This window comes from Coregonus lavaretus (assembly GCF_964263955.1).
Source record: "Coregonus lavaretus genome assembly, chromosome: 3".
In the NCBI taxonomy this organism is placed as follows: Eukaryota; Metazoa; Chordata; class Actinopteri; order Salmoniformes; family Salmonidae; genus Coregonus; species Coregonus lavaretus.
This window is the reverse complement of record NC_139990.1, coordinates 66,779,022-66,922,880: the sequence shown is the minus strand read 5'-3', so window position 1 is coordinate 66,922,880 and position 143,859 is coordinate 66,779,022. Positions and strand designations below refer to the sequence as shown.

The 143,859-nt window shown below is 43.4% G+C and overlaps 7 protein-coding genes, 1 long non-coding RNA gene and 1 pseudogene across 20 annotated transcripts; 4 read left to right on the top strand and 5 right to left on the bottom strand.

Annotated features, from left to right (window-relative positions):
• Positions 1 to 41,987: 41,987 nt before the first annotated feature.
• Positions 41,988 to 49,519, bottom strand: LOC311113633. Of its 2 annotated transcripts, none has more exons than XR_014611022.1 (3): positions 49,221 to 49,518; positions 49,055 to 49,135; positions 41,988 to 42,290 (listed from the first exon to the last, which is right to left on the bottom strand). It is a non-coding gene; the product is annotated as an uncharacterized lncRNA (long non-coding RNA). The 2 variants fall into 2 exon arrangements; XR_014611021.1 differs by lacking the exon at positions 41,988 to 42,290 and adding an exon at positions 48,396 to 48,808 and having other exon boundaries at positions 49,221 to 49,519.
• A 5,882-nt stretch (positions 49,520 to 55,401) lies between these two features.
• LOC311113614 (hepcidin) lies at positions 55,402 to 56,500 on the bottom strand. Its single transcript, XM_084156873.1, has 3 exons — positions 56,236 to 56,500; positions 56,063 to 56,143; positions 55,402 to 55,814 (listed from the first exon to the last, which is right to left on the bottom strand). Exons 1-3 carry the CDS (start codon positions 56,320 to 56,322, stop codon positions 55,716 to 55,718), a joined length of 267 nt encoding a protein of 88 aa, XP_084012999.1. The 5' UTR covers positions 56,323 to 56,500; the 3' UTR covers positions 55,402 to 55,715.
• A 9,101-nt stretch (positions 56,501 to 65,601) lies between these two features.
• On the bottom strand, positions 65,602 to 87,623 carry LOC311113547 (upstream stimulatory factor 2-like). 8 transcript variants are annotated; one of them, XR_014611015.1, is made up of 12 exons: positions 86,710 to 87,599; positions 78,164 to 78,201; positions 77,774 to 77,880; positions 76,518 to 76,637; positions 76,097 to 76,244; positions 75,695 to 75,782; positions 74,017 to 74,055; positions 72,888 to 72,946; positions 70,194 to 70,288; positions 69,637 to 69,765; positions 68,155 to 68,973; positions 65,602 to 67,255 (listed from the first exon to the last, which is right to left on the bottom strand). XR_014611015.1 is itself a non-coding variant. In XM_084156793.1 (11 exons), exons 1-11 carry the CDS (start codon positions 86,748 to 86,750, stop codon positions 68,884 to 68,886), a joined length of 963 nt encoding a protein of 320 aa, XP_084012919.1. In that variant the 5' UTR covers positions 86,751 to 87,623; the 3' UTR covers positions 65,602 to 68,883. The 8 variants fall into 8 exon arrangements, 7 of the variants coding, with proteins under 7 accessions (XP_084012919.1, XP_084012918.1, XP_084012920.1 ...); XM_084156793.1 differs by having other exon boundaries at positions 65,602 to 68,973; positions 70,182 to 70,288; positions 77,774 to 77,877; positions 86,710 to 87,623; XM_084156792.1 differs by having other exon boundaries at positions 65,602 to 68,973; positions 70,182 to 70,288; positions 86,710 to 87,608.
• Positions 87,624 to 90,693: 3,070 nt separating this feature from the next.
• Positions 90,694 to 95,846, top strand: LOC311113605 (electron transfer flavoprotein subunit beta-like). The gene is made up of 7 exons (XM_084156862.1): positions 90,694 to 90,833; positions 92,572 to 92,730; positions 93,407 to 93,565; positions 93,677 to 93,739; positions 94,300 to 94,458; positions 94,573 to 94,789; positions 95,101 to 95,846. Exons 1-6 carry the CDS (start codon positions 90,783 to 90,785, stop codon positions 94,741 to 94,743), a joined length of 762 nt encoding a protein of 253 aa, XP_084012988.1. The 5' UTR covers positions 90,694 to 90,782; the 3' UTR covers positions 94,744 to 94,789; positions 95,101 to 95,846.
• Positions 95,847 to 97,742: 1,896 nt separating this feature from the next.
• LOC311113488 (V-set and immunoglobulin domain-containing protein 10-like) lies at positions 97,743 to 103,616 on the top strand. Of its 4 annotated transcripts, none has more exons than XM_084156714.1 (12): positions 97,743 to 98,091; positions 98,402 to 98,731; positions 99,030 to 99,302; positions 99,675 to 99,941; positions 100,193 to 100,438; positions 100,561 to 100,680; positions 101,279 to 101,371; positions 101,946 to 102,170; positions 102,506 to 102,622; positions 102,723 to 102,760; positions 102,875 to 102,970; positions 103,256 to 103,616. In XM_084156714.1, the coding sequence occupies exons 1-12, from the start codon at positions 98,019 to 98,021 to the stop codon at positions 103,328 to 103,330; spliced, it is 1,953 nt and encodes a 650-aa protein (XP_084012840.1). In that variant the 5' UTR covers positions 97,743 to 98,018; the 3' UTR covers positions 103,331 to 103,616. The 4 variants fall into 4 exon arrangements, with proteins under 4 accessions (XP_084012840.1, XP_084012839.1, XP_084012842.1 ...); XM_084156713.1 differs by having other exon boundaries at positions 97,808 to 98,091; positions 100,561 to 100,839; XM_084156716.1 differs by lacking the exons at positions 101,946 to 102,170; positions 102,506 to 102,622 and having other exon boundaries at positions 97,808 to 98,091.
• A 1,559-nt stretch (positions 103,617 to 105,175) lies between these two features.
• Positions 105,176 to 110,344, top strand: LOC311113527 (myelin-associated glycoprotein-like; the record flags this gene model as incomplete). The annotated part of the gene is made up of 9 exons (XM_084156769.1): positions 105,176 to 105,254; positions 105,611 to 105,994; positions 106,218 to 106,511; positions 106,769 to 107,038; positions 107,320 to 107,604; positions 107,833 to 108,096; positions 108,215 to 108,481; positions 108,805 to 108,916; positions 110,182 to 110,344. 9 exons carry the CDS (start codon positions 105,176 to 105,178, stop codon positions 110,342 to 110,344), a joined length of 2,118 nt encoding a protein of 705 aa, XP_084012895.1.
• Positions 110,345 to 113,496: 3,152 nt separating this feature from the next.
• On the top strand, positions 113,497 to 115,588 carry LOC311113624 (lens fiber membrane intrinsic protein-like; the record flags this gene model as incomplete). Its single annotated transcript, XM_084156885.1, has 4 exons — positions 113,497 to 113,677; positions 114,148 to 114,297; positions 114,736 to 114,870; positions 115,527 to 115,588. The coding sequence occupies exons 1-4, from the start codon at positions 113,503 to 113,505 to the stop codon at positions 115,586 to 115,588; spliced, it is 522 nt and encodes a 173-aa protein (XP_084013011.1). The 5' UTR covers positions 113,497 to 113,502.
• Positions 115,589 to 116,909: 1,321 nt separating this feature from the next.
• LOC311108548 lies at positions 116,910 to 124,877 on the bottom strand (annotated as a pseudogene). Its single transcript has 2 exons — positions 123,921 to 124,877; positions 116,910 to 117,863 (listed from the first exon to the last, which is right to left on the bottom strand). The product of its transcript is annotated as an uncharacterized misc_RNA (transcript).
• A 4,027-nt stretch (positions 124,878 to 128,904) lies between these two features.
• On the bottom strand, positions 128,905 to 134,426 carry LOC311106742 (sialic acid-binding Ig-like lectin 14). Its single transcript, XM_084149141.1, has 9 exons — positions 134,073 to 134,426; positions 133,517 to 133,810; positions 133,117 to 133,380; positions 132,573 to 132,860; positions 132,328 to 132,418; positions 132,189 to 132,233; positions 132,057 to 132,101; positions 131,717 to 131,885; positions 128,905 to 129,863 (listed from the first exon to the last, which is right to left on the bottom strand). The coding sequence occupies exons 1-9, from the start codon at positions 134,398 to 134,400 to the stop codon at positions 129,822 to 129,824; spliced, it is 1,566 nt and encodes a 521-aa protein (XP_084005267.1). The 5' UTR covers positions 134,401 to 134,426; the 3' UTR covers positions 128,905 to 129,821.
• Between the last annotated feature and the right edge of the window lie 9,433 nt (positions 134,427 to 143,859).

Genomic DNA, 143,859 nt, shown 5'->3' with positions numbered 1-143,859 from the left:
CTATGTAAACTCGATTTATCCTGCATTAGATGTCGTTCAATTGGTAAAATTCATTTTTTTCTTCTTCTAATGTGCTTAAGGGGAAAGTAAATGTAATTGAAAGTAATCAGATTACACTACTGAGTTTGGGTAATCCAAAAGGGATGTTACTTATTACAATTTCAGACAGGTATCTAGTAACTGTTATGGCTTGCATTTAGAAAGTAACCTACCCAACCCTGGAACTCTGTTACCTACTCTAATAATGACCCATGGGTCCATAGCCTGCTCCAAAATATCTTACACAATACTTTTAAGGGAGTTAGGCTATACATTAGTTCACAATTTGTTCTCACTTTTGCATGGTGTTATTACCATATGCATATTTGCCAGCATTTGAATATAACACACTGTAAGGCTACATTCACATCCTATATTTGTCTGTTTATGTAAAACATTGTAGACTGACAATATGGTATTTTCTAAAAAGTACGCCCACATAGCTACACTTCTAGATATTTGCATTGAAATGCCGCAGGATACAAAGCTGGTTCTTCATTAGCATAGAAAGACATTGCCTTTATATGGAACCAAACATATTTGATAGTGAGATATGCAGTGTCAATACCCCATTAATGGAATTCATGATAGTAATCAGTAATTCAACCAGGCGGCTGTAAACAGGCTCTACATTTATTTATAAACCTGTCAAAAGTGGCTGTTTGTTTGTATTCCATTGTTTTAGTTTTTATAAAAGACACACCTGAGAAGATTTGACAAAGCCAATTACCCTCATTCTTCCAAAGCTCCCTGGAGTTGTCATTCCGTGTTTTTGGGATGGCAATGGAGCTGAAGAATGTTTGATTATATATCACCAAAAGTTTGTAATATGTTGGGAATCCCACTCCCCAGTTAGCACATCACTTCTGCATTCTGCCTTTTGCCAGAAGTGTGTGTGTGTATGTGTGAGTGAGCAAAAGTTAATGACATTGAACAACTGAAAGCCTAAGTGACAATAATTTCACTGCCAATTAACCAAATATAAAGGCATATGCAGTAATGTCATTTATCCACGCATTTTGGCACATTGAATCAAACCCAGGTAGATCAGAATTCAGTGCTATGCTTATCTGAGTCCCAAATGGCACCCTATTGCCTATAGAGAGCCCTATTAACCATGATCAAAAGTAGTTCACTATAGTGCACTGTATAGGCAATAGGGTGCCATTTGGGATGCAGACCTTATCCAAATACCCCATCTGATGAGGTTAGAATGAGACTCACTAGGGAAGTCTTCCCTCAAGTGTCTGCTGTGCATGGCGCTAACTGTCTGTCTCTCTCTCTCTGTGTGTGTGTGTGTCTATGCCAGGGCCTGGGTATAAGACGCCCCGCCGCAAGCCTGTTTAGTATGGTAATGTATTGAAATGCGGTCTCTCTCTCTCTCTCTCTCTCTCTCTCTCTCTCTCTCTCTCTCTCTCTCTCTCTCTCTCTCTCTCTCTCTCTCTCTCTCTCTCTCTCTACCTCTCTCTCTACCTCTCTCTCTCTACCTCTACCTCTCTCTCCCTGCTCCCTCGGTCCTTAAGCCTCCCTCATTAATTGGCATGGCATAGGTGGCCGACACATGCTTGTAATGCACTGTCCCTCAGAGAGGGAGGGAGCGAGGGATAGAAAGAGGGATGGAGGGAGAGAAAGAGGGAGGGAGAGAGGGAGAGAACGCCTGGGGTCCCGTTGAGATTGCCCTCTGAAACCAGATATCCCTAGAGGGCTAGAGTGAAACAGAGAATAGAGAGGGAGGAACAGAGAGAGAGATAGGGATAAAGCGAGAGAGAGGATGGATGAGACAGACACAGAGAGAGGGAGGGAAGAAAAGAGAGAGGAGGATGGGGGAAGAAAGAGAGAGATCATTGGCATTGCTCTGTGAAGAAAAAAGGAGGGTCAGAGAGGAAAAAGAGGAAAGAGAGAGAAAGGGAGATAATCATGTAAGAGATTATCTCGCCTGTTGAGTGTGAAGAGGAGGGGGAAAGAAAGACTGGGACAGAGAGAGAGAGAGAGAGAGAGAGAGAGAGAGAGAGAGAGAGACAGAGAGAGAGATGTGGTTGAAAGTGAAAACTTTGACTATTTAGAAATCTCCCACAGATTCCCACCTGTTGTGGCCCTAATAGGGTTGTGTGTCACCAAGGTTCCCCATACATCCCACAGCCAGAGGAGAGGCCTACTCAACATGTAGAGGAAACATTTATTCACCGTATTAATCTTGTTCATTTTCACCTTTGATACCACCCCAGCTGTTACAGCGGCCTAATTTGATGTCGTTACAACCACTTTAAGCGTACAATTGTTTTCTCTGCTGATTGCCCCGGCAACACGTTACGCCTGTAAAGTACCTTGAAATTGAAAATCCAAATCAGAGAAAAAAGGATCCACCGAAGGAGGCGTAGAGGAGCGAGGAAGGAAGACATAAAGGGAATAGAAAGAGAGGGTATAAGGAAGGAGAAGGAGATCAAGAAAGAAAGATGGGAAGTCCAAGAAAATGAAAAGGAGGAGTTTTCTTTCCCTTTGGTGTCCAAAATGGCCACCCTAATACACATTTGTACTTAATTTTGTGATATGTCTGAAGACTCCTGTCTGATTATTTCTACCCAGAAATGTGTGTGTGTTTAATCCTATGATTCCCCTGGGGCTACTGTAAATTATGTATGGTAAATCTATGATGAAACATGGTGGTGAGAGACTAGTCACCTTTTAATGCGAGTGGAGCAGAGCCGGAGTAAGCCGAGGTGTGCAGCCTTGAAGACGGATCAAAGCACCAAGCTGTAATAGATGATAGGGTTTAATCATGTCTAGCTACCGCCCCCCCCCCCCCCCCCCTCTCTCTCTCTCTCTCTCTCTCTCTCTCTAGTAAAACCTACACGTGTGATACCATGGTCGATAATAAATATTATGGTTACACTCATTGTCTTACAAGAATCACAGGCCACTAACATTGCAAGCAGAGATTCAGCAGCCTTGAATTGCGCAGCAACAGTTGGAATTCAGAAGTTCAGCACCACATGAACTCTGTTTGCTAACTTGTTTCAGCCATATTTAATTTTCAATTTTCCAAACCAAACTTTACAATGGTAGGAATTGGACAAGCATTGCAAAAAAGTAAAATACATTGCTCCAATGTTTCGTAGATCTGCACCTATACAAGTTCTTAACATCCAAGTCAAGCATATTTAACTCCCCGACCATTATGTATTTCATTGTCCCCCACCCACACATTACCATAAACTATACTGGACGCTCCGAGGTGAAGTATCTCCTAGGTGCAGATCTAGGATCACCTTCCCATCCACCAATCCTAATGCTAAACTGACCCAAGATCAGTGTCTAGGGGCAACTTCATCCTACACCATACTGGTCAAGTGCATAAAACATGACCACAGAGCTCAAAATTAGCAGATATCTCTTTATCTCATGCTCCTACTTCATCCTTGTTTGACTGCATTGTTATTTTGGATCCCTTTCTCCCCCTCTCTTTTCATTGGGTGAGTCTCATGGTTGGGTTGGGTGAGTCTCATGGTTGGGTTGGGTGAGTCTCATGGTTGGGTAGGGTGAGTCTCATGAGTAACCCCTTAATCCTCTCAGTCCCCTCTGGCCCGAAAGCCTCACTGAGCCTCACTCTATCCATCTACTCCTGTCCTTGGCGTTGCCCCAGAAAACATGTTCCTCTTGTAAAACCCTATGATGAACAATACCTAGAAAAGGCCTTGTATAAAATAAGAAAAGGCATTGTTCCATTTATAAACCCCTGTCCATTCCATATATCAAGAATAAAACAGAATAGAATAACTATTTTTCCCAAAGTAATACATTACAACCCTCAATAAATGGATGGAAAGCATACGGAGAACGGCATTGCCTGTGGAAAAACTCATAGCACTTTATGCTCAAATGAAAGAACATTCGCCTAAAGTAGGATCCACTATTTAGTTTCCATAGACATTGCACTTTAAACCGATCTCGCTCATTAATCAATGGTGTGCTTGTAGAGCTTATTGAACTCTGACTCAGCCATAAGAAAGCTGTAGAGCGAGAGCTCTGTTGAATCAGTTAGGATTTAGTCAATGTTCTTGAAAGTGGAATCTTTACACTTCTCCTCTGCACTGAATTGCCACTCCCCAGGCCTGTAGAAATATGGCAGTGATGAATAACATGAGTTGGGCAGTAGATATCTATCAAAGCACACCATTCCAAGTGCTATAGTTTTAAGGACTGAGCACCCTGGCTTATAACTTGCTCACACATCTCTCATCTCTCTCAGCTCCTCCCTTGTTCCCTAATGGATTCTCTGTCCCTGTCCTCTCTTTCTCCTTCCTTCTGTCTGCCTACTCTCTTTCTCTCTCATTCCTCTTCTCTCCCGTCTCTCTTTCCTTAATATCTCCTCTGCTTCCCACTGGGCACACTACGTCATTTCGACGTGGATAATTGGGTAATATTTGGTTGAGACATTGATCAATGATCTTTCAACCTATATTCACCCATTCAAAAAGACAGCCAAAAGTTAGTTGAATTTCCAATCAAATCACTATGCTTTCAATCATCTAAAAGCACAACCAAATTCCAATGGAAAAACCTCTCAGATGTTTTGTTTAGTTGTCACCCAAATGTCTATCACTGCATTTTCAACCATTTAAAAACACAGTAAAGTTCAAATGGGAATACAATGTCAGATATTTTGTGTATTTATACAACAACTTAATGTGTTATCACTGTGCTTCATCTAATAGCACAACCAAATGACCTGGATTGCAGTTGAGATTACAATAAAGTACACGGTGCAAGTGATCAATGCCGCTCGAGATTCTTCACAGATTATTACAGCAATTGTGAAGATCTCCACAGATCTGTGATGACCTATGCATGCTATTTTTAACATGCATGCTTCAAATGATTACAGAAGAAGATGTTTATAACCTCAAAACGTGGCCATGGTTGTGTTATTCATTTTAAGGTTTAATGGTACATTAGTTTGTTAGATAGCCTTAACTTTAGGCTATTTAGTGTATTACAAAAGTAATATTGAATTGTGTTACGTGTACAATGCAACCATATATCAACATTTTCTGCTTGGATAGCTCCATCTGAGCCACTGGCTTAATCCCATTCATTCACTTTTCTTTTTGGTTGAGTTGGAGACATGAATTCAACACATTATTTGTTAACTTGGCGACAAGTTAATAGGTTATTTATTGTATTTCAAATATGATATTGGAATGTGTTTAGTTGTCAACGCAACCAAAAATGAAAATTTGAAGGAGATGTATCTTCTGCTTGGATTTAGTCTGTTTTTAATTCCAGTTTTTCTATAAATTAATAAATTATATGTTGGATCCATTTTATCCAAAAATGAAAGTTAAAGAATTGTACTAAATCAAATCAAACTTTATTTAAAGTTTGATTTGATTTGATTTAGTGCTATTCTTTAACTTCGAATTTTGGAGATACATCTCCTTCAAATGTTGATATTTGTTTGCATTGACAACCAAACACAATTCAATATCACTAAATATCCTTATTTTTTTTATATCAACCTGAGTTTGAAACCCTATGCCTATTGTATTGTCAATTTTTTTGTTTAATTCTGGGTTGAATTTTAACAATCACTATTGATGACTTTGTAAATGCTATAGGCCTAAATAGCATCATTGATGATATATGAGTGATAAAGTATGGTCACATTTTATTTGCTCTGTTAAACCTACCCTTTGGAATAATTTCGATAGCAACAGTGAATCTATTTAGTTTTTAAGTGGAGATCTCTCAACCATCATTCTCAAAATAGCACATTGGTAATAGTTAAAGACAAATATAATAGCTAAGCAGGAAAGGGCTTGGTTAAAACATTAGATGGGAGACCAAAAGGTAGCGGTAGATAGATCAATTCTCCAGTAGGAAGCGCTGCTCAGCCTACTGTTTTTTTTTCTGATAGGTGGCTAAAACATAGAAAATCTGATGTTGTTTTAAAGGTACAAAATCAACATATTTTATACAAGGTTTCTCTCTCTCTCAATTCAATTTCAATTTAAGGGCTTTATTGACATGGGAAACGTATGTTAACATTGCCAAAGCAAGGGAAGTAGATAGTAAACAAAAGTGAAATAAACTATAAATATTAACAGTAAACATTACACTCAGAAGTTCCAAAAGAATAAAGACATTTCAAACGTCATATTATGTACTGTATATATACAGTGTTGTAACAATGTGCAAATAGTTGTGGTTTTTCACCCAGTAGATAAGGGAGTTTATCAAAATTGGGTTTGTTTTCAAATTCTTTGTGGATCTCTGTAATCTGAGGAAAATATGTGTTTCTAATATGGTCATACATTTGGCAGGAGGTTAGGAAGTGCAGCTCCGTTTCCACCTCATTTTGTGGGCAGTGTGTACATAGGCTGTCTTCTCTTGAGAGCCAGGTCTGCCTACGACGGCCTTTCTCAATAGCAAGGCTATGCCCACTGAGTCTGTACATAGTCAAAGCTTTCCTTAAGTTTGGGTCAGTCACAGTGGTCAGGTATTCTGCCACTGTGTACTCTCTGTTTAGAGCCAAATAGCATTCTAGTTTGCTCTGTTTTTTTGTTAATTCTTACCAATGTGTCAAGTAATTCTCTTTTTGTTTTATCGTGATTTGGTTGGGTCTAATTGTGTTCTCTCTCTCTCTCTCTCTCTCTCTCTCTCTCTCTCTCTCTCTCTCTCTCTCTCTCTCTCTCTCTCTCTCTCTCTCTCTCTCTCTCTCTCTCTCTCTCCTGATTCCGCGGTAATGAGTGCAGCAGCTGAAGGTGGGGCTGGCTGGAGGTGAGCTGGAGTAAGCCAGCAAGTTAATGAGGATAGCGACCTTGGTTTGTGCCTGGGGTAGAAAACGTGGGAAGAAGAGAGACGCAGAGAGAAACATACAGAGAGATGGATGTTCCCATTTATTACTGTAATTCCCAGTTCCATCAATTCACAAATGCATTTGTTTCTAATTGTGGCACTTGTAAATGCCACAGAGGTTATGTGGGTCGTGTGCGTAATCAAAGGGATAATCTTAGAGTGAATGAGGAAGGAAGACAGAGCAGAAGTCTGGGTGGGTGTCTGGGGGAAAGATGTCTTCATGCAGAAGAGATGTCCTCATTTAAATTTAGCCTGATGGTTTATCGTTGCACTGCATAGAATTTGATGGGTGTTGTCATCCTCATTTTAGCGGGTCTCTCTCTCTCTATTCCTCTCTCTCTCTATTCCTCTCTCTCTCTCCTTTTTTCCTACTCAGTCCACCAATTACTCCCTCTAATGCAGACACCCTGGTGTTCTTGTTTATCCTCTTTTCCTCTCTCTCTCTTTCTGTCTCTCCCTCCGTCCCTCTCTCTCCCTCACTTGATCCCTGTTTCCTTTGTTGCGCTCCCAAATCAATCGTTCTCATTTTGTCCGGAATTAATTCCGCCATCTCTTATCGTTGACGCCACCGTCCCCCGTCCCCCGTCCCTCTCCACATCCAATACTATCTCCACTCCATCTCTCTCTCTCTCTCATTCGCTCCCTTGCTCCCTCTTTCAGTTCCACAGCAACACATTTAGAATGGTCTTCTTTTTCTCTCCTCTCTTCCAGGGTTCACTCCCCAGAGTTGGGAACAATGAGTTGATTAGATGTGCATGGCATACCAGGGCACAGACTAGTCCATCCTGGAGAATTGCATTGCACAAGGTGGCGTCATGATTAAGATATAGTGTTCCCAGTCTGGTACTATGAAATATGCTACACTGCTATACTGCTACGTGTTGTGAGATGATATACTACTGTGGGGTCGAGATTAATCACTATCTATCCCGGCTCAGTCTATACACTGCAAATGTATGGCAGTTTGTTATCTCCAAACTATTCATAAGTCACTCCTATCCCATGTAGAGACTATGCTATTCTTTGACATTCACAGTGCAATAACAAATGGATCGGAATCGCACATTATTGTTGACAGGATAGCTAGCTAGGATATTTATCGGCTTTCACTGCAGAACAGAGTGATTACAGTGAGAAGGTTTACATAGACTGGCTACCTTCCTCCTGGAACCATGATGTCTAACTTCAAAGGCCTTTACATGCTTCATTATTAACCTCAGAAGAGCTTCTTTGTGGAATAAACAAACATTATTGTAAGAAAAATACGAGTATCAATTCAATTGATTTTCTAGTAAAATACCATCAAACCCAACTGAGCTTTGTCTTCTCTTCCTTTGTTTCTCTTGTTCACTCTTTGATGGTCCTCCCTTTGTGAGGCTTAGCAACAGCTGCACGGAAACATCTTTCCCCCGAAGAAGAAGAAGAAGTTATGAAGTGTTAGTCTTCTGATTGATGGAGAAATGAAAGAGAAATGCTAAACAGTTTTTGGAGTCGAGGGAGAAGGGGCCAGCTAGACGGAGAAACGGCCCAAGACTTTGTATACTCAGAGGATTCACAGAGACTGAAGGAGACAGACTTGTGTTCAAATACTATTTGAAATCATTTCAAATACTCTATCTGTACTCGACCACCCTCTGCGGGGTCGGGCACAACGGGATGCATCCGGTTTTCAGGGGAAATGGAAAGAGTGTCTGTGACGCGACTTCCGCTTTTGGACGTTAACAAGGCGACATTCCATGTTAACTCTTCCTCCACATTTACTGAATTGGTTCAACAGTGTAGAAGAGAACCTCCCCCGTAAGGGCCAGAAAGAAAGAACGCATAAGCGTTCTTTCGATTGAATAGTCCTAAAACTACTAACCCTGCCTATCTGGCAATCCAGACAGACTAGAGCAAACGCTCAAAGCTTTTCAAAGATTTGAAAGAGTAAAATGTATTTGATCCCAGGTATGGAAGGAAATCATAAAATACAAAAACACATTGAAATCATCAGGGTTTGGCTGAGGTTTTCCTTGAAGTTGGAGGTGTTTATATGCAAATCATTACAAAAATGCCATGCCAAGAAACAATAGTCAGCTATTTGTACCGCATAATCAGACGGGGTGTAGACAGTGCAGAGGCATCCATCTTTGACGAAGCCACAACACAGCGCAACAATGTGACGCTCTCCAATGTACGAGCGCCGCGGTATCATCAATCTTGGTCGATACATAATTTGTATTGTTGTGCTGTGTTTGGTTGGTCTTGAGAGAAGGAGGGAGGGAGGGAGGGGGGATTGAGAAGTAGAAAGAGAGAGAGTGTGAGTCGTGGAAATGTAATCATTCTGTACACAGTTGAGGTATTCAGGGTTCGAAATTGTTGAGATAACTCTAAAATTAATGCTTGCATTTATCTATGAGCCGATTCAGCACCACTAGAGAGTTTACTGGATGGCTTTTAAAATAGATTTTTCTGCGGCATCTGCACTGTTAAAGGAAAACCACCCAAAACTTGTCAGCAATCAAGTTTTATGCTGCGTTTGATGCTGCGTTTGATGCTGCGTTTTGCAGCTTCAGCTGCTGCATCATTACATATGATGCAAAATGCATCATACAGGGATGATTTCTGTATTTTTAAAGTTACATATCTTGAAATCATGATTGCTGACAAGCAAAACATTTTGCGACTTTGTCAACAATGGACGAATGAAACAAATACCAAAATATTGTTTTGAGTGGAATTTTCCTTTAAGTGGAATGCAATGTATGATTAAACATCCGATTGTTTAGGCCCTTGTGTTGTCATTCATTTCCCACACTGGCTCTTAGCCCATTTAGCATGGTTCATCAATACATTTTAGAGAGTCATAGTGCAGATTCGTTCCACTTTTTAATAGCATGACACGAGCACGTTGCTCACCGCGTTCTGCCTTCACGCTCTGATTGGCCGCTCAGTGAAATCATTAAGCGAGTCAGTATTGTCATTAGCATCTGTGTGAACATCGCCATTATAACGCCAGTTCAATTTATGTATTGATCGGCACTTCCCTCTCTTTTTCCCAACCGGATGGATGGATGGAGCAGAGTTTTGTTCTGGGCCCCTGTGGCCCCGCCCCTGGGCCCTGCTCTTGGTTATTCTCCTAACAGAGAAGTAGTTGGCCATTAATTAAACACGTCCCATTGTCCCCTCCCCTGAGCACCCCGGATCCATTTGTCGATGCACTCTGAATCGAACGCTTCAGTGCTGACGTGGGCCACCATCCCAGCTCTGCCGGAGTGCCAACCAATGAAGTGTCATTCTCTGCATGCATCACCCGCTTTCTCTACCTCTTTCTCTCACTTTCTCCCTCTAGCTCTCTCTCCATAGCTCTCGTTCTGTCTTTCTCGATACCTTTCTCTATCTCTCCCTCTCTCCCTCTCCCACCCACCCACCCACCCACCCACCCTCTTGCTCTCTCTCTCACACTCTCCATCCCTCTCTCTCTCCCCCTCTCTCTCTCTCTCTCACACTCTCCATCCATCCATCCATCCCTCTCTCTCTCTCTCTCTCTCTCTCTCTCTCTCTCTCTCACTCACTCACTCACTCCCTCTCCCTCTCCTCTCTCTCTCTCTATCGCTCCCTCTCTCACTCACTCTCCCTATCCTCTCCCTCTCTCACGCTTTCTTTAATGGCTCTCTTGACCTTTCTCTGTCTCTCCTTTGACTTCTCTCTCATAACTCTCTGTGTCCGACATACTGTTTTCCATGTTCTTAGTAAAGTCTGTTTAAAGTATGTGTACATGGTTATGCATTCCAATATAGATCATTGCTCTGAGAACAGACCTGGGTTCAAACACTATTTAAAGTAATTGTGCATACTTTATCTGGGCTTGATTGAGCTTGCCTAGTACAATGGAACAAACAGAAAAGTCTCATAAGTGCAAACCCCACCCAGATTCCGATTCTGATCTGGCACTCCAGACAGGCTAAAGCAAACACTCAAAGTACTTGAAATATTTCAAATAGTATTTAAACCCAGGTCTGATAGCCCATTGCTTTGAGAAACGACAGTCCTTATCAGTTGAGTTGTCATGAGGAGACAAGGGTTGCTGCCCAGCAGTTCCTGTTATAAAGTGTTCCGGCATTTAATTCTGAAGTGAACAGATTTACAAACCAGCGTGACACTCATTACCATGTTATTGTCTCTTTTAGAATAATTTATTATGCATCCTTATACAGCACATGAGTAAGAGGTATGACACCTAGTTATAGGGTGCATTCCAAATGGCACCCTATTCCCTTTATAGTGCACTACATTTGACCAGGGCTCTCAGAAAGTATTCTGACCCCTTGACTTTTTCCACATTTTGTTACGTTACAGCCTTATTCTAAAATGGATAAAACATGTTATTTTTTTCTCATCAATCTACACACAATACCCCATAATGAAAAAGCGAAAACAGGTTTTTAGATATATTTGCAAATGTATTTAAAATAAAAAACAGAAATACTTGATTTACATAAGTATTCAGACCATTTGCTATGAGACTCGAAATTGAGCTGAGGTGCATCGTGTTTCCATTGATCTTCCTTGAGCTGTTTCTACAACTTGATTGGAGTCCACCTGTGGTAAATTCAATTATATATAATGCAAAAACCAAGCCATGAGGTCGAAGGAATTGTCCGTAGAGCTCCGAGACAGGATTGTGTCGAGGCACAGATCTGGGGAAGGGTACCAAAAAATGTCTGCAGCATTGAAGGTCCCCAAGAACACAGTGGCCTCCATCATTCTTAAATGGAAGAAGTTTGGAACCACCAAGACACTTCCTAGAGCTGGCCGCCCGGCCAAACTGAGCAATCGGGGGAGAAGGGCCTTGGTCAGGGAGGTGACCAAGAACCCGATGGTCACTCTGACAGAGCTCCAGAGTTTCTCTGTGGAGATGGGAGAATCTTCCAGAATGACAACCATCTCTGCAGCACTCCATCAATCAGGCCATTATGGTAGAGTGGCCAGACGGAAGCCACTCCTCAGTAAAAGGCACATGACAGCCCACTTCTAGTTTGCCAAAATGCACCTAAAGGACTCAAACAAGATTCTCTGGTCTGATTAAACCAATATTGAACTCTTTGGCCTGAATGCCAAGCGTCACATCTGGAGGAAATCTGGCACCATCCCTACGGTGAAGCATGGTGGTGGCAGCATCATGCTGTGGGGATGGTTTTCAGCGGCAGGGACTGGGAGACTATTCAGGATCGAGGGAAAGCTGAACGGAGCAAAGTACATAGAGATCCTTGATGAAAACCTGCTCCAGAGCACTCAGGACCTCAGACTGGGGTGAAGGTTCACCTTCCAACAGGACAACGACCCTAAGCACACAGCCAAGACAACGCAGGAGTTGCTTCGGGACAAGTCTCTGAACATCCTTGAGTAGCCCAGCCAGAGCCCGGACTTGAACCCGATAGAACATCTCTGGAGAGACCTGAAAATAGCTGTGCAGCGACGCTCCCAATCCAACCTGACTTGAGAGGATCTGCAGAGAAGAATTGGAGAAACTCCCCAAATACAAGTGTGCCAAAGGCGTAGCGTCATACCCAAGAAGACTTGAGGCTGTAATCGCTGCCAAAGGTGCTTCAACAAAGTGCTGAGGAAAGGGTCTGAATACTTATAAAAATCTTTTTCAGTTTTTTATTTGTAATACATTTGCAAAAACTATAAAAACCTGTTTTTGCTTTGTCATTATGTGGTAAAAAAAAAACAATTTAAGCAATTTTAGAAAAAGGCTATAACTTAACAAAATGTGGAAAAAGTCAAGGGGTCTGAATACTTTCCGAATGCACTGTATAGGGAATAGGGTGCCATTTGGGACGCAGCCATGGGAAGTAGCCACCTTCTGGACATACCGCTCTCTCCTGACTTATTTAGCTGAATGGTTCATAGAAACATGATGTTTCATTTTTTCCCATTACATATGATGAATTGAGTGTTATTGAAATGGTAGAGCTAAGTACAGGGTTGTCAGTCAGCCACTGCAGTGTTCATTGGCGTCATGTATGTGTGTGTCATGTTGACGCAGCTTGAACTTTACAGCTCACAAATGTAATCTCAATCTCAATTAAACAATGTAATAAGACACATACAGTGGCTATACATAAATATACTGGAAATAGACGTGCACGCACGGTTGCACGCACACATAAGCATGCATGTATGCACGCACACACACACACCACATGTGTGTATGTGTTGTGTGTGTGTGTGTAAATAAAATACACAAACATATAAATAACATGATACATGGGGGACAAAGTCTCTCTCTCTATCTATCTATCTATCTCTCTCTCTCTCTCTCTCTCTCTCTCTCTCTCACACATACACACACACACACACACACACACACCAGGTGTAGCTCAGAGCTGCTCAGCAGTGTGTGTACAACATCATCACTGGCAGATCGGAGGGTGAGACCTGATTAAGGCATTAATTATACATATTTTCCCCATTAAACCATGGAACATTGGTCTATTAATTTAACAACAAGCAAAACAGCTTGGATACGGAGAACATCTGAAATACGTGTCAGATAGAATATTAATTCCTGTGTTCTTTATTAATGTATTCATTTCACCGGCATTTTCAAATGACCACTGGGATTCACCGGTTGATTGTTTCTGAAATGTACAATGCCTTTGATCTACTTCAAATGCACATAGATCATGGAGAAGACAAGACAAACGTGTATATCAGGTAAAATGATAACGAGAGAGAGAGAGAGAGAGAGAGAGAGAGAGAGAGAGAGAGAGAGAGAGAGAGAGAGAGAGAGAGAGAGAGAGAGAGAGAGAGAGAGAGAGAGAGAGAGAGAGAGAGAGAGAGAGAGAGAGAGAGAGAGAGAGAGAGAGAGAGAGAGAGAGAGAGAGAGAGAGAGAGAGAGAGAGAGAGAGAGAGAGAGAGAGAGAGAGAGAGAGAGAGAGAGAGAGAGAGAGAGAACTAGCTATGCGTGAGAAAGTTGTTCCTTTTTGGGGGGGGGGGGAGCACATTCAGATCTCCAGGTTATTTATAGTCAGGTTCTGTGTGAAACATTGCCTGCGTCCCAAATGGCACCATATTTAAAGGGCCATTAGGGCTCTGGTCATAAGCAGGTTGCCATTTGGGACACAGCCACTCAGTGGCTAAACAACTGTGGCGAGAGAGAGGCAGAGCTTATCAATGTAAATTGGTGTGTGAACGGCTACCCTGAACTTTAGAAGTCCTTGCAGCAAAAAGAGAGAGAAAGAAGTTGGCCATGGTACAGTGTGTGTGTGTGTGTGTGTGTGTGTGTGTGTGTGTGTGTGTGTGTGTGTGTGTGGCTTTCTATTCTTCCCATTGAAGACTAGCAGTGGATGTGACCTCTCCAATACAGTGCCTTGACTGAAACAAAACCGAGTAAGCATTTTGATGCTCTGTGCTATCTAGCCAAGAAGGCGCGGAGGAAAGCAACATGGCTGTGTTTGTGTGAGTGTGTGTGTGCGTGTGCGTGTACTGTATGTGTGTGGGTGATTGACTGAGGCTTGCCCTCTGTGTTTAGACTTGGGCACTTAGCTCCAGCTAGCTGTGAAAGCCTTGTCTCTGCTTTCTCCCTGTGAAAAGAGGCTATAAAACTGGCATGTTGTGAGAAAACCACGCTCATGGTTGTTGTAGTCAATATATTTCATCGAGAGTCTTCGACAGTTGTGGCGTGTGACAGGGCCAGGCTGATTCCCCATGACAACACCCTCAGTGATCGAAATGCTGATATTTCCTTCCCCATGGAAGACATTTTGAATTATAAAGTGTATGCACACCCCATTGAATATCTCGCTGAATGCCTATAAGATGGTTGTTCAATAGTGCAAATAAAATATTTCCACTCTCTCCCACTCTCTATTTCCCTCTACCTCGCTCCAACTATTTTCTTTCATCAACATGTTTCATTGCCTCTGAGAAGTATTACAGCATTCTCCTAGGTGCCTCCAGACACTCATGAAGTCAAGGCTCTGGACACTCTACTCTTGATTTACCATCTTGGATTTCGACCCACGTCCACTAAGGTCCAAGAGACGTATTTCCTTTCATATTTCATTCCTGCCTCTAGATGATCACCAAGGTCTTATTCACTAGGCATGAAACGGTAGTAAACAGACCAAGATGGGGAGCTACACTTTGCGTTTTCCATTTTGAAACGTTTTGCTACAGTGTGCCTTGATGAATACGACCCTGAACCTGTGGCCCTTTGACTTCAAATCCCAACATGCACCTGTGGCTGGAGACAACAGCTGGTGTCGGATGCTGGGTAGGCACCTTTAAAAGGAAGCCAGGTTTTAGGAGCCACACAGTAAAGGGAACAGTGTGTCATTCTCTCCTAAGGCTCCACTGCTGCAGACTGGCTGGCTCCATGGCTCCACTACAAGCTACACTGGGCCTGTCTGCCAGGCTAGCTAGAGGATGGTTTATTCCACTCGTCATGCTTCCCTGGTGGAGAGAAGCCTCCTCTCCTTAGGGATTAAGCTCTTGATGCGGTCAGTTTCAGCTTTGTAGGCTTATAGGGGTTTCTCACGACCTGACTGAAGAACTGAACAACTGGCTCTTTCTTAGACCAAAGAGTGTTTTTGGTAACTCTTTAGTTTACATGGGCATCACTTTATAGACAGTGCAAATGTGGGGAGTAACTCTATAACGGCATGTACTTAGGCTACTAGCTTATTAATTACTCTGGTATAAGACATATGTTTTGTTAGGTGAAATACAATAGGTTTTAAAGGTATTCATGTATTCATCAAGACTGCTATAGAAGCACAGATATGTATGTTTGTTTGCAAGTGGTTCACAGAAAGGGTTTATGTGTTTTCGAAATTCAGTGCATTTTTGTTCAACTGAAATGCGTTTTTCAAAATCTCAGGATCATTTATTCATTGCTGTATTTTTGTCTGTTTCGTCGTTCTAATTCATTAAAATGGCAGACAACTCTTAATCTAGTATTAATCTATTAATAAACCCTGACTTATTCATTATCTGCAAAGACCACACATATAAAAGAATAGCTCAATTTAATAAGAATAATTATTAGGAGTATATCAGCATCCATATGAGATGAGTTTAACGCCAGATGGAAAAGTCAAGGGGAGTTTATGGTAAAAAACGGGGTGAGTAATTGCGGAATATCTGATTGCGTCGTCTCCACCTCAGCCGCTTGAAACTAGACTGAAACGTCCCTCGTCTGAGACCCTGGAGGATTTGCGGTGTTTTGACGTTTGGCTTGACAGCAAGAGTTCAGGTGAAGTGACATACCTTGACACCTGCGTGGAATATCTGGCTGTGCGATCGGCTTGATAATGAAGCGCGAGTGAAGTGGCGGGCTGTTCTGTATTCTCGCAGATACGCCATGCCCTCCCTCATACCACGCCATAACACGTTCTACCCCATGGCAGAGAAAATAAATCCGCTAGCAGACATATGTGTGACAGACAGAGAGAAGTTTCCAGCAATGGAACAAAACGTCTTACACGCGTTGATCGGGGTGAAGGGAGGTCTCAGCCAGCTAAAGAACCGGAGTATAACCCACAGTGAGGAGAGAGAGAGAGAGAGAGAGAGAGAGAGAGAGAGAGAGAGAGAGAGAGAGAGAGAGAGAGAGAGAGAGAGAGAGAGAGAGAGAGAATTTAGATACATGCATCAATCAACAAGACCTTGTAACCCACACGGTTCCATAGTTTCTTGATGTGTTAGGCTGTAGGCTCCGCCCTGCTCACTCCCTAGACATGTACGGGCAGTTTCAGAACATCATGAAGATGGGACCATTCGCCAGATCATGGGTATGATCCCAGGCTTCGGAACAGACTTCATGAGCAAAGGCAACGAGCAGGAGTCCATAGCCAGGTAGAGTGGGTGTGTCAAGATCCAGGGGGGGGGGGGGGGTCATTTTGAATGCATGTTGGTGGGAGAAAATGTGGGGTGACTAGGAAACTTTTGTTAGTTTGAACTCCTAGTTTCTATCATGATATACTGGTGAGACTTGTCTCATAGTCTTGTATTGGAGAGTTTAGAAGAGTTTTCCTTTCGGTGGATTATCCCACTCCGTTGAAAGGACTACGTTTGGGATGGCTATTTCTAAGGCCTACAGTACATTTTGGGGTTTTTGGCTTTCATTTGGAGAAAAAAATCTGAACCGATCAACTGAACTGGTAAGATCTTTACTTATTTAATTTTTTTTCCCATTTGTATTTATAGGACTTCTTACCTGGATTAGGAACTGAACTGAGCAATTACTTTTCTTTTTTGAAGGCTACAGACTTTGTTGGCTGTTCAAAGCTGCATTTTTTTTCAGAGCCTTGTTTTTGGGGGGAGTTGGTTTGATTATGTAACCCATCTGTTTTATTTGTAAAATACACATTCCCGTTATAACCTTCACATGTCAAGATTGGCTTTTACTTGTTAAGCTGATGCATCTACCCTCGGCCCCAAACATATAGAGTGATGGATTTTCTCTCTCTTCATTCTCTTTATGTGCTAAATACATACAGAGGAAGCGTCAGGTTAAGTACCTCGCTTATGAGTAAACATCTGTCTCCTTACCTTGGAGCAGAATCCAATCAAATATACAACCCTCGGGTCATAGGTCTGCCACCCAATTAATCTCCACCGATGTGCAATACAATAATATGATGAGCTGGATAAATGTTTGTCTTATGTGAACTGTATGAACACTAGTCTCTGTTGGTTGTGCTCAAACAAAAGAGGAAGAGCAGGGTGAAGAATACTTGAATTGAGATTCTATTTGAATGACAATGGTTGTGAATGGTGAGGACATGCCACTCTGATAGTACATGTGATCTTGTGATGTTCTGCTCCGGTGGAGCCACTTTTCATTTATCAGCTGTAATAAAATGGGTTTATTTCCCTGTCTAAAAGTAGGCATTTGTGGCGGCGGAGTAATGCACTCTGAGAGTCTGTGGGAGAGTGAGACAATGTATTTTGTTACACCGGTTGGGAGCCTGTTGACTATTGAATGTCCTTTGGTGTTTAAGATTTGGCTACCATGGGAAAAATACCCATTTTTTTAGGATGATAACCTCAGTGAAGAAAAACAAATACAATATTTTTACACTATAAAATGTCTACACTATATTATTATGCATATAAATTGTATTCATTCAACTTTATCTCCATATTCAATAGAGCTGTATTTCAAAATGCCGCTCCCTTGGAACTTGACACACCCACTCTCCCTGGCCATGGACTCCTGCTCATTGTCTTTGCTCATGAAGTCTGTTCCTGAAGCTTGGAATCATACCCATGATCTGGCGAATGGTCCCATCTTCATGATGTTCTGAAACTGCTCGTACATACAGTATGGGAAAAAAAGTATTTAGTCAGCCACCAATTGTGCAAGTTCTCCCACTTAAAAAGATGAGAGAGGCCTGTAATTTTCATCATAGGTACACGTCAACTATGACAGACAAATTGATTTTTTTTTTCTCCAGAAAATCACATTGTAGGATTTTTAATGAATTTATTTGCAAATTATGGTGGAAAATAAGTATTTGGTCACCTACAAACAAGCAAGACCTGTAACTTCTTCTTTAAGAGGCTCCTCTGTCCTCCACTCGTTACCTGTATTAACGGCACCTGTTTGAACTTGTTATCAGTATAAAAGACACCTGTCCACAACCTCAAACAGTCACACTCCAAACCCCACTATGGCCAAGACCAAAGAGCTGTCAAAGGACACCAGAAACAAAATTGTAGACCTGCACCAGGCTGGGAAGACTGAATCTGCAATAGGTAAGCAGCTTGGTTTGAAGAAATCAACTGTGGGAGCAATTATTAGGAAATGGAAGACATACAAGACCACTGATAATCTCCCTCGATCTGGGGCTCCACGCAAGATCTCACCCCGTGGGGTCAGAATGATCACAAGAACGGTGAGCAAAAATCCCAGAACCACACTGGGGGACCTAGTGAATGACCTGCAGAGAGCTGGGACCAAAGTAACAAAGTCTACCATCAGTAACACACTACTTTCAGCATGACAATGATCCCAAACACACCGCCCGGGCAACGAAGGAGTGGCTTCGTAAGAAGCATTTCAAGGTCCTGGAGTGGCTTAGCCAGTCTCCAGATCTCAACCCCATAGAAAATCTTTGGAGGGAGTTGAAAGTCCGTGTTGCCCAGCGACAGCCCCAAAACATCACTGCTCTAGAGGAGATCTGCATGGAGGAATGGGCCAAAATACCAGCAACAGTGTGTGAAAAACTTGTGAAGACTTACAGAAAACGTTTGACCTGTGTCATTGCCAACAAAGGGTATATAACAAAGTATTGAGAAACTTTTGTTATTGACCAAATACTTATTTTCCACCATAATTTGCAAATAAATTCATAAAAAATCCTACAATGTGATTTTCTGGATTTTCTTTCCTCATTTTGTCTGTCATAGTTGACGTGTACCTATGATGAAAAGTACAGGCCTCTCTCATCTTTTTAAGTGGGAGAACCTGCACAATTGGTGGCTGACTAAATACTTTTTTTCCCATACTGTATGTACGAGCAGTTTCAGAACATCATGAAGATGGGACCATTCGCCAGATCATGGGTATGATTCCAAGCTTCAGGAACAGACTTCATGAGCAAAGACAATGAGCAGGAGTCCATAGCCAGGGAGAGTGGGTGTGTCAAGTTCCAAGGGAGCGGCATTTTGACTGCATGTTGGTGGGAGAAAATGTGGGGTGACTAGGAAACTTTTGTTAGTTTGAACGCCTAGTTTACATTACATTACAGTCATTTAGCAGACGCTCTTATCCAGAGCAACTTACAGTTAGCGCATACATTATTTTATATTTATCATACTGGCCCCCCGTGGGAATCGAACCCACAACCCTGGCGTTGCAAACGCCATGCTCTACCAACTGAGCTACATCCCTGCCGGCCATTCCCTCCCCCTACCCTGGACGAATTATGCGCCGCCCCATGGGTCTCCCGGTCGGCTACGACAGAACCTGGATTCGAACCAGGATCTCTAGTGGCACATTTAACACTGCGGTGCAGTGCCTTAGACCACTGCGCCACTCGGGAGACCTAGTTTCTATCATGGTATACTCGTGAGACTTGTCTCATAGTCTTGTATTGGAGAGTTTAGAAGAATGAGAGAGAGAGCATCTTCTGAGTTGAGTTCTCCTTCAACACAGAAGTGTCAAATCATAGTGCCAGTTGACAGACGCTTTGTGTTGAACCTGAGAGTGCTGCCTCTGTCTCTTCCACTCCCCTGTCCAGCCTTTTTTTCCCATCTTCAATTATCTCCTCCCTCTCCTCTCTTTTACCCCCTCCCTCTTTCTTTCCCTCCTTATCTTCTCCACCTCCCTATGGCGACAGATGACACTGAAGACAGGGGTCTGTCTCTCTCCCCCTGGCTTGGCATATGCCAGCCTCGCCAGCCTCCGCATCACTGCACCACTTATGTGGCCTTCCTCCTCTCCTCTCGTCCTTTCAGCACACTCAGTCAGAGCACTAACTACTTTGGCCCAAACTCTTTGACTTTCACTCTCCGTCGCTGTCCGTCTGCGGGATTCAGTCTGCAGCCGGCGTCTTGGTCTCCGTCGGGCCCTATTTAGGAGGAGCACAGCAGTCACTTCCGCTGATGCTGCTGCGGCTGCGGCTGCTGCGTCTCAGCAGTAGTAGCAAGGCCTGTCCGTCCGTCTGTCTGTCTGTCTGTCTGTCTGTCTGTCTGTCTGTCATGTGCCACTGAAAAATGCTGTGGTGTAGCATTAAGGCAGTGACATGCAAACAGTCCAGTGCACCACCATACAGTATATTATGACATGGACCACCATGCATTGTGTGTGAGTGTGCATGCATGCAGGCCCACACACTGGCACACAACACATTGACATACTGTGCTGCTGCACCCTTGAGATATGCTGTTTGACATACTGTATGTCGTATCATATGCCATTTACTGTTTGGTATTGCATTTTGGTTCGCAGTGCTGGTTAACATGTGCTTGTACTGCACACAGCTTTTACACAGACACACATATCCTTTGTCATTTCGAGTCCTCCAGACACTCCTGACTCCAGGCATCCTTATACCCTCTCACACCACCTCAAGCTGGGGATCCGGACCGATGCCCTCCCCTGGGCCCCCTGGTCAGGTGTCCTATTCCCGAGTTAATGGGCCTTATCCCTCTCCTCTCTCTGGCTCTGTGGACTCTGTCCGGCCCACCCTGCCACCCTCCCTCCAGCCTGAACCCTCCACCCCCCCGACACACTCCAATGGCCCCTGGCCCTCTCCATTTCATGCCCTTCAATCCGCTGGACACACATATCTCTCTCTGCCTCTCCTTTAGTTTTTTCTCTTATTCTCTCTCTCTTTCTCTCTTATTCTGCCTCTCGCCTTCTCATTCTGTCTATCGCTCTCTCTCTGGATTTCTCGTTCTCTCTCTCACTCTCTGTTTTGCTCTCATGCTATCTCGCACACGCTTTCCCATAATGCAGTACCTGTGTGTGTCTATTACTGGTAGGCTTCTATGCTTTCTTTCTTCTTCGCTTTTCCTAACAGGCTGTCTCCATATTGGTTTCCTCGTACTCCTTCATCTCTCTTTCTCTCTCGCCCTCTTTCTCCCTTTCCCTCATTTTCATTTTCTCCTCCCTAATGTGGCTCCCTCTCTCCCTCTCTCCCTCTCTCCCTCTCTCCCTCTCTCCCCCTCTCTCTCTCTCCCCCTCTCCCTCTCTCCCCCTCTCTCTCTCTCCCCCTCTCTCTCTCTCCCCCTCTCCCTCTCTCCCTCTCTCCCTCTCTCCCTCTCTCCCTCTCTCACACATTCCAAATCCCAAATGTGCTTTATTGGTACAGTGTAACAACGCCTTGCCAACACATTTCTCATGGTTGAGATGTGGCACGTACAGCATTTAAATATGATATAGACTCTGCCATGCAGAAACATTACAGGATATAAATATGTATTATTCTTTTCTCTCCACTGCCACTATCTCCATCTGTTCCTCCTCCCCAAGTCGCCCTCTCCCTCTTTTTTCCCCTCCCTTCATTTCCTCCATAATGTATTCGACTGCTCTCCTTCCAACCTGCTTTGGGCTCGGTCCAAACACACTCGCGGCGAAAGAGGAGAAAGAGAGTAAAAAAGTATTTATATGAAAGAAAAACACTTCTGAAAAATTGATCCGCAATATCAAAGACCTCACCTTTTAATGAAAAAAAAACAGGAATCCATTTACAGGGGGAGCCGGAGAAAAGTGCAGACAGGCTGATGTGTTGTTGGCTACATCACTGAGACTATGAATAATGGTACATTGAGGCAGATAAAGGAGAGATACGGAGCAAAAAGAGACATGATGAAAGACCAGCAGAATCGAGTCATCTCTTTACACTTCTTATTTCACTTATCAGTCCAATTATCTTCCCTATTTCATTCTCTCTGCCAAGACAGTGTGTACAGTATGAACAGTGTTACACAAACTGCGCTTATAAAACAAAATAAACTAGAATGTGCTTCCTTGATTACATTTTACCTCTTTAGTTCAATTTTCTCCCAGGAAGAAAAGCATTCCATCTCTCATTATCAACTGAAATTCAATAAGGAGTTAATTTGTTCTCATTAAGCCTGAAACCAAGAAACAAAGTGATTGGAACAATTACAGCAGATTCATTCCAAGCGTAGGGTCTCAAGAGAATTCCTATGTTATTTATTTTCTTCTTTATTATAGCCTATCATTCTTTGTTGATTTCACAACGCTGTTACCTATCCATCTTTGTTGGGCCTTGATCTAATTCTTTAAAGGGGCATCCTTCCTTCCTCTCTTTCATGAAGAAATCACTGATTAGAAATAAGTGGACAGGTAAAAGCTATGTGGTGGAGCCCTGATGTTCACCTGTAAAATCATGTCTAATCAGTTTACTTCAAGGGAGTAAGGAAGGATGCTCTTTGAATGAATTAAATTGGGGCCAATCCTACCTGTTCTTCGTTGACCTCCAGACGCCCTTTGACCTATTGCAGGCCATGCTGTGTTCGGGTTGCCACGTTGACAGGCCTTAGCAGGGGAACCTAGATGATTGGCTGCTGTGGGACTGTGCTGGGTCACGATTGGGCGGTGAGTGACAGGGAGGAGGTCCCTGGTGTGACTGGGCCCAGTCGAGTGGAGAACAGATTCCTTTCCCACGATGCCTAGGATCTCTGAATCAGCACTGGGCTCCGGTTGAGACGGGGCATCAATCACAACACGACACCGCCTGTGTCAGCTTTTTCCCCCACCACGCTCTATGGTGCTTTCTGCAGGATCAACGCAATGGAGATCATACAAATGAATGAATAGAGAGCATTATAGCAATAGAAGCTAGTTATGTTCTGACAATCAATGTTCACCTTTGGGATCTGAGGGCTTCTGTATACAATCAGTGATTCTTGGGCTGTGTTTTGTAAATCCTGTTTTTGTATGCACGTGTGTGTTCATGTATCTATGTGTGTTTGCGTGTGCATATCAATGACTCTATGGGAAATGTTCTAAATGTGTCTCCCCATTTAATTAAATAGACAAATCATGCATAATCAATATTTTCCATTCAATATGTAAATGATTTATTTTCTTTCTTCTATACCTAAATGCACATGTAACCTTGCATCTGTGTGTAAGAGAGTGTGGCTGGTGTGTGCAATGTTTTTCTGATGCCTCTGTGTGTGTGTGTGTGTGTGTGTGTGTATGTGTGTGTGTGTGTGTGTGTGTGTGTGTGTGTGTGTGTGTGTGTGTGTGTGTGTGTGTGTGTGTGTGTGTGTGTGTGTGTGTGTGTGTACCTCAGTGTCTTCTCTCCCCGCCTGTCCTTGTTACATGACTGGTGCCTGTAGCCGAAGCCACCTACAAGCCTGGTGTAATTAAAGTGTTTGATCTCCCTCCCTCCCTGTGGAGACACCACGACTCCATTGCTTTCCAGACCGGCACACACACACCGCTATTGCCACTGTGATCAATGACTGAGGGAGAGGCGCTAGCCACAAACTGACAGTGCAAAGATTGAACAAGGGGAGGGAGGATGGATGGGGAGAGGAAGGAGGAGGGGGAGAGGAAGGAGGAGGGGGAAGGGAAGGAGGGGAGGCAGTGGGAATGAGTGAGGGTTAGGAGAGAGAGAGTTGAGGGAGGTACTGTAATAAACCAGTGCAAGAGAAGGTCAACATGATAATTGAGTAAAAATAAAAATGGAGACATGAGTCAGACAGAACCAAGACATGAGTCAGACAGAACCAAGCACCTTGTACATACTCCTCCTTCGGACTGTCTTGCCTCCCAGCCACAAACACCTCCTGACCCCTTCCCCCTCTCTCTCCAGCCACCCCCCTTCTCCAGGCCTCTCTCCTGGCTGACCTTGGGGTCTGAGAGGCGGATGAGGGACAGACAGGCTGGAGTAGAGGCCCTATCTATGTTGTTGTCGTCATGTCAGCCTGTGTGTGTGTGCATGTGTGTGTGTGCGTGCGTGCGTGCGTGCGTGCGTGTGTGCGTGCATGTGCGTGCGTGCGTCAATATGTGTGTTTGTGCGTGTGTGAAGTAGAGAACATGGGATGACTCTCTTTCTACATCACCCTGTCAATTATTTTCTCCTGTCAGCTCGTGCCGTCCCTATCAGTATTATTGTATTTCTCTTTCTTGTCCGTTTCATCCTCCCCCATTTCCCTGTCCCTGTCTTCCCCCTCCGCATCCCTCGTTCCCTCCCGCTCCATGTTATACATCTCTTTCAGCAAAAAAGTGACACGTCGTCGGATCCGATCTGGGTGCTGTTTCTTTTTTTCTTCTTCATGGTAATCAGTTTGCAAATCAGTTCAGTGTCAGGGAGAGTGTTGCCAAGTTGTTTGTATCACTCCGCCTTAATCTGAGAGACGGTGTAAGCGTTGCGGACTGCAGAACACACCGTTTGGAGTGGATTTGTGTTCTAAGAGAGGCTCACAAGGCGGAGAAGAGAGAGATATTACTTTTTGAAAGTGAAACATTCTATAAAACCTGTAAGGGTTGGGGTGAGGTGTGACCCAGGTGCGGTGCAGGATATACAGTAGGCAGAGATGGTGAAACAAAGATCTTTACTGGTGGTCCCGAAGCCAAAATACAAAATAACTGACTTATCACAATAAAAGAAAGGCGGAGCAAATAAGTCTCCAAAAACCGTCTGACAGCCAAAATACGAAATACTACCTAAGACTAAGAAAACAAATAACGAAACAGGGAGAACACTTCTCAAGTACCTGTACATAAATCTCCGATCAGACATTGAGTAGTACTGCTGGACATAGAGAAACTAGCAGAGAAAACTGAGCAAGGGAACACAGGGAAGTGAGGGCATTAATACACAGGTGAACCGATAGACACAGGTGACACCAATAGGATGATGATTAGTCCCGACTGTGAGTGAGGAGGTGCCTAAGGTTGTCGGAGGATGACACCTATTGGGTCGCTCCGGAACTGCGGCCCCCTCCTGTAACAAAAACCCTCAAGTGTTGAAGATGAGTGCTATATCCCAAATGGCACCCTATTCCCTATATAGCACACTACTTTTGACCAGAGGCCTATGGGCCCTGGTCAAAAGTAGTGCATGACATAGGGAATAGGGTGCCATTTGGGATGCGGCTGAGAATGTAACAGAATAAAGAAGCTCTGCATAACAATGTTCTGTACTTTATGATTCATGGTTCATTGATTAATTATTATGTTATGAAAGGAGTCGGCCGCAAGGCTGGAAAAGCATTAATGTGGTCCCATGTGCTTTTAGTATGGACAACACAAGATTTGGTCCCAAAACTGGCACTGCAGACTGAGTTTTAAACACAAAATTAAAATTAAGTTGTTAGGGCCAGTTTCCCAGACACAGATTAAGCCTAGTCCTGGACTGAGAAGCATTTTTAATGGAGAATTGAACATGTTTTTTAGTCTAGGATCAGGTTTAATCTGTGTCTGGGAAACTGGCCCAGTTCAAACTGGAAACTGTTCATGGTTTAAATAAATAGTTAATTTACTGTTTCTCTTCTCACTGAGTATACCAAACATTAGGAACACCTTCCTAATATTGAGTTGGACCCCCCCTTTTGCCGTCAGAACAGCTTAAATTCATCGGGGCATGGACTCTACAAGGTGTTGAAAGCATTCCACAGGGAGGCTGTCCCATGTTGACTCCAATGCTTCCCACAGTTGTGCCGCTAATACACAATCCATGTCTCAATTGTCTCAAGGCTTACAAATCCTTCTTTAACCTGTCTCCTCCCCTTCATCTACACTGATTGAAGTGGATTTAACAAGTGACATCAATAAGGGATCATAGCTTTCACCTGGATTCACCTGGTGAGTCTATGTCATGGAAAGAGCAGGTGTTCTTAATGTTTTGTACACTCAGTGTATATTTCGAGCTTGATGTGTCATAGAATATGAACTGCAGTCAGAACAGCCGTCAGTACTTTGTTTGCATTAGTGTGGTAATGATATTCTACGAGCCTTATTAAAAGACAGCTTAAGGTCATGATGGCTTACAAGCGGAGCAGTCAATACTTTATCTGCCCCTGTAGAGCTGCCGCGTCTTTCGGAGAGCATTAAACAGGGAGCGAATCCCCTGTGGGATCGTGGTTTTCTAGCCCCACCGTGGCTTTTCTGATTTTCCACCCAGTTGTTTAAGAGAATTCCTTGTGGAGTTTGGTTTATCTTCCAGCCCGGGCTCAGGCTTGGATAGCTTTCAATAAAGCCCAGTGATTGTCTGGAAGACTGGTCATCCAGGTAGAGGAATGAATAGCCTGGTCCTAGATCTGTTTGTGCTATCTTGAATAAGAATGACCATAGGAGTTGGCAAGACCGCACACACAGATCTGGGACCAGAGGACAATACAGCACAAACAGGTCTGTGACCGGAGAACAATACAGCACAAACAGGTCTGGGACCAGGCTACAAGACAGTACAAACAGGTCTGGTACCAGCCTACAAGACAGCACAAAGAGGTCTGGGACCAGGCTACAAGACAGCACAAACAGATCTGGGACCAGGCTACAAGACAGCACAATCAGGTCTGGGATCACTAACTAGAGACTGAGCTGGCAACTTTCCTCTGGCCAGGAATAAAGGATAGTATATTGGATACTGGGAACAGCTGGGGACGTCACACACACATACACATGTACACATGCATGCAAGCACGCACTAATGCATGAACGCATGAATGCACACACACACTCCCCCCCAACCTCACCTCCCCCCACACACAAAAACACTCACCAAATTCTGTTCCTCTCCATTTGGCACGTCATGCAGTGGTGAGCACAGATGGAGAGCACTTTGGAGCTTTGGAGGGGGAAGTCACTCTGGAGAGGACCGAGGGGACCCCACAGCTGCGCCACCCATGTGGAGTGTGTATGGCTGTCCCTGGCCAGGCTGTGGAGTGTGTATGGCTGTCCCTGGCCAGGCTGTGGAGTGTGTATGGCTGTCCCTGGCCAGGCTATGGAGTGTGTGTGCCATGGAGAGGGGGCAGGGAGGTGGTGATAAATGGGTCTGACAGCTAGGCCCACACTGCACTAGCCGGATACCACTCGGTTACTCAACCCCACACCTTAGAGGCTGCTGCCCTATATACAGTGCATTCGGAAAGTATTCAGTCCCCTTGACTTCTTCCACATTTTGTTACGTTACAGCCTGATTCTAAAATGTATTAAATGTTTGTTTTTTTCATCAATCTACACACAATACCCCATAATGACAAAACAAAAACAGGTTTTTAGAAATGTTAACAAAACATTTTTTCTCAGTACTTTGTAGAAGCACCTTTGGCAGCGATTACAGCCTCAAGTCTTCTTGGGTATGACGCTACAAGCTTGACATACCTGTATTTGTAGAGTTTCTCTCAAGCTCTGTCAGCCACTCCTGCACTGTCTTGGCTGTGTGCTTAGGGTCGTTGTTCTGTTGGAAGGTGAACCTTCGCCCCAGTCTTAGGTCCTGAGTGCTCTGGAGCAGGTTTTCATTAAGGATCTCTCTGTACTTTGCACCATTCATCTTTGCCTCCATCCTGACTAGTCTCCCAGTCCCTGTTGCTGAAAAACATCCACACAGCATGATGCTGCCACCACCATGCTTCACCGTAGGGATGGTGCCAGGTTTCCTCCAGATGTGACACTTGGCATTCAGGCCAAAGAGTTCAATCTTGGTTTCATCAGACCAGATAATCTTGTTTCTCATTGTCTGAGAGTCTTTAGGTGTCTTTTGGCAAACTCCAAACTGGCTGTCATGTGTCTTTTACTGAGGTGTGGCTTCCGTCTGGCCACTCTACCATAAAGGCCTGATTGGTGGAGTGCTGCAGAGGTGGTTGTCCTTCTGGAAGGTTCTCCCATCTCCACAAAGGAACTCTAGAACTCTGTCTGTAAGGGTTGGTGTGAGGTGTGACCCAGGTGCGGTGCAGCATATACAGTAGGCAGTAGGCAGAGAAGGTGAAACAAGGATCTTTACTGGTGGTCCCGAACCCAGAATACAAAATAAAGGACTTGTCACAATAAAAGAAAGGCAGAGCAAATAAGTCTCCAAAAACCGGCTGACAGCAAAAATACGAAATACTACCTACGACTGAAACAAATAACGAAACAGGGAGAACACTTCTCAAGTACCTGTACATCGGACTGTTTTGCTAGCACAGACTGGAACATGTTCCGGGATTCTTCAGATAGCATTGAGGAGTACACCACATCAGTCACTGGCTTCATCAATAAGTGCATTGATGATGTCGTCCCCACAGTGACCGTACGTACATACCCCAACCAGAAGCCATGGATTACAGGAAACATCCGCACTGAGCTAAAGGGTAGAGCTGCTGCTTTCAAGGAGCGGGACTCTAACCCGGACGCTAATAAGAAATCCCGCTATGCCCTCCGATGAACCATCAAACAGGCAAAGAGTCAATACAGGACTAAGATTGAATTATACTACACCAGCTCTGACGCTCGTCGGATGTGGCAGGGCTTGAAAACTATTACAGACTACAAAGGGAAGCACAGCCGCGAGCTTCCCAGTGACACATGGCCTACCAGACGAGCTAAACCACTTCTATGCTCGCTTCGAGGCAAGCAACACTGAAGCATGCATGAGAGCACCAGCTGTTCCGGATGACTATGTGATCACGCTCTCCGTAGCCGATGTGAGTAAGACTTTTAAACAGGTCAACATTCACAAGGCCGCAGGGCCAGACGGATTACCAGGACGTGCACTCTGAGCATGTGTCTTCACTGACATTTTCAACATGTCCCTGACTGAGTCTGTAATATCAACATGTTTCAAGCAGACCACCATAGTCCCCGTGCCCAAGGACACTAAGATAACCTGCCTAAATGACTACCGACCCATGGCACTGACGTCTGTAGCCATGAAGTGCTTTGAAAGGCTGGTCATGGCTCACATCAACACCATTATCCCAGAAACCCTAGACCCACTCCAATTTGCATACCGCTCCAACTGATCCACAGATGATGCAATCTCTATTGCACTCCACACTGCCCTTTCCCACCTGGACAAGAGGAACACCTACGTGAGAATGCTATTCATTGACTACAGCTCAGCATTCAACACCATGGTGCCCTCAAAGCTCATCACTAAGCTAAGGATCCTGGGACTAAACACCTCCCTCTGCAACTGGATCCTGGACTTCCTGACGGGCCGCCCCCAGGTGGTAAGGGTAGGTAACAACACATCTGCCACACTGATCATCAACACGGGGGCCCCTCAGGGGTGCGTGCTCAGTCCCCTCCTGTACTCCCTGTTCACCCATGACTGCATGGCCAGGCACGACTCCAACACCATCATTAAGTTTGCCGACGACACAACAGTGGTAGGCCTGATCACCAACAACGATGCGATAGCCTATAGGGAGGAGGTCAGAGACCTGGCCGTGTGGTGCCAGGATAACAACCTCTCCCTCAACGTGACCAAGACAAAGGAGATGATTGTGGACTACAGGGAAAAAAAAGAGGACTGAGCACGCCCCCATTCTCATCGACGGGGCTGTAGTGGAACAGGTTGAGAGCTTCAAGTTCCTTGGTGTCCACATCACCAACGAACTATCCTGGTCCAAACACACCAAGACAGTCGTGAAGAGGGCACGACAAAGCCTATTCCCCCTCAGGAGACTGAAAAGATTCGTCATGGGTCCTCAGATCCTCAAACAATTCTACAGCTGCACCATCGAGAGTATCCTGACTGGTTGCATCACCACCTGGTATGGCAACTGCTTGGCTTCCGACCGCAAGGCACTACAGAGGGTAGTGCGTACGGCCCAGTACATCACTGGGGCCAAGCTTCCTGCCATCCAGGACCTCTATACCAGGCGGTGTCAGAGGAAGGCCCTCAAAATTGTCAAAGACTCCAGCCACCCTAGTCATAGACTGTTCTCTCTGCTACCGCACGGCAAGCTGTACCGGAGTGCCAAGTCTAGGTCCAAAAGACTTCTCAACAGCTTCTACCCCCAAGCCATAAGACTCCTGAACAGCTAATCATGGCTACCCGGACTATTTGCACTGCCCCCCCACCCCATCTTTTTACGCTGCTGCTACTCTGTTAATTATTTATGCATAGTCACATGTACAGTGGGGGAAAAAAGTATTTAGTCAGCCACCAATTGTGCAAGTTCTCCCACTTAAAAAGATGAGAGAGGCCTGTACTTTTCATCATAGGTACACGTCAACTATGACAGACAAAATGAGAAAAAAAATCCAGAAAATCACATTGTAGGATTTTTAATGAATTTATTGGCATATGATGGTGGAAAATAAGTATTTGTACAATAACAAAAGTTTCTCAATACTTTGTTATATACCCTTTGTTGGCAATGACACAGGTCAAACGTTTTCTGTAAGTCTTCACAAGGTTTTCACACACTGTTGCTGGTATTTTGGCCCATTCCTCCATGCAGATCTCCTCTAGAGCAGTGATGTTTTGGGGCTGTCGCTGGGCAACACGGACTTTCAACTCCCTCCAAAGATTTTCTATGGGGTTGAGATCTGGAGACTGGCTAGGCCATTCCAGGACCTTGAAATGCTTCTTACGAAGCCACTCCTTCGTTGCCCGGGCGGTGTGTTTGGGATCATTGTCATGCTGAAAGACCCAGCCACGTTTCATCTTCAATGCCCTTGCTGATGGAAGGATGGTTTCACTCAAAATCTCACGATACATGGCCCCATTCATTCTTTCCTTTACACGGATCAGTCGTCCTGGTCCCTTTGCAGAAAAACAGCCCCAAAGCATGATGTTTCCAACCCCATGCTTCACAGTAGGTATGGTGTTCTTTGGATGCACTCAGCATTCTTTGTCCTCCAAACATGACGAGTTGAGTTTTTACCAAAAAGTTATATTTTGGTTTCATCTGACCATATGACATTCTCCCAATCCTCTTCTGGATCATCCAAATGCACTTCAGACGGGCCTGGACATGTACTGGCTTAAGCAGGGGGACACGTCTCGCACTGCAGGATTTGAGTCCCTGGCGGCGTAGTGTGTTACTGATGGTTGGCTTTGTTACTTTGGTCCCAGCTCTCTGCAGGTCATTCACTAGGTCCCCCCGTGTGGTTCTGGGATTTTTGCTCACCGTTCTTGTGATCATTTTGACCCCACGGGGTGAGATCTTGCGTGGAGCCCCAGATCGAGGGAGATTATCAGTGGTCTTGTATGTCTTCCATTTCCTAATAATTGCTCCCACAGTTGATTTCTTCAAACCAAGCTGCTTACCTATTGCAGATTCAGTCTTCCCAGCCTGGTGCAGGTCTACAATTTTGTTTTTGGTGTCCTTTGACAGCTCTTTGGTCTTGGCCATTGTGAAGTTTAGAGTGTGACTGTTTGAGGTTGTGGACAGGTGTCATTTATACTGATAACAAGTTCAAACAGGTGCCATTAATACAGGTAACGAGTGGAGGACAGAGGAGCCTCTTAAAGAAGAAGTTACAGGTCTGTGAGAGCCAGAAATCTTGCTTGTTTGTAGGTGACCAAATACATATTTTCCACCATAATTTGCAAATTAATTCATTAAAAATCCTACAATGGGATTTTCTGGATTTTCTTTTCTCAATTTGTCTGTCATAGTTGACGTGTACCTATGATGAAAATTACAGGCCTCTCTCATCTTTTTAAGTGGGAGAACTTGCACAATTGGTGGCTGACTAAATACTTTTTTCCCCCACTGTACATAATACTTCAACTACCTCAACTAGCCGGTGCCCCCGCACATTGACTCTGCACCGGTACCCCCCTGTATATATAGCCTCCCTACTGTTATTTTATTTTACTTCTGCTCTTTTTTTCTCAACACTTTTTTGTTGATGTTTTATTTTACTTTTTTATTAAAAAGAAATGCACTGTTGGTTAAGGGCTGTAAGTAAGCATTTCACTGTAATGTCTGCACCTGTTGTATTCGGCGCATGTGGCCAATAAAATTTGATTTGATTTGATTTGAGACACTGAGTAGTACTGCTGGACATAGAGGAACTAACAGAGAAAACTGAGCAAGGGAACACAGGTAAGTGAGGGCATAAATACACAGGTGAACAGGTAGACACAGGTGACACCAATTGGATACTGATTAGTCTGTGTGTGAGGAGGTGCCTTAGGTTGTCAGAGGATGACACCTAGTGGGTCGTTCCGGAACAGCGACCCCCTCCTGTAACACTGTCAGAGTGACCATCGGGTTCTTGGTCACCTCCCTGACCAAGGCCCTTCTCCGCCGATTGCTCAGTTTGGCTGGGCGGCCAGCTCTAGGAAGAGTCTTGGTGGTTCCAAACTTCTTCCATTTAAGAATGATGGAGGCCACTGTGTTCTTGGGGACCTTCAATGCTGTAGACATTTTTTGGCACCCTTCCCCAGATCTGTGCCTCGACACAATCCTGTCTCTGTACTCTACGACAATTCCTTCAACCTCACGGCTTGGTTTTTGCTCTGACATGCACTGTGAACTGTGGGACCTTATATAGACAGGTGTGTGCCTTTCCAAATCATGTCCAATCAATTGAATTTACCACAGAAGTTGTAGAAACATCTCAAGGATGACAATGGAAACAGGATGCACCTGAGCTCAATTTCGAGTCTCATCACAAAGGGAATACTTGTAAGGAAGGTTTTTCTGTTTTTATTTTTAATACATTTGCAAACATTTCTAAAAACCTGTTTTAGCTTTGTCATTATGGGGTATTGTGTGTAGATTGCTGTGGATTTTATTTTATTTTTAATCCATTTTAGAATAAGGCTGTAACGTAACAAAATATGGAAAAAGTCAAGGGGTCTGAATACTTTCCAAAGGCACTGTACATAGACATGAAATCACTGGTCACTTTAATAATGTAACACTAGTCACTTTAATAATGTTTACATACTGCTTTACTCATTTCATTTGTACAGTTGAAGTCGGAAGTTTACATACACTTAGGTTGGAGTCATTAAAACTTGTTTTTCAACCACTCCACAAATTTCTTGTTAACAAACTACAGTTTTGGCAAGTCGGTTAGGACATCTACTTTGTGCATGACACAAGTAATTTTTATCTATTGTTTACAGACAGATTATTTCACTTATAATACACTGTATCACAATTCCAGTGGGTCAGAAGTAAACATACACTAAGTTGACTGTGCCTTTAAACAGCTTGGAAAATTCCAGAAAATGATGTCATGGCTTTAGAAGCTTCTGATAGGCTAATTGACATAATTTGAGTCAATTGGAGGTGTACCTGTGGATATATTTCAAGGCCTACCTTCAAACTCGGTGCCTCTTTGCTTGACATCATGGGAAAATCAAAAGAAATCAGCCAAGAAGCTTGTGGAAGGCTACCCGAAACATTTTACCCAAGTTTCATTTGACCCCAAAAATTTAAAGGCAATGCTATCAAATACTAACTGCCACTGGGAATGTGATGAAAGAAATAAAAGCTGAAATAAATAATTCTCTCTACTGTTATTCTGACATTTCACATTCTTAAAATAAAGTGGTGATCCTAACTGACCTAAGACAGGGAATTTGTACTAGGATTAAATGTCAGGAATTGTGAAAAACTGAGTTTAAATGTATTTGGCTAAGGTATATGTAAACTTCCGACTTTAACTGTATGTATTGTATTCTATTCTACTGTATTTTAGTCAATGCCACTCCGACATTGCTCGTCCTAATATTTATATATTTCCATTATTTTACTTTTAGATTTGTGTGTATTGTTGTGAATTGTTAGATACTACTGCACTGTTGGAGCTAGGAACACAAGCATTTCCCTACACCCGCAATAACATCTGCTAAATATGTGTATGTGACCAATAACATTTTATTTTATTTTATTTGAAACGCGATCAAGGTTTGGGAAAGGTGGCTGTTGAAGAGAGAGGTTTGGAGAAGGGGGCTGGGGTCAGGAGCGTTGATTTATGCTTCTGGATGTTACCAGAAAGCTAAGTCAGCCAAGTAGTTGAGTTGCTTAATTCCAGAACCTTCATCCTTATCAGTGTGTTGACTGTCTTTAATCCCCTTTAGTGAGAGGCATGGGGGGAACCTCTTGGGGGTCCATACCCCCTTGCCCCCTGTCCAGATCCATGTGTGATGGGCTTTTGAGGAGCGCTTCTTCGCTGACTCCGGAGCCCTAGGGGACGAGCAGAGACAACACAATGCAAATGTCTTTATTGATCGATTCAGATTGTCATTGTAACGCTGAGTCATCATCACACACACACACACATTCACATACATACACACACACACACACACACACACAAACACACACACACATACATACACACACACACACACATATAAGATTAAGCCGAATGGGTTGATAAGGGAAAGGCATGGATCACCTTGCCGTTGATGCCTCAGAGGGCTGTGCTGCTGCGGTAAAGCAAATGATGATGATTGTTCAATGTGCTGTGTGCTGTTGTCATTATTGTGTTTTTTTAAAGACAAACTCAGACAATATCCTCCCAGGCCTTTCAGGAATCAGCAGAGTATTACATAAGAGGATATGGGGAAGCTGTGTAGAGAGTGTATAGAGAACTACACAGTAATGCAAGAAATGGAGAAGCCTGCTAATTAGGATGTGTGTGTGTGTGTGTGTGTGTGTGTGTGTGTGTGTGTCCGTGTGTGTCCGTGTGCGTGTGCGTCTGCAGCACCAACCGTCTCAATGAAGCTTCTTCCCCCGATCATGGTTTAGTGTAGCAGGATTCTTTGAAAGACTTCACATACCCTCGTGTGTCGAGCTAGTGTCCATTAGCCGCCGCCACTCATTATTGGTGTTGTTTACTTGAATATATTTATCATGTATACCATTTTTGTTTACTGACCTATTTGGAGAAAAAAGTAGTTCTTGTTTAAGTTAGAGAGTGAGCGTCTTTTGTTTTCTCTGCCTAATTTCTGTGGAAACCTTCGTAGTTTATTCCCCAAAGCAAGAAGCGTTGTGTTCAGTTTCGTATTTGCCATGAGAAGATGAAAAACAAGGCAGTGTGTGTGACTGTGAAGTCAAACCAATCCCATTGAGTCCCAGGGAATTGGAATAGGTCCAATGGGAGAGGGAGATGGAGGGAAGAAAATGGAAAAGGGTGGGACTGGATGAATGGTGCAGCCCAGCTATACTAGCGACTCATTTTTGAAAATCCTGTGGAAGCTATTTGTGCAGAAGCCGTGGCAGTGGTGGATCGGTGAACGGCGGGTGAGTGGCAAACACATTTGCCTACAGAAGAGATGGCGTCAGCAGGAGCTGCACGGTCCCCTAGGAACCACAAAGGCTCACTAATATCAGTTCCCTTTACCGTACACCCACATATGACCTTCCAGATCACACCGTTACACCACTCAACCATGGGTCTGGGTGTAATATACACACATGCTGCTAATCAAACCCATCTATTACAGGACTGTAGACGTTGATTCAAGCCACTCGCCTTACCCTGTGATGAATGTTTCAGACAAGAAATGAATGGAAGGGGGGATGGAGAGAGAGGGGGTATGGAGAGAGAGAGAGGGGGGGGGGGAGTGATAGAGTGTATGTGTTTGAGAAAGAGAGAGAGAGAGAGAGAGAGAGAGAGAGAGAGAGAGAGAGAGAGAGCGAGAGAGAGAGAGAGAGAGAGAGAGAGAGAGAGGGGGGGTGATAGAGTGTATGTGTGTGAGAGAGGGTGAGGGAGGGAGGGAGGGAGGGAGGGAGGGAGGGATGGAGGGAGGGAGAGAGAGAGAGAGAGAGAGAGAGAGAGAGAGAGAGAGAGAGAGAGAGAGAGAGAGACAGAGAGAGAAAGAGAGAGAGAGAGCGAGAGAGCAAATGAAGTCATCAATTACATAATATTATTACATGACCATGTATTACTCACTCACTGGGGCATGAATATGTAATATGTCATATCCAGTGTATTACAATTCGTTATATATATCCTAGACTAATTTGACGACACTGAACACTGAACACTGTCACATTTCATATTACACAGGTTTCAATGCAAATCTATGGTAGTGATCTCATTCAATTCAAAGTCTTTAAGCATGACTATTAAAATGCACCTCACCACGCTGCTACACTACACCTCTTTGTGATTCTCAGAATAAAATACAATTTTCAATCTTTTTTCTATCTGATTCAATTATATATTTGCGGTTGCTTTCAAAATCACGTGAAAACATGTCCGATGATGAAATGTCACTTACTTATGTTATGAAATACATTTTACCAAGACAAATATGATTATTCATGTTCTAAATCATTCAGTGGGGTCTTTCTCTAACATACCATTAACATTATATAAGTCGGATTTCGTAACCTAATGGTCCTGCTACACTATAGCCATCAGCCATTGAGAAAATGCTTCCTTTGAAATAACTGAAAGCTGCCATACTGCCCGTGTTGTCCAATGGCAGTGTCCAAGCTCAAGATTCGTTGAGGTTCAATTCTCGATGGCTGACGCACGTTCATTCTATCTTGTGCATTGAAATAATGTGAAATAAAGTTGATTTTGGTTGCATATGGACTAGACTATACACCACTGGTTATTGTACTAAGATTTATGAAGTTAAGAAGCTACTAGCTAGCAGAAACTCTAGCTAGCTAGCGACATTGACTATGTTCACAATGTAAACAAAAGCAACTTTTGGAATTAGAGGATCATTTAGTACAACCACTCGCAATAATTTTATGAGTACTGGACCAAAGCTATTGTACTTATGCATAATCTATTAATATGGTACAGTACAGTAGGGGGAAATAAAATAAAGACTCTTCCCCCTTGCTCCTCTCCACTCTCAAAACAACACGCTCTGTGTAGCAGGTAGAACGTCACATTGACACGACGCTGATGGCAAAGCAACGCGAAGCTTATAGTGGAGCTGAAGTGTAATACATCCAATAATATGCACCAAGCTCTGTTGACATAGCAGGGCAGGTTTCTCGTAACAACTTTTGAGGGTTTTACATTTTGTGGTCATCATCTTCAAAGTTGTTTCAGCGGGTCATAACAGGAATTGCTAAATAGCTTCCCTGCAGTCAAATGACCATATCGCCCTCTAGTGGCCTCATGGGTTGAATGTTCTTAATATTTTTAATAATTTAATAATTACATTTACATTACATTTTAGTCATTTAGCAGACGCTCTTATCCAGAGCGACTTACAGGAGCAATTAGGGTTAAGTGCCTTGCTTAAGGGCACATCGACAGATTTTTCACCTAGTCGGCTCGGGGATTAGAACCAGCGACCTTTCGGTTACTGGCACAACGCTCTTACCCACTAAGCTAACGCTGAAAATCCTGGGTTTCTATGTCAAACGGTGTTGTCATATTTCAGTCTTCTGTGATGTACATAAAGTGTAATATTGGAATGCAAACTCAAAATTGAATACATTTCAACTCTATATCTGACATGGTACATGCGTCTTCTTCTTTTAAGCACATAATCATGTGTGTGAGGTGTATACTTTACTGTGTGACCCTGATTTAGCCCACTGCACTTAATATGAAAAGCGTATACTAAAAATTTAAAATACTACATGTCATGTCTCAAACTCGATATACATCTTACATCTATATTGGTTCATGTCTTGCGGATTCAACAATAAAATAGACAAGTTCAACGGGAAAGTGAGCCTGTCAGGTAGCCAGTAGCCTTAATTCTTGCACAGAATCCAGCCTAGCTGACGGATGCACTTTTCCTGATTTTGGACCACTTTTTTTCTCATTGGTCAAAAGTTGCGTTTTTGATTGGATACCTTACATAAACGAAGAATGTGTATGGGTGAATGACAAATCAACGGTTTGCGACTTTGTAGTGCCATTAGGACAACGGACTGTACCACTGGATCACTGGGGATTCTATCCAGCCTCCATGGTTAAGCGTGAACCAGTGAACCAATGACAAGGCCTATATACCCACCCCAGGGTGGCTCTGGGTAAGTTGGCTGCATTAACCTTATTATACCTTCATACACAGTTCAACTGGAGGGAGAGCGAGGAGAGTGAGGAGAGATGGAGATGCCCCTCTTTAAGCATTCAGGCCTTGCTGCATATTGTTTGATATAATCAGTGTGGGCCCGGGGGTAATGCTAGCTAGTGCTGCACTCAAATACACAGCTCTCCCAGGGGTAATATAAGTCTGAATAACACTGACATATTTTATGTGGATCCAACACATGCTATGGGAGATATTACGTGTGAGAGAACATGGCATATTTCCCCCAGCTCTTGGTTGAAGATGTGTTTTTGGGGGGGTGGAAGGGTGTGTGTGTGTGTGTGTGTGTGTGTGTGTGTGTGTGTGTGTGTGTGTGTGTGTGTGTGTGTGTGTGTGTGTGGTGGCTGTGGGCATCCAGATCAGTTATTGCATGGTTTGGTAAACAGAAAGAGGATTGTGCCGATGGGTGTATTTGGTGTGTGTCGGTGAGAATCACAAAGCTGGTCCCCATTGCTATGCTTCACCTGAAATGCATTTTTCTTCCCACCAGTGGCCCTGCTATCACAATGCAGACAGACACAGGGAGTATACAGTGCAACAGCTAAGCACACATACTCTATACATTTCCACAGTTTGCATAGGATTCAACTAGCCTTGGAGAAGGCAAGGTTCCACTTGCCTGGGTCTAGATAAGACTTTACATATGAATGGAACAAGTCAAGTGTCTCAAGTTTGAAAAACAATGGACTTATTCCTCGATAGCACCAGATCCCTCTCCAGACAATAATCAGTTTGGTTTTGAATGTTGGCTTAAGTTTTGAATAATGTTGACTGTTGTGGCCCACTAAACCATTCTAGTGTGTTTAGCTGTGGGTTGAGTGTTTGGTGGAGAGGGACAGACTGGAGGAGGTGATAGGTAATGTAACTCATGGCCTGTGCATCAGTATTGTGTATTGTTTAATATGTGTGTGTGTGTGTGTGTGTGTGTGTGTGTGTGTGTGTGTGCTCCTGTAAGCTCCTGTAAGTCGCTCTGGATAAGAGCGTCTGCTAAATGACCAATTTTTTTTTTTTTTTCTTTTTTTTTTTGTGTGTGTGTGTGTGTGTGTGTGTGTGTGTGTGTGTGTCTGGAGTAGAGAGAGAACCTATCAGACAGAACACTTCAAATACAGCGTTGAATAAAAAGGAAGAACATAGAGGAGAGAAGAGTCGGCAATGGGTAATACAATATCACAGGAGTGATTTCAGTCCTGACCTCAATGGAATTAGACCAGCATGAATTTGCTTCCACAGTACCCCGGCATATTGTTAGTTAAAACTAACAGTAGTTAATACTATTCAAATATTTCCAACATGTTTCCGGTCAGGTAGCTAGCATATACACTCTTAGAAAAATAGGTGCTATCTAGAATCTAAAAGGGTTCTTCAGCTGTCCCCATAGGAGAACCCTTTGAAGTTCCCTTTTTGGTTCCAGGTAGAACCCTTTTGGTTCCAGGTGGAACCCTTTTGAGTTCCATGTAGAACCCTTTACACAGAGGGTTCTACATGGAACCCAAAATAGTTTTACCTGGAATCAAAAAGGGTTCTATCTGGAACCAAAAATGGTTCTCCCATAGAGACAGCCTAAGAACCCTTTTGGAACCCTTTTTTTCTAAGAGTGTATAATCATGCATAAAGTTAACAACATATTAATTAATTTATTCAAATGAACTTATAAATATATTCACTGATTTATTAATTCACTTCATGCATGCACGCCTGCTGAGCCCGGGTAAGATTATGTAGTCGTTGGTGTAGAACGTGTCATTGGAAGCCTGAATGTAGGCTGGCCACCAGTATAGTATTCAGTATTCTTGAGCAATCAGTATTTCTGAGCATACAGTCAGAGAGGAGAGGTGGGAGGAGAGAGCCCCTATCACTCCCCTCTGCTAATTAAAACTAACGACTCCAGGTGCTGCAAGGAGTCGGACAGAAGATGGGCCGGGCGGCTGTGTTTGTGTTGGTGGTTTGCCTTCATTATGATCCCCATCCATTCTCTTTAGGAATCTCCTCACTATCGACTCCACCGCGCCCGACGTACAGTGTGCAATCCAGTATGCAATCCAAGAAAAGGGGTGATCTAAATGCAAATGTTATGACATGATGTATTATACTGGTGTGATGGAACTATAATATAGATAGGCGGCCGGGATGACGTTTTTTAATGACAGAATCTCAATATTAGCTGTCGGTCAATAGGCCTCGGTTATTACGCTCTAGCGGTAGGCCTACTGTAGGAGAGGATTTCTACACTCTCTCTCCTCTGTCATAGAGAGGGAGAGAGAGAGCGAGAGAGAGCGAGTGAGGGGCAGAGGGAGAGAGAGAGCAAGCTGAGTGTGCCCATGTTTATTTGAATGTGTGACATGTTGAATCACACTTGAATGAGCAGTCCTTATGGCGATTGCTTGAATGGGGGGCCTATTTAAATTCCACTATCCATGGTGTCTAGCGCTCCCTATATGCTGACACCTGTATTACACAGAATACTGAGCAACAATGTCAACCACCCTCCAACCTCAAAGAGTTACCAGGTGCAATGGACTGATCATAAAACATAGACAACATTGACAATTTAGACTCTCAGAACAGCCCAGGAATTAATATTGTGTGTGTGTGTGTGTGTGTGTTTGTGCGTGCGTGCGTGCGTGTGTGCGTGTGTGTGTGTTCATACCCCTTGACTTACTCCACATTTTGTTTTGTTACAACCTGAATTTACCCCACAAAAATGTAACCCATCTACACACAATACCCCCTAATGACTAAGTGAAAACATGTTTTTAGAAATGTTTGCATATTTATTGAAAATGAAATACAGAAATATCTCATTTACATAAATATTCATATTCCTGAATCAATACATGTTAGAATCACCTTTGGCAGCAATTACAGCTGTGAGTCTTTCTGGGTAAGTCTCTGAGAGCTTTGCACACCTGGATTGTACAATGTTTGCACATTATTCTTTAAAAAATTCTACAAGCTCTGTCAAGTTGGTTGTTAATCATTGCTAGACAGCCATTTTCAAGCCGAGTTAAGTAAAAAATGTAACTAGGCCACTCAGGAACATTCAATGTCGTCTTGGTAAGCAACTCCAGTGTATTTGGTCTTGTGTTTTGGGTTATTGTCCTATTGAAAGATGAATTCATCTCCCAGTGTTTGGTGGAAAGCAGACTGAATCAGGTTTTCCTCTAGGATTTTGCCTGTGCTCTATTCCATTTATTTTTTATCCTGAAAAACTCCCCTCTCCTTAACCCTTTGACATGTACGATCACATATTTGTGATCATTGTTGAGTGTTCCCTGCAATGTACCATCGCAAATATGTGATTGGAACAGTAGCAACAGAACGTATTTCGCAACAAACGCATTGTCGTGACGTGACTTTCATTAATGTGATGACTGTTATTTATCGAATAATTACCTACTATGTTTAATTGTTACTAGATTCAATTAATCATGTAACAATTAACTCATTAGGAATTTGGGGCACCACGGGAGAAGTTGTTTAATGAGTTACCATCTCCCGAATTAAACTCAATAATATATCGATATCGATAACAACCACTTATTAATAATTTACCTCATATCAGTCTCATTCTGAACGTCGCAGACTTCTTGAATCTGCACAAACGCAAGTCTTACTGATCATTCCGTACCACACAAATTGATTTGATTATTTATTTACTACCAAACTAAATGATGACACAGGATACACACACACACAGTATAGGTTATTGACTCCTAATACCTTGCCCCGAACTACCAGCCCTTTTGGGTAAGAAGTAATGCATGTATTTAAGTGTTGAAGGTCTTCGTCATGTATCTCTGTTGGACCCAGGCCTTTGTGGAAAGGGTTCGATTGGGTCTTCTCCTTCGGGTGGGCCTTCTCCTTCGTTCTCAGGTGTAAGGCTCTGATTGTCCACAAGAGGTCACAATGTCCTTCTTCTTACTTGTCTGTTTCCTTTCACTCGTTCTGGAAGTGGTCTTCTGAGGACGGCTAATCAGCCATGCCGATGATCCCCTGTGGGGTGATGAGAGCAGTGTAGTAGATGATGGTTTGAAGAGAGTAATAGGATGGTCCCACTTAAATTCACCTTCTTAGATACAGTACTTAGAACAGCTACTCAGCCGTAACATTGATTGTTAGAGAGGCGACTTTGTCGTCTTCACCTCGTGTTCATTTTCAGGGTCGTAACCAATGGAGACCTAAGCTGCAGCTTGAGTCCGTCTGGTCTGGTATGTTAATTCTTAACTCAATCTTTTATACCCTCGGGTAAAAAGGGGTGTTTCCGTCATACTGACACGCTCTTTGAGCTCCCTCAAGCGTGGCTAGTTATGAGGCAAAATATCATCATCACTATGATCTTGTTAGAAAGCTAAAATCACATTCATATCTTCACGAAAACATTGTCTTCCTCCACAAGGTAAAGGATGTATACCTGATATCCACAGTGTAAAAGCTCTTCAAGTCACAATGTTTTAGTTATAATGCCTTTATACCATTTTTAATGACATCACAAAATATACATTAATTTTCCATATTCCATTTCTCATCATTCCCAACATTCGGATGTTGAAATATATTGTCCCAGTGTTCATTGTTGGATGTTGAAGTTTTTGGGCGGCAAAACCTTCTGTAACAAAGGGATAGTTATTTCCCAATACTGAGGAGCAAAGGGAGAGATTCCCCTCATTTACGACCGATTGTTAAGATGTCAAAACCGGCCCACCGCCCCTTCCCCTCTTCTGTGGGTAAGAGGGTCTGGTAGTTGTCAGCTATTTACCAAGCTGATGTGAGGCCTTTGATCCTCACCCAGGAGAGTCATGACAGCATCTAAACAGCATTGTTGTCTGAAAAGCATCTAAACAATGTTTTTTACTGATGGGAAATAAAGGTCTTCACAACTTTATTCCTCAATTTCACCTTTCACTGTAAAAGATAAATGCGAACTTCATCATTCAAACATCACACGGAACATTCTATAAACCAGTCTAAATAACAGGTTGCGCTGACAAAAGATAAATAAATAAGTTAGCGACCTATGTACCACATCTCTAGTGAGCACAAGGGAGAAATGTAATATTGTTTAGAAAAGAGATGCGTGTCAGCTAAGCTAGCAGCAGTTAAATTCTTTATGATGGCAGCCATGTTTGTTTATGTTTGACAAGCGAAAACTCCCTAATCCCAGAATGCCATTCACTATAAGATGCAAATAAACGAAGTCAAAGTCAAAGATGCCCATTGCCTGAAAAATATGAACTTTCAGCATATTATAAATCTTCGATGTACTTGTTACAGTGTATACAAGAACCGGAGCACATGACAAGTCGTTTACCATTTTTGACAATCACAAAGCAAATAAAATGTTATCACCCCACAGATCAACACCCCAAATACAAGCCTACTGCCTAGCCTAACTGTAGCGTGAAAGCTAAACAGGGATGAGATATAGCCCCTGGTTCTCCTTAGACTTTACTGCCCTTGACCAGCACAAAAACATCCTGTGGCGTACTGCATTAGCATCAAATAGCCCCCGCGATATGCACATTTTCAGGGAAGTTAGGAACCAATATACACAAGCAGTCAGGAAAGCAAATGCTAACTTTTTCAAACAGAAATTTGCATCCTGTAGCACTAACTCCAAAAAGTTTTGGGACACTGTAAAGTCCATGGAGAATAAGAGCACTTCCTCCCAGCTGCCCACTGCACTGAGGCTAGGAAACACTATCACCACCGATAAATCTACAATAATCGAGAATTTCAACAAGCATTTTGTTACGGCTGGCCATGCTTTCCACCTGGCTACCACTACCCCGGCCACCAACTCTGCACCCTCCGCTGCAACTTGCCCATGCCCCCCCCCGCTTCTCCTTCACACAAATTCAGACAGCTGATGTTCTGAAAGAGCTGCAAAATCTGGACCCCTACAAATCAGCTGGGCTAGACAATCTGGACCCTTTCTTTCTAAAACTAGCCGCCGAAATTGTCGCAACCCCTATTACTAGTCTGTTCAACCTCTCTTTCGTAACGTCTGAGATCCCCAGAGATTGGAAAGCTGCCGCGGTCATCCCCCTCTTCAAAGGGGGTGACACTCTAGATCCAAACTGTTACAGACCTATATCCATCCTGCCCTGCCTTTCGAAAGTATTTGAAAGCCAAGTTAACAAACAGATCACCGACCATTTCGAATCCCACCGTACCTTCTCCGCTATGCAATCCGGTTTCCGAGCTGGTCATGGGTGCACTTCAGCCACGCTCAAGGTCCTAAACGATATTATAACCGCGATCGATAATAGACAGTACTGTGCAGCCGTCTTCATCGACCTGGCCAAGGCTTTCGACTCTGTCAACCACCGCATTCTTATTGGCAGACTAAATAGCCTTGGTTTCTCAAATGACTGCCTCGCCTGGTTCACCAACTACTTCTCAGATAGAGTTCAGTGTGTCAAATCGGAGGGCCTGTTGTCTGGACCTATGGCAGTCTCTATGGGGGTGCCACAGGGTTCAATTCTTGGGCCGACTCTTTTCTCCGTGTATATCAATGATGTCGCTCTTGCTGCTGGTGACTCTCAGATCCACCTCTACGCAGACGACACCATTTTGTATACATCTGGCCCTTCATTGGACACTGTGTTAACAAACCTCCAAACGAGCTTCAATGCCATACAACACTCCTTCAGTAGCCTCCAACTGCTCTTAAACACTAGTAAAACTAAATGCATGCTCTTCAATCGAACGCTGCTGGCACCCGCCCACCCGACTAGAATCACCACTCTCGACGGGTCTGACCTAGAGTATGTGGACAACTACAAATACCTAGGTGTCTGGTTAGACTGTAAACTCTCCTTCCAGACTCACATTAAGAATCTCCAATCCAAAGTTAAATCTAGAATCGGCTTCCTATTTCGCAACAAAACCTCCTTCACTCATGCTGCCAAACATGCCCTCGTAAAACTGACTATCCTACCGATCCTTGACTTCGGCGATGTCATTTACAAAATAGCCTCCAACACTCTACTCAGCAAATTGGATGTAGTCTATCACAGTGCCATCCGTTTTGTCTCCAAAGCCCCATACACTACCCACCACTGTGACCTGTACGCTCTTGTTGGCTGGTCCTCACTACATGTTCGTTGTCAAACCCACTGGCTCCAGGCCATCTATAAATCACTACTAGGCAAATCCCCGCCTTATCTTAGCTCATTGGTCACCATAGCAGCACCCACCCGTAGTCTGCGCTCCAGCAGTTATATCTCACTGGTCATTCCCAAAGCCAACACCTCCTTTGGCCGCCATTCCTTCCAGTTCTCTGCTGCCAATGACTGGAACGAATTGCAAAAATCTCTGAAGCTGGAGACTCTTATCTCCCTCACTAACTTTAAGCATCAGTTGTCAGAGCACCTTACCGATCACTGCACCTGTACACAGCCCATCTGAAATTAGCCCACCCAACTTCCTCATCCCTATATTGTTATTTATTTTGCTATTTTGCACCCCAGTATCTCTATTTGCACATAATCTCTTGCACATCTAGCATTCCAGTGTTAATACTAATTGTAATTATTTTGCACTATAGCCTATTTATTGCCTTACCTCCATAACTTGCTACATTTGCACACACTGTTTATATATTTTCTGTTGTATTTTTTTTGACTTTATGTTTTTTTACCCCATATGTAACTCTGTGTTGTTGTTTTTATCGCACTACTATGCTTTATCTTGGCCAGGTCGCAGTTGTAAATGAGAACTTGTTCTCAACTGGCTTACCTGGTTAAATAAAGGTGAAATAGAAATAAATAAAAATAAAAATGAAACCATTTTAGGGGGGTTTGTGGGGGGTTTCATTTCATTTGTGTGGGGTTTTCAAGTCCATGGGGGTAGAAATGCAGGAAGGTATCGTGGGGGGATATGATGGAAGAAATATTACTATTTATCAATAAATGGGGGCAAAAACAGGAGAAGTTTATACGCTTGCAACCCTGAGGTACCATAGCTACAATCTGATGCTGCATTCAAAACAACTGTGAACTGGGAGCTTGGAAATCTCAGACTTCCGACTTCAGTGCTTTCAAGACAACTGGGAACTCCCCCCCAAAAAAGCTCAGACTGGGAAAAATATTTTTGAAAAGTCCTCCAACTCGGAATTCCAACTCGGGAACTCGGGCCTCTTTCTAGAGCTCCGACTTTCTGACCTGAAGATCATTGACGTCATGAGTTGACCTCGTATTTTACAGTTCCCAGTTGTCTTGAAAGCACCATAAGTCAGTCGAGGGAACTATCCCTTCACCTCATTTTGTATAACATCTTTAGTCTGACAGACGCTTACGTGACAACCAGAATGCATTGTATAACGTCAACAAACATGGCGCCACACATAGCTGGCAAATAACTTAGCATTAGCTCATTATAATCAGTAAAACCTTCAAAAAAGTATTTTACACACATCATATGTGTCGATTACAATCTATGCAAGAATCGGAATGCATGATTTGTCACCAGTACTTCAAAACGTGAAAAAAACACTAAATACATTATGCTCCATACATACATACGGTATGCTACAGTAGAAATGGCAACACGATATACAGAAAATAAGGCACTTACTTTGATAGGAATGTACACGTCCAAAGTTATTATTTGTAAGGAAAACAACAATTTAGGCAATGTGGGTGGGCGCCAGCCGGAAAATGTGCCAGGGGTAAAAGGTTTGTGCAAGGCCTGTTCTGACTAGAGATTTGCAATGTCTTCATACTTGATCTGTGGAAACACTGTGGAAGTGCTTGGGCTCTCATCGAAGATGGAAGTTTGTCCGGCTCAGTAAAGCCTCAAACATAAATTGTCTGCAACAGTGAAATGGGTTACTTCTTATGCGAATTAACGAGGAGGCGGAACATACCTCAATTCAAACTTGTTAGAAAATAATTTGAAATTGACAAGTTGAAACATAGCCTATAGATAATTAGCATGCAGCATGCCTTAGTTTGAGGAGAGCACGGGTTAACTGTTCTGTTGCGTAAGAATCACATTTTGGAACATTGAGTGCATTCTGACATGACGCGCATAAAAAACTCACACTGGGGGCGACCGTTAGAGATATTTGGAACTCACTCGTGAAAAGGTTAACGATTACAAGCATACCCAAAACATGAAACAGTCACCACTATGCTTGAAAATATGGAGAGTGGTACTCAGTAATTTTTGCAGTATTAGTTTAGTGCCTTGTTGCAAACAGGATGCATGTTTTGGAATATGTTTTATTCTGTACAGGCTTCCTTCCTTTAACTCTGTCAATTAGGTTAGTATTGTAGAGTAACTACAATGTTGTTGATCCATCCTCAGTTTTCTCCTATCACAACCATTAAACTCAGTAACTGTTTTAAAGTCACCATTGGCCTCATGGTGAAATCCCTGTGTTGTTTCCTTCCTCTCTGGCAACTGAGTTAGGAAGGACGCATGTATCTTTGTAGTGACTGGGTGTACTGATACACCATCCAAAGTCTAATTAATAACTTCACCATGCTCAAAGGGATATTCAATATACCAATAGGTGCCCTTCTTTGCGAGGCATTGGAAAACCTCCCTGGTCTTTGTGGTTGAATCTGTGTTTGAAATTCACTGCTCAACTGAGGGACCTTACAGATAATTTTATGTGTGGGGTGCAGAGATGAGGTAGTCATTCAAAAATAATGTTAAACACTATAACTATGTCACTATGTGACTTGTTATGCACGTTTTTACTACTGAACTTATTTAGGCTTGCCATAAAAAAGGGGTTGAATACTTATTGACTCAAGACATTTCAGCTTTTCATTATTAATACATTTGTAAAAACATAATTCCATTTTTACATTATGGAGTATTGTGTGTAGGGCAGTGACACAAATTCAGGCTGTAACACAGCAAAATGTGGAAAAAGTCAAGGGGTATGAATACAGTCTGAGGGCACTGTAGATTCCATTCCCAGACCTCAGGTTAAACTACTAGCCACGTGGCTAATTTGAATAAGCCTCTGGCTGTCAGGCCTGAACATTTAGACACAGGGTACACATCTATAACATATTCATAATTCAGAAACAACCACGTTTGTTATTCAAAGAATGTGTTTATTTATATAAAATGTAAATATGATTTAACAAATCATTTAATCTTAGAATGAAAACATCGCAAACATGTAGAAATAGGAAATGTATAAAACAAATGTACAAAATGTACAACAACGGAAAAATCCCCACTTATTTCAATTAGCTATGTATTTTTCTTGTGTCAGTAGGCTATACATTTATGTCTACAAAATGATACAAAACACTTATGTACAAGATTGAGGTTCTGCAGTGAGAAAGAAGTCAATGAGATTGCATCTTCTCCACAGAGTCCAAAAGAAATGTAGAAGAATAGGGGGGAAATTAAAGGCAATAAGTTAATAAGCTGGCTTTAGGTCCTCAGAATTTGCAGCAGAAGCCACAGCTCTTGTTGTGACAGCAGTTGCAGCACCAACGGCACAGGGAGAGGTGGCTCTGACGCTTGAACCTGAAATGCTCCTGTTCCCGCCAAAAAAAGAAAATTAAAAAAGGAGGGAACAAGCACATGGTAAGTCTTTTTGTCCAAGTCTCCATTTCATAACCACATTGTGCACTGTTCGTCCTGAAGCACTTTCTAATGGCTCACAATCAAACGATAACAGGTAGCACTAGTGGGTTAATTCAATTCTGCAGGGCAAACGCAACCACTTAGATTTTAATTTGCTAAAGGTAATTAGCTTAATTAATTCACACAATTGAACATACCGGCGGACGCATGGACTCGCCGCTCGGCTGTTGATGTTCCCCAACTGGACTGCCAATGCTTCCAACCTCGTCTGTTTGCACCTGCAAAGACATTATGCACAAATTAGTCATGATCAACCTATGCAGACATGTTTGAAGTGGGTTGGTGTTATAAAAGTTGACATACCTCGGAGAAAGGAACAGCTGTGCTTTCAAGGATTTACATACATGCGAGGACGACCGCCACTGCAACTGCAACACTGAAGGCCTTCATTCTCAGTTTTGTTAGAAGGCTTATAGCCTATTGAAATCAGTCCTGTTGAAGTCAGTTGGAATTGAAGCGACAGCCTATGAAGATCAGAACTCTTAAATATTCCCATAAAGAGACATTCTCCAACGCACAACTTTCAATGCACTAGATGAGTCCTAAGTTAGTTGATGGTCCATTTGGTGTTAGCGGTTGAGGAACTTCTCTGTCTTGTGTTAAGACTGCGGTACACCAGTATTTATACACACTTTGGCCACTGTTGTGCAATCCTGCCACTTGACCAGATTTCCACTAGATAACACAGCCGCTCTGGCGGGAGAAATCAATGGACAAATCTCACAGCTAATCACAGCTGTAAGTCATACTGTGAAACACTATCATTCCACTATTACTGCAGACATATTATGGAAATTTTCTGACATTACAGTACAATGCAAAAATTATACCAAAAAATCCTATGTGTAGCACCTTTCATTCAGGTGTTTCAAGTGCTATTAGGAATAAAATAATATGATAGTTTTATGTGGCAGGCATTATCAGACCTAATGAAAAAGAAAATATTTTAAAAGGTTTAGGTAGGCTTTATAATAGTGATTCACACTTGAATTGTTAGGCAAAGGTATTTTTGTAGTTGAGAAAAAAACCTACATTTATTTGAATGTGTAGTCTACTAAAATGTCCTGTGTGGCTCAGTTGGTAGAGCATGTTGCTTGCAACGCCAGGGTTGTGGGTTTGATTCCCAAGGGGGACCAGTACAGAGAAAAAAAAGTGTGAGATGAATGCACTTACTGTAAGTTGCTTTGGATAAGAGTGTATCTTTAAAACAATGACACATGCTATGCTGCTATATCACATTTCAGAAACACAAAATGATACTGTGAAAATTGTAAGCCTCTGAATGCATAATTTCCATCCTCAAAATAGTCTGTGATAAGTGGTTAATAGCCTAATAATAATGAATTGTACGTGCTCTCAATGGCTCAACTTGTTTGATATTATACAGTTATATTTTAATCCATTCACTAAGTATTTTATTGGCTGTGCCCAACTTGTCTCTTTAAGTGAAATAACATGTTGTGGGGACCCCTGCGTCAGTCTGACTTGTATATAGAGAACCCTTTGTCATTGCTTGTTGACTTTGGGTGACCGGAACATCAGTGTCAACAAATATAACCACGAATGACTCCTCATTGGAATCCACCCAGCTAGCTTAATTTGTTGAGTAGTAATGAAAGTGGGGGTGAGGGAGGAACTTTCTGCTGTGTCACCAGTTGCCAGCACTATCTTTGTGAATCTTCTGGTCAAACAGAGCTCGGCTCCAATGGGGTGGACACAGAGACACAGTCACCTAGACAGGCGCCAGTCCACCACTCGCTCCTCCTGGGCCGGGGCATTGACATTATTTCCCCCTCTGTCATCCTAACTACCTCTGTCTCCCACCTCCTCCCTCTCACCACCTCACATGTACTTTATTTGTTCTGGCACTTGACCCAAAATGTCCCAAAAATTAAGTTAAGAAAAATATTTACTAATGAAATAGCCAACCAGCGAAAAACCGACCCCCACCTTCTCCAGACCAGCCAGAAAGCCTGTCGTCTTGCCCAGTTGCTGTGGCTAATTTGTTAATGTAGAACTGGATCACTGAGTATACAAAAAAATTAGGAACACCTTCCTAATATTGAGTTGCAAATTCGTCGGGGCATGGACTCTACAAAGTGTCGAAAGCTTTTCACAGGGATGCTGGCCCATGTTGACTTCAATGCTTCCACAGTGTCAAGTTGGCTGGATGTCCTTTGGGTGGTGGACCATTTTTAATACACATGGGAAACTGTTGAGCATGAAAAACCCAGCAGCGGTGCAGTTCTTGACACAAACCAGTGCGCCTGGCACCAACTACCATACCCCGTTCAAAGGCACTTAAATATTTTGTCCTTCCCATTCACCCTCTGAATGTCACACATTCACAATCCATGCCTCAATTGTCTCAAGGCTTTAAAAAAATTGTTTCACCTGTCTCCTCCCCTTCATCTACACTGATTTAAATGGATTTAACAAGTGACATCAATAAGGGATAATACCTTTCACCTGGACTCACCTGGTCAGTCTATGTCATGGAATGTGTGCCATTCACAGTGGTTAAATATCCCTATTTTGACATACAGTCTCTTCAGAAAGTTTTTCATACACCTTGACTTATTCCAAATTATGTTGTGTCACTGCCTGAATTCAAAATGGATTAAAATTGATTTTTTTTACACACAATACCCCATAATGACAAAGTGAAAACATGCTTTCAAATTTATTGAAAATTAAATACAGAAATATATAATTTGCATAAGTATTCACACCCCTGAGTCAATACTTTGTAGAAGCACCTTTAGCAGCCATTACAGCTTTGAGTCTTTCTGGGTAAGTCTCTAAGAGCTTTCCACACCTGGATTGTGCAACATCTGCCCATTAATATTTTCAAAATTCTTCAAGCTCTGTCAAATTGGTTGTTGATCAATGCTAGACAACCATTTTCAGGTCTTGCCTTAGATTTCCAAGTAGATTTCAACATAAGTCAAACTGTAACTCGGCCACTCAGGAACATTCACAGTCTTCTTGGTAAGCAACTCCTGTGTAGATTTGACCATATGTTTTAGGTTATTGTCCTGCTGAAATGTGAATTAATTTCCCAGTGTCTGGTGGAAAGCAGACTGAACCAGGTTTTCCTCTAGGATTTTAACTGTGCTTAGCTCCATTCTGTTTATTTTGTATCCTGAAAAACCCCCCAGTCCTTAATGATTACAAGCATACCCATAACATGATGCAGCCACCACTATGCTTGAAAATATGGAGAGTGGTACTGAGTAATGTGTTGTATTGGATTTGGATTTGAATTGCTTTGCCACATTTTTTGCAGTATTACTTTCATGCCTTGTTGCAAACAGGATGCATGTTTTGGAATATTTTCATTCTGTACAGCCTTCCTACTTTTCACTCCGTCAATTATGTTAGTATTGTGGAGCAACTACAATGTTGTTGATCCATCCTCAGTTTTCTACTATCTCAGCCATTAAACTCTATAACTGTTTTGAAGTCACCATTGGCCTCATGGTGAAATCGCTGAGCGGTTTCCTTCCTCTCTGGCAACTGAGCTAGGAAGGACGCCTGTATCTTTGTAGTGACTGGGTGTAATGATACACCATCGAAAGTCTAATTAATAACTTCAACATGCTCAAACGGATATTCAATGTCTGTATTATTATTTTTTTTACCCATCATCCAATAGGTACCATTCTTTGCGAGGCATTAGAAAACCTCCCTGGTCTGTATGGTTGAATCTGTGTTTGAAATTCACTGCTCGACTGAGGGACCTTACAGATAACTGTATGTGTGGGGTACAGAAATTAGGTAGTCATTGAAAAATCATGTTAATTAACCCATAACAGTCTAAGCCCTTTCTGAGCAATATGGAAATGATTTAAGAAGGTCATACCAAGGATCATTTAGCTATTTGATTTTGAATTTTAAGACCCCTTGAAGTATCCCAAAAATTTAATAAAAACATTTTGGGGGGCCTTATTGTTATTAGCCCATAGAAATGCATTGAATAACAGATTCACTACATGGAACAACAGATAGTCCCCAAAATAAATCTAAAAATAAGTTTGTTCTGAAGTGTCTGTCCTATATCTGAGAAATAAAAAAAAGATCAGGAAACATATATAGACACTACCTGTCAAATGTTTGGACACACCTACTCATTGAAGGGTTTTTCTTAATTGTTTATATTTTTTACATTGTAAAATAATAGTGGTCATCAAAACTATGAAATAACACATATGGAATAATGTAGCAACCAAAAAAGGGTTAACAAATCAAAATAGATATTTGAGATTCTTCAAATAGCCACATTTTGCCTTGATGACAGCTATAAACACTCTTGGCATTCTCTCAACCAGCTTCACCTGGAATGCTACTCCAACAGTCTTGAAGGAGTTCCCACATATGCTGAGCACTTGTTGGCTGCCCAACACTAAGCCCAAAACAGATGGGATGGCATATCGCTGCAGAATGCTGTGGTAGCCATGCTGGTTAAGTGTGCCTTGAATTCTGAATAAAATCACAGACAGGGTCACCAGCAAAGCACCCCCACACCATAACACCTCCTCCTCCATGCTTTAAGGTGGGAAATAGACATGCAGAGATCATCCGTTAAACCACAATGCGTCTCACAAAGACACGGCGGCTGGAACCAAACATTTCAAATTTGGACTCCAGACCAAAGGACACATTTCCACGGGTCTAATGTCCATTGCTCGTGTTTCTTGGCCCAAGCAGGTCTCTTTTTCTTATTGGTGTCCTTTAGTAGTGGTTTCTTTGCAGCAATTCAACCATGAAGGCCTGATTCACACAGTCCCCTCTGAACAGTTGATGTTGAGATGTGTCTGTTACTTGAACTCTGTGAAGCATTTATTTGGCCTGCAATTTCTGAGGCTGGTAACTCTAATGAACTTATCCTCTGCAGCAGAGGTAACTCTGGGTCTTCCATTCCTCTGGCGGTCCTCATGAGAGCCAGTTTCATCATAGCGCTTGATGGTTTTTGTGACTGCACTTGAAGAAACTTTCAAAGTGCTTGACATTTTCCGGATTGGCTGACCTTCATGTCTTAAAGTAATGATGGACTGTCATTTCTCTTTGCTTATTTGAGCTGTTCTTGCCATAATATGGACTTGGTCTTTTACCAAAAATGGGGCTACCTTCTGTATACCCCCCTACCTTGTCACAACACAACTGATTGGCTCAAACACATTAAGAAGGAAAGAAATTACACAAATTAACTTTTAAGAAGGTACACCTGTTAATTGAAATGCATTCCAGGTGACTACCTCATGAAGCTGGTTGAGAGAATGCCAAGAGTTTGCAAAGCTGTCATCAAGGCAAAGGGTGGCTATTTGAAGAATCTCAAATATGAAATATATTTTTGATTTGTTTAACACTTTTTTGGTTACTACATGATTCCATATGTGTTATTTCATAGTTTTGATGTCTTTACTATTATTCTACAATGTAGAAAATAGTAAAAATAAAGAAAAACCCTTGAATGAGTAGGTGTTCTAAAACATTTGACCGGTAGTGTATGTGTTCGTGAGAGTCTCACCTTTCCATAGAGGGGTCATATTAGCCCTAACTGTTCAGACGCTACAGACAGAAGTTGGTAGATTGGCTGTACGGACTTCAGACGAGTCCCAAGACGCTTGTGGGGGCTGTAGAGCAAAATGGAGAACACCATTGTGTTCGTGAGAGACTCATTTTTCCATAGATGGGTCATAATAGTTTGTAGGTCAAACCTTTCACTACAGACGATTTTGTAAGAAGACCAATTTTAAGGATGTCTCATGGTCTGACAAACACCGCTGTAGCTCTGTCACCTTTCAACTCAGATGCGGAAGTGCGACATCGGCAGATTTTGTGGATTGAGATGATTCCAAATAACAGATATCTCTAGCTTAAACGGACAGATTTTTATGGGGAGTTTTTCTCATTATGCTAATATGATTTCCGTGGGGGCTTGGATTTCCGTTGGGGCTCGGACATCAGCTCTAGGGGGCTTTAAACACTACTATTGCACACAGAGTGAGTCCATGCAACTTATTGTGTGACTTGTTAAGCACATTTTTACTACAGAATTTATTTAGTATTGCCATAATAAAGGGGTTGAATACTTATTACCTCAAGTCATTTCAGCTTTTCGTTTTTTTATTAATTTGTAAACATTTCTAAAAACATAATTCCACTTTGACCTTATGGGGTATTTTGTGTGTAGGCCAGTGACACAAAATCTCAACTTAATCCATTTTCAATTCAAGCTGTAACACAACAATATGTGGAAAAAGTCAAGGGGTATGAATACAGTCTGAGGGCACTGTAGATTCCATTCCCAGACCTCAGGTTAAACTACTAGCCACGTGGCTAATTTGAATAAGCCTCTGGCTGTCAGGCCTGAACATTTAGACACAGGGTACACATCTATAACACATTCATAATTCAGAAACAACCCTGTTTGTTATTCAAAGAATGTGTTTATTTATATAAAAAAAATCACTATAAGAAATGATTTAACAAATAATTTAATCTTAGAATGAAAACATCGCAAACATGTAGAAATAGGAAATGTATAAAACAAATGTACAAAATGTACAACAATGGAAAAATCCCCACTTATTTCAATTAGCTATGTATTTTTCTTGTGTCAGTAGGCTATACATTTATGTCTACAAAATGATACAAAACATTTATGTACAAGATTGAGGTTCTGCAGTGAGAAAGATGTCAATGAGATTGCTTCTTCTCCACAGAGTCCAAAAGAAATGTAGAAGAATAGGGGGGAAATTAAAGGCAATAAGTTAATAAGCTGGCTTTAGGTCCTCAGAATTTGCAGCAGAAGCCACAGCCCTTGTTGTGACAGCAGTTGCAGCACCAACGGCACAGGGAGAGGTGGCTCTGACGCTTGAACCTGAAATGCTCCTGTTCCCCGCCAAAAAATCAAAATGAAAAAAGGAGGGAACAAGCACATGGTAAATATTATTGTCCAAGTCTCCACTTCACAACCACATTGTGCACTGTTCGTCCTGAAGCACTTTCTAACGACTCACAATCAAATGGTTAACAGGTACCGCTAGTGGGCTAATTCTATTCCGAGGGTGAAATGCAACCACTTAGATGTTAATTTGCTAAAGGTAATTAGCTTAATTAATTCACTCGATTGAACGTACCGGTGGACGCATGGACTCGCTGCCCGGCTGTTGATGTTCCCCAACTGGACTGTCAATGCTTCCAACCTCCTCCGTTCGCACCTGCAAAGACATTATGTACAAATTAGTCATGACCAACCTCTAAAATCGATGCACAGGTTTGTAGTGGGTTGGTGTTGGAGAATTAGACATACCTCAGAGAAAGGAACAGCGGTGCTTTCAATGATGCACATACATGCGAGGACTACCACCACTGCAACTGCAACACTGAAGGCCTTCATTCTCGGTTTTGTTAGGAAGCTTATAGCCTATTTAAAAGTCCTGTTGAAATCAGTTGGAATTGAAGTGACAGTTTATAAAGAAAATCAGAACTCTCTCCAATGCACAATTTTCAATGCGCTAGATGAGTCCAAAGTTGGCTGATTGTCGTTTTGGTGTCAGCGGTTGAGGGACTTCAATGTCATGTGTTGAGACTGCGGTGCACTGGTATTTATACACACTTTGGCCACAATTGTGCAATCCACCCCACCCCCCACCCCACCCCATGGAGCTCATTCCGGTCGCATATTACCTAATCCACTTTCCCGGTTTGTGCATGGTGACATTGTATAGTTTTTTGTCTTTCATTTAGGGTGGATAACTGAAAATTGCCATAGTCTATTAGCATAGACTATTAATTAAACATTTAAGTAGGTCTACTTCTTTTTAAAAATAGATATTTTCTTTTATCATTAGAAATCTGAAAGATTTGTGGAAATTACCCAACAGCAGGAGTCATGGACAAACACTTACTGGAAGTGTATGGCTGGCTGCACAGCCCTTTGTCTGACCTGGGAAATTCCTCCACACGAGGAAGTGAGCCATTACAGTATCCATTCCTCTGTCTAAAGGATGTAATTATAACCCCTCCAAAGGAATAATTAGCCCTTTTGCAACACTTTCATTTGACGTATAATGTGGTGTAATGTGAGGAACCTGCAGTCTAACAGAATAAAATTAATTTGAAAGAAGAGGAAAAGTAGAACAGTGAAAAAGAAAAGAGAGGTGCAAATAGAGCTCTTAATTCAGGTGACAATATTACGTGACATGCATTATGTAGTGTTTATCAGACCTAATGAAAAAAAACAATATTTCAAAAGGTCAGATAGGCAATATAATAGCAATTCACACTTGAATTGTTAGGTAAAGGTATTTTTGTAGTAAAAAAAAAGACATTTATTTTTGTTATTTTAATTTGTAGGCTATTACAATGACACATTTAATATCCTGCTATGCTGCTACACTGAGTGTACAAAACATTAAGAACACCTTCCTAATTCTTCAGGGCATGGACTATATAAGGTGTCGAAAGCATTCCACAGGGATCCTGGCCCATGTTGACTCCAATACTTCCCACAGTTGTGTCAAGTTGGCTGGATGTCCTTTGGGTGTTGAACCATTCTTGATACACAAGGGAAACTGTTGAGCATGAAAAACCCAGCAGTGTTGCAGTTCTTGAGACAAACCGATGTGCCTGGCACCTACTACCATACCCCGTTCAAAGGCACTTAAATATTTTGTCTTGCCCATTCACCCTCTGAATGGCACACTTACACAATCCATGTCTCAATTGTTTTAAGACTTAAAAATCCTTCTTTAACCTGTCTCCTCCCCTTCATTTACACTGATTAAAGTGGATTTAACAAGTGACATCAATAAGGGATCATAGCTTCACCTGGATTAACTTGGTCAGTCTATGTCATGGAAAGAGCAGGTGTTCCTAATGTTTTGTACACTCTGTGTATATCACATTTCATGCACAGAAAATTATACAGTAAATTGTAAGCCTCTGAATGCATAATTTGCATCCTCAATGAGTTGATAAGTAGTTAATAGCCTAATAATAATGAATGGTACTTTCACTCAAGGGCTCAACTTCTTTGATATTATATCATTATACTATTATGTTTTAATCCATTCACTAAGTATTTTATTGGCTGTGCCCAACTTGTCTCTTTAAAGGGATACTTCAGGAGTTTTACAGAGGCCCTTTATCTACTTCAAACTGCACACAGAGACATAAAAATGGTATCCATGAGTTTATCTGACTCTGGGGAAGTAGATAAAGGGCCTTATTGCCAAAATCCCAAAGTATCCCTTTAAGTGAAATAACATGTTGTGGGGACCCCTGCGTCAGTCTGTCTCGTATATAGATAACTCTTTGCCATCGCTTGTTGACTTTGGGTGACCGGAACATCAGTGTCAACAAATATAACCACGAATGACTCCTCATTGGAATCCACCCAGCTAGCTTAATTTGTTGAGTAGTAGTGAAAGTGGGGGTGAGGGAGGAGGTTTTTGCCAGTGTCACCATCTGCCAGCACTATCTTTGTGAATCTTCTGGTCAAACAGAGCTCGGCTCCAGTGGGGTGGACACAGAGACACAGTCAGCTAGACAGGCGCCAGTCCACCACTCGCTCCTCCTGGGCCGGGGCATTGACATTATTTCCCCCTCTGTCATCCTAACTACCTCTGTCTCCCACCTCCTCCCTCTCACCACCTCACATGTACTTTATTTGTTCTGGCACTTGACCCAAAATGTCCCAAAAATTAAGTTTAGAAAAATCATATTTACTACTTAAAAAGCCAACCGCCCAAAAACCCAATTGTCATCTTTCTTCTGACACCCCACCTTCTCCAGACCAGGCAGAAAGCCTGTCGTCTTGCACGGTTGCTGTGGCTAATTTGTTCATGTAGAACTGGGTCACTATTACATTTGTTATTTATTTTACCTTTATTTAACTAGGCAAGTCAGTTAAGAACAAATTCTTATTTACAATGACGGCCTACACCAGCCAAATCCAGACGACGCTGGGCCAATTGTGCGCCGCCCTATGGGCCTCCCAATCACGGCCGGTTGTGATACAGCCTGGAATCGAACCAGGGGGTCTGTAGTGACGCCTCTAGCACTGAGATGCATGCAGTGCCTTAGACCACTGCGCCACTCGGGAGCCCAGCTATCAGCTTATTATTGAGAAAAATATGCTAATGAACACTATTAGTGTTTAGTATTCAAAGACCATGCCCTGCACCTGACTACAGCAACTCTGTCCAATTTGTCCTCCCTTTGCTGTGACATTATCTGCCTCACAGGGCAGTGTTGAGCGCTGACTGTTTGAGTAGGCTGTACTAGCAAGCCAGACACAGTTAGTACAGGGGTTAGGATTTTCCCAGTGCAGATACTGTACAACTGCCAATCTTCTTGGGAAATTCCATTCTCCTTTTTGCAGAGTAATATGGACCATGTTAAATGTTCAATTTAGAAATGGACCATCTTGGTTCCCTTGTCTAGCAGAACCTACCAGAGAAAAACTGAAATAACCACATGAGCAATGCAGAGAACTTGTCTTGTAGGTCCCCCTGAGCACATGACTTGTCCTTCTCGCCACTGCTTGGCTGCTCAGTCTCTTGTTGTAAATAAGAAAATATGTCTCCTGTGGTGCTTACTGTAGAACCAGATGAGAGTCTGTGGGGAATAGAGGTACTGGAGGCAGTGTGAATCACTAAAGCTCTTCTGCCTTGCACTCTTGACACGAACAAGCCTCAGCCTGAGAGAGCTGGATAGGCTGAGGTTGGAGACAATACCCGTTGTTGAAATGCAATTTCTGTTAAGTAGAGAACATCTCAGCACACAAAGGAGAGACAGCCATTCAGGCCAAGTTTTCAAACTCTTGAGTGTTAAGGGTAATTCATTGGGCCTACAAGAGCGTATTGAGGACTGTGGCATTTGTTGGAGTCAACCATGCATGTTATTTACTAGCCAGCAACTCTCACTGGGTAAGCGTTGTAATTATAAAGACCTCCGATTCTACTCGATGAATTGAGGACAGTTGTGGTGTGTAGTGCTATCCAAGACATATAAGAATAAGAATAGTAGAGGTAGCTAGTGAAAAAGAAGTGAAACTCAGGTATTATATGAAACGCACCCAGACAGTTTCAAACAAATAACCATATGAGGATTCATAGTTCTATTCATACACTATAAAATAACAAATAAGTTACATAACTACTGTAATACTATTACAATATTTATTACAATAATACAATACTTAACCATTGTATTTATATGTCATCAAGGCTGACATATTATTTAAGCCTTGATGACATCGCACTGGGCACAGACGTCAGTTCAACGTGAATTCAACGTGAAATCAACAAAAAATGTCACCCTGTCATTGGATTTACAGTGAGGGAAAAAAGTATTTGATCCCCTGCTGATTTTGTATGTTTTCCCACTGACAAAGAAATGATCAGTCTATCATTTTAATGATAGGTTTATTTGAACAGTGAGAGACAGAATAACAACAACAAAATCCAGAAAAACGCATGTCAAAAATGTTATAAATTGATTTGCATTTTAATGAGAGAAATAAGTATTTGACCCCCTCTCAATCAGAAAGATTTCTGGCTCCCAGGTGTCTTTTATACAGGTAACGAGCTGAGATTAGAAGCACACTCTTAAAGGGAGTGCTCCTAATCTCAGTTTGTTACCTGTATAAAAGACACCTGTCCACAGAAGCAATCAATCAATCAGATTCCAAACTCTCCACCATGGCCAAGACCAAAGAGCTCTCCAAGGATGTCAGTGACAAGATTGTAGACCTACACAAGGCTGGAATGGGCTACAAGACCATCGCCAAGCAGCTTAGTGAGAAGGTGACAACAGTTGGTGCAATTATTCGCAAATGGAAGAAACACAAAAGAACTGTCAATCTCCCTCGGCCTGGGGCTCCGTGCAAGATCTCACCTCGTGGAGTTGCAATGATCATGAGAACGGTGAGGAATCAGCCCAGGAGGATCTTGTCAATGATCTCAAGGCAGCTGGGACCATAGTCACCAAGAAAACAATTGGTAACACATTACGCTGTGAAGGACTGAAATCCTGCAGCGCTCGCAAGGTCCCCCTGCTCAAGAAAGCACATATACAGCACATATAATCGAGCTCATTGGCATCAACTCAACTCGCCGTGTTTGGAGGAGGAGGAATGCTGCCTATGACCCCAATAACACCATCCCCACCTTCAAACATGGAGGTGGAAACATTATGCTTTGGGGGTGTTTTTCAGATAAGGGGACAGGACAACTTCACCGCATCAAAGGGGCGATGGACGGGGCCATTGACCGTCAAATCTTGGGTGAGAACCTCCTTCCCTCAGCCAGGGCATTGAAAATGGGTTGTGGATGGGTATTCCAGCATGACAATGACCCAAAACACACGGCCAAGGCAACAAAGGAGTGGCTCAAGAAGAAGCACATTAAGGTCCTGGAGTGGCCTAGCCAGTCTCCAGACCTTAATCCCATAGAAAATCTGTGGAGGGAGCTGAAGGTTCGAGTTGCCAAATGTCAGCCTCGAAACCTTAATGACTTGGAGAAGATCTGCTAAGAGGAGTGGGACAAAATCCCTTCTGAGATGTGTGCAAACCTGGTGGCCAACTACAAGAAACGTCTGACCTCTGTGATTGCCAACAAGGGTTTTGCCACCAAGTACTAAGTCATGTTTTGCAGAGGGATCAAATACTTATTTCCCTCATTAAAATGCAAATCAATTTATAACATTTTTGACATGCGTTTTTCTGGATTTTTTTGTTGTTATTCTGTCTCTCACTGTTCAAATAAACCTACCATTAAAATTATAGACTGATCATGTCTTTGTCAGTGGGCAAACATACAAAATCAGCAGGGGATCAAATACTTTTTTCCCTCACTGTAGGTTAAAAGTTGAGTGAAAAAAAGACGTTGATGACTTTTTGCAAATCCAATCAGTTTTCCACGTTGATTCAACATCCTCACATTATAAAAAAGAAGAAAGACATTTGTTTGGTAAAAACAGCAGGATATTATGTCAGCCTTGGTGACATACTGAATAACTACAATGGTTAAAAATCCCTATTTTGTCAAATCTAATGAGACCATGTCGATTCTTAACATGGTACCCATGTTGAAATTTTGAAGGCTTATTATGGGGGTGTCCGATGTCCCATAACTCAAACCCTGGACGCCTGCTACTCTTTGAATAAGCCAGTTGTCTGCATCGGTCTGTTAGAGTACCATCCCAACTGTGGGGAAAGAAAGAGAGAGAGTATGTCTCAATCTGAGGTACATGGGATCAGAGATCAACCACTTCAAACAGAGCAGGGGGCACACAGGCGCCTGGCTGGCTGTGTGTGTTTGACTGGCGGCTGTCAGACTGGCCGAGAGACAAGCACAGAGGGAGGGAGGGGGGAGGGGGGAGGGGGAAGTAGGGGAGGTGTCTGGAGGTGGTGAGAAGGGGAAAAATGAGATGTATCAGGATTAATAAGGATCATGGTGATTTTGCAGCAGCATCTGTCCATCTTTGACTGTTGATTGACGGAACGTGCAGGCAGCAAAATTTAAATAAATGCAGTGATTAATAGCTATTGGATTGTTCACAAATGTGAAATGTCTTACATTACGTGACTTTTGCGCCATTTTTTGTTGTTGTGCTGTACATCTGACTATGTAAATAGTTGTATACTGACATGCTGTATAAATGAATATGCTATATGATAATTTCTTAATGAATTCACCAAATAATAATGAAGAATAGTCACCCAAAACATTATACTTGGAACTGTTTTTTTTCCTTCATCTTCTGGGGCCAGTGGAAAGAAGGGACGGCAGCCGCCAGGAAAGATAAGGGACGTTTTGTGACTTGATTGGGAAATAAATGACTTATAAAAGCTACTCTCTGGTCAGTAAAACTATGTGGACAACCTGTTTGTTATCTGAGCTGAGGTCTTGATACTCTGTTTGTGGAGATGGAAGTCCCTTGGATGAAGATCATGGTCATTCTGGGGTTAACTTTTACTGTGTTCTCTGAACCAGCTGACGACAAAGTCTCTGAATATCTTAAAGTCGCCTGTATATGAGCCAGGGGTGGTTTTGTACGTGTTACGGAGGCACGCCTCTCTGCGAAGAGATACACTTTTATACATTGTGCAATAACCCTTACCCACCACCAGGACACTGCTGTGGAGAATGTAATCATTGTGACTTCCACACCAAAGTCCTCAACAACGGCCAGTCATTCCCTGACCCAAGAGACTCTTGCTGCAACTGGACCTGCAATGACGGCTCAGTGATTTGTGAGAGGATGAGGGCCTCAATGCTCCAAAGGTGGAGAGTTATTTCTATAAGAACATTATCTTCAGCAACGGCCGGTCCATCACTGACCCCAAAGACTCCTGCAGAGTGTGCCACTGCCATTATGGTGCACACTGGTGTACAACATAGAAACCGTGTCCCACTGCTGCAGAGTGTAACAGTGCGTACACCTACACCGACCGTACGTACACCTACAACAGTGTCCCCAACAACGGACAGTCCACCCGTGCCCCCAAACATCCGTATCCGAAATACGTATTTCAATTAATTTTGAAAAAATATCACCATGTAATTTGTAACAAGATACACTACATGTACTCTATGTGGAGACCCCTTCAAATGAGTGGATTTGGCTATTTCAGCCACACCCGTTGCTGACAGGTGTATAAAAACAAGCACACAGCCATACAATCTCCATAGACAAACATTGGCAGTAGAATGGTCCGTAATAAAGAGCTCAGTGACTTTCAACGTGGCACCGTCATTGGATGCCACCTTTCCAACAAGTCAGTTCGTCAAATGTGTGCCCTGCTAAAGCTGCACCGGTCAACTGTAAGTGCTGTTATTGTGAAGTGGAAACGTCTAGGCAGAACAACGGCTCAGCCACGAAGTGGTAGGCCACACAAGCTCACAGAACGGGACCGCCGAGTGCTGAGGCGCATATCACGTAAAAACACTCACTACCGAGTTCCAAACTGCCTCTGGAAGCAACGTCAGCATAAGTGTTCGTCAGATGCTTCATGAAATGGGTTTCCATGGCCGAGCAGCCGCACACAAGCCTAAGATCACCATGCGCAATGTCAAGCGTTGGCTATGGTGGTGTAAAGCTCGCCGCAATTGGACTCTGGAGCAGTGGAAACGTGTTCTCTGGAGTGATGAATCACGCTTCACCACCTGGCAGTCAGACGGACGAATCTGGGTTTGGCGGATGCCAGGAGAACGCTAGCGCGAATGCATACCGCCAACTGTAAAGTTTGGTGGAGGAGGAGCTAGGCCCCTAAGTTCCAATGACATTCTAGATGATTCTGTGCTTCCAACTTTGTGGCAACAGTTTGGGGGAGGCCCTTTCCTGTTTCTGCATGACAATGCCCCCGTGCACAAAACAAGTTCCATACAGAAATGATTTGGCGTGATTGGTGTGGAAGAACTTGACTGGCCTGCACAGAGCCCTGACCTCAACCCCATCAAACACCTTTGGGATGAATTGGAACGCCGACTGCGAGCCAGGCCTAATCGCCCAACATCAGTGCCCGACCTCACTAATGCTCTTGTGGCTGAATGGAAGCAAGTCCCCACAGCAATGTTCCAACATCTAGTGGAAAGCCTTCCCAGAAGAGTAGAGGCTGTTATAGCAGCAAACGGGGGGACCAACTCCATATTAAAGCCCATGATTTTGGAATGAGATGTTCAATGAGGTGTCCACATACCATTGGCCATGTAGTGTACCTCAGAGAAATGTTTTTGCTGCATTGGTAAGAGAAGTCTTATGGCACTGGATTAGTTGATGCACATGGATGCACTTCCAGAGCGAGGATAATGCAGTGAATTTGGTCCAAAAGGGGGAAGTGAACTGAACTTTGAAAGCGAACACTGTTATTATTGCCACACTATCACTACACTCACTGGAGTCTTGTGCCTCGACTTTCATTCAAAAATCTTTGCACCTCAGATAACATCACGCTCATGGCCACAGCATCTTATTTCTGACACTAATGCAGCGAATTTGGAGCAATAGGGGGCCACAAAGCTGTGCGGACTAACAACTGTGTCAATTATCTGGGCTATTGGTATTGTTCATAGCATCTTAACCAAGGGTCACCGTTTGTTTTAGAACTAATTAAGGAGGCTACTTGCAAATATATTTTCTATATTTAAAATTATAATAATTAACTATATTTTGGCACCAGTATTTTGTAGTTTAATGAATCTTTGCCCATCTCTGACCCTAAATCCCTGCTGAAAGACCACCTGCTGCTGAACATACTTAAATGATCATCTTCTTATTAGAGATTACCAGAATTTTAATTTAAGAAAAATAAAATGAGTATCCGTCTGCAAGCAGCTTATAATGAGGACTGCTCTTTCTACCTTTACCGTTATTATTTTTCAGAGCCTGGGCCCAGATCGGTTTGTGCTCGTCTACTCCATTGCGGTCAGTGTCAAACGTTTGCTTTGGCCTGACAATTCCAAAAGGAGATGGCAAGAACAGAAACAGACTTGGACCCAGGCTACATTATTCACTCATGTGCCCTCAATGTCTTAACCCTTACTAATTATCTTCAACCTTTGTTATTAATATACAGTATTAGTAGACCTACCTTATCTTAACAAGTACGAATACATTAGAATGGATGACATTCTATATAGGGGAAAAGACAATGAGCCAGAACACATGCTGACAAGGTTATTAGCAAGTCAATTATTTATTTTTCTGCAATTTTACTTATAAAAGTTCTATAATCTAACCTGAGAATAGCAAGGCTGCTACAGGGGATAGAGGTTGGTAAATGTTGTTTTTGCCATTTCAAAAAAGAAAAACAAACATAAAATTAACTTACTTAACTACACCCAACATAATTTCATTTCGCTACCTTATTCCTTCTTTTCACAATAATTGACCGTGCTCACGTCCCACTAAATGTGTAGAATTCTACTGCAAAATAAACAATATCAATCGACTTTGGCTATATTCAGCTTAAGAGCAACAGTTCTGAGAGACAGTATCGAGCAAAACAGGTTAAAAAAAATTATTCTGCACTTACAAAGCACAAGTTCACAGAGTAGGAGAGCTTGTCGAGGTGGAATTATTGAGTATACATGACTTTTCGTAGGGTTGAGTATTAGTGCTGCTTTGCTGATTCCGGAGCCAGACAGTACATGGCTAAAACTCCCCGATAAGGGACTAAAACACTAATTTACCTATTCCAATTTCTCCCAAATTCAGAAGAAAATACGTTGCAAATTCAGTCATCATCAACATTGGTATTATTTCCATCATCACCTTCATCTTGCCTGTTTGTCTGTTGAATGCATTTCAACTTGGTTATTGTCCTACAGAGTGAAAGAGTGTCTGAGATTAAATATTTTCCAAGTTTTTATTAGCATCCATTCCTGTTTGCAAGGAGAGGAAATTCAGAGCACAGATACGAAGTGCAAGGGTGGGAAGTTTCTCTGTTCTTGGTTTCTATCTTGAGCAGTGAGTTGGTTCAATTATTCTCTCCAGAGTCTTTTTCCCTGGGTGTATTGAGCTCCATTTGATGTGTTGGTTACAAAAATAAAAGCAAACGCTAGACATGAAACTTGTGGTTATTCTTACACATATCAAGACACAGATACATCATACACACATTCGCAAAATATATCCAAACTTCTGTAGCTGCTAAATTTAGCTTAGCAGTGGTGAACTCTATGCACTTTCGCTTACTCAAGAGTGAGTTTAATATGACAATGTTGAAATTAATCTTGGTAGTGTCTGAAATGGCACCCTATCCCCTACATAAACTGTTGATCAAAAGTAGTGCACTAAATAATAGTGTGCCATTTCAGATGCAGCCTGTGATACAGGTTCCACCCCGAAACATATACATTTACACTCACTTTATATGTCAGGTGACATTTCAAGAGGTCAACCTTTCTCTCCGAGGCAGTATCAGTGGTCTATCAGATGCCCTACAATCTCACCCGGCCACAGTCTCAAACCAGCCTTAAAGAGGATGTGTATTAAATTGCATAATTGTAGAAAAGGGCCAGCGTACAAAGTAAATTAATTACCATTTATTTTCCCACTAACGCCAGTGGCCATTGGCTTTACTTCAACATGAAACATTTATATAACGTTGCATGGATGCTATTTTAAAACAGGACTGTTAATGCTAGCAATGTAAATTGATATTGGGCAAAGCACAGCTATTCCTCTTGGTACAGCAAAATTGCATCCTTGAGATTCAGTGAGCTCCAAAAGTAATGGGACATTGACACATTTGTTGTTTTGGTTCTGTACTCCAGCACTTTGGATTTGAAATGATATAATGACTGAGGTTAAAGTGCAGACTGTCAGCTTTAATTTGCGGGTATTTTTTATCCATATCAGGTGCTGTTTAGAAATTACAGCACTTTTTGTACATTTTAGGGGACAAAAAGTATTGTGACAAATTTATTTGTGTATTAAAGTAGTCAAAAGTTTAGTATTTGGTCCCATATTCCTAGCATGCAATGATTACATCAAGCTTGTGACTACTCAACTTGTTGGATTCATTTGCTGTTTGTTCGGTTGTGTTTGATGATTACGGATAGTCCTGAATGAATCGTGAATAATGATGAGTGAGAAAGTTAAAAGGCATAAACATCACACCCCCCCCAAAAATGCTAACCTCCACTGTTATCGTAATGGTGAGAGGTTAGCATGTCTTGGGGGTATGATATTTGTGCCTCTAACTTTCACTCATCATTATTCAAGATTCATTCAGGACTATCCATAATCATGGTAGCATCCACATCAATGTAGAAGTGTTTAGAAACATATTATATTCTAATTTACAATAAAGGTGACTACAAAATGACACAATGCATTATTTACCATTGATTTCTATTGGGCACAAAATTATCTGAAACACAATCAAAACAAACAGCAAATGCATCCAACAAGTTTGTAGAGTCACAAGCTTTATGTAATCATTGTGTGCTAGGAATATGGGACCAAATACTAAACTTTTGACTACTTTATTACACAAGTGAATTTATCCAAATACTTTTGGTCCCCTAACATGGGGGGGGTCTATGTACAAAAAGTGCTGTCATTTCTAAACGGTTCACCTGATATGGATAAAAATACCCCCAAATTAAAGCTGACAGTCTGCACTTGAACCTCATAGTCATTGTGTAATTTAAAAGTGCTGGAGTACAGAGCCAAAACAACAAAATGTGTCACTGTCCCAATACTTTGAGCTAACTGTATATTGGTGTCACTTTCAAAAACACCTAATAATATTGCCAACTATCAAGGCATTCTTTCACATGGTGCTGCAATTCAGCAGTTTATTTGTACCGTGTTCTCTGTTCTACTGGCTGGTAGCCTACCACACTCATACATAATCTATTCCTCTGGGATACATGAGCTTTTCTAAATGAGTCTCTCCAGGCATATTGTTAACAATACAATAACTAATCATTTTAAACCGCTAACGTAACAAAATGGTAATATGAACCTCAACCACAAATACAGACTAAAATAAATGCATAACGACAGTTAAATTAAGAACATGACTGAAGAAAATGGGGGAAAACAACAACGTAACTCAATAAAATCTCCAACATCACAGTCCACAGGTAAAGAACTAAATAAATATAGAAAGGGAGGGAGGAGTTGTGCAGAGGGTTTCTCTGGTGGTTGTGACCTCTTCTCTCTCTGAGACACGTATATTGTCTACACGGTGGCTTCTTTTGTCATTTCGACTGGTCCTGGATCAGTCAAGTGCAGCCAACAAAGCAGCAGGAGCCTGCCAAGAGTCTCGGATGCAGCCTCAAAGATGAGGCCAGGGAAGACTGTCTAACTGTCTGCGACTGTGAAAAGGAGTGATTCTTCAGTAGCTCGTTTGTTTTGTTCTGTTCCTATGTGTCATCTCCAGTCTGCCTCATCCTCCTCTTCCTTCTACCAATCCCGCTCTCCCAGTCTCCCTCATTCATTGTGGCGGCGTCTCGCCCACGCTCTCGATGCCGTGCTGCTGGAGTTGCGCTCGGAGAAGGGCATTCTCATTCTTCAGCTCCTCGATCTGAGACAAACAACAATGTCCGCCAATGAACAACAATGGGTGACCTCAATGTAATCAATAAATGAGCAGCAACTTAGCAAAATGCAACGTCAACTTCTAGGCCTCACTTGTTCTTTCAATGATTCTAGAACTAGACAGAAATGTCTGTTGTATAAACTTTTCAACAAAAGTTTTGGACAATCCTGGCCATAACATCCATCTGTTTTAAATCTCAAGGTACTGTACTATCATCTCAGCTTCTCCTCTGGGCTAGCACACACTCACTGCCTCTCTCTCCCCCACAGGACTGGAGACTGTTCGCTTCTGAGCATTAGAATGAGGACATGAAGAACGGTGCTTTGGGATTCAGTAAGTAATGAAATTCAAAACACTCTCCATATAAATCTATGCTATAACTTCATTTTGACATTGTAAAAATGGCACTTCGGTTGTCAAACGTAAAATGAACGTTAAATGTAATGAAACACCTACATTTGTTTGAATATTAATCCTTTCGGTTCGCAGGAATGTGATAGCCTGGTCACAGATATGTTTGTGTGGTCTTGCCAACTCCTATGTTTGGCCTGACAATGACCATAGAAGTTGGCAAGACAGCACAAACAGATCCGGGACCAGGCTAGGCCTCTGATTCTTTGTGATAGCGTTCTTTCTAGGCTGTTTTACCTGCTGTCTGCAGAGCTCGTTGTCCACCTGTACTCTCTCCACCTCTTTGACACCGTCCAGGAGCCTCTGGTTATTCTGACGGAGCTCTCGGATGTAGTCACACGCCTTAGACAGGATGCCCCCTTTACTCTGGGGGAAGGAGAGAAGAGTTCAATAAGACATCCTGCCTTGTGGACCCCAGGAAGAGTAGCTCCTGCTTTCGCAACAGCTAGTGGGGATCCTAATAAAATACCAATACACACACACAGGTGTTTAAATGAATGCAAACTGCTTGCCCCCCCCCCCCCCCACACACACACACACACACACACACACACACACACACACACAATTTAATCCCATTCAAAATCATATTTTCCCTAAGCCTAACCTTAACCTAACCCCTAAGCCTAATATAGCCTTTATACAAGGGAGGACCGGCAATATGTCCTCACTTCTCTGAATTTAAGTCGGTTTACTATTCTTGTGAAGACTTCTGGTACTCACAAGTATATTAAAATGTGTACACACACACACACAAGACAAAGCTGCTGAGAGTGCCTTACAGAGTGACTTACCGCCCCCGTCTTAGTGCTGTCTATGTTGCAGTCGGGGATGATTTTGGAGAGCGTGACGATCCAATTGTTGATCTTGTCTCTCCGCCGCCTCTCAACTGTTGAGACACACAGAACAGGTTCAGAGAAAGAGGTGAACAATAGGGATACATACAGGGAGTGAACAATAGGGATACATACGGGGAGTGAACATTAGGGATACATACGGGGAGTGAACAATAGGGATACATACGGGGAGTGAACATTAGGGATACATACGGGGAGTGAACATTAGGGATACATACGGGGAGTGAACATTAGGGATACATACGGGGAGTGAACAATAGGGATACATACGGGGAGTGAACATTAGGGATACATACGGGGAGTGAACAATAGGGATACATACGGGGAGTGAACATTAGGGATACATACGGGGAGTGAACATTAGGGATACATACGGGGAGTGAACATTAGGGATACATGCGGGGAGTGAACATTAGGGATACATACGGGGAGTGAACAATAGGGATACATACGGGGAGTGAACATTAGGGATACATACGGGGAGTGAACAATAGGGATACATACGGGGAGTGAACAATAGGGATACATACGGGGAGTGAACAATAGGGATACATACGGGGAGTGAACATTAGGGATACATACGGGGAGTGAACATTAGGGATACATACGGGGAGTGAACAATAGGGATACATACGGGGAGTGAACATTAGGGATACATGCGGGGAGTGAACATTAGGGATACATGCGGGGAGTGAACATTAGGGATACATACGGGGAGTGAACATTAGGGATACATACGGGGAGTGAACATTAGGGATACATACGGGGAGTGAACATTAGGGATACATACGGGGAGTGAACAATAGGGATACATACGGGGAGTGAACATTAGGGATACATACGGGGAGTGAACATTAGGGATACATACGGGGAGTGAACATTAGGGATACATACGGGGAGTGAACAATAGGGATACATACGGGGAGTGAACATTAGGGATACATACGGGGAGTGAACATTAGGGATACATACGGGGAGTGAACAATAGGGATACATACGGGGAGTGAACATTAGGGATACATACGGGGAGTGAACATTAGGGATACATACGGGGAGTGAACAATAGGGATACATACGGGGAGTGAACATTAGGGATACATATGGGGAGTGGTTAGTGTCTAAGTGGATATTTTTCTCTGTATGCCTTGAATAGTCACTTAGCTAGACATGTGACATTGTGGGAACATCTGACAGTTCAACAGTACCCTCTAGTGGTTGGTTGATATACAACATTTAATTCCCAAAAAGTGCTTCTAAAGAGGGATTTGAGAAGAGTCTCTGGGTTTGAATTAGAAAAAGTATATATTGTTCACTTAATGTGGCTTTGGCTTCAAACATAAAAAAAGAAACATTAAAACATCATACGGTGCACCTCATCTAAAAAGAAATTCAACAAGATATTGCATACAGTACATGGCCAAACGTATGTGGACTCCCCCTCAAATTAGTAGATTCAACTATTTCAGCCACACCCGTTGCTGACAGGTGTATAAAATCGAGCACACAGCCATGCAATCTCCATAGACAAACATTGGCAGTAGAATGGCCCATACTGAAGAGCTCAGTGACTTTCAACGTGGCACCGTCATAGGATGCCACCTTTCTAACAAGTCAGTTCATCAAATTTCTGCCCTGCTAGAGCTGCCCCAGTCAATTGCAAGTGCTGTTTTATGAAGTGGAAACGTCTAGGAGCAACAATGGCTCAGCCGCAAAGCGGTAGGCCACACAAGCTCCCAGAACGGGACCGGCGAGTGCTGAAGCGCGTAAAAATAGTCTGTCCTCGGTTGCAACACTCAATACCGAGTTCCAAACTGCCTCTGGAAGCAACATCAGCACAACAACTGTTCGTCGGGAGCTTAATGAAATGGGTTTCCATGGCCGAGCTGCCCCACACGAGCCTAAGATTGGCTGGAGTGGTGTAAAGCTATCTGTCATTGGACTCTGGAGCAGTGGACTCTGGAGCAGTGGAAACGCGTTCTCTGGAGTGATGAATCATGTTTCACCATCTGGCAGTCCGACGGACTATTCTGGGTTTGGCGGATGCCAGGAGAACGCTAACTGCCCAAACGCATAGTGCCAACTGTAAAGTTTGGTGGAGGAGGAATAATGGTTTGGCCTAGGCCCCTTAGTTCCAGTGAACGGAAATCTTAACGCTACGGCATAAAATTACATTCTAACTTTGTGGCAACAGTTTGGGGAAGGCCCTTTCCTGTTTCAGCATGACAATACCACTGTGCACAAAGCAAAGTCCATACAGAAATTGTTTGTTGAGATCGGTGTGGAAGAACTTGACTGGCCTGCACAGAGCCCTGACCTCAACCCCATCTAACACCTTTGGGATTCATTGGAACGCCGTCTGCGAGCCAGGCCTAGTCGCCCAATCTCACTAATGCTCGTGGCTGAATGGAAGCAAGTCCCCGCAGCAATGTTCCAACATCTAGCGGAAAGCCTTCCCAGAAGAGAGGAGGCTGTTATAGCAGCAAAGGGGGTACCAACTCCATATTAATGCCCGTGATTTTAGAAGGTGTTCGATGAGCAGGTGTCCACATACTTTTGGCCATGTAATGTATCTTCTAAGAGAACATTAATCAGGGAGGATTGTGGGTGATGTACGCCCTTCCCTTTGCTCACCTTCATTGTGTTGAGCTCTCCTCCTTTCATCTCTGGGTGTCCGTGGGCCATCCATTTTCCTACAGACACAAACAAATAGAACATTTCACACATTTTCAAAACCCGGGAGTCTTCAGTCCACCTCCATACAAACAGGTGCAACTCTTCAGACTAAAAGAAAAATCTTCAGACTGCAGCGCTCCACGCAACTAATCCAGTGCAAAAATTCCCCACCAGAACTACTATCTCAAAGCACCTCACCCCTTTACAATTACACACCACTCAGGCACCAGAGCCATACTCTGCAGGGGGCGCCGCCAAGCACCACCTTGGGCAGCCGTGCTGATCTGAAGCAGCCGTATGTGGCAGCATATGCGGTAATAACACCATCCTTGGGGCTGACAGCGAGACGCAGTGACTGGAACTACTGTATTACTGACGGCCGTCTGGACAGGCAGATTTCTTGGAGGTGTCGGAGGTGTACGTGCCCTTCCCCGCTATACCCCAGAGAGAGTCTAAGGCGCGGGCTTCATTATGGTCCTAAATTGCGATGTTGTCACATTGGTGTCCAGAGTAAGGCTAATGACAACTGTTTCTCCTCTGTGTGTGTGTGTGTGTGTCTTCCCCTAGGTATTCTTTAATTAAGTTCCTCATACGTGACAGCCAGATGAGCTCACGAAGGCACTGGAGACGAGATGCGCAGGGCCGCGGCAGTAAACTAATACAATTCGACAGCACTTACCTTGACAAAGCTTTAATCCGTCTAATGAATTGTGTCATAAATTAAACCAAAATGGCTGGTGTTCACGCAGTGCACTTACCTTTTCCACATCTAATGAGTAAAAGCAATTAAAAAGCAAGCTAAATCAAAATGGACTGTTTTTACTTTAACCTAGCTATTCAAGGTCATACAGAACTGAACAGAAACAACTCATGGCAATCAGGACTACCATCAAAGAGTACACACATCTTCCAATGCTAAATGTAGCTTAAAATCACATCAAGGGTCTAACATATTCACCAGGGAATTGTACTAAAGGGAATAAGGAGGTGGTATGATTGTTCTTTCTTCCTTGTAGTATATGATCTAGGCCTAATTTGATTGGTTCATTGGTTGCATGGGGAGGGGGGATGTGGAAGTTGTCCTCACCAGTTTAAACCGTCATGTTGCAGCAGCTCGTTTTCGTCTCTGCGAACGGCAGGTAAGCGGTGGAAGTTTTCATTTAATTTCATTTTTTGCACAGATCAAATATGCTCAGTCATGGATTAGTTTATGCATTGTTGATGTAAGAATAAATCAAATACACAAATTATCACACCACAAGAAAAACATATGGAAAGGAAGAATTGAATGGCAAACCACAGAAAAAACAAGTCCTCCCTAGACAGCAGCACACACTGCAGTGGTATCCAGCCCTTTTAGACTGTACATTTATCAGTGAAGTATATAAAAGCTTTACTGGTAGCCAAAGAGAACTAGGGAATCACTGCAGCCCGCCACTAGAACTAGTCTTGTACGAACATCCCACACAAAAGCCCCAAGCAGCCTTAAGAACTTGGGACGAGTCAAGATCAGTCTTAATAACAAAACCATACCCCAACACCTTACTGTGTGTAAATTGGTGGCCATCCCCTTTACCTAAAGCTATATTGTAAATGTATTTTTTCGGAGTATAAGAGGTGTAAAATCTCCATGTTGTTCCACAGGCCCGAGAATAAGAGTTCATCACATACAGGCAGGGAAATGACAAGGCAAGGCATATCCACTTAGTCCAACAAATTAGATTTGAGAGGATCATGTGCTCGTTCTGGATGGCAAAACAAGCACGGCATTATGAAAAATAAAAAAAGCACTTTGGACCTATTCTTCCAAACCATTTCCCTTATGTGCAGAACCCTTGAAACACAAGCTCATAACAAACACACAACTCCTCGTTTTATATTCAAACACTTGCCTGGCACTCTCCCTTCTAGATTATATGTTCAGTTTATGGGCATGTTTCCAATTTATTGCCACCCCTTGGCTCTGGGCATGCCGTATGCCTTTATAGAAAAATAATAAGCACATTTACATTCATTTCCTAAATTAACCAGAACACTAATGTCAAATGAATTAACTGACACACATATCATTCATCATCAATTTGTCATGAGAGATCATTTAGTTTGGTTTTGATTCAGTGTTACTCATTCAGAGTGGTTTGAGGAGAATAGCTTAATCACATGATAAGGATATTAATGATTGTGAAAGAGATAAACAACTGAGGAGGAAGTAGGCAAGGAAGGGGGAAACCATGGCAACAAGGACAGGGACATGCACTAACACAACACCCCTGTGATGATATCATCCCATCCCAAGAGAACAGCAGAGTGCTCAAGGAAACTACACACACACACACAGTGCTGTCTGACCCAGGACCAGGTCTGGCTCTTGCTCAACCCAAATCTCTATGGAAGGGAATAGGGGGATTCAGTTCAGCTTTACTTTCAGTTTTTGGAGAGAATAGTCAATACACTATTTTTTCAATAGTCAATATCAGTGACTTTTAGTTTTCCAGTCTAACTGATACATCTCAGACTCAAAGTAAACTAAAACTCTTAGAAGCTCTAGAAAAATCGCATAACACCTAGGCGTATAGGCTAGTTCCTACATGGAAAACATGTCTGACATGCTTGTGGAAGATGAACGTAAGGACCGCGTCGGTAGGTTTTTGACTGCTTAACATCTGGAGTGGCTCAGACTGCTGTGTGCATGGGCTCTCCTTTCAGAGTCCCCCCAAAATGAGGGACATAGGAGGAGAGTAAGAAGCAGTGTGGTTGATACTCACTCAGGGTAGGGGTGCGTGCGCGGGGCTATGGTTCGCTGTGTGCCTGTCTGCAGGACGTCAGGAGGGGTCATCATCACGTAGAACTGACCTGTGGGAGAGGAGATGACACGGGAACGAGAGAGAGAGAAAGAAAATGGGGCAGGTTGGAGACCTCAGTGACAAACTCTTAAGGGAGAATTTGCTGAGTGACACAGGACTCTTGCAATGAGACAAACCTCGTGGCTGAGGGGATGAACAGTTAATCTCTCTCAGTCAGCACTGTGTCATGGTACTCAAATGTCAATTTGATAAGTGGTCATTCTTCTTTATGTCTGTCTGGACTTGAACCAAAAATGAGGGACAGTATTTTTCCCTCAGAAGACTGCTAGCCTAGCATTAGAAGTAGCGGTAGCGCTGACTCACCCCCGGCCTGTGTGGGGTCGGAGGTGGTCTGCACAGACACAGTGCCATCGCTCACAGCCGTAGGTGAGAAGTAGGCGAAGCGCGTCTCCCCTCCCAGCGTCTCTCCCACGGGGCTACCCCCATTACTGAAAGGGTTCTGGATCACAGCCTGACGGGGGACAAGGTGGGAAGGGTTAGCAAGCCCTACTGACAACTAACGTACAACATGGATATTACTTGAAAATAATTCATTACAAGTGACATATATAAAAGTGTCCTGATTCGTGCATAACAAAAATATACAGATAACTTGTATAACGATCAATAGTTTGATTGAACCATGAATGTCTACTGAAGTATGTCACACTCCTTAGCCATTAGGAACTGTGTTATTGTAAGGGGTAACAGTAGCGGCCTTGGTTCCTGGTGTTCTGGTACCTACCTGGGTCACTGCTTGAGGAACGCCGGGGAAGGCGGCCGTGGAGACCACGCTAACCGGCCCTCCCCCATCGTCTCTCCCCTCCAGCTGCTGGTCAGTTACCTGGACAACGCGGTAAGTCACCTGAGGGAGACAGAGACAGAGAGAGACAGAGACGGAGACGGAGACAGAGAAACTGGAGTCATTAATTCTACAAGAAAGAGCTTGGGATGCCTTCTAGCCTGACCACTGTCATTTCAATGTCACTTTGTGTTTTCAGTACTTGCAGGTTGGTTACCTCATATTGAGGTTCAAACCCTAGGCTATAGTATTTAAGCCCTTGCACATCGAATGATACTGCTAGGCCTATAAGTGATCCACACACCCAACATGATTATATTGCAGAATGTGCCTGATTCAATATAAAAACAGCCAGGTGTTTCAAAATAATCCGGTTTTGTACCCCTTAATCATGTGACTCGCCTCCTGACTAACATGTGACACCAGCCGCATGACAAACCAGGAAAGGGATTGGAATCACATGATCACTCACACCAGCTGTGTGTACTCCAAATGAGCAGCGAACAGACCAGCTCAAACTAGCTTCATCCTTCACCTAAAAATTGGTTTATGTGAAGATAACATCCACTCTGATAATCCACAAAAGCGTAGACATATACATTCACAATTAACCAACCAATTTGACGACCCAATGCTACATCCAAACCTGTAGGCCTATATCAGTGTCCTGGCCGGATCTGCTGTCTGGGTTCAAAGCGAACGCACACAAGGCTCTCAATTCAACGGAGAGGCTAGTGTTGAATACAGGGTTATTCAGGGTTTTCCATTTTGTGATGCGGTTGATTCTCTAGTGGAGGGATGGGCAACTCCAGTCCTCTGGGGCCTGCTTGGTGTCACACTTTTGCTCCAGCTAACACACCTGACTCCAATAATCAACTAATCATGGTGTTCAGTTTAGAATGCAATTAGTTTAAAATCAGCTGTGTTTGCTAGGGATGTGGAAGAAAGTGTGACACCACTCCGGCCCCTGAGGACCAGAGTTGCCCATCCCTGCTCTACTGAGTGATGCAGTAAACTGCCCCCATACAGTAAAAACAGACCTATGTGAATTCAGCTAGTTCAATGTTTCTAAAATCAGCACTGTCTACAGAGTAAGACCACGGCAGCAATCAGTGTCAATACGGAATGTTCCTAGAGTATATGTCAATTAGGAATGTCCCACCAGAAAACTGCCAAAACGCTGTTCACGGGACACCCACCTGACCACCCTCAGAGCGGAACTGGTACTGAATGTTGTGGTCCGCGAAAGCCTGGGCCTGCTGAATACTGCCTATGGTAACAGCAGTCTGCTCCCCTCCCCCGTCTCCTGAGAGAAGGACAGTGGAATGAGAGGATTGATAGCAGAGAAAAATAACACCCAGATATCCTTTGATGAGAAATTAGTGAGGCAAGGAGCATCATTGCAAAAAGCTAGGCCTAAAACAATTTGACACTTGGGCATGTGTTTTTAGTCTGTTCTTTGGTTGATTTTTAAAGTAGCAGGTTTTTCAAGAGGATGTCTGAAATATGTCAGTACTTTGAAATGTATGAAAGAGTCAGAATGGTGAACTTATGTACCATGGCACACACAACCCAACATCAATTCTTACCTTCTAATTGGATGACCTCCTCCTCTTGTTTTTCGTGACTAAGGAGGACATAAACAAGGAGAAATTCTAAACATAGGCAAGCAAGGTCTAGCTGACAAGGTTATTATAGAGTAGGGGATATGGCAGTGAAGTACAAATACTAGGGGTGTAACGATTCGTTTTAACAACGATTCGATTTGTATCACGATTCGTGGTTGTCGATACGATTCAAGGACGATATTGGTTCATTTAGAACGATACGATCCGAAACGATTCAGTGACTTGAAATCGATTCAGTAACCTTTTAGCCAAAAATTCAACCAGTGTGACTGAAATAAATACCTGGATACTGGACAGTGCAGGTGAAGTTTCCTAGATTCCTGTTTCTTGTAAGGACCGCAATGGTGGCTTGATAATTTCTCGCTCGTCGGCTTCTCCTCTGTCGTCCGCCATGCTATGTTTTGTTGTCTTTGCGCTGCTGCTGGCGCAGGGCGATGACGTCACGGATAGGCAGACTGAATCGAGTAATGTTTAAAGCCTTTATCATTAAAAGTGCTAAGAAAAAACATCCATATAAAATCTGACGTGCTTAGATCCAATGGGTTATTTCCTAGTATCGATACAATCGATTTATTACATTTTAAAACGATGTTAGATTGATATATGTTGTCCAAAAGGCCAACTCGCCGAGCACAGATCGATGTAGTTGGATCATAGGAATATAAAATCGATACATCGATGTAGTAGATGGATCGTTACACCCCTAACAAATACACTAGCTAACTACATTTTCAGCTATATTCCAACAAGATGTCAAGAGCAGATGTGCATACATCATCTATCCAGCTGACAGCTAATCATTGTTAGTGCATGCCATTGCATTGAAAGTGAAAAGTAGCAAGCTTGCCAATTAGCTAGCTAGAAAAGATAAGTGCACAAGCTAGTTATGAATGACATTCACAAAATAGTAACATAAGCTGGCAACTCAATTTACTGATGTCAAGGTAGCCTTAAAGCTAGAATCCTTCAATTGAAACAATAAAGTGTTCACCCCGCCTAGGGCTGAGGCGGTCATGAAATTGTCAGCCGGTGATTGTCAAGCAAATAACTGTCGGTCTCACGGTAATTGACCATTAACAAACACATTTAGCATTTCCTGGCTTCCACACATTGCCTACAAGCCACTGATGTAGACCTTTGGAACATCTACATTTTAAAAATTATAATAAATCCATGTAATATAGCCTACACCATCACAATAAATCCATTATTGATTTCAGACAGGTCTAAAGAAGCATGATATGAAGAAAATGTTGTCTATTTCAGAAGAACAGAATAGCATACTCTGAGTTGTCCTTATGTTAGGGACTGATCTGGCTATGCCAAATGTCTGTGGGCTACACTAGTTCATTTAGCAGACAAGATTTGCTTAGAATTCCATGGCATTATTTTAGACAATTTTATAGTATGAAGAATACAATTGACCATAGCTGAATAAAATAGAAAGGATATTTTCTCCAAACGATTTGAGGGAGTGAGCACGAGGCTATTCTGTGTTGAGCGGTTAACAAAGAAACAGGTACTCCTATATGCTTAATTTAGAGTTATTTATGCAACTTTAGTTGTGATACAAATATTGGGCTATATGTTTAGATTTGTAATACATTCTAAGGCTGCATGATGCGACTAATGATGATTTGAAAAAAGTCGAATGAAAGGCATGAGCTCTGCTCTATTTTTTGCATAGGCTGCACACACTTCATCAGTCTCTCATTCACAATTTGACAAGCACTTGATAATGCCTCAAATTTCCCAGCAGCATCCCCTTTGGGTGGCCGTAGCCCCCCCCCAAAAAAAAATCCATGCATTTTGCGGCCACTGGCCGTTGTGCCCTTGGGCTGAATATAATAATTATAATTCCCTTCTCCCGGCTGCGTGCCGAAGCACCTATCACTCACATGGCTCTCCGCCACGTGATCGGGTCTTTCTCACAGGCTACAAGTGAAGACAGACACATCGGGGACGCAACTGCGCTCGTCCTTATCCAATTCCGAGGCGCATACTGAAGATATGGGAAGAACTGTCCACATTTACTTTTTGTCAGCTAACAAGATGAGTAGGCCTAATGAACAGCAAAAGCACTAGTCTATGTCAATCGACTATCCCCCATAGTACAAAAGTTGACCTATTCTATTCTGTGCGAGAAATAAATATTCCAAACATAGTCTGGGACAGTTGTGGGATGCGATAGATCCCACATTAATACAACCACTACCATTAAAAATAAATGTTTTAAGCAATGAGCCTGACGCAACAGATGAGAACTTTTAGCTTAAAATGTTGATAGTCTATTTCTTCACATTTTACACGCCGCAATGCGCACAGGGCAGTAGGCTATAAGCGCAAATGTTCCATTAGCAAGAAAACCCCATTCTCAAAAGTGACCAAATGTAATTATACATGTGATGCTTTTATTATAAAGGTGCATTTTTATGGTGAAAATGATCTTCCCCAAACTTGAAACTCACAAGCGGCCTGTATGCCAGTTAGGCTCTACACTCATAAAGTGGATGAATGTGCTTCATTTTAAAAGAAGTTATTTGGCCACTTTATTTGTGATACAAACCTTATCAAAACATATAGGTCTATGGACTAGCCTACATGAGGTGTGCGACTGTGATTTGAAAAGGTCACAAAAAAAGCATGTGCTGTTTCTTGCCTTAATCTGGGCATCATTTACAAGTGATAGGCTAATATTGTCACACTACTTAATCTAGTCTTTACACATACTAAATAATGTACGTGTCAAATTTGTTTTGATTTAGAATGGACCATTATCATGCACCTGTCTCGAAACATGGGCAGGGTAAAAAAATACATGTCATCTATGCACTTAAAATGGCGAATGGAGGACGCTTTTCCGTGGTTCATTTTCATGCCAGCCAGGTAGGCTATACTCCTGTTGCAAAGAGAAGCAATGTACTTAAATATTGGGAAAGTTGATAAATAAATAAATATAGTAAGCCTACAGAGAGCTGATGGGATCCTCCTCTTTTTAAGAGGCCATCACTGTTGTTTTCTCATGCAATTGCATAGCCTATAGAAATGTTGCGCAACATGAGCTCATGGGCTCTCATGAAGAGTTTGATTAGATTTTTCATACATTTGCATGAATGTCAGAGTGATTAGTGGGACAACAGAGTGCTGAGTACCAGGCAGTTAGCAAGTTTGGTAGGCTACTAATGACCACCATCAGCATCAGAACTTGGAGAAGGCTAATTACCGTGAGTAAATGGTCACATGGAATGTGACTGCCTTCATAACTCGTGACCGCCAGTGTGGTGTTAATATGGTTACCTAATAAAAAAATTAGGGATGGGCCTGGAGAAATGTAACCACTCTCAAATTCATAAACAGAGCTATGGATGCCATGACTGACCGTCCATATCATCAAAATTATAGTTTTAACATAGTTTAACATTTTTCACAAATAAATAATTTGGGCACAATACAAAATCACATTCTAAAATGCAGACTTTCTACACCGATATTTCACTGGATGTAAAAATGTGAAGCCTCCGGTTGGCGTTTCCACTCACTACCAAATATGGTGATGAGAGGAAGCCCAGTGGCCGGCAGTGCGAAGATTCTACAAATGTTCTCATTGATTAAACATTTGATCTCCATACCGTTTTTGGTTTCCAAAACTAGAATCTGTAACAAACAGAGTGGACTGTGTTTTGTACACTTTACCCTTGGCCCCCCCAAAATGTATTGCGTTGTTTAGGAGTGAAAGGGCGAATTGAGTTATTGCATACGCACACTTCACAGAGTAGGCGTTCCCTAACGGAAATACGCAAATACATGCTAGAACACGACAATAGGATCTTACAAGCTCGTGCTTGGCTCTTCCCATCTCCTTGCTCGTTCTGCCAACTATGTGGTCCTCTGTAGCTCAGCTGGTAGAGCACGGCGCTTGTAACGCCAAGGTAGTGGGTTCGATCCCCGGGACCACCCATACACAAAAATGTATGCACGCATGACTGTAAGTCGCTTTGGATAAAAGCGTCTGCTAAATGGCATATTATTATTATTATGATTAATTTGCTCCCATTGGAAACGACAGGCTCTGGTCTATCTTGGGTTGGTTATAAAAGTCTTTGCTTTCTATTTGACAACAAAAGCTAGACCGGCTTCTGTTGTCAAGATGGGAAAACAGCACCATCCCTCTCAGTAGTGGAAAAAGTACCCAACTGTCATACTTGAGTAAAAGTAAAGATACCTTAATAGAAAATGACTCAAGTAAAAGTCAGTCATCCAGTAAAATACTACTTGAGTTAAAGTCAAAAAGTATTTGGTTTTAAATATACTTAAGTATCAAAAGTAAATGTAATTGCTAAAATATACTTAAGTATAAAAAATAAAAGTGTTAATAATTTCAAATTCCTTATATTAAGCAAACCAGACGGAACCATTTCTTGTTTTTTTAATTTACGGATAGCCAGGGGCATACTCCAACGCTCAGACATCATTTACAAACAAAGCATTTAGAGATGGCAGTATTTTTACTTAAGTGCTTTACACCACTGATCCCTCTCTTCCATCGGCGTCACTAAAAGACATGGTCATAGCCTCCTCAAACACAACAAACAATGGCAGACTGAGGCAAGTGGCCGGTGTAGAAATCGCTGTGTCAGTTCCTGGTTGCTAAAATTCCACACTCTTCGCTCAATTTGAATAGTGTAGGGAATCTAAATCTCTGTAAAATATATTTCCATTAACAAAATTGGTGGACAAAACTGAAAGTAAATCTTGGGTGGTAACCACCATGGTCTATGCTATACGGGATCCTTGGGACATTAAAAAAGCACTAACCTCCTCACCGAGTTTGTATTCAGCCTATTTGTTGTTGCAATTCACCTAGCTTCCACATGGGTGAGACATTTTACATTTAGCACATTTAACTCATGAGGCAGTTATAATCTTCAAGAATCAAATGGACAGTGTTTCCCTTTATTGATATATATGATATGATAAAAAAAACTAAACACAAACACACACTGAGTATACCCAACATTAGGAACACCTACAGTGAGGGAAAAAAGTATTTGATCCCCTGCTGATTTTGTACGTTTGCCCACTGACAAAGAAATGATCAGTCTATAATTTTAATGGTAGGTTTATTTGAACAGTGAGAGACAGAATAACAACAACAAAATCCAGAAAAACGCATGTCAAAAATGTTATAAATTGATTTGCATTTTAAATGAGGGAAATAAGTATTTGACCCCCTCTCAATCAGAAAGATTTCTGGCTCCCAGGTGTCTTTTATACAGGTAACGAGCTGAGATTAGCTTGTTACCTGTATAAAAGACACCTGTCCATAGAAGCAATCAATCAATCAGATTCCAAACTCTCCACCATGGCCAAGACCAAAGAGCTCTCCAAGGATGTCAGGGACAAGATTGTAGACCTACACAAGGCTGGAATGGGCTACAAGACCATCGCCAAGCAGCTTGGTGCGATTATTCGCAAGTGGAAGAAACACAAAAGACCTGCCAATCTCCCTCGGCCTGGGGCTCCATGCAAGATCTCACCTCGTAGAGTTGCAATGATCATGAGAACGGTGAAGAATCAGCCCAGAACTACACGGGAGGATCTTGTCAATGATCTCAAGGCAGCTGGGACCATAGTCACCAAGAAAACTATTGGTAACACACTACGCTGTGAAGGACTGAAATCCTGCAGCGCCCGCAAGGTCCCCCTGCTCAAGAAAGCACATATACAGGCCCGTCTGAAGTTTGCCAATGAACATCTGAATGATTCAGAGGAGAACTGGGTGAAAGTGTTGTGGTCAGATGAGACGAAAATGGAGCTCTTTGGCATCAACTCAACTCGCCGTGTTTGGAGGAGGAGGAATACTGCCTATTACCCCAAGAACACCATCCCCACAGTCAAACATGGAGGTGGAAACTCCTGAGTGGCGCAGTGGTCTAAGGCACTGCATCACAGTGCTAGCTGTGCTCTGTCGCAGCCGGCCGCAACCGGGAGACCCATGGGCGGCGCACAATTGGTCCAGCGTCGTCCAAGGTAGGGGAGGGTTTGGCCGGCAGGGATGTGGGTTCGTTTCCCACGGGGGGCCAGTATGAAAAAAATAGAAAATACGTATCCTTTCACTAACTGTAAGTCGCTCTGGATAAGAGCGTCTGCTAAATTACTAAAATGTAATGTAAATGAAACATTATGCTTTGGGGGTGTTTTTCTGCTAAGGGGACAGGACAACTTCACCGCATCAAAGGGACAATGGACTTGGGTGAGAACCTCCTTCCCTCAGCCAGGGCATTGAAAATGGGTCGTGGATGGGTATTCCAGCATTACAATGACCCCAAACACACGGCCAAGGCAACAAAGGAGTGGCTCAAGAAGAAGCACATTAAGGTCCTGGAGTGGCCTAGCCAGTCTCCAGACCTTAATCCCATAGAAAATCTGTGGAGGGAGCTGAAGGGTCGAGTTGCCAAACGTCAGCCTCGAAACCTTAATGACTTGGAGAAGATCTGCAAAGAGGAGTGGGACAAAATCCCTCCTGAGATGTGTGCAAACCTGGTGGCCAACTACAAGAAACGTCTGACCTCTGTGATTGCCAACAAGGGTTTTGCCACCAAGAACTAAGTCATGTTTTGCAGAAGGGTCAAATACTTATTTCCCTCATTAAAATGCAAATCAATTTATAACATTTTTGACATGCGTTTTTCTGGATTTTTGTTGTTGTTATTCTGTCTCTCACTGTTCAAATAAACCTACCATTAAAATTATAGACTGATCATGTCTTTGTCAGTGGGCAAACATACAAAATCAGCAGGGGATCAAATACTTTTTCCCCTCACTGTAAGGTGTCGAAAGCATTCCACAGGGATGTTGGCCCATGTTGACGCCAATGCTTCCCACAGTTGTGTCAAATTGGCTGGATGTCCTTTGGGTGGTGGACCATTCTTGATACACACACAGGAAACTGCTGAGCGTGAAAAACCATACCCCGTTCAAGGTCACTTAAATATTTTGTCTTGCCCATTCATCCTCCAAATGTCACACATACACAATCCATGTCTCAATTGTCTCAAGGCTTAAAAATCCTTCTTTAACCGGTCTCCTCCCCTTCATCTACACTGATTGAAGTGGATTTAACAAGTGACATCAATAAGGGATCATAGCTTTCACCTGGATTCACCTGGTCAGTCTATGTCATTGAAAGAGCAGGTGTATACTCATATTAGGGGTTGTTCTGTTTTTCAGTGCCTTAGACCGCTGCGCCACTCAGGATCTCAGGTATATGATGTTTTGGTAATCTGAATCACGCAATGCCTTGCAAATTCACCAAAGTAGCTTAAAGTTTGCCTCTTCCTCTCTGTTTTTATTTAAATTACACAACTTTCCCCAGGCTTTTTATGGCTTATCTTCTAGTTGGGCTATAACAGGGGAAATAATGTTTTGTGATCACTGCACTGTCACTACAGACCCGGGTTCGATCCCTGAGTGTATCACAGCCAGCTGTGATCGGGAGCCCAATAGGGCGGCGCACAATTGGCCCAGTGTCATCCGGGTTAGGGGAGGGGTTGGCCGGGGTAGGCCGTCATTGTAAATAAGAATTTGTTCTTTAACTGACTTGCCTAGTTAAATAAAGGTTAAATAAATAAATATATATACACTACAGGTCAAAAGTTTTAGAACACCTACTCATTCCAGGGTTTTACTTTATTTGTTTTACTATTTTCTACATTGTAGAATAATTGTGAAGACATCAAAACTATGAAATAACACATATGGAATCATGTAGTAACCAAAAAAAGTGTTAAACAAATCAAAATATATTTTACATTTGAGATTCTTCAAAATAGCCAGCCTTTGCCTTGATGACAGCTTTGCACAGCTGAAAAATACAATATGTTTGGTTATGGAAAATATATTTCACTGCGGTTTAGACGGTACAATGATTCTCTACACTATAGTTGCTTGTTTTGTCACATCAACTGAAATTAGGCGAATTATTATAATTTTAGCAACCAGGAAATGGTGGAGCGATTTCTACATAGTGCATCTTTAATTTACAAGTCCAAAAATGGATGTAGTAACTACATTCCAACTGTAAACTAGCAAGTTAACTTTGTAAGTTATATCTCTAACGAACTATCTAGTAAGCTAACTAATGTTAGTTCAGTGTTAACAAAACGGATAGCCCTAACTAGCTAGGTAACGTTAGTTTAGTTAGCTAACGTTAGCTAGCTAACTACTACTACTAGCAAGATTTAGATTATTTACCTAGTACTGTAAATTAACTACCGTAGAAAACCGTGTTTGCATGAAATGCTGCAGTCGTTTGCTATACTGTAACCCTTTTCTAATTGGATTTTCTAGCTTAGCTGTGCAAAAAGATGACTAAAATAAACCACTTTATTGTATCTAGTTTATACTACACATAATCAAGCTGTTTTCTAGAAAATGGAGGCCAGGCCTTCGCTTGCTAGAGGAGACGTCCATACGTGATGGAGAGGAAGTGGAGGGCATTGTATTACCTTGTCGCGGTGTCCAGACTCTGTTCGAGGTGCATATCCATCAGGGTTTAAATAAAATGTGATATTCAGTGACACAGACGCGTAGATGGAAGTGCTGATCACGGGAACAAACACTCGGGTCATGTGAGAGAGACAGTCCAAGACACGTGAGGCATATATCGGACTCGAAGTTAAAATGGAGACCGCTGCCGCTGGCTGGGGTTTATGTCGCTCTCGTTCTCACCGTTTTACTCGTACTTTGCTAATTTCTTTGAGTCTGTGTCGTCAGGATAGCAACTTGGACTGTTGGAATTGTTTCGTTGCAAGGTTATGGCACAGTAATTCGTCGAATAATTTCGGTAAATGTTTTGTCACGCTCGGGTTTTTTTCTCCTCTCAAAACCTCTGCAGGAAACCAGCTTCCGTCGTGTCTCACAAAATATGGAGTGGACCTTTGGTGTTAGCGATTTTAATTCCCCGCCCTGCTCTGCGTCTATTTTTGTTCAACTTTTGATCTTAGAAGAGGAGTATGTAGAAATGTGTTTTATGTACAGTAGGCTACACTGCAATGTTGATTTGATGTGCCCCTGTTTCAAATGAATTTTCAACCTTCTCCATTCCATTCTATCCATTGCGTGTCAACGTTTGTATTATTACAAAACATTACAATTACACCTCAATTAATGTCTGATATTTACACCAAAGATGGTTTAGAAACTGTGTTCGGAGTCCAAATCAAGCTCATGTGACATATGATGCTGCTGATAACGTTGGTTTATTCAGGTGAGAGCTGAGATCGAATCCGGGTTTTTGCTTTAACCACATGACTACCACGTCAAAGAAAAGTGAAATACAATAACAAACAGTACCATTTGTGCTGCATTGAGCACTTTGTAAACATTGAATCAATAAAATAAAAATCGGGTGCAAAGTCTACCTAGACAGTGGTTGATATATAATAGTTACATTGAAATAGTTACATTAAGAGGATATGTGTAGGAGATAATTCTTCCACTGATATTTTCCATTGACCACCAAGGAACATGTTGCATATTTGATATGATTTAATACAAAGTTTTAGATTGTGCATCTTAAGGCTAAGTTAATCTTAGAACCATAGGATCCTATGGTTCTAAAGATGAAGTTAGCCTTAAGACTACTTGCCGACACCAAGGAACTTGAAACTCTCGACCCGCTCCACTGCAGCCCCGTCGATGTTAATGGGGGCCTGTTCAGCCTGCCTTTTCCTGTAGTCCGCGATCAGCTCCTTTGTTTTGCTCACATTGAGGGAGAGGTTGTTATCCTGGCACCACACTGCCAGGTCTCTGACCTCCTCGCTATAGTCTGTCTCATCGTTGTCGGTGATCAGGCCTACCACTGTTGTGTCGTCAGCGAACTTAATGATGGTGTTGGAGTTGTGCTTGGCCATGCAGTCATGGGTGAACAGGGAGTACAGGAGGGGACTAAGCACGCACCCCTGAGGGGCCCCAGTGTTGAGGATCAGCGTGGAAGATGTGTTGTTGCCTACCCTTACCACCTGGGGGCGGCCCGTCAGGAAGTCCAGGATCCAGTTGCAGAGGGAGGTGTTCAGTCCCAGGGTCCTTAGCTTAGTGATGAGCTTTGTGGGCACTATGGTGTTGAACGCTGAGCTGTAGTCGATGAACAGCATTCTCACATAGGTGTTCCTTTTGTCCAGGTGGGAAAGGGCAGTGTGGAGTGTGATTAAGATTGCGTCATCTGTGGATCTGTTGGGGCGGTATGCGAATTGGAGTGGGTCTAGGGTTTCCGGGATGATGATGTTGATGTGAACCATGACCAGCCTTTCAAAACACTTCATGGCTAACGACGTGAGTGCTACGGGACGTTAGTCATTTAGGCAGGCTACCTTCGCTTTCTTGGGCACAGGGACTATGGTGGTCTGCTTGAAACATGTAGGTATTACAGACTCAGTCAAGGAGAGGTTGAAAATGTCAGTGAAGACACTTGCCAGTTGTTCCACACATGCTCTGAGTACACGTCCTGGTAATCTGTCTGGCCCCGGGGCCTTGTGAATGTTGACCTGTTTAAAGGTCTTGCTCACATTGGCTACGGAGAGCGTGATCACACAGGTGTCCGGAACAGCTGGTGCTCTCATTCATGCTTCAGTGTTGCTTGCCTCGAAGCGAGCATAAAAGGCATTTAGCTCGTCTGGTAGGCTCACGTCACTGGGCAGCTCGCGGCTGGGTTTCCCTTTGTAGTCTGTAATAGTTTGCAAGCCCTGCCACATCCGACGAGTGTCAGAGCCAGTGTAGTAGGATTCAATCTTAGTCCTGTATTGACGTTTTGCCTGTTTGATGGTTCGTCTGAGGGCATAGCGGGATTTCTTATAAGCGTCCGGATTAGTGTCCCACTCCTTGAAAGCGGCAGCTCTAGCCTTTAGCTCAGTGCGGATGTTGCCTGTAATCCATGGCTTCTGGTTGTGATATGTACGTACGGTCACTGTGGGGATGACGTTGTCGATGCACTTATTGATGAATCCCGGAACATATTCCAGTCTGTGCTAGCAAAACAGTCCTGTAGCGTAGCATATTACCTCAATTATCTCAACTAACTTGTACCCCTGCACATTGACACGGTACCGGTACTCTCTGTATATAGCCTCGTTATTGTTATTTTATTGTGTTTCTTTTTTTCTTACTTTAGTTTATTAGCATTTTTTTTTGCAAATATTTTCTTACTTACTTTTTTTAAAAATTCTGCATTGTTGGTTAAGTGTTTGCTAGTAAGCATTTCACGGTAAGCTCTACACCTGTTATATTCGGCGCAATTTTTATTTTATTTTTTGACATAAAGGTTTGTTTTCACCTCATACAAGCAGTTTATAAAGATGAGCTGCTCCTTTAATTACACCATGAACTTTACCCTAGTTGACCCAAGAGTGGAACACAATTCCTGGGTTTTATGTCCGACTAAATAGCAGGAGTACCAGCTTTTTCTCTGTGATTGGTTACAGGTCACTTTTGCTGACATTCTTCAAGATTCACATAATTCAATTGGTTCCAACAATGTGCGGTCCCGTTTAGACCCGCCTTCTTTCTTTTCAACGGAATCATTCTAAAATCTTTCAGACCTCTCCTGCCTTACCGTTCTCCTAGCAGCAGGATATTATGCTGGCAGCACGATCGCGGATTTTCTTTTTCAAAATAAGAGTCCCCCTGCAGACATGCAAAACGTCAGGAATATCGCAAAAAAATAATCTTTCACTTTTGCAGTACAATTATTTTTCAAAGCATTGCAACCTCCTCTGCATTTTTTGGGGTGATAATTTGCTGTATTTTATTTGCAAAATTGTATTATTTATACCAGCATTTATTTTGAAATTTACACATACTGGTGCAGTATGTTTAATGCTATTGTGTAGGCTATATTTAAAGAAATACACTTTTAATAAAATACAAAACATTTAAATGGGTCTTGTGCTGGGCAACTGGTTTAATACAGAGTACTAGTGACTCCTTACTCCACCCACACCTTTCACTGCAACGCAACACATGGTATATGGGATATTTATTGGCTTGTAGAGAGAACTTTTCTACCTGTCTCAGCTAAAGTGGGATGGGAAATACTACTAACCAAATATGTGTCGTTTTGGAGGGGGACTGCTACTGGCTGAGAACTAAGTGCTGCTGGGTATGTCCAACACAGTCCCACTCCAAAACAAGCCATCATATTGGGTTAGTAGAGACCCTGCTGAGTATTTCCCACCCCACTTTAGCTGAGACAAGTAGAAAAGTTCTCTCTACAGCCCAATATACTCAACATACCAGTGTCAATGTTATCTTTTTTCATTATTGGTATAAAAATAAATAATTTTAAAACATATTTGGGATTTGTTTTAATAAATTACACAATTCAATATCTTTTGAATGAGTTATCCACATCGCAACGTTTTGAAATGCGAGCTTTTATTTTACACTTTTTAGCATTACCATACTGAAGTGACGTCATCGTTTGTGCTGCTAGCAGAATACTAGACTCCTGCCTCTTGGGTGAAGGTTCGTTGTGGTGACTGGGTAGCTAGCTACTGTACATTGCTGAACCGAAGAATCGCTAACAATGTCGCGGGTTCTTGTTGGAGTTAAACGTGTAATTGACTATGCTGTCAAGGTAGCTACTTCCCCACTGTCTTGTATTTAAAAGCAATTCAACATTTCACGAGCAGAATTTCCATTCGATACGTCCTTTGCTAGCTAGCTAACTACTAGCTGACGTAAGGTGGCTGAATGGATGAAGGGTTAGGTTAGCAAGCTAGCAGTCATTGTTTGAATGTCAAGTCTGTTCAACTAACAACCATAACTGCAAGGAAAATACCAAGGTCATTACAGGGTTGTCTAGGTAATAGTTAATGATAGTTTGTCTAGCGTGCTAAGATACTTGTAGAATTGGCTAAAACGATAAACGACTGTCAAAATGAAAAAAGAAAGCTAACTAATCCCATTGTGTAATAAGTTACACGTTTGGCTGCCATTCTTTGTCAACACAGCCTCGTGGTCAACTAGTCATTATTATACACAGGTGAAATGTTAACTAGAATCTAGATAATTGTTTGCACATTATGGTTTTGTCATCCTGGTCAACAGGCATTGCTGTCAGTGTCTGGGCAATTTGTGACTGTTGTGACAATGTATTGCTGCTGATTTGTATTGCACATGTTAAACTACATGTATAATCCTCATTCAGGCTTCATCACAGCGATTTAAAAACATAAAATCAACTAGGTGTCACAGCATCAGGACAATTAGATAGTAGGCTATCACTATCCAAGCCACTCCTATCAGATCGTTACAAGGTAATATATTTATTACCAGTTGTTTCATGCGACAGTCTGAGCACTCCTGCTTCAGCTGCACCCAACTAGATCCCTGTAGCTGTCTCTCAATGCACTCGGTTAATCTATGTTTGTACCATATGCTGCCCCAACTCTTATCAGACAGAGGAAGGGAGGCATGTGACCAGTGAGGGCAGTGTGTGTGTGTGAGACAAGGTCTGGGCCAGTCATATATTATGAGGTGACTAATGTACAGTACCAGTCAAAAGTTTGGACACACCTACTAGTTAAAGGGTTTTTCTTTATTTTTACTATTTTCTACATTGTAGAATAATAGGGAAGCCATCAAAACTATTAAATAACACATGGAATCATGTAGGAACCAAAAAAGTGTTAAACAAATCAAAATATATTTTATATTTGAGATTCTTCAAATAGCCACCCTTTGCCTTGATGACAGCTTTGCACACTCTTGGCATTCTCTCAACCAGCTTCATGAGGTAGTCACCTGGAATGCATTTCAATTAACAGGTGTGCCCTTTTAAAAGTTAATTTGTAGAATTTCTTTAGTTTCTTCAAGTGCAGTTGCAAAAACCATCAAGTGCTATGATGAAACTGTCTCTCATGTGGCCCAACACAGGAAAGGAAGACCCAGAGTTACCTCTGCTGCAGGAGATAAGTTCATTAGCATTAACTGCACCTCAGATTGCAGCCCAAATAAATGCTTCACAGAGTTCAAGTAACAGACAACTCAACATCAACTGTTCAGAGGAGACTGTGTGAATCAGGCCTTCATGGTCAAATTGCTGCTAAGAAACCACTACTAAAGGACACCAATAAGAAGAAGAGACCTGCGTTGGGCCAAGAAACACGAGCAATGGAGATTAAACTGGCGGAAATCTGTCCTTTGGTCAGATGAGTCCAAATTTGAGATGTTATATTCAGTAGGGCATACCATAGCAAAACTCTTTGAAACAGAAAATTAATAAGCATTTCTTATTGGAGTCCAGGTACCCTTTTTCAGTTCGTTTTCTTCTGTTCTGTGCCTAATGAAGACAACCCTGCCCTCTCCCTTAGATCCGCGTGAAGCCCGACAACAGTGGGGTGGTGACAGATGGCGTCAAGCACTCCATGAACCCCTTCTGTGAAATCGCCGTGGAGGAGGCCGTCAAACTCAAGGAGAAGAAGTTCATCAAAGAGGTGGTGGCCGTCAGCTGTGGGCCCACGCAAGTAACGGTAAGAGTGACAGAGTGCTCTGGCCTGGCGACACCATTTTGAAGTCGGTGGTGTATTCAACAATGCGAAACATTTTCCTTATTCTACCTCCCGAGTGGCGCAGTGGTCTAAGGCACTGCATCGCAGTGCTAGCTGTGCCACTAGAGATCCTGGTTCGAATCCAGGCTCTGTCGTAGCCGGCCGCGACCGGGAGACCCATGGGGCGGCGCACAATTGGCCCAGCGTCGTCCAGTGTAGGGGATTGAATGGCCGGCAGGGATGTAGCTCAGTTGGTAGAGCATGGCGTTTGCAACGCCAGGGTTGTGGGTTCGTTTCCCACGGGGGGCCAGTATGATTTTAAAAAAATGTATGCACTCATTAACTGTAAGTCGCTCTGGATGAGAGCGTCTGCTAAATGCCTAAAATGTAAATGACATTCTACATATCTGTTCTACTCAATTAATTTCTATCCGAACGTTCTGTAGCATTAGGCTACATCCTCCTTAACAGGCCTTCAATAGCTAACATTTGGATAGCTGTCACATTATGTTTTCATTCTATTGTAAGAAACATTCTGCAGTTGGTCACCTCCAACTTGATTGTGCTAATGATTGTATTATTCTGTCATTGTTCTCAGATGGTGTTCTTATATAATTTTGAGAACCTCACCGCTCAAGCATTTGTATTGTGTGTGTAGGAGACCATCCGTACTGCACTGGCCATGGGGTGTGACCGCGGCATCCACGTGGAGGTGTCGGGAAAAGACTACGAGGCCATGGGACCCCTGCAGGTCTCCAAGATCTTTGCTGCCCTGGCCAAGAAGGAGGAGGCCTCACTCGTCATCCTGGGCAAACAGGTCATCCGATGCAATAGATTGTGCCACTGCCACACCAATGCCAGTTGACTTTGAAATCAAACCTCATGATCTCATGTAATGCTCACTGATTGTGTTGGTATTTTTTGACAGGCCATTGACGATGACTGTAACCAGACTGGTCAGATGACGGCAGCCTTGTTGGACTGGCCTCAGGTCAGTAGTGGTTTCTTCTTGTTGTAATCCTTTTTCTCAGCAGGAATCACTAAACTGATCTCAGAGCATAGAGGTCTTGTTTACTGTTAACTGCTGACTTGGATGCCACTGCTGTCCGGACCAGGACCTTTTCTCATGGTCTTTATAAGCATTAGCATATCGTCTCAATGTCAGGTGAAGGGACCAGCTGAACTAGCAGGCCTTAGATTATGTCACTGGCCAGAGATAGTTATCAGGGTAAGACGAGGCTAGTTTGACCTGGCCAGATCTACAGTCAACACGGTCTGCACTGAAAAGTAGACCATAGGCCAGTTAAAGGGCAAAATTAGGGTGTATTTACATAGTTAAACCACCAGATGTCACACTTGGATTGCCTCGTGGCCTACAATGGGTTTCCAATTGTCAGGTAACATAGGAAAGAAGGCTTTGTTTTTGCCCTACGACATGATAATGAACATAGTGTTCTACTCAAAGCATTTGTTATAAGTTATAATTTCAGAGAATATTTCATCTCTGTGGATTATGACATGTACTAAATGTAGGACCTCCCATTCTTGCAGGGCACATTTGCCTCTGAGGTGACCATCGATGGGGATAAGGTGAAGGTGGTGAGGGAAATCGACGGTGGTCTAGAGACCATCAAGATCAGCATGCCAGCTGTCCTCACAGCAGACCTTCGACTCAACACCCCCAGATACGCCACCCTGCCCAACATCATGGTAATACACACACACACACACACACACACACACACAATGTACATTTCCTCACAAAGTGTACACACACACAAATATCACTTTAATTTCTCATCTCCTTCTCCCTCCACCTCCCAGAAAGCCAAGAAGAAGAAGATAGCCAACATGAAGCCAGCGGACCTGGGGGTGGACATGGTGTCGCGGGTGGAGGTGTTGAGGGTGGACGAGCCCCCAACGAGACTGGCCGGAGTGAAGGTGGAGACGGTGGATGATCTGGTCGCTAAACTCAAGGCAAACGGAACAATCTAGAAGCCCTGTGGGAGCCAAATGGGGAGTGCAGGGGACACACAGAGGGGTGAGTCTCAATATCTGAAAACAGTATGACTGTTTGAGATAATATTGGTAAACTATTAGAAAATGTCTGAGGGATTCTCAGCATGACAGAGCACTGATGAACTTCATGTTCATGTAACAACTTACCCTTGTGAATGGTGAGAGAAATGTTAATTTTTGGGGAATAGGGAAGATTGTACTAGCATATGCTTCTTGCACCAAATTGCCTCAACTGAAAACACAGACCTTTGCCAAAGTGTGCTGTACTTGACCAAGCTCAGTGTTTCTGTCTCTATTTGGCTGTAATATGTAATTTCCCCCTTTATTTTGCAGGTTTCTGTCTGAGCGATGATGGAACAAAGTAATTTAGCAAACATGGAGGACTGGTTGCTTAAGGCAGAACCCATCGCCACCCGGCCCTCTGTGTTTAACTCTGACTTCCATGATAGTAGCCTACTGACCTGGAATGAAGGGATACTGAGAAACACTGTCCGATAGGAACCCACACAGCCCAGAGGGTGAAGAGGGTCTGTTTTTATTGTGCATTTAAATTCACATGGTACATCTGTATTGTAATTCATGTATCTTCTCTGTGAGTATAGGTAACTAGGTATGGAGAACCTAGACAAAAAAAAAAGCACTACTTCCAAGCCAGTAATGTAAGTCAGTAACTTTCATTCACCCATGTTTCTGTATGTGTTGCACTGTACATTCAACAGTGTCACAATAACATTTCCATCTGTAACATGGACCTATGAAAACCCTATCACGAAAACCTACATTGACACATCTGGGCTATGCAGTTAAAGTTGGATGCTATGTGTAAATAAGAACCCAAAGTTGCAGAGTTGAATGTGCATTCAGGGTTTGTGATATGTCTACTGACTTGGTTTGTATAAAGTTTATATAAATATAATTATTTCTGGGTTGGGTGGCAGCTCCGGTTGGACAGTGTCTCTCAGTAGATGTGGGAAAATGATCAAAAACACACGCAAAGTTGACTTTTTACCATAAGCGCCTCTTCTGTTTAGATTGTACAGGATCCTACCATAACAATAAATATACCTTTTTCATATCTACATCTGCTGTTTTCCACTGTCATTCTATGTTGCTGTATTCTGTCTTTCCACATCAGTGTTTTGGTTTTAAGATAGTCTCTTGAATAGCTAGTACTTGGCAACAACCATCCAGTCATTACAGTGCACATTCCAAACCTCCTAAATCCCAGAGGAAGATGGTACTCCATCTTAAATTAAGGAGAAGCTAGACTGAGGAAAGTGGATTATGGGGACAGTGTCAAACCCAAAACTAATGTAACTGAGATCATTATTAGAAGTGGATTAGAAGCCGAATGTCACACAATCCAAAGACCAAGCAATCTGAAAGAATATAAAACTTGTCTGCGTAAATACATTTTATCTGAGTTAACTTGGCAATGCAAGACCCAAAGACAAATTGCCCCCTTTTCAGATTTGGTGTCAACCATGTTTTCCTAACTGTTGTAGCTAAAGCCATTTTATAATGAGAGGATTTGCTTATATGGCCCAGGTTAGCCAGTGGGAGGAGTTTCACTAGGTGAAAAGTGATTGCATTTGTTTTGGGACGGGGCTGCCTCCTGGGCACAAGCCAGGTGGCCCATTCAAAGCCACGACGAAGTCTGCTCAAAACAAAAGTGGTGTAGCCTAGGCTAGTGGCACATGGAGTAATGAGTAGGATTCTGTTTTCACATGCAAAAGTGATTGCTTTTGATAAAAATGCTTTATCTGCCTTCCCAATGAAAATTAGTTTGAAAATTCAAACATAACATATATTTTATGGAAAAGAGATGTATGTTTCTAGATGATGCACCGTGCTGCCTTGTTGACAACCTGACCAAGCGGCGCAGATCAGTGTTCGATTTGAGAAGGGCGCTCCTCCCTCACTGCTTTTGCCCCTTCACGTCACGGGCCATCGAGGGGTGCACTGCAGCTCAGGTTAATAGAACTCCCTCAATGACTATACTATTTCAGTGGTAACCAATAACTGGGGTAGTTGTGTGTGTGGTTGGCCCACCCCTCGCTCCTTGGAACCAGACACCAAGGTTGTGTCTCCAGAGAGGAAGAGAGAGGCCCAACTCGGCGGGAAATCTTTCTCCCTTCAGCAGGTGGCGTTGTTTCGCCCACCAAGCAAGGCGTTTTTGTATTGATGTTAATGAGTGTCGAATTTGGTAAACAAAAAATGTTATGGCTTATTTGCTACTTGAGGTTTATTTGATCAAATAGAAGTTACGTAACACTTTATATCGGAGTTGTCTCAATGGCTGGCTATTCATGGCATGAGGCTAGTAGCATAGCGTCTCCATTGAATACAGGCTGTTGACGTCAACAACCCTCCTCGAATATTCAGAAATTATTACAATAATGAGATGTATCCACCAATCCAAAGAAAGGATAGGCGGGAGCTAGACAGCCCAACCGTGCGGCTTTGTGGACAACGCCTCCCGTTGTTAGGGCGGAAAGACATGTACTGTATGTTGTCAGTATATCCATAATCATTTGGTGTCTCCCAGAAGACAAGAGCCATAGGTGCTGCAAAGAATGCAGTCCAACCTGGTACCTTTCATTAGTCAGGGCAATTTGTTACAATGGTCCTGAAACACTGGTAAATCACCATACACTAGCCTACACCTTTTTATTTTGTGTCAACGTCTAGGTGACTGCGCAAAAAAATCATATTTCTCTGCTTTCTCGCATTACTGTTTGGTTGAATATGCCATTCTAGACTAGTTTACCTGTAGATATTGATATACCGGTAGTAAAGAACCGTCCCACCTCAAAGCTCAACAAGCACAGTCACTTTTGCATTGTTTATTGAAAGTTTTGCTGTAAAAGTATAGCCCACGTTTACCAATATTTTTTAGTAGGCCTAATAATGCTACTAATTGTTGCAGACGGAAAATGTATTTTAAAAAGGCTGGTTTTAACATGAGGCGTGGTGGTACTCACGTGTCCACAATCAAGGCTTTGACATCGACACAGGTGAATTGCTCTCGAATCTCAATGACTAATAGCCCGGACAGCTCGAGAGTGAAGCAAGGTTGAGTGCAATAGAGGACACACAACGCAGGAGCGATTATATTAGTTGTTTATCGACATTTCCCCAGATGTTTTAGTGGTATCTTAAAAAGCTGAAATGTGGAATATTTTTATGTGAAAGTTGTGAGCAATTTATGGTTTCGGATTTCGTGGAATTTTCTTTTAAGTAAAACCAAAATGTTCTCGCACCAGTTTGGTGTCCACAAATGGCACATTTTGATGGTAACTCTATTGATATTTGTGATTAGAGGTAAGTTTCAATTCATCATGCTGTTTAATTTTGTATGACACGTGCCAATAAACAAAACTAGCCTGCTTTCCAATACGCCTGCACCATAATATTGTGAACCTATAATTTATACAATAAACAAATTATTGATTCGCCTAATTAACTACCCAATGAATTATGACCATATAGAATGTATCATGAGATGATTGAGATGGTATATTTTTTTTTTTGGGGGGGGGGGGGGGGGTTTAGTTACAATATGTGACCATTAATCAACTTTGTATTAATGTTAACAATTTCCATTCCTTTGCTTCATTATGATCGCCTACAGGTGTAAACTGTGACTTGACCATCTCTCCCCCGGGAACCTCGCTGGTCAACGCCACTGTTGGCAGCAACGTGACTCTTGTAGTGACCATCAGTGGTGCACCTGACCCTGTGGTCACATGGAAGATGGGGAGTTTACCTGTGGTTACCTGGACCCTTGGCTCCAGTGTTGCACCAGACATATCCGCCATTCACCGTGATGTGCTGAAGATTGAGGCCGATGGGTCCCTCACCTTCCAAAATGTGTCGTTTGTCTACAGTAACACCTACACAGTGGACATAGTCAAGTCTGGATTAAAGGCAGTCTCAGCCACATTTGTACTAAAGGTCTATGGTGAGTATTGGGCATTTAGCGCCGGTTTCCCAGACCCAGATTAAGCCTATTCCTTTACTAAAAAGCAGTTTCAATAGAGATTCTCCTTTGAGCACACCTTTTAGTTGAATAATACACATTTTAGTTGAAGATTAGACTTAATGTAGAGGTTAATCATGTTAGGATCACATGTACATTTCTTTTACCCGTTTTAAGGAATTCTGCAGCTACATTGTCCTCCTCACCATGGAGAAGCAATACAGTTTGTCCATCCATCTGTGTCCTTTACCCCAACTGTTGCTCTCCTTTCTGCTTTCAGACTACATCCAGAACGTGTCTGTGAACACAGAGCCTGCCGAGGCCATAGAGGGAGCCAACATGTTCACTCTTCAGTACAGCACACTGCAGGGAGAGGCCGACCAGTGGAGGTGGTACTTTAACAGTGTGGAGATACAGACCAACTCCCACTACACGGTGGGCCAGAAGAGCCTGGTCATCCATCAGCCCAACCGGACCGACACAGGACTTTACACCTTGGTCCTGACCAACCCTTTCAGCACTGTCACGTCTCATAGGAAAATCACTGTTCTGTGTAAGGAAGTGGTTGAATCTCGCCTTATTTGGCCAAAACATTAGTCTGAACATTACTTTCATTCTACTTTTTTACTCGACTTTATTAGTTAACAGCACAATTTTCCGTCTTGTGCACCCGTAATTACTCGCATGTCTCTAGTTTTGTAGTTGAATCCTTTAACAATCCTTTACTGAAAGCAACATGTTTCCCTGTCTCACAAATCCACTTTACCACGTCTTTATTTCCTTCAACTCCTCTATATGGAACACTTTCTTACTCTTCTACCTTACACTGTACTAAAAATGCTACCAGAAATTACATCTACTTTAACCAGCCATTTGATGAAACCGATATGCCCATCTGACTTCCCCCTTTCTCTTCCACTACTAGATGGACCAGACGAGCCCATGCTTGGAGCCAGTCCGTCCCAGGCCTTCTTTGTTTCCGGAGATTCCCTCTCTCTCTCTTGTCAGGCCGAGGGGGTTCCCCAGCCCTCCACCTCCTGGATGTTTGGGGGTCAGACCCTGCCTGTTTCCCAAAGAGGAAGTCTCAATCTGACCAATGTCCAAACTAGCCAGGGGGGTATATACACCTGTGTGCTGGTCAATGAGAACACCAGAACGCAGCTTAAGAGGAACTTGACGGTCAACATTTATGGTAGAGTATTAGCGTCTGTTGAGGGGCAATGTATTGTTGCTGGAGTGTGACACGGTACACATGCTTTGCCTTGTGGTGTTTGATATCATTGATCTTAGCGTAAGGGATCTTGAAACATCTGGATGGACCATTGTGCCTGTGCTACACACAACCTGTGTGTGTGTGCGCCAAACCAATAAGCTTGTTGCATTAGTTTAGGGTGCAAGTGTTCTAATTACCCCCCCGCCCCCCTTGTCTTCCTACCATCACAGAGAGCCCGACAGCCAGCCCACTGTGCTCAGTCAATGCAGTGAACGGAAATGTTGACCTGCAGTTCCACTGCCAGTGGCCAGGAGGCACCCCAGAAGCCCTACTGGCCTTCCCTGCCTTGAACAACGCCACCAGCGGTGCCGGAGACTTCAGCCTGACTATGCCTGCCTCTCAGGACATCCATGGGAAAATGGTCCTCTGTATGGCCTATCACCCCCTCCATCAGACACAGTGCAATATTACTGCCAGTGAGTTACTTATTCCCTATTCCATACTAGACTATGTAAGGTCCAGGCGTTTTGCAGGTTTGCACAACAAACAGAATGTTTGAGAATCACACAGTGTAACTAGTGGTCTCATTCCTCCTCAGCTGGTCCTGCAGAGTTCCTACCGATGGTCTTGACCACAGTGGACCAAGATGGTAAAATAGTGGTCACCATCCACTGCAACAGCCATGCCACGCCCAAGGCTATGGTCACATGGTCCAAAGGTAGCGAGCTCTTAGCCAATGGGTTGCAGTACCAGATCAGCATGGACACTGCGCAGCTCAGCATCCACAATTTTAACACCAGCACCACTCACCTCTACACTTACACCTGTAACTGTAGCAACCCACTGGGCAACAATGAAAAAAAGACTCAGTTACTGGGTATGTCATAGGCCAGTTTCTCAGGTGGTGGTTAACAGCCTGTTTTTCTTGGGTCATGGATAGATTTGGCGCGAAATACATGGTTTTGTTTACTTGGTGGGTCACCATGAAATTTGGAAGGCTTTATGTAGGACACTACGCAAAAAACAAAGAAATTGTGATCCACTGTTATAGTAGTGTTTTATATCCCTCAAGTAACACCGCTAATAGTAGTTACAGCATGTGGTTAAACATACATAATGTGATCTCTGTGCTGAGCACTGGGAAGGAGTTGTACTGTATTTAAATGACTGGAGAATCAAATGTTACCTGAGAGTTCTAGAGCACTAGATTACTAGACTAAAGCAGCACAATGGGGTCTTAGACTGTGTAAAGAAGAACTTGCTTTTTTTTAGTTTTACACAAAGCGCCATAGTCTCCCTCTCACCCCTCTCTCCAGGCCCCACCATCTCAGATTCCAGTCTTTTCCCTAATCAAGATGGAACCATCATCACAATGACCTGGGAGGTCCCTCCCACCTCTGTGATTACAGGTAAAGCTGCTGACGTACCTATGCTCACAAATGTTCCTGTAAAAACGATATTGAGAGAACATAAGAATATGATTTTCCACAATTTAGGCATTGTAATTTTACGACATGGGAGCCTCCCAGTTTTCAACCCTTTGTGGAATGGCTTTTGATCTCACTGCTGAACTTGTAGACCTCAGCAATATTGCTGCTGGGAAAAGATGCAACTCCAAACACAGGAGATAGGGGTGTACTGTAAATATTGCTTAATGTCTGAGACCATCTGGACTATCCGGCTTTGCTCTAGAGCGCACAATGATTTGGTGTGAGAAACTAAAATTGTAGCCTAAGAGGTCTAAACCTATTTTTTTAAATGAGCCTGCTATTTTCCTTTTATGTCGTTTTGGGTCTATAAAGCTGTCCTCAAGCACTTGGCTGAGAATCTTGTATAATACTACTCAGTAGTGTCAGCTTTGGGATACAATTTGACATTTTACCTGGTTTTACATGTATCTTGGCTGTAGTTAATGTCACATTATATGGAACATCCCTTTAAGTACTGCTCAACACTGGTTTCTGTCCCTCCGTTGCGTTGAAGGCTTTGACATACAGATGAGCGGACCAGACCTCCTAAGTGGCAATAAAAATGGCAGCCGACGGAAAAGAGCCACAGAGGGATTCCGGAGCATTCAGCAGAGGCCCGGATCCTCCCGGAGCACTGATATCTTTGTTCTGGATCCCAAATCCACATACTACTTCCGGGTCATCCCCATTGCTGGCAGAACTCAGGGGGAACCATCAGGGGTGCAGATAATTGGACCCGGTATTTGAACTGACTTGGATCATTTTCCTATTCAGGTCATTTCGTTTGGGAGGTGCTAATCTGTTTCCCACTTACTAGTTGGCTTGGCATTGTTCCATGTGAAGAAATTAATTCATTTCTTTATAAGATAGTCAGTTGTATTTTTTAAAGAGACTGAGGAATGAGCTGGATGTTAACATAATGAAGTGATAAATGTAAACCTCCACATGATGCTGGTAAAGTTAAACTTATAGTCAACGTTACGCTCCCATGTCACCTTTGACACATCAGTGGAGAGTCGGCTCTGTGAATGCTGCTCTAACAGATTGTACTGTGTGTGTGCGCTGGTGTGACAGGTGGTCTGAGCGGACCACAGATTATAGGCCTCGCTGTCGGGATCCCCTGTAGCCTCCTCTTCCTCCTGCTCCTCATCGGCCTCATATACCTCTGTGTCTACTGCTGCAGGAAGAAACGTAGGAGCACCACCCTCAATCCCCTGATCTTCCTTCCCGTTTTGTTATCACATCCGGAATCAATTGGTTTTCACTATAAAATTGTGTTTCTGTTTTATAGGTCAACAGAACAGATATCCCGTGCCCAAAGCAGTGAAGGTAATGCCAGTAATTGGGAAATGTGTTATTGCACAAATGTCATGTTCCTACCTGTACTGTAGAGCTCATATTCTCTTGCGCGTGCACTCGCTCGCGCTCTCTCACCCCATGCAGGCGGTGTCAACCCAACCAGACATAAACACTCCCAATCACCTGCTGACTGGAGGACTCAAACCACTGCCTGATTACAACAGAATAACATTACAAGTGGTAATTCACCCCGCCTTGTCATGACACACTTACAAAACATCTGAAGTTACACATCAGGGACCATAATCACAAAGCATAGAAGAGTAGGACTGCTGATCTAGGATCAGTTTTGCCTTTTTAAACCATAATGAATAACACTCCTACTCTGAGACGCTTTGTGAATATGGGCCGTAGGGAATTGCTATTGGGTTAGAACTGTTATATAGAAATGTAGGAGAGTGACATACAAGATGTCATTTCAGAAATGATTTACCAGCCATACTTTGTATCTGATATCTTTTCCAGGCTCCGTCTGAGCGGTCAATCCCTCTCCCCACGTTTGTCGCTCCTCCCCCTGTGAGAACTGCCACAATTGTGTAAACTGAATAAAACTGTCATTTTCACTGTGATATGCAATTATTTTATGTCCTAAATGTTTTTATATTTGATATTCTTAATATTGTTTTATCACTAACTTGAAAAGCTCTTATGTATATGGGGATATGATGCTCTCTGTAACTGCAAAACTGAATGAGGTGTTTTTTAATCAAGATTGTGTTTCTGCGTCAACCAAATTGAATATACATGTATATCTAAACTCCAATCTTGTTGATCAGCAAACTTTGTACTGGTATTTATTTTCAATAAATCTTATAAAAATGACTGCAACCACGTGTGTGTGTGTGTGTGTGTGTATGTATATGTGTATATATATATATATATATATATATATATATATATATATATATATATATATATACACTGAGTGTACAAAACATTAGGAACACATGCCTTTTCCATGACAGACTGACCAGGTGAAAGCCATGATCCCTTATTGATGTCACTTGTTAAATCCACTTCAATCAGCGTAGATGAAGGTGAGGAGACAGGTTAAAGAAGGATTTTTAAGCCTTGAGACAAGGATTGTGTATGTGTGCCATTCAGAAGGTGACTGAGCAAGACAAAAGATTCAAGTGCCTTTGAACGGAGTATGGTATGCGCACCGGTTTGTGTCAAGAACTGCAACGCTGCTGGGTTTTACATGCTCAACAGTTTCCCTTGTGTTTCAAGAATGGTCCACCACCTAAAGGACATCCAGCCAACTTGACACAACTGTGGGAAGCATTGGGGTCAACATGTGCCAGCATCCCTGTGGAACGCATTCGACACCTTGTAGAGTTCATGCCCCGACGAATTGAGGCTGTTCTGAGGGCAAAATGGGGTGCAACTCAATATTAGAAAGGTGTTATTGTTTTGTACATTCAGTCTAATGTAATTGCAATGCCGGTCAGTCAGTTACACATCTGTTTTCTTTAACACTTTTTAAACAACCCATGACAATTGATATTTTAAGAAATTCATTTTCCCACCAATTTACAAGTTTCATAAATTGGGGATTGTTACAGTTCATATAACCACTCTGTTCTGCTTTTAAATATGGGCCTATTTTAGTGTCTTTAAGGGTTCCCTATGGTTGTGCCTCTGGTACACACAAACATGGCCATCTGACAATCACTTTTAATTACAATTCTATCCTCTGCTCTTTGAAAAGAGCTTCCTAAATTAATAAACGAACATGGTAACATATTTGGAGTATAGTACTTCAGGGAGTTCTGCTGTTATAGAAGTGTTGTATGTCTATGTGGTTTCACATGGTTGAGGTGTGGAAGGTGGCAACATTGTGACCACTTTTGGGCATGAGAAGCATAAGGTTAGGCATCAAGGTCACTTTAGTGTCATTTCCAAGAGCAACGGATCAGTCATCAGTGGAAGACCGACAGGGCTACTGAGGTATGTCACCAAATGCAGCCTAATATATTTTGTTAGAAACATTTAGTGAGCAGTTGTACTGCATTTACATTTTAGTCATTTTAGCAGACGCTCTTATCCAGAGCGACTTACAGTTAGTGAGTGCATAATAAAAAAATTTTCTCATACTGGCCCCCCGTGGGAATTGAACCCACAACCATGGCGTTGCAAGTGCCGTGCTCTACCAACTGAGCTACACGGGGCTACACTAGTGTTTTGGAGTTTTACTAATGAATGATTGCATCCAGACAAAGGCATGCTGTATGTTGTTTTCTTGTTCTGCCACAGATTCTTCATATTGTAGAAATCGACAGTAACTGAATGCGTAGTCTTAAGTTACATTTTGATCACAGTTTATCTGCACTTGAGTGATATTTTGTCCTCCAGATTCAATAGGAATTCCACAGTCTATTTCTAATGATGTCATCCATTTATGCAGGTGCATCAGTCATGATGACTCTCAGAAAACATGTGTCCCTCTGCTATTCTCTACAAGGTACGTCTACTTTATACCTCATTGATGACTGTCTGTGCCTGCTCATAATGAGCATTTATCATGCCTCGAGTTGAGAGCTAAATGTTTACAAAAATGATGATGTCCTTAGCCTTGAATGGGTGTACAATCTGGTAGATAAGACATTGTATGGTCTTCTGTTTCCAAGAGAAATGTACATTGAATCTTTATATTCTCAATATTATCACGCAATTGCTGATACATTTGAGCCCACAAATTAAATGTTTTCTGGAAGTTGTTTTATTATTCTACCATATACGACATCATTCAGCTATCAAACAATACTCATTAAATGTCTTGCACTCTTATTTATTTTCACCTTCTCGCTTTCTGTCCAGTGGTGTGGTGCGTGTTGGTAGTGGCTGAGGAGTGGACCGTCACCATTCCTAATCAGATATCCGGCCTGACTGGGTCTTGTATCCTCATCCCCTGTTCCTTCACACACCCCAGCTCTTACAGCCCCAGTAATGTCACCTGGTACCAGTATTCCAAGATGCCTGCTAAATATCCAGTCGTCTTCAGCCGCACCAAACCAGTGGATATCATAGAGCACTACAGTGGTAGAACAGAACTGGTGGGCAGGGCCTCTGATGGAGACTGCAGCCTGATGATCCATGGAATGATGTTAGAACATAACGAACATGATATTTACCCCTGGGTTGATGAGGTCAGCAAGTATGTCTTCGCCTTCTTTCAGTGGAGGGTGACACTGGAGGTTACAGGTAATGAATTATGCAAAACCTGACAAAGGGCTCTTGAAAATGGATTGAGGATGTTAAATGAACCAAACATGAAAAAACACGAATCCAAAAGAAAATGTGTCATAATGTAGTTATTTTGGTCACATGATGTAGATGTTAGCAGACTATTGCGAGGAATGACCGATTGCACAATGAGTGAACCCATTGTTAGTGTCTTAGACTTAGTGTCTCTTGCTATTTCCAGATACAGCACCAAGGCCACAGCTGTCGGTCAGTGAGGAGCAGAGGGAGGGGGGCAACATCACTGTTTCCTGTGCTGTCCTCCACACCTGCCCCTCCTCCCCTCCCTCCCTCTCTTTCAGGGACCAGAGGGGGGTGGTCCAGGGGTACCACACCGAGGAGATACAGGGACGATGGCGCGTCCTCTCCACTATCTCGTTTGTGGCCCGAGCAGAGGATCATGAGAAAGCGGTGGCGTGTAACGTGACACATCCAGGAGGCCAGACAGCTACAGGGGAGGTGGTGCTCGACGTGAGCTGTAAGTCTCAGCTAGAGTCACTCTACTCTCCTCTTACTCTTCAATTTGTTTCTGTTCACTGTATCTTATCATTCAAATTGTAGCATTACATCAACTTTGCCTTTTAGGTTGGGAACATTCTGTGATACAACTTGGGACATAGGAACATCACATTTGAAAATTAGGAGCAATTCCCCGATAATAAGGAATGATGAACTCCATTTAAAGGCTCACTGTGATATTTCCAGCATCTCTCCTTTGCCCCTCTTCTCTCTCAGATGCCCCCAGGTCTGTGAGTGTCTCAGGGGGCAGCACTGTGGTCCAGGTTGGCACTAACCTGTCCCTGTCCTGTGTGAGTGATGCCAACCCCCCTGCCAGCTCCTACCTGTGGTACTTGCTGAGAGATGGCCTGGTCATGCCACTGAACCACAGCACAGAGACCGTTGCGGTCACAGACTTGGACCCAGACGAGAATGTGTTCCACTGCATAGCTATCAACTCTCTGGGGAGGTCCAAGCCCTCCTCTAGTTTTGTGGTCACTGCAGAATGTGAGTTTTAGGTTGATCTGAGGTTTACTGAATGGATATGTGGATTTAGTGACTTGAAATCAAATCTATTCCAATGGAAAAATGGATTAAAAAGAGAACGTGTTTGTCCAGAGATATTCCACCACTTAGAACAATACAAAGTGCAGACCATGGAGGAGAGCGCATTGACTACTACTGCCAAAATATGGACTATGAGATTTTGTTGAATGTGAAGTAGGCCTAAATGTGAACTGTTATTGATAGCTAATGGAACTACCAGTAAACGTATTTCCATTCTCCAGACAAGCCATCTATATTGGCTAACTCCAGCTGCTCCTACCATGCTGGCCAAGTCTTCTGCAGGTGTCAGGCCCGGGCTCGACCAAAGGCCACAGTGCTGTGGATGGTGGATGGAGAACCCCTGTTCCCTGCCTCTGACCCAATCACCTCCCCCCAGAACCAGAACCAGAACCACACAGTGATGGATATCTTGGCTGCAGAGGGCACCTATGAAAATGTGTCTGTCACCTGTCTGGTCAACAACACACATGGCCATGATAAGCTTCTCCTGCGGGTATTTGTGAAAGGTATTCTGAAAATGTCCTCAGTGGTATAAGAGGGTTTCCTTTTGTAATGATCATTATTAGTATGAATTATGTTCAGTGAAATAAATTAGAGATTGTACACTCTGTTGTGACGTTTATGCTTTCCACCACGCTTTTTCTATTCAACATCAATGTACTCGAAGATTATGTCACAGCGCTATTGGTTATTTTACCATACCAGTATTTTCCTCAATTTTTGGTCTTCACCAGCACTACCCACCAACGTGTCAATCAGCCAGCTCCCAGCCCGGCCTCTGGAGGGAGAAACGGTCACTCTGTCCTGTCTGGGTCATGGTCATCTCCCAGTCAGCTCCTATAAGTGGTACCGTGTGTTCGGGGAGCAGGCAGTCCTGCTCAAAGAGGATTCTGGGAGTTTGAGTCTCTCTGTGACCAGAGACGTGGGGCAGTTCCGCTGTTCTGCTCTGAACGAGATGGGAGAGTGCAGTTCAGACACCATGGCTGTGAACGTTGAGTGTGTGTATTATTATGTCATAAACATTTTGTAACCATTTTATAAACCATGTTAAATATGGAAGTTTGCCATAGTCGTTTTGTCATTTTCTCTCTTTCCATTTATCTTACACTCTTTTAGATGCACCAGCTATACTTCCCATCTCCTTCTGTTCTGTGAATGATGGGGAGGTGAGGTGTGAGTGTGTGGTGGACTCTCACCCTGTGGCGAAGATCATTTGGACACCATGGAGCATCCAGGACAATCAGACTCACAACATCACTGACCTGCTCAACTGGAGGATCCTGAGGTCCATTCTCATTGGTCCCAAGGGTGATGACATGGGTGATGTCCTCTGCAATTCAACCAATGAGCATGGGAGTGCCTTCCTCAAACTCCCATTCATTGGTAAGTTTGGCCTCATCTGAGTGAAGGACATAGGGTAATTGGCAAAATGTTAAACAAATCAATATCTAAAGGACAGTATTTGTCAAGCAGAAGTTATACCACATTTACTACAATGTAGTGAAGAGAGTAAGATAAATTGAAAGAGTGAAAATGAAGCTGGAGTTGAAAGATTATTATGAGTATTATCGTATCGAATTGCTTCTGTAGCATCTGGCTTGCCCTAATGTATCCTAATGTAAATCCAGCTGATATTTAATGTGAATGTAGAACATTGGAAACTCCACGTCGTAAGACTGATGATCACTTTGTGGATTTTTCAATAGCAGGTGAAACGTCTGCCCAGCGGTCCCTGTTCTACGGAGGAGTTGGGGGCGTCCTATTGCTGGTACTCTCCTTTGCCACCTTTTTATTTTGGAGATTCTACTCCACCAAGAGGTGAGAATGACAATGACACACCATGAGTTACTGATGAGTTAGGCTTCGGCCTTCATAACCAATATTGAACACTACACTGAGTATACCAAACATTAGGAACACCTTCCTAATATCCAATTTTGCCCTCAGAACAGCTTTAATTCGTTGGGGCATGGACTCTACAAGGTGTCATATGCGTTCCACAGGGATGCTGGCCCATGTTGACTTCAATGCTTCCCACAGTTGTGTCAAGACGGCTGGATGTCCTTTGGCTGGTGGACCATTCTTGATACACACGGGAAATTGTTGAGCGTGAAAAACCCAGCAGCGTTGCAGTTCTTGACACAAACCGGTGCGCCTGGCACCTACTACCATATCCCATTCAAAGGCACTTTAATATTTTGTCTTGCCCATTCACCCTCTGAATGGCACACCTACATAATCCATGTCTCAATTGTCTCAAAGCTTTAAAATCCTTCTTTAACCTGTCTCCTCCCCTTCATCTACACTGATTGAATTTGATTTAACAAGTGACATCAATAAGGGATCCTATATTTCACCTGGATTCATCTGGTCAGTCCATATCATGGAAAGAGCAGGTGTTCTTAATGTTTTGGCCACTCAGTGTATATTGCATAGTCTTCTGTAACACTTCACTTGAAACCTGCAGGTATAATGCATTCTGATAAACATCATGTTTAGTCTAAATTTAGATACATAACCTATTATACGCCTTTTTATAAGACATAACATTATAAAGCATTGTGTTACCCTGTCTTTTCTTTTAAAACTTTTTTTAGGATATTTTGAAGTTTTATGACAGTTGCATATCAGATGGTAGGGTTTATTAGGGATACAGGCGAGATAGTGATTGGCGGAACGAGGGATCAAACCGTGGCCTCCAGGGGATGTATGTTCCAAGGATAGCAGCACTACTACTAGACCAGCTCTGGCAAAGCTGGTCTTTTCAAACAGCTTATATACTACATTTCAGTCATTTCACAGACGCTCTTATCCAGAGGGATTTACAGTAGTGAGTGGATACATTTTCGTACTGGTCTCCCGTTGGAATCGAACCCACAACCCTGGCGTTGCAAGCGCCATGCTCTACCAACTGAGCCACCCAGGACACTAAAAGGGACTTATAATCAATTTCACACTATTATGCCAACCTCATAGTGTGGAAATATATACTAAACACAGGAAAATTAAGTTTTTGACTGCGCTACCCCTTTAAACAATAATGTCAGCGATGTCATCTAATGACTGTGGTCTTACCTACACAGAAGAGAATGCCACCCTGCACTAGAGGAGGTTGAGCTGAAGGGGGCACTGCAGGTGATACACCATGAGCCTACTGACTGCCCAGGTAATACACGCACTCTGATGGTGCCAGAAGAGGACTTCCACTATAATGTGTATGACACTGGGCACAGTGTCCAAGTTTAAAATGGCCGTCTCCTCCTTTGTATAAAGCTGGGAGGTAAATATTGGGAGACGGGAGACATAAAAAAACACACTAGCAACACAGGCCAATAGATATGGAATGATGTTTATTAGAACCAGAGATCAGTGAGAACTGGACTCCAGAACATCTTTGAATGATCATCATATAATAATTTCCTGTGTTTGTTTAGGCAGCCCAGAGGCCCGTGTTCACTGGATTTGAGGTCTATGAGGCCTGGAGCTAAATAACTGGGAGACAGACACACAATCAGTTCTGTTTCACCCTCTGTGTTGGTACAGATCACTGGTATATTTATTTACCATACCATTTTTTCTCCTCAAATTCTGGGCATGAATGTTAATACTTAATTAAGCTCCTTAATGACTGGTCAAACCAATATGTCTGACTGCAAGTTATCTAATATACATGCATTGAAATTCTGTGTAAATAATAATATTGTAATTACTTGGCAACAGATCATTTTGAATAAATTAAATGTGATTATCAGTGCCTGCGATGTCATAATGATACTGCACATGTAGGTTGACATTTTGTGTGTCTGTGTGTGTGCATGTATTTGTGAGTGTGTGTCAATGCGTACGTAAGAGAGAGAGATGGAGAGATGGAGTTATTTTAAGCCTTGCTTGTGGTCATGTGTGGGCTCTGTCTAAGCGTGTATCTGTTCTCATCACCATACCCAGCCCACAGATGACAGTGTGCTCCTCCAACTGAAAGAAAGTGTGAGCTTCAGCATGTTGCATTGACCATCCCCAGTATACTGCAAGCCTCTGCACAACCATAGTTCCAGAACACCAGATACAACAACAGAAAGGGGACCACGGCACACCGGTGGCGGCCTCATTCCCCCAACCCCCCCATCCCCCACTGTCCCATACTATCAACCCAACCCCCCCCTCCAACAGTCCCCATGGTCGCTCAATGGGAAAGAGCCACGTGCCTCTGCGCCCACCAGCTCAAGTGCATTTGTTCTCGCTGCTGATTGTTGTAAAGGATTTTGCCTCCATAGACAGAAAAGCGAAGGGGATAACTTTTTGGAATTCGGCCTAGGGGGTCCTCTTTGACGTTTTGCTCACTCCAGGCTTGCACTCTCTCTCTCTCTCGCTCTCTCTCTCTCTCTCTCTCACTCTTTCCCTGCGGAAGGTTGACACTTAAGAGGGTTTATTTATCCTGAAGAACTCAGGTAAGATGAATCCTGGTACTTTAGCCCCAGTGCTGTTACGTTTTGTTGCCAGATTGGGCCGTTTGAACTGATTGGACTAATAAGCAAGGGTATACAGTAAATCTGTGTGGAATAAAGCATTGTAGCCATGTGGGGCACAGGTGGGCAAAGAGATACACTTCTGTCCACGGAGAAAAATAGCAGAGCTACTGAATGTAAGCATATTTTTCTAAGACTAATAAAGACTTGTCATGAAGTGCAATGAAATGGTTAAGGGCTAATTAAATTGAAATCATTCAGTACTAATCAGAATAAGATAATGCTTAAGTCTCTAAAGATAAATAAGTCAATTACTTTTCTTTAATCATTGCCATTTCATTTTATTTCAAAGTATGCATTAAAATAAATGCAGTCATAACCATTCAGCATTCCACAGATGTTGACTTCAATGCTTGACCTCAAGTAACTTCTATGCAAGCATGTTGAATGTAGTACAACACATGGAATGGATGGCCAAGATGGATGCAAAAGTTATGAGGCATCCTTTAGTTTCTGAAGTACATAGGGCCTTGGTGATTGGTCTGACTGTATTGCAAATAGTATTTACTTTGCATTGAACCCACTGAACTGAATGTTTATTTTCTAGTACCGCCTGGAGGCAAGAACAATGAGTAAGACAGTTAGCTCTTCATTTCCTCAACCGTAAAGGAATCTCTATGGAAGTTTTATGATCTGGAAACATGGAGGTGTTCCAGAGGTGTTATCAGCTTTTATATCCATTATTTGTTGTTGGTTAGTTCTACATGAGCATTATTTGGAGCCGGTAAATACTTACACCACTGCCCATCCTCCACTCTCACTTTCAAATGTGACACTTAGATATTTCAGTATAACCATGGTTGTGGAGTGTTTGTGTATTTTTGTATGTGTTTGAGGTGCATGTGGTGTAGTAGATAGCGTAAGTGGATTGCACAGTGTTACAGAAATGGAACATGTACAGTTCAAAATAGGATCCATACTGTCTCTGTGCAACTATAGAGACACTTTGCCATCCTGTGTTATTTAATATGCAAATAAGGAAGTGATACTGTGTTGTTTCATCTAGTTGCACTGTTGCCGAGTGAAGCATTGCCTGCATTGTCTGATTCTATGCACCATTGATGCTTCTGTCTAGGTTTCTGTATGTTGTGTTTAGTTTGTAGGCATAGTGTGTGCCATTGTGGACTGCAGGCCTGGGGTCAATTCTATTTCAATTCAGTCAACTTTAAACGGCTATTTGTAATTCTGGACATGCAATTCACTTCCTGAATTAATATGGAATTGACCCCAACCCTGGCTGCCTGCAACTTTTTGAGTGCATCCGCAAAGCCTTGCATCGTCCAATGGCTGACTGTATTGCCTGTGCCCCATGGTGTTTACTGTGTTGCCTGTGCCTGATGGCTGACTGTGTTACCTGTGCCCCATGGCTGACTGTGTTGCCTGTGACCCCATGGTTGACTGTATTGACTGTGCCCCATGGTGTTTACTGTGTTGCCTGTGCCCGATGGCTGACTGTGTTGCCTGTGCCCGATGGCTGATTGTGTTGCCTGTGCCCCATGGTTGACTGTGTTGCCTGTGCTAGATGGTTGCCTGTATTGACTGTGCCCCATGGTGTTTACTGTGTTGCCTGTGCCCGATGGCTGACTGTGTTACCTGTGCCCCATGGCTGACTGTGTTACCTGTGCCCCATGGCTGACTGTGTTGCCTGTGCCCCATGGTTGACTGTGTTGCCTGTGCCCGATGGCTGACTGTGTTACCTGTGCCCCATGGCTGACTGTGTTACCTGTGCCCCATGGCTGACTGTGTTGCCTGTGCCCCATGGTTGACGGTGTTGCCTGTGCTAGATGGTTGCCTGTATTGACTGTGCCATTGACCCCGTCCCTCTGCCTTTATGTGAGCTGCAGTGCGTAGAGCCTCGCCGCCACCGCAGTTTCACTCAGGATGCACAGCTTCATGGGAGGGGGTCTGTTCTGCGCCATAGTGGGGAACATCCTGCTGGTGGTCTCGACTGCGACTGACTACTGGATGCAGTACCGCCTGTCAGGCAGCTTCGCCCACCAGGGCCTGTGGAGGTACTGCATGTCGGGCAAGTGCTATATGCAGACGGACAGCATCGGTGAGTGGGGCGCACTGGGGACCCATAGGACCACTGGGACTGCCTGTATGGCATCCATAATAGGAAGTCCCTCAGTTGTCAGACGAAACTCCCTTAGTTGAAGGACATCCTAATATGAATGCTGTACGCCTGTCTTAGCCATGTCCAGGACTACCGAGGAGGTCTGTAATGAAGGAGATGACTGAATGACTGAAATAGTAACAAGTGTCATTAGACTCAGACTCAATAGAATCAATACGTTTTTTAGACTCAATATGTTTTTACAGTTAACTATGGAGGCAACTCATGCACCCGTTGGCCCTAATTGGCTGGCACTAGTTTAGGTGAAAATGAACAATTGGACATTAGACTGAATTAATGGGTCAAGACGGTTTTCACAGGCGTGTGGGCTTGTGACTTTCTCTAATCTTTGAAATTGTATCTGTCCTCTCTTTTTCTTGTTTTATTCCTCTCTCTCTCTCTGTCCTTAGCCTACTGGAATGCTACCCGTGCCTTCATGATCCTGTCGGCCATGTCGTGCTTCGCAGGCATCATCGCAGGCATTCTCTCCTTCGCCCATTTCTCCGCCTTCGAGAGGTTCAACCGCTCCTTCGCTGCAGGGATCATGTTCTTTGTCTCCAGTGAGTCCCACTGGACATTGCGAAGCTAACAGAGTTAGACACAATACACAAATCAGGGGCGTAACTTTGGATTTAAAAGATGGGGGGGATATATATATATTTTTTTTATCCAGTCAGATAAACACTCCAAACAGCCTACCCGACCACTCTGAGACGTCTGCATGGTCCTAAAGCACACCGTAGCCTCGTTTTGTATCACATTCCAATTATAAAACTGGGAGGGACAAAAATGCAATTTCAGAATGTGGGGGGGACATGTCCCCAGTGAAAGTTGCACCCCTGACAGAAATACTCCCAGCCTTAATACACAAATGTAAATTAATCCAGGATAAATCATTATGTCGATGTTTACTGACCCGACCGCTATTTTACCTACAGTTCTATCTACTGTAAATTGGGAGTCCTAATTTGAATGTCTCCTCTCTTACTCTCCGCCAGCTCTCTTTGTTCTGCTTGCAATGGCCATCTACACTGGGGTGACGGTGAACTTCCTGGGGAAGCGCTTCGGTGACTGGCGCTTCTCCTGGTCCTACATACTGGGCTGGGTGGCACTGCTAATGACCTTCTTTGCAGGTAAGAATGATACAGACATAAATATGGATAGAGGGCACACTTGCCAGAAAGTCTGTTTTAGCATTGGCAGCACCATTGAAAGTTTACACCATTTTAAAGATGTCAACTGGGTGGGACTTCCTGTAGGTTAAGGAATGATCATAGAATTCCATCCAGGTCAGCGGGAGGGATCTGCCAAAGAATTATACTCCTGAGAAAACATTCCAACACTGCATGTGGCAGTAAATCACCAACTTTGGCTGTATGCCTGTTTCGACAAAACACAATCCCGCACAGTAGGTGGCGGTATGCTCCTTTTTCGCTTGTTTACAGACCGCCGATAAATGCATAGAAGAAGATAATATTCAACTAGAAAAATGGAGGAGCTGCCCATGCTGTCATGGAAGTGATCAATGGCAAATAAAGGAGTGTGCCCTCTTTTCATTTCTTTATCTATGGATAAGTAATTATTTGAAATCCAGAATGCTAGTTGAATCAAGTCAAACCAAACACTGCAGTATATCATCAATTGTTGTAGTTTTATTGATGAAACATGCAGACAATACTGGTATTTATTGAAAACAGATTATACACTATTCTTTATATATCTCTATGGGAACTACCTCAAGTATCACAGATGCTGGACAGTTGTTGATTTAATTGTCTTTCTTTTGCAGGTATATTTTACATGTGTGCCTACAGAATGCATGAATGCAGGAGAGTGACGGGCCCACGCTAAAAGAGAGAGGAAAGCCAGTGAAAAGATGGCAAAACAGGGACATTTTGGCCCCTGCAATTCCAACATGATGAAATAATCAAGCTTACACCAATAGACATATCACTGAAATATAGAAAATGTACTAGAAAATTGAGAACCAAAGATTAATACATTTTTTTGATTCTGCCTGAGCAGTTTACGTGTCATTTTAATAAAGCTGTAACTCTCTTAAACAGTAAAACATTTACACTCTTTCTTACATTTAACCTTAAAACTCTTGAGTACAGGAAGGTCTTTGCAACACAAATATGTTAGCAGATTCATGCCAATACAAATGGAGGTTGAAAAGATGTAGCATTATGTGTCAATTCAAATGGGTAATACAGAACATACTCTAACCAAACAAATGAATCATTTAAAAGGAATAACAACCAAGCTTCCCATAGTGTGCAATTCAAAAGGGTAACAGAAGCTACTGTGATGAAACAAATGAATCATGTATGAAGTGCTCACTGTTGTAAATGGAATATAAACATTTTAACATTTAAAGATGAATGGCTAAAAAGGTACAGTTCACAGAAATGTGTAAAACACAATCTACATATTATCTTGAAATATACTGTATATAGCTGGGTCGTTCCATGAATAGAGTGTCTTTTGTAATTTCAATAAAACACTAATTTAACATTAGGATCACATATATCTATGCTCTAACTAAACTAAGCATTTTTTAAATGATTTTTTAAACAAATTCTAATAGCAGTGTGTTTTCATTAAAATCCCCATCTTGACATGTCCCATGTCATGTTTGTTCACCTTCTACGAAGATTTGAATCTACTTAATTACAAGATTTTCACCATCATTGTATAGTCCTAGTTATTATGTTGCTTTGGTAAAGTAATGTCTGAAGATTTTTACTTATTTAATGTAATTGAATGAGACATTTACATTTGTCCCTCAGGTTTATGTTCAACCCTGTAACATGAACTTAACTCTCATTTTAATATGGTAAAACTATTCCTTTTTAAATTATTGATTCGAAAGAAAAATGTAACATCTAATAACATACCCATATCATAGTGTAAAAGCAGGTGAGCTGGTTGTACTCTTTTAGGCAATTTTCTGGTGTTTTGTGCTGGAAAACTGAGTGCGTCAAGCATAATGCGTAAACCCTGTGTTACCCATAGATAGATAGGCTAGAAATGTTTTTAACAAGTTACTGTAAATTTTTTTTGTTGAACTTGCATTCAATTGCCTCCCATTGTTGCACACAACATGCTTTCATTCCCCCTGTCACAAAGGGAGTTACGATTTAAGATGAAATTGTTAACCCTATTACGGTCAATCCTGTCCCTTCTCCTTTTGGCCCGAATCTGCTCTTGTGCTTTCACTTTGGATTGCAGCCTGACCCTGTCGTAGTCCCAGCATCTTGCAGATGTATATCTTGGTAGTGATGCGGAAGGTGGATGAGGAGAAGTAGAAGATGATAGGGTCCAGGCAGGTGTTGAAGGCGCTGAGCAGCAGGGTGTAGTATCTCCACGAGGGGCTGGAGTTTGTGTAGAAACCCAGCAGATGTGAGAAGTTGTAGGGCAAGACACACATCAGGAACACGGCCAGAGTACCCAGCGCCATCCCGATGGCCTTCTGCTTCTGGCCCGGGCTGATCCTTGGGCGCATGTACAGGATACAGATACAGCGGAGGTAGCAGAAGATGCAAACCATGAGAGGAACCAAGCAAAGCACGATGAAGAACTCCAGACGCACCGGGAGGATGATGGCCAGCTGTTTTTCGGTAAAGTTCTCGTAGCAGACGGAGGAGTTGCTGGGGGAGTGGTGCTGGATGATGAACACAATGCTGCAGTGGGCCATGGAGAGAAGCCAAATGATTGCGCTGACCACCACAGAATAGAAAGGTTTGTGGAGCAGGCGGTAGGTGACGGGGAAGGCCACCGCCAGGTAACGGACCACACTGACAGCCATCAGCAGGAGAGAACTGGTGTAGATAGTGGAGAAGAAGGTGAAGGAAGTGATGGAGCAGAGGAACTTGGGCAGGTCCCACAGCATGTTGGAGGCCGCCTCATGCATCTTGAGAGGCAGGAAGAAGAGGAAGAGGAGGTCGGACACGGTCAGGTTGAGCAGGAGGATGTCTGTGGGAGTGGGCTTGTTGTGGATCTTGACGCTGAAGGCGTAGAGTGCCAGGATGTTGGCAGGCAGGCCCATCAGGAAGATGATGATGTAGATGTACAGAATCACCTCACTTCTCACCCCGAACATGGCTCTGAAGCTATAAGATAAACAAATAAAAAAAATAACACAAATTCAGGGAGTCCACTTATCATATATTCAAAATATAAAAAGTAAGTTGTTTTCAATGATCAATGTATTTTCATTACAATATCTCAGCAAATGTCTTAATACCAATGAAGGAATCATAATCTTCTTATAGCTACATCCTCCCCACAGTAAACTTGTAGCTCAACAGTGAAAAACTTAAAGGGAGAAGCATAACACATTCTTAATTCCAAATGGTCATAACCTACCTGGCTGTAGATGTGTATTTCTTTTCAATCAGGAATTGGAGAGCTCAGCTAAGTGCAGTCAAGCTTCCTTAGGAGGTTGTTATATTGGTCAAAACAGCAGAATGTGCTATTTTAGTTTTCAATTTAAGATCTGTTACGTGCCAGCATATATAGTAGTCAAGCAGACCTGTCTGAGGTCTGTGTCATCTGAGTATACTGCAGACGCATTGAACAGTAGTCTGCAAACATGAGGATGTGAGAGCGCATGGTAACTATTAACTAAAATGCAAAACATTGCTGTGTTTACATCTGATATTACAAATGTGTAAGAAGGAGTGAAATAAAGGTGTCATTGTACGCTGATGATTCATGTTTTCTTTTAAATCCACAACTTGAATCCCTCCACAGCCTCATAGAGGATCTATATATATTTTCTAACCTCTCTGGATTACAACCAAATTATGATAAATGTACTATATTACGTATTGGATCACTAAAAAATACAATTTTTACATTACCATGTAGTTTACAAATAAAATGGTCTGATGGTGATGTGGATATACTCAGAATACATATCCCAAATGAAATAAATGATCTCACTCCAAAAAAATGTAATAGAAAGTTAGCAAAAAAAGATAAGATCTTGCTACCATGGAAAGGTAAATACCTGTCAATTTGTGGAAAAAATGACCCTGATTAACTCTTTAGTATTATCCCAGTTTACCTATTTGCTTATGGTCTTGCCTACGCCTAGCGAACAGTTTTTTAAATTATATGAGAAAATAATATTCCATTTTATTTGGAATGGCAAGCCAGACAAAATTAAACGGGCCTATTTATATAATGAATATGAATTAGGAGGACAGAAATGATTAAATATTAAAGCATTTGACCTATCACTAAAAGTTTCAGTCATACAAAAATGTAACTTAAATCCGAACTGGTTCTCTAGCAAACTAGTAAGATTGTCTCACCCAATGTTCAAGAAGGGACTTTTTCCCTTTATTCAGATTACAACCCCTCACTTTCAGGTATTTGAAAAGGAAATCATCTCCCAAATATCACTATTTCTAAAACAAGCCATAGAAAGTTGGTTACAATTTCAATTTAATCCTCCAGAACAAATATTGCAACACATATTGTGGTTAAACTCAAATATACTAATTGATAAAAAAAACATTATATTTTTTAGAAAATGTTTAAAAAAGGTATAATCTTCATAAATGATATTATCGGTAGGAATGGTGGAGTTATGTTGCACATGCAGCTAACAAAAAAATATGGAAATGTCTGCTCTACCCAAATTTTCAACCAAACAATTGCAGCATTACCACAAAAATGGAAGAGGAAAGTGGAAGGAGGAAAAAGTAAGGAACTTGTCTGTCGGCCTTGCATTAAAGAACATAATTGGTTAAAGAAAATTGTGATAAATAAAAAAGTTTACCAGTTTCATTTAAGGACCAAAAGATTGACAGCCGTCCCATATAGATTGCAAAATAGTTGGGAAGAGATTTTGACGTACCGATCCCATGGCATAGTGTTTATGAACTGATACGCAAAACGACGCCGGATTCAAAACTTATAATTTTTCAATTTAAATTATTATATACAATACTTGCTACCAATATAATGTTATTTGTATGGGGGATAAAATCTTCCCAGCTCTGCAGATTTGGCTGTGAAGAGACAGAATCATTAGATCATTTGTTTTGGTACTGTCCATTTGTAGCTTGTTTCTGGACACAGGTCCAGGAATGGCTGAAGGATTGCAATATTTGCATGGAGCTGACCCTGCAGATAGCACTACTGGGTGATCTGAAAAGTCATAGTCAATCGATCAATAATATAATAATACTTTTAGCAAAGATGTTTATTTTCAATTCACAAACTGTAGAAACAATGAGAATAGAAAGGTTCAGAACATTTGTAAAACATCACAGTACAGTTGAAAAATATATGGCAAATAGAAATCCAATATGGATGGTGTTAAGAGATAGATGGGAGGTGTTGAATGGAGCTGAAGGATGGGACTAATAACAACAACTAATAACAACAAGATAACTAGTGTAAGACATGCTGTGTCCATAATAAGTACAGTGAGGGGAAAAAGTATTTGATCCCCTGCTGATTTTGTACGTTTGCCCACTGACAAAGACATGATCAGTCTATTTAATGGTAGGTTTATTTGAACAGTGAGAGACAGAATAACAACAAAAAAAACCAGAAAAACGCATGTAAAAAAATGTTAAAAATTGATTTGCATTTTAATGAGGGAAATAAGTATTTGACCCCTCTGCAAAACATGACTTAGTACTTGGTGGCAAAACCCTTGTTGGCAATCACAGAGGTCAGACGTTTCTTGTAGTTGGCCACCAGGTTTGCACACATCTCAGGAGGGATTTTGTCCCACTCCTCTTTGCAGATCTTCTCCAAGTCATTAAGGTTTCGAGGCTGACGTTTAGCAACTCGAACCTTCAGCTCCCTCCACAGATTCTCTATGGGATTAAGGTCTGGAGACTGGCTAGGCCACTCCAGGACCTTAATGTGCTTCTTCTTGAGCCACTCCTTTGTTGCCTTGGCCGTGTGTTTTGGGTCATTGTCATGCTGGAATACCCATCCACGACCATTTTCAATGCCCTGGCTGAGGGAAGGAGGTTCTTACCCAAGATTTGACGGTACATGGCCCCGTTCATCGTCCCTTTGATGCGGTGAAGTTGTCCTGTCCCCTTAGCAGAAAAACACCCCCAAAGCATAATGTTTCCACCTCCATGTTTGACGGTGGGGATGGTGTTCTTGGGGTCATAGGCAGCATTCGTCCTCCTCCAAACATGGCGAGTTGAGTTGATGCCAAAGAGCTCAATTTTGGTCTCATTTGACGACAACACTTTCACCCAGTTCTCCTCTGAATCATTCAGATGTTCATTGGCAAACTTCAGACGGCCCTGTATACGTGCTTTCTTGAGCAGGGGGACCTTGCGGGCGCTGCAGGATTTCAGTCTTTCACGGCGTAGCGTGTTACCAATTGTTTTCTTGGTGACTATGGTCCCAGCTGCCCTGAGATCATTGACAAGATCCTCCCGTGTAGTTCTGGGCTGATTCCTCACCGTTCTCATGATCATTGCAACTCCACGAGGTGAAATCTTGCATGGAGCCCCAGGCCGAGGAAGATTGACAGTTATTTTGTGTTTCTTCCATTTGCGAATAATCGCACCAACTGTTGACACCTTCTCACCAAGCTGCTTGGCAATGGTCTTGTAGCCCATTCCAGCCTTGTGTAGGTCTACAATCTTGTCCCTGACATCCTTGGAGAGCTCTTTGGTCTTGGCCATGGTGGAGAGTTTGGAATCTGATTGATTGATTGCTTCTGTGGACAGGTGTCTTTTATACAGGTAACAAGCCGAGATTAGGAGCACTCCCTTTAAGAGTGTGCTCCTAATCTCAGCTCGTTACCTGTATAAAAGACAGCTGGGAGCCAGAAATCTTTCTGATTGAGAGGGGGTCAAATACTTATTTCCCTCATTAAAATGCAAATCAATTTATAACATTTTTGACATGCGTTTTTCTGGATTTTTGTTGTTGTTATTCAGTCTCTCACTGTTCAAATTAACCTACCATTAAAATTATAGACTGATCATTTCTTTGTCAGTGGGCAAACGTACAAAATCAGCAGGGGATCAAATACTTTTTTCCCTCACTGTATATACAGTGGGGAAAAAAAGTATTTAGTCAGCCACCAATTGTGCAAGTTCTTCCACTTAAAAAGATGAGAGAGGCCTGTCATTTTCATCATAGGTACACGTCAACTATGACAGACAAATTGAGATTTTTTTTCTCCAGAAAATCACATTGTAGTATTTTTTATGAATTTATTTGCAAATTATGGTGGAAAATAAGTATTTGGTCACCTACAAACAAGCAAGATTTCTGGCTCTCACAGACCTGTAACTTCTTCTTTAAGAGGCTCCTCTGTCCTCCACTCGTTACCTGTAGTAATGGCTCCTGTTTGAACTTGTTATCAGTATAAAAGACACCTGTCCACAACCTCAAACAGTCACACTCCAAACTCCACTATGGCCAAGACCAAAGAGCTGTCAAAGGACACCAGAAACAAAATTGTAGACCTGCACCAGGCTGGGAAGACTGAATCTGCAATAGGTAAGCAGCTTGGTTTGAAGAAATCAACTGTGGGAGCAATTATTAGGAAATGGAAGACATACAAGACCACTGATAATCTCCCTCGATCTGGGGCTCCACGCAAGATCTCACCCCGTGGGGTCAAACTGATCACAAGAACGGTGAGCAAAAATCCCAGAACCACACGGGGGGACCTAGTGAATGACCTGCAGAGAGCTGGGACCAAAGTAACAAAGCCTACCATCAGTAACACATTACGCAGCCAGGGACTCAAATCCTGTAGTGCCAGACGTGTCCCCCTGCTTAAGCCAGTACATGTCCAGGCCCGTCTGAAGTTTTCTAGAGTGCATTTTGGATGATCCAGAAGAGGATTGGGAGAATGTCATATGGTCAGATGAAACCAAAATAGAACTTTTTGGTAAAAACTCAACTCGTCGTGTTTGGAGGACAAAGAATGCTGAGTTGCATCCAAAGAACACCATACCTACTGTGAAGCATGGGGGTGGAAACATCATGCTTTGGGGCTGTTTTTCTGCAAAGGGACCAGGACGACTGATCCGTGTAAAGGAAAGAATGAATGGGGCCATGTATCATGAGATTTTGAGTGAAAACCTCCTTCCATCAGCAAGGGCATTGAAGATGAAATGTGGCTGGGTCTTTCAGCATGACAATGATCCCAAACACACCGCCCAGGCAACGAAGGAGTGGCTTCGTAAGAAGCATTTCAAGGTCCTGGAGTGGCCTAGCCAGTCTCCAGATCTCAACCCCATAGAAAATATTTGGAGGGAGTTGAAAGTCCGTGTTGCCCAGCGACAGCCCCAAAACATCACTGCTCTAGAGGAGATCTGCATGGAGGAATGGGCCAAAATACCAGCAACAGTGTGTGAAAACCTTGTGAAGACTTACAGAAAACGTTTGACCTGTGTCATTGTCAACAAAGGGTATATAACAAAGTATTGAGAAACTTTTGTTATTGACCAAATACTTATTTTCCACCATAATTTGCAAATAAATTCATAAAAAATCCTACAATGTGATTTAGGGCGGCAGGTAGCTTAGTGGGTAAGAGCGTTGTGCCAGTAACCGAAAAAAAATGAAAATTACAGGCCTCTCTCATCTTTTTAAGTGGGAGAACTTGCACAATTGGTGGCTGACTAAATACTTTTTCCCCACTGTACGTTGACTGAGAACACATTCTCATTTACAGCAATGACCTGGGGAATAGTTACAGGGGAAAGAAGGGGGATGAATGAGCCAATTGGAACCTGGGGATAATTAGGTGGCCATGATGGTCAGATTGGGAATTTAGCCAGGACACCGGGGTTAACACCCATACTCTTACATTAAGTGCCATGGGATTTTTTGTGACCACAGAGAGTCAAGACACCCGTTTAATGTCCCATCCGAAAGACGGCACCCTACACAGGGCAATGTCCCCAATCACTGCCCAGGGGCATTGGGATATTTTTTTTGATCAGAGGATAGAGTGCCCTCTACTAGCCCTCCAACACCACTTCCAGTAGCATCTGGTCTCCCATCCAGGGACCGACTAGGACCAACCCTGCTTAGCTTCAGAGTCAAGTGAGCAGTGAGATTCTAGCAGGTCTCTCTCTAGTCTACATTATTGTCTGTGAACTGGTGACTGTCTGCCCCGTAATACGGCATCCATATTAGGAAGTCTTCAGTTGTCAGAAAAAACTCCCTCAGTTGTGTGTGGGTTAACTTGTCCCTCTATGTCTCTAGTGTTGTTTCAATCTGTTATGAAGACACCAGGGGAGCTGTTCCTTCGCTTCCCAGTCAGGATCCTCTTCATGGTGGCTTGGAACGTGGAGGAGGAGAAGTAGAATGTCACAGGATCCAGAACGGTGTTGACCGTGGTCAGGAGCAGAGCTTAGAGCCGCCACTCCACGTCGTCTTGGATGATGAACCCCTGTACATGGGTGACATTATAGGGCAGGAAGCAGACAACAAAAACCAGTAGGGTCCCCATTGCCATTTTGACGGCTCTCTTCCTTTTCTCTGCATGAAGGTTGGGGGTCCTATTGAGGATGAGGATGAATTTCAGGTAGCAGAACACACAGACCAGCAGTGGCACGATGTATAGAACCATACACAGCTCCAAGCGCATGGGGAGCACCACCTTCAGCTGCTCCTGGGTGAAGTTGTCATAGCAGGCATAGAAATCAGATGAGGTGAGGCCCTCATCCATCGCTGACTGGTTCTCCATGATGTAGATGAAGCAGAGGTGGTCCGAGCTGAAGAACCACACCACTAGGCTGCTCAACACTCCGTATAAGGGCTTGTGGCCGAGCCTGTCCTGAATAGGGAAGGCCACACACAGGCAGCGGTCAACACTGACCACCATCAGCAGGAAGGAGCTTGTGTAGATGGTGGAGGAGAAGAAGACGAAAGAGGTAATGTTGTAGAGAGAGCTGGGGAGAGTCCAGACCATGCCGGAGGCTGCCTCATGCATCTTGAGGGGCAGGAAGAGCAGGAAGATGAGGTCGGACACAGTCAGGTTGAGCAGGAGGATGTCTGTAGGAGTGGGCTTTTTGTGGATCTTGACGCTGAATGCATAGAGTGCCAGGATGTTGCCAGGCAGGCCCATCAGGAAGGTGATGTAGACAGACAGAATTACCTCACTCCTCACCACCATGGCTCTCAACTGAGGACCAGCAGAGAACGACAGAAACTATTATCTATATTTGATCATATAGCACACAGTTTTAGCTGAAAAATTGTCAACTTTAAATTAAGATCAACTAAACTCAGCAAAAAAAGAAACGTCCTCTCACTGTCAACTGCGTTTATTTTCAGCAAACTTAACATGTGTAAATATTTGTATGAACATAACAAGATTCAATAACTGAGATATAAACTGAACAAGTTCCACAGACATGTGACTAACAGAAATTGAATAATGTGTCCCTGAACAAAGGGGGGGTCAAAATCAAAAGTAACAGTCAGTATCTGGTGTGGCCACCAGCTGCATTAAGTACTGCAGTGCATCTCCTCCTCATGGACTGCACCAGATTTGCCAGTTCTTGCTGTGAGATGTTACCCCACTCTTCCACCAAGGCACCTGCAAGTTCCCGGACATTTCTGGGGGGAATGGCCCTAGCCCTCACCCTCCGATCCAACAGGTCCCAGACGTGCTCAATGGGATTGAGATCAGGGCTCTTCGCTGGCCATGGCAGAACACTGACATTCCTGTCTTGCAGGAAATCACACACAGAACGAGCAGCATGGCTGGTGGCATTGTCATGCTGGAGGGTCATGTCAGGATGAGCCTGCAGGAAGGGTACCACATGATGGAGGAGGATGTCTTCCCTGTAACGCACAGCGTTGAGATTGCCTGCAATGACAACAAGCTCAGTCCGATGATGCTGTGACACACCGCCCCAGACCATGACGGACCCTCCACCTCCAAATTGATCCCGCTCCAGAGTACAGGCCTCGGTGTAACGCTCATTCCTTCGACAATAAACGCGAATCCGACCATCAACCCTGGTGAGACAAAACCCAGACTCGTCAGTGAAGAGCACTTTTTGCCAGTCCTGTCTTGTCCAGCAACGGTGGGTTTGTGCCCATAGGCAACGTTGTTGCTGGTGATGACTGGTGAGGACCTGCCTTACAACAGGCCTACAAGCCCTCAGTCCAGCCTCTCTCAGCCTATTGAGGACAGTCTGAGCACTGATGGAGGGATTGTGCGTTCCTGGTGTAACTCGGGCAGTTGTTGTTGCCATCCTGTACCTGTCCCACAGGTGTGATGTTCAGATGCACAGTGCAGGTGTTGTTACACGTTGTCTGCCACTGCGAGGCCGATCAGCTGTCCGTCCTGTCTCCCTGTAGCACTGTCTTAGGCTTCTCACAGTATGGACATTGCAATTTATTGCCCTGGCCACATCTGCAGTCCTCATGCCTCCTTGCAGCATGCCTAAGGCACGTTCACGCAGATGAGCAGGGACCCTGGGCATCTTTCTTTTGGTGTTTTTCAGAGTCAGAAGAAAGGCCTCTTTAGTGTCATAAGTTTTCATAACTGTGACCTTAATTGCCTACCGTCTGTAAGCTGTTAGTGTCTTAACGACTGTTCCACGGGTGCATGTTCATTCATTGTTTATGGTTCATTGAACAAGCATGAGAAACAGTGTTTAAACCCTTTACAATGAAGATCTGTGAAGTTATTTGGATTTTTACGAATTATCTTTGAAAGACAGGGTCCTGAAAAAGGGACGTTTATTTTTTTGCTGAGTTTATTATCTCAAATGATGATGTAATGGATGCAGCTTGCTGATGAAATGTTGAAATGAAAATGAAACCATCCATGAAATCCTCTCCTATTCCATTTTCTATAGTTCCAACCCAAGTACCGCCATGTCGAAAGAAAAGCAACATAGTATACTGTAGATTGTTTATATTGTTGTTTGAGATTCATTGTATCATCTCCCATTAGTAGGCTATTTAATTACAAAAAAATGGCAGTGTGTTGTCAGGACCAAGGCTTAATTAACGATAATGAACAGTCATTTAAGTTTTACTCACGCTATCAACGGAGGATATGGTGGAAAGTCCAAGGCTGTCCGCTACACAGGCTTCACGGAAATGTATTTGTGCGGATCAATGTCACTTCTCTCCTCAGCTCTGTTGGGGACTGTCCACCTCTTTCTAATTCCATGCTCCTAATTTTACTTGGAAAAATATTTTTTCTCTAGCTCATTTTATCAGAACAAGTAAGCAGTCAATAAATGGGTGGTTTGCATGTATTGAGATAAGCAACAGTGTAATAAACCAAATGTGACAGCTCTCACTGGGACTACATCATTGAAGGTTTGCATAACTGTGGCCATAAGGTGTCCCTTTGACTAAGGGGTTAATTAAGGTGCTACACTCCTAGAAAAAAGGGTTCCAAAAGGTTATTCAGCTGTCCCCATAGGAGAACCCTTTTTGGTTCAAGTTAGAGCCCTTTTGGGTTCCAGATAGAATCATTTTGGGTTATATGTAGAACCCTCTGTAGAAAGGGTTCTACATTGAACCCAAAGGGGCTCTACCTCGAACCAAAAGGGTTCTTCAAAGGGTTCTCCTAGGGGGACAGCCGAAGAACCCTTTAAGGTTCTAGATAGCACCTTTTTTTCTAAGAGTGTACTGTTCTACCAAATCAATGCTTCTTTGTTTAGGTGCTTGGGGGTGGACCCTGATTGAATACGGTAATTAATATCACTGAGTATACAAAACATTAAGAACACCTGCTCTTTCCATGACATAGACTGACCAGGTGAATCCAGGTAAAAGCTATGATCCCTCATTGATGTCACTTGTTAAATCCACTTCAATCAGTGTAGATGAAGGGGAGGAGACAGGTTAAATAAGGATTTTTAAGCTTTGAGACAATTGAGACATTAATTGTGTATGTATACCATTCAGAGGGTGAACGGGCAAGACAAAAGATGGAAGTGCCTTTGAACGGTGTATGGTAATAGGTGCCAGGCCTAGGGCTGTTACGGGGACCCTTTTTCTCGCACACCAGCGGTCACAAGGCATGAAGGCAGTCAAATTCCACGGTAATTAGGCTTCTCCAAGCTCTGGTGCTGCTGATGGTCATTAGTAGCCTACCAAACTTGCTAACTGCCTGGTGCTCAGCCCTCTATTGTCCCTCTAATCACTCTGACATCAATGCAAATGTAATCGAAAATCTAATCAAACACGCCATGAGAGCCCATGAGCTCATGTTGTGCAACATTTCTATAGGCTATGCAATTGTGTGAGAAAACAGAGTGATGGTCTGTATTAAAAAAGGAGGATCCCATCAGCTTTCTATAGGCTAGGACAGCTATATTTATTTCTCAACTTTCCTATTATTAAGCACATTCCTTCTCTTTACAACAGGAGTATAGCCTACCTGGCTGGCATGAAAATGAACCACAGGAAAAGCGTCCTCCATTCGCTATTTAAGTGCATAGATAACATGTATTTTTTAAACTCTTATTTAGTGTATGTAAAGACATGATATTAAATCAACAATAGTTTGATTGGTGACAATATTAGCCTATCACTTGTGAATGATATATTATCACTTGTGAATGATGCCCAGCGGAAGGTAAGAAACAATGCATATCTTTTTTTTGCAACTTTTTCAAATCATAGTCCCACACTTCATGTAGCCTAGCCCATAGGCCTATATACTTTTGTACTATGGGGGATAGTCGATTGACATAGACTAGCACTTTTGCTGTTTGTTAGGCCGATTCATCTTGTTAGCTGACGAAAAGCAAATGTGGAAAGTTCTTCACATATCTTCAGTATGCGCCTCGGAATTGGAAAAGGACGAGCGCAGTTGCGTCCCGGATGTGTCTGTCTTCACTTGTAGCCTGTGACCCGATCAGGTGACGGAGAGCAATGTGAGTGAGAAGTGCTTTGGCGCATGTAGCACGCAGGGAGAAGGGAATTACAATTATTATATTCAGCCCAACAGCACAACAACCACTGGCCGCAAAATACATAGATTTTTTTAGGGGGTATTAAGGCCACGTAAAGGGGATGCTGCCGGGAAAAAGTCTAGGCATTATCAAGTGCTTGTCAAATTGTGAATGAGAGACTGATGAAGTGTGTACAGCCTGCAAAAGAAACAAAGCAGAACTCTTGCCTTTCATGCGACTTTTTTCAAATCATCATTAGAGTCGCATCATGCAGCCTTAGAATGTATTAAAAATAAAAACATATAGCCCAACATTTGTATCACAACTAAAGTTACATAAATAACTCTAAATGAAGCATATAGGAGTAGCTGTTTCTTTGTTAACCGCTCAACACAGAATGTGCGCACTCCCTCAAATCGTTTGGAGAAAATATCCTTTCTATTTTATTCAGCTTGTTCAATTTTATTCTTCATACTATAAAATAATGGCATAGAATTCTAAGAAAATATTGTCTGCTAAATGAACTAGTGTAGCCCACAGACATTTGGCATAGCCAGATCAGTCCCTAACATAAGGACAACTCAGAGTATGCTATTCTGTTCTTCTGAAATAGACAACATTTTCTTCATATCATGCTTCTTTAGACCTGTCTGAAATAAATAATGGATTTATTGTGAAGGTGTAGGCTATATTACATGGATTTATTATGCTTTTAAAAATGTAGATGTTCCAAAGGTCTACATCAGTGGCTTGTAGGCTATGTGTGTGCTAAATGTGTTTGTTAATTAATGGTCAATTACCGTGAGACCGGCAGTTATTTGCTTGACAAGCACCTGGCTGACAAAATGTTATGATCCTAGCCAGGCCAACCGGTTTGTGTCAAGAACTGCAACGCTGCTGGGTTTTTTATGCTCAACAGTTTCCTCTGTGTATCAAGAATGGTCACATAACACATTTCTAAAAGCAATATGACACACACACAAATACAGTTGATACCAAAGTTATAATACAAAATATAGGTTACATTCATTGCTTAAACACACAAAAAACACAATCCACACAGCCCAGACAGGTGCACAAACACAAAAACGTAAGACTTTTAACAGTAGATTACACGACTCAGTCGTCAACTTATAACAATTGGATAACATTATTATTACGTACTCTGAAGCAATCTCACTGATAGTTCAATAGTTTTGGTAGATATCATCCATGTCTGAACACATAGCCTGTGGGGAACAAATAAGAACAAACACTACATTTAGGCCACCAAAATACACATGGCTTCAAAAATACACTTGATCTGAGGGCTTCAGGGGTGTGAAAGTACAGTGGGGGAAAAAAGTATTTAGTCAGCCACCAATTGTGCAAGTTCTCCCACTTAAAAAGATGAGAGAGGCCTGTAATTTTCATCATAGGTACACGTCAACTATGACAGACAAAATTAGAATTTTATTTCTCCAGAAAATCACATTGTAGGATTTTTTATGAATTTATTTGCAAATTATGGTGGAAAATAAGTATTTGGTCAATAACAAAAGTTTCTCAATACTTTGTTTTATACCCTTTGTTGGCAATGACACAGGTCAAACGTTTTCTGTAAGTCTTCACAAGGTTTTCACACACTGTTGCTGGTATTTTGGCCCATTCCTCCATGCAGATCTCCTCTAGAGCAGTGATGTTTTGGGGCTGTCACTGGGCAACACGGACTTTCAACTCCCTCCAAATATTTTCTATGGGGTTGAGATCTGGAGACTGGCTAGGCCACTCGAGGACCTTGAAATGCTTCTTACGAAGCCACTCCTTCGTTGCCCGGGCGGTGTGTTTGGGATCATTGTCATGCTGAAAGACCCAGCCACGTTTCATCTTCAATGCCCTTGCTGATGGAAGGAGGTTTTCACTCAAAATATCACGATACATGGCCCCATTCATTCTTTCCTTTACACGGATCAGTCGTCCTGGTCCCTTTGCAGAAAAACAGCCCCAAAGCATGATGTTTCCACCCCCATGCTTCACAGTAGGTATGGTGTTCTTTGGATGAAACTCAGCATTCTTTGTCCTCCAAACACGACGAGTTGAGTTTTTACCAAAAAGTTCTATTTTGGTTTCATCTGACCATATGACATTCTCCCAATTCTCTTCTGGATCATCCAAATGCACTCTAGCAAACTTCAGACGGGTCTGGACATGTACTGGCTTAAGCAGGGGGACACGTCTGGCACTGCAGGATTTGAGTCCCTGGCGGCGTAGTGTGTTACTGATGGTAGGCTTTGTTACTTTGGTCCCAGCTTTCTGCAGGTCATTCACTAGGTCCCCCCGTGTGGTGCTGGGATTTTTGCTCACCGTTCTTGTGATCATTTTGACCCCACGGGGTGAGATCTTGCGTGGAGCCCCAGATCGAGGGAGATTATCAGTGGTCTTGTATGTCTTCCATTTCCTAATAATTGCTCCCACAGTTGATTTCTTCAAACCAAGCTGCTTACCTATTGCAGATTCAGTCTTCCCAGCCTGGTGCAGGTCTACAATTTTGTTTCTGGTGTCCTTTGACAGCTCTTTGGTCTTGGCTATAGTGGAGTTTGGAGTGTGACTGTTTGAGGTTGTGGACAGGTGTCTTTTATACTGATAACAAGTTCAAACAGGTGCCATTAATACAGGTAACGAGTGGAGGACAGAGGAGCCTCTTAAAGAAGAAGTTACAGGTCTGTGAGAGCCAGAAACCTTGCTTGTTTGTAGGTGACCAAATACTTATTTTCCACCATAATTTGCAAATAAATTCATAAAAAATCCTACAATGTGATTTTCTGGATTTTTTTTCCTCAATTTGTCTGTCATAGTTGACGTGTACCTATGATGAAAATTACAGGCCTCTCTCATCTTTTTAAGTGGGAGAACTTGCACAATTGGTGGCTGACTAAATACTTTTTTCCCCCACTGTATGTCATTGAGATTTAGTGGTAATCACTCTCCTGTCATCACAGTGTCTGAAATATAAAAGTGTGGCTAAAAAGTATGTGGTATTTTTATTTTGATCAAAAGCTGCACCAGCCAAATTGTGTTTGTAGTGAGGTTACATAAAGTTTACCTTTGTGTTATCTTGTAACTTGATCTTTGGATAATTCTCGTTGTTCTTTGCTGGGTTTTGACTAGGCTTCTTTGGCACAAAGTCATTTTCGTAGACTGAGGATTGGCTATCCGTCCTTGCTTTCTCCTTGGGCATGGCCATGGGCATGGTCTTAGCCTTTTGCTTCGGCCTGAGGAGGAGAGGAGAATGTGGAACCTGATTATAGTTCAGTACCATTTTGACTTTTCAAAATTATCTCCAACCACCCACTACAGAAGCGAATACCTTTCAATGCTATAAAGCATTAATTTGAATTGGTCAAAAGGTAAGAAAATGAAACTCGTATGACTTTTTTTCTCACTTTTGGGGATTGCTGTACCTTAGGGTCTCTGACATGTCAGGTTGCCTTAAAGACAAAAAAACATCTCATTGTCAATGAGCTTGAACATTATTCTTTGTTGCATGTAAAACACAGATGCAAAAATGACAGTACCTTAGAGGGATATCCAAAGTGGGGGGATTGGAGCTGGCCTTTGGTCTACAGATAATGGTGAGTAGAAGGGAGACATCATTCAAAATGACACACCTAATAAGGTTTTATATGTGACATCATCATCAAGAACCGTACAAACCTCTCTATGCAACGTCTTCTGCGAACAAACATTACAGCTCCCCACAGAAAGGCACTTCCAACTGCCAGAGCAGTCAGCAACCATGGCAGAACTGTGTTCAAAGAAAGACAGAGAGAGAGAGATCGAGAGAGGGGGGAGGGGGGACACATGGGGAGGCAGAGGAGGAAGAAAGACTGTCACTGTGTGCAGATTATAATGACATCAGAAGATTAACAACAGAAATTCTGTACTGAAAGCTTACTTACACTGTCCAGCCGTGAAGTCAGTGTCAAGGGGCAGCTGCTGGATGTCAGTGGCCAGTGAGTTAATGGCTACGCAGGAGACATTTGGTCGTCTTTCCACAGGCCCAGTGAGTTCTGCTGACACCATATTCTCTCTGTATATGGTGTTGGAAGTGAAGGATGATGAGAGAGTGTTGTTTTTGTTGATCCTCCAGTGCAGAGTGGCATTAGGTCGGGCTTCTGCTCTACACACACAGTGCAGAACCCCACCCTTCAAGGAGCAGGTGGAGTCAGAGAGGATTGCTGGGGGGACTGGAGTGACAGAATGACATGAAGTGATGGTTTTTAAAAGATGTTGTTTGACACTACACATTTTGTCTTCCTTCTTGTTATAAGTGAGTGAGAAACAATGACAATAGAACTATGTAAGGGTGGGAAGGAGCATGTCTTCTCTTCTATTTTACAACCATAATGTATCGTTAGAATTAACATTTCAATGTACAACGATAATGTTAGTTCCATTGGAAACTGTGCAACCGGACATAGACACATACAATGAGATACTTACAGTTGACATCCAGAAACAGCCAGGCTGACAGATTTGATCCAATATTATTTTGGACAATGCAGGAGAATGAGGTGTCTCTGCTAATGTTGGGATAGGACATTTTGCCCTGGGTTGAATTCATTTGGATGCTTTGGCCTCCCTGTCGTCTGATCCACACAAACCTGCCTGGCTGTGGGTTGCTGTCAGCAACACACTTCAGGTTGACACTCTGACCTTCACTGACTGGCTGTTCATCTGCTATCACCTTCACACCTACAGGGGCATCTGTTTATAAAGCAGACAAACATGTATTGTGACTATGTAGTCGTTTGTTCTGTAAAATGTTATATTTATTGAAGTGATGGCCTGTGAATGGAATAATTGCACAACTGAGAACAAACAAGTAAGACCAAAAACGTACATGAGATGTTAAGAATAACTGGTTGACTCTCAGTTCGGACTGAAGCGAATTGAGCTGTGCATTTCATCACTATTTTGTGCAGTTGGTGCGTTCCTCTTCCTTGTATTGTCTCAGTAGACACCCACAGCCCTCCCTTTTCCTCCATGGAAGTCACTGATGTAGAATTCTCTGGCAAACGGCTCCAGTTAAGGGATGGAGGAGAGGAAGGGCAGGAATGCCAGACACTACAGTTGGCCTGGAATAAGGCTCCAGCCACCATTGCATTCTGCATGGATAATGCAGGAGCTTTTCTCTCTGCAAGTTCGAATTCATTATTATTAGTGGGAACCAAAGGCAAACAAGGCATTACCAGCTCCCATGACTAATGGTTTAACACCCTGTTTGCAATTCTCATTCAGTTTTAACATAGTGCTCTAACTATCGACCATTATCACTCCTACATTCAGATGTCAAAGTAATGAAGTACTGTTCATCTGATCACAATCTGTTGTATTTTTTAAGTTGTTCAACTACAACAAATAATTAATCTAATACACCTCTCCATGAGTGTGCTTACTTTCAACTGTAATCCTTACGATCTGATGATGGAACTTTTGTGTAGCTGACTCATCAGGGTTGATCCACACGTAGAGCTCGAGGTTATTGTCTATCAACGTCACACTCTCAAACCTCAGTGTACAGTCACCCTCTGCTGCATTGCCTGGCACTGATGTACGCCCTCTAAAAGTGGCCTCCACACTGGTCGGTCCCTTGCCATCATAAACCTTGGGATAGTTAATACTATGATACCGGTACCAGATGACCCTGTGGTGAGGGGCGGTGTGACAGGACACTTCTACACAGCTGCCATCTACTGCTTTCACAGTATTGGGCACCTTCACCATCCAACAGTGACCAAGCGAGACAAGTGTGCACCCTGAGGAAGAAGACCTAACAAGTCAGTTTACATTGCATCAGTTCTCTTTTATTACTTTGCCAGCTGTATCAAGTGGACTTTAAATAACCTTCCCCAATTTGAGGAACTGAATTGTTGGTTGATCCGCAGAAGTACAGTGCATTCGGAAAGTATTCAGACCCCTTCACTTTTTCTACATTTTGTTATGTTACAACCTTATTCTAAAATGGATTCAATCGTTTTTTTTCCTAATCAATCAACACACAATACCCCATATTGACAAAATCTTTTAAATCTTGGCCAAAATAAATAAATATGGAAATATCACATTTACATAAGTATTCAGACCCTTTACTCAGTACTTTGTTGAAGCACCTGTGGCAGCAATTACAGCCTCGAGTCTTCTTGGGTATGAGGCTACAAGCTTGGCACACCTGTATTTGGGGAATTTTTCCCATTCTTCTCTGCAGATCCTCTCAAGCAATGTCAGGTTGGAAGGGGAGCGTCGCTGCACAGCTATTTTCTGGTCTCTCCAGAAATGTTAGATCGGGTTCAAGTCCGGGCTCAGGCTGGGCCACTCAAGGACATTCAGAGACTTGTCCTGAAGCCACTATTGAGTTGTCTTGGCTTTGTGCTTAGGGTCGTTGTCCTGTTGGAAGGTGAACCTTTGCCCCAGTCTGAGGTCCTGAGCGCTCTGGAGCAGGTTTTCATCAAGGATCTCTCTGTACTTTGCTCCGTTCATCTTTCCCTCGATCGTGACTAGTCTCCCAGTCCCTGCAGCTGAAAAACATCCCCACAGCATGATGCTGCCACCACCATGCTTCACCGTAGGGATGGGGCCTGGTTTCCTCTAGACGTGACGCTTGTAATTCAGGCCAAAGAGTTCAATCTTGGCTTAATCAGAACAGAGAATCTTGTTTCCCATGGTCTGAGGGTCCTTTAGGTGCCTTTTGGCAAACTCCATGTGGGCTTTCATGTGCCTTTTACTGAGGAGTGGCTTCCGTCTGGCCACTCTACCATAAAGGCCTGATTGTTGGATTGCTGCAGAGATGGTTGTCCTTCTGGAAGGTTCTCCCATCTCCACAGAGGAACTCTGGAGCTCTGTCAGAGTGACCATCGGGTTCTTGGTCACCTCCCTGACCAAGGCCCTTCTCACCCGATTGCTCAGTTTGGGAAGAGTCAACTCTAGGAAGAGTCTTGGTGGTTCCAAACTTTTTCCATTTAAGAATGATGGATGCCACTGTGTTCTTGGCGACCTTCAATTATGCAGAAATATTTTCGTACCCTTCCCCAGATCTGTGCCTCGACGCAATCATGTCTCGGAGCTCTACGGACAATTCCTTCGACCTCATAACTTGGTTTTTGCTCTGACATGCACTGTCAACTGTAGGACCTTATATAGACAGGTGTGTGCCTTTCCAAATCATGTCCAATCAATTGAATTTACCACAGGTGGATGCCAATCTAGTTGGTCATCAAGGATGATCAATGGGAACAGGATGCACCTGAGCTCAATTTCGAATCCCATAGCAAAGGGTCTGAATACTTATGTAATTAAGGTATTTCAAAAATCTTTTTCGCTTTGTCATTATTGGGTATTGATGAGATAAAAAAAAAAATCTATTTTAGAATAAAGCTGTAACGTAACAAAATGTGGAGGAAGGGAAGGGGTCTGATGTCACGATCGTCGGGAACAGAGGACCAATGCGCAGCGTTATTTGCGAACATAACAACAACATAACAACAAGCAACAGCTGATACACGTTGCCTCTGATTGAGAACCACACTGGCCAACATAGAAATACTACACTAGAATGGAAAACACATGAAAACTCACACCATGGCTCAACATACTAGAGTCCCCAGAGCCAGGGCGTGACAGTACCCCCCCCCCCCCCCAAAGGCACGGACTCCGACCGCACCAACCAAACACCACAGGGGAGGGACCGGGTGGGCACTCCGCCTTGGCGGCGGATCCGGCTCCGGGCATGATCCCCACTCCCTCTCTAACCCCCCAAAGTACCCCTGGTCCGGTCTGGCCCTGCTGGCCGGAGCTGGACTGAACACTGGTGGAGCGGATTGCTCTAGCTCCGGCGTGGAGCAGTTGACCGGTACCGGACCAGGCACCGGTGGAACAGGCACGGGCTGTGCCGGACTGACGACGTACACCACTGGCTTGGTGTGGGGAGCAGGAACAGGCCGAGCCGGGCTGGCGACGTGCACCATAGGCTTGGTGCGGGGAGCAGGAGCGGGCCGGACCGGGCTGACGAAGCGCACCACTGACTTGGTGCAGAGAGCAGGAATGGACCGGGCCGGGCTGGCGACGCACACCACTGACTTGGTGCAGGGAGCAGGAACAGGCCGGGCCGGGTTGGCGACGCGCACCATAGGCTTGGTGCGGGGAGCAGGAACAGGCCGGACCGGGCTGGCGACGCGTACCATAGGCTTGGTGCGGGGAGCAGGAACAGGCCGGACCGGGCTGGCGACGCGCACCATAGGCTTGGTGCGGGGAGCAGGAACAGGCCGGGCCGGGCTGGCGACGCGCACCATAGGCTTGGTGCGGGGAGCAGGAACAGGCCGGACCGTACTGGGGACACACACCACTGGCCCTACGCAGGGATCAGGAACGGGCCGGACCGGACTGGTAACACACCCCAGTACCTCTCGCCGTGCCTCTACACTTTCCCTCTCCTCTGTGACCAGTGGCCCCCTTAACCTGGCGGCCTCCTCTGCAAACCCGCTGGACCGCTCCATCGCGGCCTCCTGCTGCCCCGTCGTCCACGGCGTGAGCCCCCCCCTAAAACATTTCTGGGTGTCTCTCCTCCCCGTGGACCAAGCCTCCCTATCTCTCGCCAGACTCTTCCTCCACTGCTCCCAAGTCCACCCTCTCTGCACATCACTAGGCTTGACCCAGTCGAGGTTGCCACGGAGATCCGCTAGCGATTCCCCTGGCGATGGCTCCTGGACACGCTGCTTGGTCCAGTTTTGGTGGGATCTTCTGTCACGATCGTCGGGAACAGAGGACCAATGCGCAGCGTTATTTGCGAACATATTTATTAAATAAAGATCACACGAACTAAAACTACAAAACGATAACGTGACGTCCTTGGATCAAACACAACCTACTTGGAACAAGATCCCACAAACACTGTGGGAAAACTGGCTGCTTAAGTATGGTTCCCAATCAGAGACAACAAGCAACAGCTGATACACGTTGCCTCTGATTGAGAACCACACTGGCCAACATATAAATACTACACTAGAATGGAAAACACATGAAAACTCACACCCTGGCTCAACATACTAGAGTCCCCAGAGCCAGGGCGTGACATCTGATACTTTCCGAATGCACTGTATTTCCGAGTGCAACAGAAAGTGTTGCATTGCACCCCAAATATATCTACTGCATTAAAACGGCATCTAAACCAAATTAGCTGTATGTAGCCAGTTGCAGTTTCAATGCAGTAGTTATACTTGGCCTGCAATGCAACACATTCTGTGACCAGAGGTAAAAGAAATACTGCATGTGGTTCTCTCGTTGTCTTTCTTTATACAAGTAGCGCTTTCAGCGAAGACCATTGCCAGCAATAATCAGGGTGACGGGACGCCAAATAATTGGGTTCTATTATAAAAGCTTCATCAGTTTCTGTAGCAACAGCTGGTCCAAAGCAAAATAAGTAGCATTTACTTGTCAGGGCGTGCTGTAGGTGCAATGGTGGAATCAAACGCAGGACTCAGACCGATATTCCAATCTCTTGTATTACTGCCCATACATAGGCAAAAAGGACAACTTGGCCCGAAGGCGAAAATTACGCACAACGGCGAAAAGAAACAGCGCACAAACAGGTGCGACAAAATGTAACCGCGCACAAACAGGTGCGACCAAATGTAACCGCGCACAAACAGGTGCGATAATACTCCAGCGTAGTGGAGAGAAGCTCAACCGAGCAATACACACAACTGACGGAAAATAATTACACACAACACTAGACAAACACAACGAGAAACTTATAGGACACTAATTACGCCAAAACAGAAACAGGTGTGGAAACAAACAGACAAAAGCAAACGAACATGAAACATACAGCGGTGGCAGCTAGAATTCCGGAGACGACGAACGCCGAAACCTGCCCGAACAAGGGAGAGAGGCAGCCTCGGCCGAAACCGTGACAGTACCCCCCCCTTGACACGCGGCTCCAGACGTGCGCCGACTCCCGCCTCGGGGACGACCAGGAGGACGCGGAGCAGGGCGCGTCGGATGCCCCCGATGGAATTCCGTCAGGAGCGACGGGTCCAAAACGTCTCTCCTCGGCACCCAGCACCGCTCCTCCGGACCGTACCCCTCCCACTCCACTAGATACTGGAGACCCCCCATCCGACGTCTCGAATCCAAGATGGATCTCACGGAGTACGCCGGTGCCCCCTCGATGTCCAACGGGGGCGGAGGAGTCTCCAAGATCTCATTTTCTTGGAGTGGGCCCGCTACCACCGGCCTGAGAAGGGACACATGGAACGAGGGGTTAATACACTTATACTCCACAGGTAGCTGTAATCTATAACATACCTCGTTCAACCTTCTCAGGACTTTAAATGGCCCTACAAACCGCCGACCCAGTTTCCGACAGGGCAGGCGGAGGGGCAGGTTTCTGGTAGAGAGCCAGACTCGATCACCAGGTGCGTACACCGGTGCCTCACTGCGGTGGAGATCAGCGCTCGCCTTCTGACGTCGGAGGGCCCGCTGCAGGTGGACGTGTGCAGCGTTCCAAGTCTCCTCCGAGCGCCGCGCCCACTCATCCACCGCAGGAGCCTCGATCTGGCTCTGCTGCCAGGGTGCCAGAACCGGCTGGTAACCCAACACACATTGAAATGGAGTTAGGTTAGTGGAGGAATGGCGTAGGGAATTCTGGGCCATCTCGGCCCAGGGAACGTACCTTGACCACTCCTCCGGCCGGTCCTGGCAGTATGTTCTGAGAAACCTACCCACATCCTGGTTTACGCGTTCCACCTGCCCATTACTCTCCGGGTGGTAACCCGAGGTGAGGCTCACCGAGACCCCCAACCGCTCCATAAACGCTCTCCAGACTCTGGAGGTGAATTGGGGACCCCGATCAGCCACAATGTCCTCGGGTACCCCGTAGTGCCGGAACACATGGGTAAACAGTGCCTCGGCAGTTTGTAGGGCAGTAGGAAGACCCGGCATGGGGAGCAAATGACAGGCCTTAGAGAACCGGTCCACAACGACCAGGATGGTAGTATTCCCTTGGGAGAGGGGAAGGTCTGTTATAAAGTCCACTGAGAGGTGGGACCATGGTCGTTGTGGAACGGGCAGGGGTAGCAACTTACCCCTAGGTAGATGTCTAGGCGCCTTACACTGGGCGCACACCGAGCAGGAGGAAACATAAACCCTCACATCCCTTGCCAACGTGGGCCACCAGTACTTGGCACTAAGACAGTGCACTGTCCGGCCGATACCCGGATGTCCAGAGGAGGGTGACGTGTGAGCCCAATAGATCAATCGATCCCGAACCTCGAGCGGAACGTACTTCCGACCCTCCGGGCACTGTGGTGGACTAGGGTCGGTGCGTAACGCCCGCTCGAGTTCAGCATCGACCTCCCACACTACCGGTGCCACCAGACACGACTCAGGCAGTATGGGAGTGGGCTCCACGGACCTCTCCTCCGTGTCATACCGCCGAGACAGCGCATCTGCCTTGCCATTCTGTGACCCAGGGATGTACGTGATCTTAAAAGTAAACCTGGTCAAGAACATACTCCATCTTGCCTGGCGAGGGTTCAGCCTCCTCGCCGCCCGGATGTACTCCAGGTTACGGTGGTCCGTCAAAATGAGGAAAGGGTGTTGAGCCCCCTCAAGCCAGTGCCTCCACACCTTTAGAGCCTGTACCACGGCTAACAGCTCCCTGTCCCCTACGTCATAGTTCCGCTCCGCTGGACTGAGCTTCTTAGAATAAAAAGCACAGGGGCGGAGTTTAGGTGGCGCGCCAGACCGTTGTGAAAGCACGGCTCCTAAACCGGCCTCCGACGCGTCCACCTCTACCTGGAACGGCAAAGAGGGATCCGGATGCGCCAGCACCGGGGCCGAGGTAAACAGGTCCTTCAGCCTCCCAAACGCCCTGTCCGCCCCGGCCGACCACTGCAGACGCACCGGACCCCCCTTCAACAGAGACGTGATGGGAGCTGCCACCTGTCCAAAACCCCGGATAAACCTCCTGTAGTAATTTGCAAACCCCAAAAACTGCTGCACCTCCTTCACAGTGGTTGGTGTTTGCCAATTACGCACGGCCGACACCCGGTCTACCTCCATCTTCACCCCTGACGCAGACAACTGATAACCCAAAAAGGAGACCGACTCCTGGAAAAACAGACACTTCTCTGCCTTCACATACAGGTCGTGCTCCACCAGCCTCCGCAACACTCTACGCACCAGGGCCACATGCTCGACACGGGTAGGTGAGTACACGAGAATGTCATCAATGTACACCACCACCCCCTGCCCCTGCATGTCCCTGAAGATCTCATCCACAAATGATTGGAAAACTGACGGAGCGTTCATCAACCCGTATGGCATGACCAGATACTCGTAATGGCCCGAGGTGGTACTAAAGGCTCTTTTCCATTCATCACCCTCCCTGATGCGCACCAAGTTGTACGCGCTCCTGAGATCTAATTTCGTGAAGAAACGCGCCCCATGCAACGACTCAGTCATGGTCGCAATCAGCGGGAGTGGATAACTATACTTCACCGTAATCTGATTGAGACCACGGTAATCGATGCACGGGCGCAAACCACCATCCTTTTTCTTCACGAAAAAGAAACTTGAGGACGCAGGGGAAGTGGAAGGCCGTATGTATCCTTGTCTCAGCGATTCGTCTATGTAAATCTCCATAGCTTTCTTCTCCTCCTGAGACAGAGGATACACATGGCTCCGTGGGAGCGCAGCTCCTGCCTGGAGGTCTATCGCACAATCCCCCTGCCTATAGGGTGGCAACCGCGTCGCCCTCGCCTTACTAAACGCAATAGCCAAATCCCCATACTCAGGTGGAACGTGCAATGCGGGCACCTGGTTTGGACTCTCCACCGAGGTAGCCCCTACGGAAACGCCCAAACATCTACCCACACACTGAGCAGACCACTCCATCAGAGCCCTCTCCTGCCACGAAATAGCTGGGTTATGGGTACTCAACCAGGGCATGCCCAGCACCACCGGATACGCAGGAGAGTCAATCAGGAACAGCTGAATCATCTCCTGATGATCCCCCTGCGCACACATCCTAAGTGGCGCCGTGACCTCCCTGATTAAGCCCGTACCCAACGGACGACTATCTAGGGCGTGAACGGGAAAAGGAACATCAACAGGAATGAGGGGAATCCCTAACGCTAAACAAAACTTTTTATCAATAAAATTCCCAGCCGCGCCTGAATCTACCAGCGCCTTATGCTGGGAATGAGGTGCTACCTGTGGAAAACGTACAGGCATACAAAAATGGGCAACAGTGAGCTCTGGGTGAGTGGGGCGCCTACTCACCTGGAGGGAATCCCCAGTGCGGGACCTGTCGTCATCTCCCCTAGGAGGCCATCCCCAGCACCTAGCCGCGGTGTGTCCTCCCCGACCACAGTTGGTGCAGTGGATGGACCCCCTAGCCTGCCGACTCCTCCTCTCTCTAGCGCCAGCGCCCCCGAGCTCCATAGGACACGGCTCGGAGGCGCTGGAGGGTGAAATGGACGGACCCTCCGCAGGACGTCCGCGGGTAGCCAGTAGGTTATCCAGCCTGATGGACATGTCAACCAGCTGGTCGAAAGAGAGGCTGGTGTCCCTACAAGCCAGCTCCCGACGGACGTCCTCTCGTAGGCTACATCTGTATAGATCGATGAGGGCCCGATCATTCCACCCTGCATCTGCCGCTAGAGTACGGAATTCGAGCGCGAATTCCTGGGCACTTCTCCTCCCCTGCCGGAGGAAGACCAGACGCTCCCCCGCCGCTTTCCCCTCCGGGGGATGGTCAAACACCGCCCTGAAGCGGCGGGAGAACTCGTTGTACGTAATCGTCGTGGCGTCGATCTTCCTCCACTCCGCGTTGGCCCACTCCAACGCTTTTCCGGCCAGGCAGGAGATCAGGGCGGACACGCTCTCATGCCCTGAAGGTGCCGGGTGCACTGTGGCCAGGTATAGCTCCACCTGGAGTAGGAATCCCTGACACCCAGCCGCGGTTCCGTCGTAGGCCCTCGGGAGAGATAGTCGGACTCCTCGAGGTTCCGGCGCTGGAATGGGCGGGCTGGCCGATGGTGCTGGCAGGGCGGGAGGCGGTGGAGGCGTACCCCAGCCTCGGAGGGTGGAAATCACCTCCTGCAGGGCGGTCCCCATCTGCAGGAGCTGATCTTGTTGGTCCCGAACCTGGGCCTCCAGTCTCGTCTGGGCTGCTTCGGCTCCTGCTGATTCCATAGATGGTGTGTAATTCTGTCAGGGCGTGCTGTAGGTGCAATGGTGGAATCAAACGCAGGACTCAGAACGATATTCCAATCTCTTGTATTACTGCCCATACATAGGCAAAAAGGACAACTTGGCCCGAAGGCGAAAATTACGCACAACGGCGAAAAGAAACAGCGCACAAACAGGTGCGACAAAATGTAACCGCGCACAAACAGGTGCGACCAAATGTAACCGCGCACAAACAGGTGCGATAATACTCCAGCGTAGTGGAGAGAAGCTCAACCGAGCAATACACACAACTGACGGAAAATAATTACACACAACACTAGACAAACACAACGAGAAACTTATAGGACACTAATTACGCCAAAACAGAAACAGGTGTGGAAACAAACAGACAAAAGCAAACGAACATGAAACATACAGCGGTGGCAGCTAGAATTCCGGAGACGACGAACGCCGAAACCTGCCCGAACAAGGGAGAGAGGCAGCCTCGGCCGAAACCGTGACATTACTGTACATACTGTATTTATCTACATACTGTACACATACAGTATTTAACATATAGTGACATTTAATGGCTTAAAGCTAGAAAGCTAAAGTCAGATAATGCACATGTTGATGCAAAAATGTAGTTTTACCATGCAAACAAATGTCATATAATAAGATGTGTATAATGTACCTGTGATGAAGCTGAGGATGTCCATTACAAGAGTCTGTGGTGTCTATAGTCTATTAAGGTTCCAATATCATGTGATGGTTAGGATGCTGAAGTTTATAGCTATAAAACAAACAATCATTCACCCAATCAATTAATTAAAGGAAACCTCCACCCAAAAACTATCTTTTGGTATTTGTTTAATTAGTCCATTGTTGACATACTCCCAAAATGTTTTGCTTGTCAGCAATCAAGTTTTCAAGATATGTAACTTTCAAAATACAGAAATCATCCCTGTATGATGCATTTTGCATTATATGATGCTGTTTAGCAAAACATTTTGG

Excerpts from the sequence above, each read along its gene's own strand:
- LOC311113614 (XM_084156873.1), bottom strand. The coding sequence starts at position 56,322 with ATGAAGGCCTTCAGTGTTGCAGTTGCAGTGGTGGTAGTCCTCGCATGT. Across the intron at positions 56,144-56,235 it reads CCGCTGTTCCTTTCTCTGAG|GTGCGAACGGAGGAGGTTGG; the intron begins GTATGTCTAATT and ends ATGTCTTTGCAG. Across the intron at positions 55,815-56,062 it reads GCGAGTCCATGCGTCCACCG|GAGCATTTCAGGTTCAAGCG; the intron begins GTACGTTCAATC and ends GGCGGGGAACAG.
- LOC311113547 (XM_084156792.1), bottom strand. The coding sequence starts at position 86,750 with ATGGATATGCACCTCGAACAGAGTCTGGACACCGCGACAAG. Across the intron at positions 77,881-78,163 it reads GGAGGTCATCCAATTAGAAG|GAGACGGGGGAGGGGAGCAG; the intron begins GTAAGAATTGAT and ends TCCTTCTCTCAG. Across the intron at positions 76,245-76,517 it reads TTCCTCAAGCAGTGACCCAG|GCTGTGATCCAGAACCCTTT; the intron begins GTAGGTACCAGA and ends GTCCCCCGTCAG.
- LOC311113605 (XM_084156862.1), top strand. The coding sequence starts at position 90,783 with ATGTCGCGGGTTCTTGTTGGAGTTAAACGTGTAATTGACTATGCTGTC. Across the intron at positions 90,834-92,571 it reads TAATTGACTATGCTGTCAAG|ATCCGCGTGAAGCCCGACAA; the intron begins GTAGCTACTTCC and ends CCTCTCCCTTAG. Across the intron at positions 92,731-93,406 it reads GTGGGCCCACGCAAGTAACG|GAGACCATCCGTACTGCACT; the intron begins GTAAGAGTGACA and ends TTGTGTGTGTAG.
- LOC311113488 (XM_084156713.1), top strand. The coding sequence starts at position 98,019 with ATGTTCTCGCACCAGTTTGGTGTCCACAAATGGCACATTTTGATGGTA. Across the intron at positions 99,303-99,674 it reads TAGGAAAATCACTGTTCTGT|ATGGACCAGACGAGCCCATG; the intron begins GTAAGGAAGTGG and ends TTCCACTACTAG. Across the intron at positions 100,840-101,278 it reads AAAAAAGACTCAGTTACTGG|GCCCCACCATCTCAGATTCC; the intron begins GTATGTCATAGG and ends CCCTCTCTCCAG.
- LOC311106742 (XM_084149141.1), bottom strand. The coding sequence starts at position 134,400 with ATGGTGAAGGTGCCCAATACTGTGAAAGCAGTAGATGGCAGCTGTGTA. Across the intron at positions 132,234-132,327 it reads AGAAGACGTTGCATAGAGAG|ACCAAAGGCCAGCTCCAATC; the intron begins GTTTGTACGGTT and ends CATTATCTGTAG. Across the intron at positions 129,864-131,716 it reads AGTTACAAGATAACACAAAG|GCTATGTGTTCAGACATGGA; the intron begins GTAAACTTTATG and ends TGTTCCCCACAG.